General features: G+C 34.0%; 15 protein-coding genes and 1 pseudogene across 15 annotated transcripts; 7 read left to right on the top strand and 9 right to left on the bottom strand.

The window, feature by feature from the left end:
- Positions 1-5,648: 5,648 nt before the first annotated feature.
- On the bottom strand, positions 5,649-12,011 carry LOC122586905. The gene is made up of 9 exons (XM_043758928.1): positions 11,736-12,011; positions 10,941-11,114; positions 10,020-10,443; positions 9,067-9,332; positions 8,442-8,510; positions 8,292-8,348; positions 7,164-7,216; positions 7,011-7,086; positions 5,649-6,885 (listed from the first exon to the last, which is right to left on the bottom strand). The coding sequence occupies exons 1-9, from the start codon at positions 11,777-11,779 to the stop codon at positions 5,958-5,960; spliced, it is 2,091 nt and encodes a 696-aa protein (XP_043614863.1). The 5' UTR covers positions 11,780-12,011; the 3' UTR covers positions 5,649-5,957.
- Positions 12,012-14,444: 2,433 nt separating this feature from the next.
- Positions 14,445-15,537, bottom strand: LOC122590037 (annotated as a pseudogene).
- Positions 15,538-18,483: 2,946 nt separating this feature from the next.
- LOC122588908 (cytochrome P450 71A1-like) lies at positions 18,484-20,950 on the top strand. The gene is made up of 2 exons (XM_043761126.1): positions 18,484-19,506; positions 20,189-20,950. Exons 1-2 carry the CDS (start codon positions 18,601-18,603, stop codon positions 20,795-20,797), a joined length of 1,515 nt encoding a protein of 504 aa, XP_043617061.1. The 5' UTR covers positions 18,484-18,600; the 3' UTR covers positions 20,798-20,950.
- Positions 20,951-43,414: 22,464 nt separating this feature from the next.
- On the top strand, positions 43,415-49,892 carry LOC122588737 (cytochrome P450 71A1-like). Its single transcript, XM_043760911.1, has 2 exons — positions 43,415-44,365; positions 49,128-49,892. Exons 1-2 carry the CDS (start codon positions 43,448-43,450, stop codon positions 49,734-49,736), a joined length of 1,527 nt encoding a protein of 508 aa, XP_043616846.1. The 5' UTR covers positions 43,415-43,447; the 3' UTR covers positions 49,737-49,892.
- Positions 49,893-57,680: 7,788 nt separating this feature from the next.
- LOC122588540 (cytochrome P450 83B1-like) lies at positions 57,681-59,670 on the top strand. The gene is made up of 2 exons (XM_043760674.1): positions 57,681-58,603; positions 58,845-59,670. The coding sequence occupies exons 1-2, from the start codon at positions 57,695-57,697 to the stop codon at positions 59,451-59,453; spliced, it is 1,518 nt and encodes a 505-aa protein (XP_043616609.1). The 5' UTR covers positions 57,681-57,694; the 3' UTR covers positions 59,454-59,670.
- A 399-nt stretch (positions 59,671-60,069) lies between these two features.
- On the bottom strand, positions 60,070-65,661 carry LOC122588541 (protein RCC2 homolog). Its single transcript, XM_043760675.1, has 16 exons — positions 65,430-65,661; positions 65,190-65,251; positions 64,335-64,402; positions 63,872-63,993; positions 63,575-63,680; positions 63,043-63,094; positions 62,813-62,930; positions 62,669-62,699; positions 62,548-62,571; positions 62,328-62,452; positions 62,115-62,196; positions 61,853-61,975; positions 61,711-61,764; positions 61,533-61,602; positions 60,696-60,726; positions 60,070-60,605 (listed from the first exon to the last, which is right to left on the bottom strand). The coding sequence occupies exons 1-16, from the start codon at positions 65,659-65,661 to the stop codon at positions 60,187-60,189; spliced, it is 1,719 nt and encodes a 572-aa protein (XP_043616610.1). The 3' UTR covers positions 60,070-60,186.
- Positions 65,662-71,626: 5,965 nt separating this feature from the next.
- LOC122590079 (cytochrome P450 83B1-like) lies at positions 71,627-74,400 on the top strand. Its single transcript, XM_043762412.1, has 2 exons — positions 71,627-72,525; positions 73,678-74,400. The coding sequence occupies exons 1-2, from the start codon at positions 71,629-71,631 to the stop codon at positions 74,284-74,286; spliced, it is 1,506 nt and encodes a 501-aa protein (XP_043618347.1). The 5' UTR covers positions 71,627-71,628; the 3' UTR covers positions 74,287-74,400.
- A 14,649-nt stretch (positions 74,401-89,049) lies between these two features.
- On the bottom strand, positions 89,050-91,317 carry LOC122588261. Its single transcript, XM_043760379.1, has one exon. The coding sequence runs from the start codon at positions 91,315-91,317 to the stop codon at positions 89,050-89,052; it is 2,268 nt and encodes a 755-aa protein (XP_043616314.1).
- A 4,038-nt stretch (positions 91,318-95,355) lies between these two features.
- On the top strand, positions 95,356-96,445 carry LOC122586984 (histone H3.3). The gene is made up of 4 exons (XM_043759036.1): positions 95,356-95,467; positions 95,587-95,747; positions 95,845-95,935; positions 96,059-96,445. The coding sequence occupies exons 2-4, from the start codon at positions 95,599-95,601 to the stop codon at positions 96,227-96,229; spliced, it is 411 nt and encodes a 136-aa protein (XP_043614971.1). The 5' UTR covers positions 95,356-95,467; positions 95,587-95,598; the 3' UTR covers positions 96,230-96,445.
- Positions 96,446-99,363: 2,918 nt separating this feature from the next.
- Positions 99,364-101,264, bottom strand: LOC122589660 (aldehyde oxidase GLOX1-like). The gene has a single exon (XM_043761979.1). The coding sequence runs from the start codon at positions 101,128-101,130 to the stop codon at positions 99,529-99,531; it is 1,602 nt and encodes a 533-aa protein (XP_043617914.1). The 5' UTR covers positions 101,131-101,264; the 3' UTR covers positions 99,364-99,528.
- Positions 101,265-120,717: 19,453 nt separating this feature from the next.
- On the top strand, positions 120,718-122,349 carry LOC122590193 (aldehyde oxidase GLOX-like). Its single transcript, XM_043762530.1, has one exon. It carries the CDS (start codon positions 120,718-120,720, stop codon positions 122,347-122,349), a length of 1,632 nt encoding a protein of 543 aa, XP_043618465.1.
- Positions 122,350-123,660: 1,311 nt separating this feature from the next.
- On the bottom strand, positions 123,661-125,289 carry LOC122590197 (aldehyde oxidase GLOX1-like). Its single transcript, XM_043762533.1, has one exon. The coding sequence runs from the start codon at positions 125,287-125,289 to the stop codon at positions 123,661-123,663; it is 1,629 nt and encodes a 542-aa protein (XP_043618468.1).
- A 2,595-nt stretch (positions 125,290-127,884) lies between these two features.
- Positions 127,885-129,516, top strand: LOC122590194 (aldehyde oxidase GLOX-like). The gene has a single exon (XM_043762531.1). It carries the CDS (start codon positions 127,885-127,887, stop codon positions 129,514-129,516), a length of 1,632 nt encoding a protein of 543 aa, XP_043618466.1.
- A 1,184-nt stretch (positions 129,517-130,700) lies between these two features.
- On the bottom strand, positions 130,701-132,326 carry LOC122590195 (aldehyde oxidase GLOX1-like). Its single transcript, XM_043762532.1, has one exon. The coding sequence runs from the start codon at positions 132,324-132,326 to the stop codon at positions 130,701-130,703; it is 1,626 nt and encodes a 541-aa protein (XP_043618467.1).
- Positions 132,327-133,115: 789 nt separating this feature from the next.
- LOC122590192 (aldehyde oxidase GLOX1-like) lies at positions 133,116-134,717 on the bottom strand. Its single transcript, XM_043762529.1, has one exon. It carries the CDS (start codon positions 134,610-134,612, stop codon positions 133,116-133,118), a length of 1,497 nt encoding a protein of 498 aa, XP_043618464.1. The 5' UTR covers positions 134,613-134,717.
- A 3,944-nt stretch (positions 134,718-138,661) lies between these two features.
- On the bottom strand, positions 138,662-140,304 carry LOC122590011 (aldehyde oxidase GLOX-like). The gene has a single exon (XM_043762349.1). The coding sequence runs from the start codon at positions 140,302-140,304 to the stop codon at positions 138,673-138,675; it is 1,632 nt and encodes a 543-aa protein (XP_043618284.1). The 3' UTR covers positions 138,662-138,672.
- Between the last annotated feature and the right edge of the window lie 3,875 nt (positions 140,305-144,179).

The raw sequence follows: 144,179 nt of genomic DNA, 5'->3' as shown, positions 1-144,179 counted from the left end.
GTTTCCCAAAGGAAGAGAATGAAAAAGGGAGAAATTCATATCCACAATCTGCACACTTAGCCTCGTATTTAACACATTTACGTTGTGCAGCCTCAATAACTGCACGATCAGACACAAAGTCAACCATATCAGTCTATGTCAAGGGAGATGACCCTGACAAGTCGACACATACATCAAGCCCTCCGTCCTACGTAACAACCTCGTATTATTATTGTTGTTGTTGTTGTTATTATTGTTATTATCTATATTTACATATAAAAACAGCTTTTTAATTTATGAACATATTCAAAGTTACTCTTAATACTATCTTATAAAACATTTTGCTTTTTTTTATTTAAGAAAAGATGATTTAAACTACCCAAAATACCCTATTTTGTATGGAAAATGATAAATCCTCCTAACCACGTAGCATAATAATCCTTTTAAAACGTTAAGAAGGTGACATGTGAAATCCACTAATTCTCTTTCCTAATCTTGCCCCCTGATTTTTTCACATGTCATTATCTCATAGTTAGGAGGATTATTAGGCTATTTGGTTAGGAGGATTAATAATTTCTTATTCTGTATTCACTAATTTAAACATTTCTACCTAATATACTTATAATAACCTTATATCTCAACCACTCATTTTTTTTCACTCTCCTCAAATGTCAACCACTTATTTTTTTTCCATCTTATCCATAAATCATTCTATTTCTCTAATTCATTCAAATGTTTTATCTCAAAAATCGTATACCGATAAACTAGAAAAATTGTATGAGTGTTCTTAAAATTTCATGCTCTTTCATAAGAGATGTCATTCGATATACTTCTAACGAATTTTTAAATCCGAGGGTGGAGCTCATACGACTAAGGCATTTGGCTATCATACTCTATGACTTGACCTATCACCCCCACCATCTCACCGCCGCAACGCGCAGATACTATTTCTAGTTATAACTGAAATATTCCCTATTTTTTTTCTTAATCATCTTTTTTCTTTATTTACTAATTTAATTATATCCACTAATATACCTAAAGTACCCTAAATAAAATAAATTACATCACCAATAACTTTTAAAATAACTACACTAACCATTATATTAATTCTGGGAAATGATTAATCCTACTAACAAAATAGCCTAAAAATCCTCTTAATTATTGGATGATGACATGTCAAGGGGTAATATTAAGAAAGAGAATTAGTAGATAATACATGTCACCTTCTTAGAGTATTAGGAGAATTTTTAGGCTAAGTTAGAAGGATTAGTCAATTCCAATAATTATATTTACATTAATAGTCTACATTAACACCATAACGATTAACGAGTCGTGGCAGCCATCTATCACCATTGTCGAATTGCGCTGACACCATGTTAGTTATTCGTGTTATTATTATTAAAAAAAAATTAGGGAGAATTTCATATATACCCTATTTTAACACCATACTTACATATTTATCCAACTAAAACTAATAATTTTATACATACCCAATTTTAATTTATAATCTATCATATTTGTCCATTCTATTATAATATGATTAATAACCAAATTTACATCATCAAAAATCGTAATCGGTCTCTTATAATTTACCATCACAACCAACTAATAATAAACAGTTAGAAATCCGATGTGTTTGTATGAATATTTATGAGTTACCTATCCAAAAGATGTACTACCAGTCTATCAAATGAGTACGACAATCACAAAAATTTAAAGTCAGAGCAGACGGTGTTTCACGGCTTCACCAAAATAAAAAGATGTGTGTTCCAGGAGTGAAGTGTACCATGAACCACATTTTGCTTGCAATATTAAAGTATGTTTTTATTATACTTCATTGACGTGTCCCCCTCCTCTTATTTTATACTCATTTTGTATATGTTTTCGGATGTTTACTTGGTACCAATCTAACTCTTGCTCTTGTATATGATATCTTCAAGTGTCAGGTATGTAGTACTTCTCTATAAGTGCTATTTGGGAGTTTGTTGATATAAGTTTGGTTATTAATCATATTATAATAGAATGGACAAATATGATAGATTATAAACTAAAATTGGGTATATATATGAAATTATTAGTTTTAGTTGAGTAAACAAGATATGTCACCCAGACGTTGCCCCGAGAGACATTACATTAATTAACGATTTAATAAAAAAATATTATTTAAGAGATAATGTGCCATAAACTTTTTGAAGAAAACACATATTATTCAAATTATTAAAAACTGATATTTGTCAGTTAAAAAATGAACTGTAAAAGTTTTGTGTGAAAGTGAAAGTCGTTCATATAAAAGTTTAGTGCTAAAAGTGTAATAGACTTAAATGTTGTGGTGAAAATAAAAGAAAATCAAAAAGTATAATAATTTGGTGCTAAAAGTATAAGGGGTTAAAATGTTGTGGTGAAAATAAAATGAATAGAAAGTTTATTATTATTCTTTACAAGTTTTCCCGTACATTTCTTTTTAATATATGTGTTAAAAAGTTTGTTGTTAAAGTGTAAGAGGTTAAAATGTTGTAGTTAAAATAAAAGATTATCAAAAAGTAGAAAAATTTAGTGTGAAAAGTGTAAGGGGTTAAAATATTATGGTGAAGATAAAAAGATTAAAAAGTTTACTAAGAATTATAAAAGTTTTGTTCTAAAAGTGTAAAGAGTGAAACTATTGTGGTGAAAATAAAAAATAAATTAAAAATTATACTATTCTATACACGCTTTCCCGTACCTTAAAATAAAAGAAAATTAAAAACTATGAAAGTTTAGTGCTAAAAGTGTAAAAAGTTAAAATATTGTAATGAAAATAAAAAAATACAAAGTTTACTAAAAAATATTATAGTTTAGTGCTAAAAGTGTAAAAATTGAAAGTTTTGTGTTGAAAATAAAAAGAATAAAAAGTTTACTAAAAAGTATTATAGTTTAGTGCTAAAAGTGTAAAGATTGAAACTTCTGTGGTGAAAGTAAAAAGAATAAAAAGTATACTATTACTAAAAAATATTATAGTTTAGTGTTAAAAGTATAAAGATTGAAAGTCTTATGGTTAAAATAAATAGAACAAAAAGTTTACTAAAAAGTATTATAGTTTAGTGCTAAAAATGTAAAGATTGAAACTTATGTGGTGGAAAAAAAAATATATACTATTCTTTACACGCTAAAAAGTCTAATAAAAGTATTATAGTTTAGTGTTAAAAGTGTAAAGATTGAAACTTCTGTGGTGAAAGTAAAAAGAATAAAAATTATACTATTACTAAAAAATATTATAGTTTAGTGCTAAAAGTGTAAAGATTGAAAGTTTTGTGGTGAAAATAAATAGAACAAAAAGTTTACTAAAAAGTATTATAGTTTAGTGTTAAAAATATAAAGATTGAAACTTATGTGGTGAAAATAAAAAAAATAAAAAGTATACTATTCTTTACACGTTTTTCAAAATTTTGTTTTAATATATAATATAATATAATATAATATGTAATTGAGGTGTTAAAACGGGGTATATATGAAATTCTCCCTGACGGAGTCTAACTCTTACTGAGTCACGTTTGCAAGTGTAGGAGGAGGAAGGGGTAATCAACCAAATCAAAACAAAAACCAAAAATCATGGAATCCTCTGATGATATTCAGGAAAAGTTGGGCATGTTTCGATTTCTGTTAGACAAGAAGTAAATCAAGAAACGCCTGCTGCTGCTGCTAATCCACAGTAAGTCCCAATTACCTCTTTTTTACCATCCTTTTCTATTTAGTATTACTTTTTGAAACCACTGTTCACAAGCAACAGAACGGATCATAAGGAGTAATTGATTAATATTTTTTTTCATCGTATTTCAGGTTGAAATTCTACTTTTGGATGTTGTATATTTTGGCTCAAATGTTTATGTATCTATTGTTGATATTAGTGCTTACAGCCAATTTTGAACACATTTGGCAATCCACTTTTAAAACTCGTGCTGGATTTTTTATCATCATGGTCATTGTATCATTATCTGTCACAATACTTGCAACTGCGATTTTAATAATTTTTACCAGCCACTGCTTGCAAAGTTTGATAAGGGATATCCACTACAACATCTTTAAATGTATTGGTTACTTCTCGGCCACCATTGCATGTTTATGCGTCATCGTTGTCATATTTGTCCCCCTCGACCTCAACCCATGGATTGCGTATCCCGCCATATGTATTCTCTTTACTGCCACCCTTTTCGCCTACTATCTATTTTGGAAACATGTAGGTGCTAGTCAACCAGAGGACGACCACTTCCCCATCATTTTACCTGCAGCTTCTTCGCTTGTTGTGCCTCTCTTCCTAGCATTTTGTGCGTTCATCTCCCCTGGCCTTCACTGGATTAGGTATATGGTCTTGTGTCTTGACTTAACAATCCTAGTAACATTTTGCTTCATTATTGCATACATGACTCTTTTCTATGGAAGAAAACAACAACATGGAACCATATCCAATGATCCAACAACACCATCAATCATCCTCCGTGATTAGCTTAGCTATTTGATTCTCTACGACTGTACACCAGAAGAAAAGGTGTGTCGATTTTGTTTTTAGAATCCATGTTTTCTTGAATATTTACTTCATGTAATGTACTAATTCAATGCAATGCAATGCATTTTTTTTTCCAAATTGTATTTTATTTTTCATTTTTCTATATACATCGTACATATGAGAGAAACCCATGTACCTCATTTCTATTTCTTTTTTCACTACTTGATGTTATGATTCCGTTGGTATGTCTAGAATCATAACGGCAGCTGCATGTTTCAGGAAATTATGTATAGCCATCAGTGGTGCAAGTCATTTCGGTATTGCCTCATTATCAACTAAAAACACAAAAAATGTAAACTTTTGATACCCGAAAAACGGCGTGAAAAAGGTAAATACAGTTCTGTTAAATAACAAATTATCTGGATTACCCGACGTGGCAACATCACAAGGTGTCTTGAACCGTTAAAAATAAATTAGGTTCAAATGATTTTGCTATTGTGTTTACGAAACTTGTGTCAGCGTTGCTACTGGCAACGGTTGCGTTTGTTTAAACAAATACTATGAGAAACTTGGTCGATAAATGCTTAGAAGTGTTTGATGAAATGCCGAAAGGAGGTGTTTCTCTTGTATTTAGTTACACGTCCATATGTTTTATGGACGAAATGGACAGTATGAGGTATTGTTACAATTACTTGACAGGATAAAGAAAGAGAACATTACCTAATTATTGACTTATACTACTGTTATTTATGCGTTTGCTATAGGTGGATATGATTGAGAATGATTGTTAAGTTTGTTTACCGAAATGAGACAGGAAAGGTTACAACTAGGTTCAGTAACTTATGATACATTACTCGCTGTGTGTGCTAATAGAGGGTAAGTTGATGAAGCTGTTATGGTTTTTACTTTTTAGGACTATGATTTTAATAAGGGTGGGATATGAAGAGGATGCAAACTTACAAGTCAGATCCATGACACAACATAAACTTTTTTTTTTTTTTTCCCTGAAGGCAAAGTCTTGCAGAAATGTAACAAACAGTGTTAAAATCATGCGTACACACACACACACACTAGATCATATACTACAGATATTTGAAAACAAGAATAAGAAGACGACAAATATACAAGTGGGATAGATAATACTGATAATGCTCAGATAATGACAATTAGAAATGATCGAGATAGATCCATATGGTATCAAACTCAGGAATATATTTCGCCAGTAACATACAATATCATGGGCTCCCTCTAACTATAAGAGATAACTGCAATTAGCTTCATATAAAACTATAGACTTCATCTCTCACATACCCAGCTTTACTACACTAGCCAAATATCTCCATCCACTTAAAAAACGCTAAGGGAGAACTTGACACAACTCCTATACAACATAATCTCTAACTAGTGGATATAAGATAGTTACAACTTACACGTATCAATCTATCATCCTTGTATACCAAAATGACACAGGAAAGAACATGATCAAGAACTGACCTCTTGCTTAGCATTCACCTCTCCCTTCCTTTTTCTTCAATTTCAAGGATTTGTGCTTAGTAGCAGGTGCATCGAGTAACAAACGAGACATTACATATCCCATAAGTTCCTCACGGTGAGAAAATGTAAAATCCAAATGAGCATACTCAAATTCATTATAAGATACCTCTAAACCAGCGTCTCTCATTAGCCTATAATGTCTTCTCACCATGGATGGAGGGATCACCTTGTCTTTCCTCCCCGCAACAAGGTCCACTGGAACATCAATGAGCCCATAATATTCCCCCAAATCCAATGGTTCCGGTGAACCGTAGATTTCCATGTTAGCTGAAGGACTGCCATAGTCAAACATCCTGAATTTTCGTGCATGCTTCATTTGAGCTAAATGGTGTGCAACCCGAAAAGACACCCCAGGCATATCATTCATGTTGTAATGGGGTAAGCCTATTGCTCCAACCCAATTGGAGTTGTCACCACCTAACATATAACCCATTAGGGTTTGAACAACCCCACCAACAGCAGGATAATTATGGAAATCCCGTGCTAATTTATTAACCAACATCCGGAAAAACCTTGTGGGAATGTAAAAAGCGGGTACAAGAGGTCGTAAAATGGGTGCAAACCAAAGGAGAAAGTACTCAAGTGCTGTTAAAACAAATGTCGAGTCATGATGGAAGCCAGCTGGCGATAAAAGGATTAATCTTGAGAGGCGGTGAGGTTTTTCTTCCACACGGCGGGTTATGACGTACATGAGAATTGCAGCTCCTCCTAAGCTGTGGCAGATTGCACAAATTTTATAAGGTTGCTCATGGTTTGTTCGTTCAGTGTCGATTTCTGGTACAGACTTCAACTCCGAAGTTTTCACTATATGGATTTTCTCTATCATGGCTGGTATATCTTGGATCCCATGCTCATTGATGGAGTAACGCCAATACCTATAAATCATATTTAATACTTGTATCAATATATCAGAAGTACTATTTTACAAAGTGTCTGTGGATAACGTAGCATTTCTCAATATAGATTGTTTAATTTTAAATGTGAAGGCTTAGAAGCTTACTCTCGTGAAGACATGTTCCTGTCGACATGTTCTCTTGAAACTAGACCACGGAAATTACCCAGAAAGACATCATAGCCTGAAAAAGGAAAATATATTAGTATATAAATTGGACATAGTAAAAGATGCCTGCAGAGGAAAAGATCAACTGCAAACCTTGATCATAAGCTGCAAAAGCGGGAGAACCAACAACTCCATTAGACACCCAACTGCAGGGGAAAAATAACTGTCCACATTAAAGATATCAAAATAATAAATAAATTAGAAGCTTGTGCATAGCCAAATTTGTCCACAAATATATGTTCACTTTCAGCACGTTTGACGAACTATTAGTATTTTGTGCATCCAAAAACTACTCATGTATAAACAGTTGAAAACCAAAAATTTATCAGCGGCAGGTAAACATAAGCAAAATGATACATTCATATCAATAAGGATCACATATATCCCTCTTCATCTTTTCAATTTGGCTTAGCCTCTTATTCCACTTGTTGGATGCAAGTGGTTAGTGGCCAATCTTTTATTTATGTTTATTTAAGGTCAATGGCTTGTAGTATAATGTAAATCGAATGACAATGAGATGCTAAGAATAGATTGATTCCAAACTTGTTAATTCCTGATTCTTTAACTACATGTTTATGATACTCCTTACACATATGTGCTCAATGCAGTTAGTTGCGGCACAAAGGTTCAGATAACTAAACATCAAATAGTGTTAAGAGTTAAAATTTGTGGTAAGACAAATCCTTATGGCTTTCAAATTGAATAACTCAAAGTATGGAAGGTAAAAGGGCACTACGCAGCAGATTAGCCCGACCACTATGACCCATTGTCAGAAAACAACTCATACGAACCTACTGAAACTGCCCATATGCCACCACTTAAACAAAATCATGATTAGGTGGTTTTCTAAACGGGTAAAAAAACTGTTGGACAAGCATATGACCTGTTTAATCTGTGTTGGACAAAAATTAACTATTTGTGGCTTAGCTAATCCTCTAAATTGTTATGTAAATATATGTCTTCCAAGTACCGTGCAAGACTCCCATTAATTCTTCATGATAGATAAATATAACTACTGAATGCATACCGAAGTATATCAACCTAGGATTCTTAGAATTATAGAAGAAATCAGTTGCCTTTGCAATGGTCTTGCGTGATTTATTATTTTTAACCATATTCATTTTTGGATATTAATCTTCATTAATTAATCTCTTTTAATTACTCCCACATAAACACATTTGGAAAAACTTAACCAAGAAGTAACAAGAACATAAATATTACCCCATAGATGAATCAAAGACTCCGTGTTGTAGATAAACCACCTTTCTAGCATCACGTCTACAGCAAAAAGAGAAAATAATTAGTCAAAATCAACTTCTCGATACAATGAGAAGTAAATTTAGGAAGTGCACGCAAGAACCAAAGTTCCACCTTGGAATTCGCTCCAAAAGGAGAACATATCCATCAGCCGTAACCACCTTGATAGCTTCATAAGGGTACCTGAAGATTTTTAGATGTGTGAATTGTGATGTGCATGATTTCGAGTACTTTTTCATGAGTACTGATAATGCCTTTTTCATGAGATTCCTATTTTCACTCCACAAGGTCAAGTCGGCAACATTTTAACTCCTTCAGTCCCAAAAGAACCATAAATCAAACACATGTGCCAGAATCTCTGACTAATAATACATTTATCTAATTTGCCCTTCAATAACATGACAAAGTGGAGAAAAGCTGACGATGCCACTAATATTCATTAACGATTGTAAATATTAATATGGAAGGCAGAAAAGCTAAATGTGAACAAGAATCTTAAAAGGAACGTCTCACAGTTGCTATGGGACAATCGAAGAAGGAAACACGCATCGCTCATTTATCTTGTGTTTAAATTTTTCAAATTTAAAACTATGCAGGATCTTCTCTAATTTTATGTTTACATTTAGTATCTCGAGATTAATCAGAAGTATAGTTATATCAGTTGGAATTTACTGTATGTCACATCTCAGCCTCCATTTTCTATCTTTGAACCAACTGGTTAAAAAATTAAAGTTCTTACCCAAGCTCTGTGATAACATCTTGACATGTCCTGGCATCTGTATTCAGGGGACTATTCAATCTAGCTTTTCTTTCTGTGGGGGTAGGGTCATCCTCACCAAGAGTAGCAGTTGTAACATACGCACTCGAATCATCGGGGTGAGCCACGGGAGAAGACCACCTCAATAACTCCCTTAGAGAATCCATTGGAGAAAGAAAACAAGAAGCTGCCTTGTGAATACCATCAAATATGGTTTCTATAAAAAACTCTATTCCTAGATGCAGATCCTGAAATTAGAGAAACGGAAAAGTAAATATGAAGTTGTGAAGCTGGCAATCTTTGGTATTATTACGAAAGCTAGAGGTGAGAAGATAGGTGAGTTATGCAAATTATTAAAAGTGGGTCTGGGCCATAAAAGGAAGGTTTATGGGCGATGCAAATCGGTGCGATTAAGTTCTGTTAGTTCAACAGAAGTACGTACATCAGAATTTCAATTCTTATATATACTAAAAAAAATGGAAGGGGATTCCCTCAAGTTCCCCTAACTTGACTAGTCAAGTTGGGAGGATCTTAACCCTTGATTGAAAATCAAGGGCCAAGATTTAAAGTTAATGATTGAATCTTAGCCCTTGATTTTCAATCAAGGGTCAAGATCCTCCCACAAGGGTCAAGATCCTCCCAACTTGACTAGTCAAGTTGGAGGAACTTGAGGGAATCCTCATCCAAAAAAAATACAGTTGTGACGACAAAATTTATACCCTCTTAATTCAAAAAAAATATCTCTTAGAATAGCAAGATTAGCAGCTTTAGTCATTAAAATAAACTCTAAAAAACTTTCAATCCACTTCCTTTTAGGCAACTCTGTATTCACCCATTTGAAGGCTAAGAATATCATATTCCGAACACCCATTCATAAGTGAACAGGTCTGAACTGTCACATCCAATGATAGCTAACCATTAGATTACAAGCAAACCTCTATAACTCCACGTCTTCTGTCGGTAGCCAGTTGGACAACATAATCCAATGTTTTCCTACCAGCATGGACTTGTGAAGTCTGCACTCTTTCTTGGCTGCTCGTGGGTCCCTTTAAACCTTTACTGAGAAACACGCTGTACAGATATAATGGTATCACAGTAATCAGCCTCACAGGAAGCAGAAGCCACATGACTAAGGAAAAAAACCAGTGTGACCGGTGCTTTTCACGCCTGCTTCGGCTACTTGCCCTAGAGAATCGAGAACTTTGTGATGACGGAGATGGAGGGGATACGTAATCATAATCATCATCATCATCATCATAATCACCATTTGACTCTTCGCCAGATGAATAATCTACACTCGATGCCGAGTCAGAATCCATGGATAGTTCATGAACAAACTGGTTAAAGGAAGACACCCCACTACCAATAAAATAGAAGGCGTGTCAATAAAACAAGAATGTAGAAAAGTAACGTATCGTGCTAAAGCAAATTGGAGGGCCATACAATTAGACGAAATGGTACAAATGGTCATACAATCTATGACCATAACGTTACAAATGGTCATAGATTGTTGCTAACTTAGAAACAAACTTGTTCCCCATATGTCATGAAAGGTAAACATGAAGTTGGAGGGCCATACAATTAGACAACACAGTATAGGAAGGGGTGAAAATAACACCATTTCATAAAAGTTTCATATGAATAAAGAATACAACACTAATGACAGAATCTGAAACATGAAAAACCACCAGATAAAGAAATGAACGGATGATTATCCATATAATGAACAAAGGGAACAAAATACTGCATCATTATTACCAAATCTCCAACCAACCCCTATTAAGTTTTAGCCCAACTTAAATAACCCATGTCAAGTTACCAAATTTAATAATGATAATAATATTAAAGAAGCTTACTTCTCCATCCAACGAGGAAGCCGGGGTCCACGAAAAGATGGTCTGAGCTCCCAACCATGGATTCCTTCAAGCATGTTAGTTTTCCCAGGCATGATAGCCAGTAACATTGCTGAGAAACCATTTATCAGCCGCAATATATGATTTAATGACTCATAAGTAATCGTTTTCACAGACCTGCAATACGCAAGACACCGTCAAGATAAAAAAAAAATGTCACCAACATACTCTACATAAATGCACCAATTAAAACACAAAAGTAATTCACTTTTTTATTTCACAATTTCAAAATTTCAATTTTCAGGACATCTATTTCAGTTGTAAGTAACTAACAAAATTCCAAATATCCACAAACTCCAAATTTTGTCTGTCCTTGGCTACAAAACATCAGAAAAAAGTATATACTTAATAATTGAGTTTTTAAAAAAAAAACCCAAAAAGATGATGATAAAATCATAAAAATTACAAATACTTGGTACAAGCTGGCTCACATTATTTTTTATCATACACCCTAACCAATAATTCATTTAAACAATCTAATCAAATAAAAAAAGAGATTAAACCCTAACATAACTAACAATCAACAATTTATAAAAGTAATTAGATCCCTAATTGTTCCCAATCCTTAATTAAATTTACAAATTAAACTGATGATACAACAAAGAGTTATAGAATACAAATTATAAGAATTATATACATCAGTATAGTTACAAAATATAATAATAACTACAATACAATTAATATTAATTAATTAGATTGAATTTTGGAGAAAGATAGAAAGAGGAAGAGAAAACTAACTCTTTTGTGACAGCAAGGAAGTTGTCAACGAGCCGTTGGATCATTGGTGTATGTGTATGTATGTATGTCTATCTATATGTCTATGTATTATATCTCTATATATTGTATCTGTATCTATATGTGTGTGTAAAAATTCGAACTTTGTTGGGTCTGGACACTAAAAAGTGTGGATGAGGATCAAAAATCCAGATCCGAAATTCGAACTTGAACCCTAAAAAATCGGATGATGATGATGATGATATAAGCGTGTAGTAGTGAAAGAGAGCGATAAATGTGGAAGGAAAGAAGGAAGTGGGTGTGTTTTTCTGTATATATAAAGCAACAAGCAAAATATAAAAATAAAAAAATATAAAAAAAAAAAACGCTGATGATTCTTGTCGTCCCCAGTAAGGAAGGAAGGGGTCCACAAGTGGGACCCGTAAGTTTAATCCATAAGACGTGTAAGTAGTGGACGGAACGCGATGTCCACGTGTACCATGTGTCGACTAGTGAAATTATTTCCCCGTTATTACTTTTTCGTTTTTTTCTCCACAAAAAGCATTGATACAACTGTATATCAACTTGCCATGTCGGTATGTGAAAAAAAAAAAATTGTACATTTTCTGTTTACAAAATTTACCGTAAAAAACGGTGAGGGTAGGGGTGAGAAAAACTGAACCGAAACCATAAAAATTGAAAAAATCAAATAAAAAAACCAAAAAATGATGGTTTTTTTAAAACCAAAAGTTATGATTCGGTTTTGGTTTTATACGAATAACCAAACCATAAAAACCGAAATCGAACCAAAAATATATACCAGTTATTTTATTTTATATTTATATCATTTTATTACTCTTTTTTAGTAAATTTGTTACTGTAATATATTTGTATATATAAGTGTATATGTTTTAGGTGAAAATACACTACAAAATTGATTCGGTTTATTAATTCTTATTGAAACAACGCGTAAAAAATATAAATAGATTTATATGAAGTTTGTTTGAAACAGTAATATATATAAAGTTTGTACAACATATTTTGTTAGATTTGTTGTCATTGTCATAGTGTTTTTGTTACTAATATTATTTTAAAAGATTTGTTGAAGTTATAATGTAATCATAGGGTATAAACATTTCTAGTTCAAGTGGTTAAAAACCGATTAAAACAAAAAAAAACTAAAACCGAAAAAACTAAAACCGAAAACCAATGGTTTTAACCGACCCAAATTGAACTGTACTCACGCAACCTGACACCACATGATAACAAATTAGTGGCCCTATCTCATCCAATCCATTAAAAGAATACGAAGCTACAAGCCATTTTTACACCTAACTTCTCCCCGTCTCTTTCCTTATTGTCATCATCATTCCCCATGTGTCGTCATTATTGACCCTTCATATTATTTTGTTCTAAAAGTTTGGTGTTTTTGTCTTCCAATCATTAAACGAATGCAAATCCAGAGCGTTCATGATGTTTATGGAAATTAGCCAACGTATAAAATAAAAAAGACTAGCCCCATTGATTTGATTTTTAGAAACCATAGTTATCATTAAAGCAAAAAATAATTTTACAACGACAAAAACAGCATAATTATGAGTCAGATTGACATCTAAATAAATAAATCATTAAAAACGTGACCATTAAAATATGTATATTCTATATGAACAAACTGGACGGAATCTAAAAAGTATTGAGACTTTGAAAGTCTTATATTTATTTTGAATCACTTTAAGAGCATATTTGAAACACCCAAGATGCCTCTGACTATTAGTTTATTTTAGAGCATGGTTAAAAGGGATTCAAAATTGTTAATATTATTTGTCCAAATGTGGACACTAAAATATTCTCACAATCTCACAAGAATCAAAATGGCCCTTAGGATAGTATATATTGGTATAATATACGAGTCAAAGGTATATATATATACTTGTAAAAAAAAAACAAGACAGTGGCAAAACACAAAGACATAGATATCATCATTCATCAACCTTGTGTTAAAAGATTTTCTAGTTACCATTTACCTTCTTATCTTTATCTTTATCTTTACTCCCTTATAAAAGAAATAACCTCTTTTTATTTTAGGTAATTCTACATTTGAATTACTAAAATTATCCTTGACTTTTATGTTTTGTCCTTAATAAATTATAATATACACTCTAAACTTTTAATAATTAACACTTTAAGTCCTTATCTTCTAAGAATTTCTACTATCACAATTACATCAACCTACACCACTTGACACCGCCACCACCACCAATAGTTCCATCACCGATACCATTAGACCGCCTTCTCTACCACCGTCAGCACATTGCGCGGGTACCATGCTCGTCACTTGAAAAGACAAGATAAGAGGACATGAGCTTTAATTTTGTTGACCACGTGTTATACTTGTTACAAATTACTCACTCTTGCAACGTGACACATTTTTAGTGACTTCCCCACTCCCGATCTCTACAAGGCATAGATTTGATCTTAGACCATATAACTTGGCATAACTCAAATATTTATGAATCACTCTTTTATTTCTTTTTTCTTGTGACAAAAAGAAAGGAATGATATATGGCAATATCAAACGTCCAGTGACTTCAATCATAAACATCTTGAACCTACTTTAGCGAGTGCTAACACACAGACACACATTAACCGATTTTTCACAGCAAGCCACGTTTTTCAAATAACATACAATACACAAAATACATGAACTTATAGCAAGATAAAACAAAAGGCGTGAAATTTACTAAGCATAAAACAAATAGTCTAATACCAACGAAAACTGAAAACTGTAACATAATTAAGCATATGTAAGACACTACATGTATTCTGCCTTCTAGAACCTCAAAAGAGTCGATATATATTAAGACAATGATTTTAAACAAACAAAATAGGTCACACAACTGCAGACTAAAGCTAATGAAGGCTTCTATCCCATTCCGTGGGCAATCTCCTTAGCAAGAACCTTCTCCTTTGACTTTGATTTGGCCTGAGATTTAGAGCCCATTATACCACCACCCCATTTCTTCCTGTATTCCTCGTACCTATCGTTGAAGTTGGCCTGAAATAACCAAAATCAGTACAAACAGACCATATAATTTTCAAAAAGCCACATGGCCAATCAAAGTAAGTTAGTTTGAAAACAAACCTTAATGGCTTCCAAGATTGTGCTGAACTCCATCTTATCTTCATTTTTTACTCTAGTCAAGCACAGAGCTGCTGCAGTTTTCTAATCAACTATCTGAAATACAAAAAATAAATATGTTGTTAGCTCATAACAAATATGTTTTTGAGATGACATACTAATGTGAAGACAATAATAACACACAAGATAGACGAAAGTTACAGCTTCCAATCGAGATTTTCCCTTCACAATGCAATTAGGGATTTCCATTTTTCTGCACAATGCAAGAAGCCATACAGTTAACTCGATCCATCATGAGCAATAATGACCAAATGTGCCTTGTTATATAACAGCTCATTATAGCAACTTTAGTTTTTGTTTTAGGAAAAATAATACAAAGATGTTATATACAAACACTACTGTAAATAAGAAACCTGTTCGATGAGATAGGTGATATGGTTCAAACCATATTTGACAGCAATAGGCTTCTTAGACTCAGTAGCCTTTCCTTGAGACTCAGCTTGCCCTTTTCACGAGCCTTTTCTTATTCGCTGCTTTATCCTTTGGTCTATACTTAAGAAGCATCTTAAACAAATTTGCTACAAGCCGTCTCACAAATGGGCCGGGTTTGAATGCTACAAGCCCAGATATATATTTGTCATTTTTTTTAGTTGTGCAACAACAAATTTGTTTAAGATGCCTCTTAAGTACAGACCAGAGGATAAAACAGTGAAAAGGGAAAGACTCGAGAAAAGGGCGCAAGCTGAGTTGAAAAACATGACTATCTACCAAAGTTAATTAAACAAATTTTTTTAGCAATCCTAGCTAGCCCATTTGTGTGACGACTTGTAGCATTCAAACCAGGCCCGGCCCATTTCAAGAACAACAGTTAGATATTTATTTAATTATCTTCACTCTGTGATACCAACAAATGTTTCAAAGGAAGTGAGTGATGAATTCGCAAACAAAAATTTTTCATCTACAATAACTATTTGTTTTAGAAAATTGTATATTGTGTTTTAATATGTTTGTAGATGTTATAGATAACAAACTTGTATCATGAATTCATATTCTCCTTTTAAAAAATGGATTAGACATCAAATCGGACTTAACTAGTGGCAGTTTTAACTTGAAAAACATGACTATCTACCAATAAACTAAAACAAGATTGTAGTATTGTTTAAACGACATGTGCCATATTCCTTAATTGACAAATGCTCTTTTTATTTATTAAATAATTTTTTATTTTGAATAAATTAATTTATATCCATCAGGTTTCCTAATTAATATCAAATACAACTTATTATATGAATCCATTAATTAGTTAAAACAAGTTTTGATCAAGTTTGCCCCAAAACAAATACTTAGCCTGTGTTCTTGAGTTTTTTTTATGAAGAAAGAGGGAAGAAGAGAAGAGAGATGAATGGAAGAGCAAGAGTAGATTTTCTTTCCTTTCAAATCATCCCAAAATTGAGAAGAAAATATCCTTAACAAAATCTATTGAATTCTTCTTCCATATCTTTTCCTTTCTTTTCTCTTCTTCTTTTAAATAAAACTAAAGAACACAAAAAATTTTAATATGCTTCATAATCATTTCCTTTCCCTTTTAGAAAAAACTCAAGAACATACCCTTAAGGTATAATTAAGGAAAACCAAGTAATATATAATTTATGACATAATTTTGTTTAAAATTGCTTTATTTATTTTAATTTATAAAATATGTTAAAATAATTATCTATGGTTTTAGCTTATTAATTATTTATCCATCAACTAATATAACGAAATGTGGTTAAAAATTTTAAAACGCTATGAACCATATAACTTTAGATTAGGTGATACTATTACTAACATCAAAAAAAAAATATCAGATCATGGTAACTACGTTTATGATACACAATTCTAACTATTAGGCTAAAGGAGACTAAATGTATATAATGAGGCGTGTTCAAAAAATTTTTCTATATAATATATCAATCGGGCAATTTATATATATAGTCAATTCATACATCGGGTATTAGTACTAGTTTATTTAATATATAAAAAGTATAATCTTGTGAATTGATATGTATTAAGTAGTAGTATTGTAATAGAAGCAACATTATTGTGGCACTTTTGCTCAATATGGCCATCACCACAACTATGACGCATTGCATTGATAATGTGTTACTGTCATTAAATAAACTTGTCATATTGATAGGTTATTAAGACTTGCTGATTTTTGGTGTTTTGTAAAAGAAAAATAAAGAAACATCTACATTGTTGCAGCCAAGAGTCAAGCTAATTCATCATATGATTTTGGTATATAGTAAATACGTATAAATATGAAATAGACCAGTAAAACTTTCAGATTATGAAAAAGGAGGGCTAGTTTAACTAGTATTTCCAAAATTTAAGCTTGCTGTTTGAGTGCCTTTTACGAGTTAAAACATTTTGTTCTACTTTAATCCATCAAATAAATGAAAACCAAAAAAACTTATAACCACATCGTACTTCAAGAAAAACCATGATTTTTATTAAAACATATGGCTCGTAAAATATATAGACGGTCAGTGAAAGTGTTACAAGACAATTATGTCAAGTCATCATCAGGTTTTAGCCCACAAATATTTTAGTTCACCGACCTAGATCGACAATGACAAGCATGTAGCAAAAGATGCAATGAAGTGAACACGGTGGGATCCACGAGGACTTGTTTTATTTCTGAAACTAAAATTATTAATAGTGGTGTGAAATAAATTATAAGGTAAAACATATGAATAGTTGTGTGAGATGAATTATAAGCTAAAACATATTTGAGATTTAAAATATGAAGCAACAAAAGAAATAATGGCTTAAGGAGAATGGTTGGATCAGTAGTAAACACCCTTGTCTCTGGAAACAGAGGGCATGGGTTCGATCCTCATCCCATGCAAAGGTTGGAGGGTTTTTTCTACCATTTAGGTAGAAACTGAAAGCAGTCTCTCTACTTAGATAAAGGTAAGGTCTGTCTACGTCTTAACCTCCCCATACATCGTCGAGGTATTGAGGCTCAAAACCCGCGGAAGGCGGCACTGAGCAGTTACTTATTTTACTTTTAAAAGAATTAATGGCTTATATGAATTGTCAAGTGAGAGCGCTCTTTAGCGCAGATTTGGTTGTATGCTAGACCTTTTGCTACACTTTTAAAAAAAAAATTACAAAAAAAATGTAAAATTAACTTTATGGGCCAAGTATTTAAGTTAATGGGCCAGATTAAATTGTATACTTAACATGGTTAGGATTGATGGCCCATATTATTTTTCTAATAATCCGTATGATTGATGGCCAAGTATTTAAGTTAATGGGCCAAATTAGCTTTCAGGTTGACTGCCACTAATATTTTCTTTCGATACGCGTTGCACTCGATGAAATTTCGAGAACCTATTGTGAAATAAAAAAAAAACATGCCCCTAAATAATCTATCAATAATCTTTTGTACCCGTTTATTTTCTTTGTCCTAACTAGCTAACGACTGTTGAACTGGACGGGAAACATCGCTCTCCAATACACTACTGACCACAGTTTCATCACAATCAAGTTTATGGCCATCATGTATCCAGCCCACCAGCCTATCCTAATTAGGTCCATATAAAATAAGTTTATATAAGTAGCAAAATTACTTGCACGTTTATAACATCTCACATTCTCAACTCTTACAAGTATTTCCTTTAAAATTTTATAATATATATATAATCATCAATAATTCGCTAAGACGTTAGCTAGCTAGAACAATATACATCTGATCGATCAACCATGTCACTGCTTTTTCTTTTTCTTGTTTCGTCTATCCCTCTCCTTTTTCTCTTCTACTTTCTATCGAAAATCTTCAAAAATACTAAAAAATCAAGACGTAATCCACCAGGCCCTCCAGGACTACCTTTCATTGGAAACTTGCATCAGATCAATAACTCAAGCATCCATACTTCCCTATGGCAACTTTCCAAGTCCTATGGCCCGATCATATCCCTCCGTTTGGGTTTCATCCCAACTATCGCTATTTCTTCAGCAAATCTTGCGAAAGAAGTCATGAAAACCCAAGATATAAATTTTTGTAGTAGGCCAAGTTTGCTTGGCCAACGAAAGTTATCTTATGATGGCCTTGATGTAGCCTTTTCTCCCCACAATGAAAATTGGAGAGATATGAGAAAGATTTTTGTCCTTCATTTGTTCAGTCCTAAAAGGATTCAGTCTTATAGACATATTCGTGAAGACGAGGTCTCAAATGCCATGGAGAAGGTACGCAACCTATCTCTTTTGTCTAAGCCTGTAAAGCTAGGCAAACTAATTAAAAGTGTCACGAGTACTATCATGTTGAGGGTGGCTTTTGGCAAGAGGTACCAAGATGGAGATGAAAGGAAGAAGGCACTTAGACTACTTGATGAACTACAAGCGACCATGGCAGATATATATGTATCTGATATTTGGCCCGGTCTGCCTTTCATTGGTTTGGTTGATAGGTTCATAGGCAAGATGGATCGGCTAGAGAAATGCTTCCAAGATTTTGATTCATTTTACCAAGAATTTATTGATGAACACCTCATGAGTCTACAAAACTCTAAGTCCTGCGAGGAAGACGAGGATGTATTAGACATCTTGCTGCGACTTATGAAACATGATACATCTGGCCGCGCTCAGAATCAAATTAAAGCCATGCTCATGGTAATCAAAATATATATGCTTTTCATTCATGAAGTTTTCCCTAGCTAAGCTCTTTAGTGTTTAGCTTACTCAAAAGCCAGATTTTTAACTCAGATATAATTAGGTGGTCTACTCGTGTTATTACTATGACTGTTTCCAAACTTTCACTCTCAAGATCGATGTCTATATATAACATAAGGGCTCTGCCTACAAGAAAGAGCTTCTTGAAGCTTCTTCGTTGCCAGTTGCCACCATAGTAATAGTATCATATCACCCAAGACTTCCTTGACGACACTCCTTGGCTATAAGAAAAACTTCCTTGTAGCTAGCTTCTTAATTCATCATATCATCAGATATTACTTTAACAAAAAATCTAATCAAAAAATTTAATGAACAATTTATAAATAATTAAAAATTATATTACTCCTATTAAGTAAAATTAAATTAATTTTATTAAAAAAAAAAACTATTTACTTCCAGATAGTTAAAGTGAAACACATAATTAATAGACAAATATAAGTTGTTGGGCATAAAAATTATTGGACCAAATGAAAAACCCAAACCAAAACTAGCTCTTTATGGTTTATCTTCTTTCTTTTCATCTAGCTACTTCCTTTCACTGACTACATAAAACACAAACACATACACACTATATATATTACTGGTTCCTGTATTTAACTATTTCCCCTGTCTATATCTGTAGAACGTATTTGTTGCCGGAACAGATACTAGTGCAGCAACGGTGGTTTGGGCGATGACATTATTAATGAAGAACCCTAAAGCAATGAAGAAAGCTCAAGAAGAAGTGAGAAACGTAGATGGAAATAAGGGGAAAATAGACGAGGATCATCTTCCTAAACTCGCCTATTTGAAGGCAGTGGTAAAAGAGACCTTGAGGCTATACCCCCCTACTCCACTTCTATTGCCTCGAGAAACGAAAAAAGATGTTAGTGTGCAAGGTTACACAATCAAGCGAAAATCTACAGTGTACCTAAATGCATTGGCTATTGGAAGGGACCCTGAATCTTGGGATAGCCCAGAAGAGTTCTTGCCAGAACGGTTTTTGGGTAGTGATATTGACTTCAAAGGAAATCATTTCGAGTTGATTCCTTTTGGGGCCGGCCGCAGAATATGCCCTGGAATGTTAAAAGGGGTTGTCATGGTAGAGCTTTTACTTGCCAATCTTCTTTACTTGTTTGATTGGGGGTTGCCATATGGCATGGAGAAGGAAGATTTGGACTTTGAAGTTAATCCTGGGATAACCATGCATAAGAAGAATGAGCTTTGCCTTTTAGCTCATATGTACTTATAATTAAGCAACCATTATAATTATCTTACTATATGATATGTGTATGATAGTAAAATATAATTGGTCTATTAATTATGGATACTTGCTTTTTAGATTAAACATCATCAGTTTAAGCTCCTATATATATATTCATAAAAAGGGTAACTTTTTTTTTTACTGTATGCACGAAAGCAGTGTTATTTTGTCACACATAGATTACATATATCTTGCCCATTTGCATTTCAAAGTTACTTGATATGTTTAATTTATCAGTTTAAGTTTGAATTGCAAAAGTAAAGTGCTTAATCAAAGGCCGAAGGGCAGAACAATCTTGGTGACTTTGTTTTCCACTCTTCTACATCTATGCGGAATATGTGTACGAGTGCAAGATGAGAGAAAAGGGGAACAAATAGTAACCAAATAATGGATCTCGGTTCATGATCACTAACGGCTCGATCTCAAGAAAGATTCAATAGTCTCAAAGGCAGAGGGGGCCGGGTTCTGATGAACAAATTAAATCATGTCATTCTTTAATTTATTACCAACTTCCCTTAATATGGTTGGCATATTTACAGATGTGGAATACATATAATTGAAGTTATGGAACAACAGTGAATATGTATATTGCTAAGGAAAATAATAAGAGAGGAGCGCAGGATTAACTTTAATTGGGTTTGTGCGATTCTATCGTTTGAAAGAGGTAGCAGAGATGGTTGAATATTGATATAAGGCGGTTTAAGCACTCATATGGAATTGGAGCATATATGTGGAAACTGCTTTAAATTTGTCGATGAAAATACCGAAATACGGGTAAATTAAGTTAAGTACTATGAACAATTTTTTTTAATAGCGCTGACGTGTCCCGTCAATTATGGTGCATTATATACCTATTTTTTAAATTTATTTTTCTTTTTTTTTTATGTAATATATATATGAGTTACGAACAGTGTCAGGACTTACAGCTAATTTTTTGGAGACTCAAAAGGCCAAAACCCATTTTCTTTTGTTAGGGCTATTTGGTTTCTTGGGTTTTTGCTTTTTTGAATTTCTGGCCCAAAAGCCAATTTCCTTCGTTTAGTTTGTGATCACACGATTTTCCTTTTTAGGTTTTTTTAAATTAATCTTACATATACGTTCCTTATGGCAAACTTTTAGTTGTGTCAAAAAAATAATTGACACCAAGGCATCACGCTCACCTCTTAACAAAAACTAGAATTTACCCCCGCGCGTTGCGGCGGGTTACCTAAAGTTCCCGGTAGTTACATAAGGCTTGAATTCCACAAGACCACAACTTGACCATCTGCATCAAAGGAGACAAAAATATATATATATATATATATATATATATATATATATATATAACTTTCAATTACTCTGATACCTATATGTCTAAGTAAGTAATAATACAATATATATATATATAACTTTCAATTACTCTGATACTTGTATGTCTAAGTAAGTAATAATACAATAGATACCAATATGTCATCAGATTAAGTCTTCATTACATGATGCTGCAGCATTAGACCGTAGTCCATCATTGTAAGACTGTAGGTTCAGCTTTTTGTGATCTACCAACAGCCCTCAAAGTAAAAACAAAAATAATGGTTATTGTCCACACCAGTGGCTACGGGCTTCCATTTTAGGTGCTAACGACAACATCTCTAATGATGGGTGTTAGTGCAATTCATGACCGAAGGGCAATAGTTCATGATTCTTTCATCTAAACTCTAATAATTAAAACTTTTTGCCATTGGTAGAGCTAAAAAAAAAAGACTGGAAGATATCAAATACAGTTTGAAGCTAGTAAACCTACAATATAGAAGAAATATAAAGAGGTAACAAACCGTGAAGTTGATAGCATAACTATCGTACGTAAACTGTTCAAAAAAAAAAAAGGTTACATGTCTGCAAAAATAGTTACTCTTCAACTCACTATTTTTCAAAGTATGATCTCTAACCCTGTTTTGTTCTCAATGTATTTAACTCTAAAAATCATAAAGTGGTTTCTTACGACTACATAGCGAATAGAAAATATATATTATGTTCAAATCTTTCAGCTACAGCAACTGTTACAATAATCATACTATTTCAAATCTAATCTTCAGCTACAGAAACTGTTACAATAATCATACTATTTCAAATCTAATCTCATACCTTCAATAAAATGATTTAGAGCAGCAATTGGACCCATTTCATTGTAAGCTATTTTTAAGTTTAGGCTAACATAATAGTCAACTGGAACAGGTGAATGGGACTTGTAAGGCGCTAACATAAAATTCACGTTTTATGTTTAACGTTCATTTTCTTAAATGCAAACATACATAAGATGCTAAGTTGCTAACATAATATTGGTTCCGCTAATTTGACATATGCTAGAAAAGTGGTACATATATTAGTATAGATTACCATGTTACCAAAATACATGGTGGCTGAAAGTGTCATATTTGTTACCAAGGGGATGCTTATGTATCTATTCACCTCTTTATAAACGAAACACTGTTCCGATTTTAGGTTACAACACAATTTCATCCCCAAATTAGCCGTTAGGGTTTTCCTTTCCACAAACCCTGTTGTTTTATCAATTCTGTATCTGTTCTTATTGTCTCCTTGAAATTATTTTTAGATATTGTGTTTGTCCCTTAATTCCATCCATTGTGATGGATTATTGTAACTCTTGTTGGTGATCTGGTATGAATTAAAATCCGATTTCTTAAGTATTGTTGTCAATCTTTTATCCATCAATATTTCTTCATGGTATCAGAGCCAAGTTCAAGAAAGTTGAATCGTTTGGGTTCTTTTTTCTCTCATTACCAGAACTTTATCAAAACTTCTTTATTTTTATTATTCTGTTTTATTAAAAAAAATATTTAATTCTTCTTCTATCTTCTGGGTTTGGTTTCCTTTGTGTTAGTGGTTCTTTATAAACAAAATACAAAAAAAAAAAAAAAAAAATTTTTTTTTCTTTCTTTTTCCTCTCATCTATCTCTGGGTTCCTTATCTTTCATAAGATTTAGGGCTTTGGTTGATGAGTACATCTGTTGCCTTTTGAGAATATTATTGGAATTACTGTTGGCGACCCCTCTGTAAGTTGTTTCTTCCTACCCTTCTTGTAGCAAATATTTCTTCATTTGGAGTGCTTCAAGTGAAGGAGGTTTGACCTATAGGTTGGGATCACTTTTATTTCTTGTACTAGTTGGTTCTTGTTGTTTTTATTTGCTCTTGTGTGCTTATTATTGGTGCTTCTAAAATCTTTCTACATTTTCTTTACTATCAAATTTAATTAATATTTTCCTGCTTTAATCTTTCTTGATAAAAGAGAGGGTCCTTGAGCATACCTGTCAAGGCACTTCAGTGTCCTTGAATCTGGCCTCTGTTCTTGCACCCTGTAGGATCTTTGTTCTTTTTTTTCTCTCTCTGCTTGTGTATCTTCACTAGTTGAATTGATCTGAACTGTTGTTATGGCTGATGTGAATGAACTTGATAATAATGTTGTTGTAACACCCAAACAAGGCGGAATAATGGGATATCACAAGAAAAGCACAACACGACATGGAAATTAAGTAAAGACAAATCTAGATGCATTAAAAGGATTGGGAATCCATCCAAGTTAATCAATTACACATCCGAGACCATACAAAAATGCATAAGGAGCACGACCATTACAAAAAAGAGTACAAAAGATGGTATATGATCCTAAGCATAACCCATAAACAGGGACAATGAATCATGGATTCATAGTAAAGTCCAAGTCCAATCCTAGCATGCAAACAATCAATTATCATCCAACATGTCTTTGATTCACCTGTTCACCTGAAAAGTGTACTAAAACGGGTCAACATAAAGTTGGTGAGTTCGTAGGTTTAAATAATGAAAATCAAGTGTGTCGGGATATCAACCGTTATCGATACATGAGGATTAGAATACCTAATCACGTTCACACAAATCAACGTTTAGTTTTAATAATAGTTATAACAGCACGACTTACATATTAAATAATGCGCGATAACCGGCACGACTTACATGATGTACAATGCGCGAAATACGTCTCTGGCACGACTTACATAATAAATAATGCGCGATAAACCGGCACGACTTACATGATAAACAATGCGCGATATACGTTTCTGGCACGACTTACATAATAAATAATGCGCGATAACACATACAATCACATTAACAAGTAAAACGATCAAGCATTCAACATCTCGTCCCGTATCATAGCAAGCCTATCAACCGATAACCGTTTAATAACGAGTACACTTTCCACCCCAAATAATATAAACGTAAGGGCTACGAAACTCACCTTGGTTGGCAAAAGAGAGGTTTATAGTCAATTAATATCGTCCAATGATCGTCACACGTGTCCACCTATCAATATGTACACATGTTTTACGTTACAAGCCTCTACGTGACGTTTTTAAATTGATTTATAACTTTAGACAACTCTTCGGTCTCATGTCCAACGTAAAAGGGTCAAGTTACAAATATATAACGAGCTACAAATGTCCGGGTGTCCTCCACATTCACGACTTATCGTTATGTTTATGTGAGTTGTACATTAATATAAGTATATATATATATATATACATTTATGACACATTTCCCTTATTTTGTTACATAATTTAGCTTGACATTGGATTTGAAATACACTGGACCACCGAAAGGATACCACTTAGGCTGAGGGATGAACCAAAAAAAAAAGAGGGAGGTGGCCCAATTAGAAAGACAGAATGAGGAGAGAAAAGTAGGACCAAATATTATATATATATACACTTTCATATTTCTAGTTTATAAAAATTAAGTATACACAATTGCTTTTGTCAGCTCAAGTTGACCGACCCTTCATCATCTTCCCCTAGTCTTAATTCAATTCCAAGGAGCCACATGGGATAAAGAAAAAAAATCAATTGCTTGAAAAGTCCCATGAATTAGAAAATCCCATCGGCAATTCTAAAAAAAAATATTAAAGAATCCTCACCACCGTACCGTAAATTACGGTGGTGAGTGGCGTAGGGTACGGTGGTTTAACAGAAACGGGCGTAAGCTACGGTCAGATAGGGCGTAAGCTACGCTAGGTGAAACCAGAACAGGCGTAAAGTACGGCTAGGACCACCGTAAGCTACGGTGGCCTGGGTCTTCACATTTTTGGCGTCTGGGCAAGCGTAAACAAGGCGTAAACAGAAGGTGGGAGGCGTAAGGTCCATTTGAGAGTTGGGGAGGACCGTAAAATACGGCCACATGAGCGTAGGTTACGCTGAAGCAGGAGATGGGTCGATTCTGGGCAAGAGGTGATGAAAAAGGTAGTTTGACTTTTAAGTCAAACTTTGACTTCGATCAAAATAACTCTAATTCAAGCTAAGGGATCGATCTGATGACAATTTAAACAAGTTTTAGGCTTCATTAACCTATATGAATGTCAACAATTCCAACCTTTCACTCGGAAAATTTCAGAATCGTCCATTTTATAATTGATTTGTTTTAAATTTCTATTTTTGACCTAATTCTATAAACCAAAACCCTAATTTTCAGTTTTAGTATGAACTAGATTTTAGACCCGTGTCTAACACTGGACACGGAGCTTACGATATTATTATTACATCTTCATACATTTAAGTTATAAAAGCTTATAATTTTGAAGATATACAGTTTCAAGTGTTATACTTTGCAAGTTATGTACAATAATCACAGGTTCCTCACTGTCATTATTAACCGAGACATATTGATGTAATTGTTTGTCGTAATCATTCCACAAGACATATTGTACAATAATTCCTCTATTATAAATTATTTTTTAAAGTTGTACTCAGAATGTGATATTATTATGAATGATAGTTTTATGAATGATAGTTAATAATTAAAATATAAACATACTTGTGATCTTGTACTTCAAAATTCAAGTATATGTCTTTGATCATGATGCAAGCTCCTAACATGAATAAGTTGAAATAATTTTTGAAATAATTTTTTGATCTTGTACAAACAAAATTAAAAGAATACACTTATAGAACATTAAACACATATATTATATTTCATCTTTTGAAATAAATTTTTGTAGACAATATTTCATATGTTGAATTTTTATTTTAATTAATTATAAAAATCTTCTCAAATTGCTGGCTAAAAATAGATATAAATTAAGTATTCATGGTTAATAAATGTAAATTATTGATGGAAAACAAAAAAGTGTAAATTAATGAGATTTTTTCTACATATACTAATATAATAATATATTTGGATAATGATTATAAGGATTTTTAATTTATAATTAAATTAAATGATGACATAAGCGAAAATCAATTTAATAAAATTGAGCGATTTGATTTGTTAATAAGTCATTAGTTCAATTGTCTTATAGTATATATTAAGATTTGCCCGAAATTTGACCATGAGCCACTTATATTAGACTAGAAACGTGATTTCAAACATAACCCGCTACAAAAAAATCGACCCATAACATCATTTGGGTATAAAACCCGGTTTTGACCCACTTTGTCCATAAGAATCCTAATTTTGACCCATATATTGTTTTGGCTTGCATTTTGACTCAAATATGTTTAGGCTTAGTATAAAACATTGTCATAAACATGTAATAATGAATTTGAGATAAATCTAACTTACCAAAACCTTCCAACAAGCTTTGAATCCCTAAATGAGCTAATAAGTGTGATTTCTTGCACTTGAATGTGAAACTTTGTGTTATGATGATCCAATGATGATGGAGATGAATGTTTTATGACTAATTTAGCTTGAACAACATTTAATGATATGGGAATTTAGAGAGAGAGAGGAGGGAGATACTAGCATATAGTGAGAGTGAGGAAGAGAGAAGGTGTAAGAATTAAATGGATGGATGATTGGGAGGATTGGGTTGGGTCATGGGTGATTCATGGATCATGGGTCGGCTCATGGATCACCCGATTACGTTTCTAGTCAATTTAAACGTCACATTACGTCATAAAATTGATAAATACGACCACTTAGCCTCGTCTATTATGAATACACGTTTCTAACTCATACATAAATAAATGAACTATTAAAATCAGTTAGCATAATAAATCATTTAGCACGTTCGGGTCAACGAGTTGAGAATCGATTAAGCCGCAAAGTCATGGAATTAAATCAAGATTATTCACGTTTAATATACGTTAATATGAGTCAAAAAAAAATCACAAATGTTACAGTTGTTGTTGATGAGCTTGAAAATGTGAATGTGTTTGGCACTCTTATAAGTAAATTGGACTTTGGTGATCCTCTGTACCTTCATGCCAGTGATACCACTGGCACACCTCTAATTAACATGAAATTAAAAGGAACTGAAAATTACAAAGTGTGGTCTTGTGCTATGGAACTTGCTTTAGAAACAAAGAACAAAAATGGTTTTATAGATGGAACATGTGTGAGACCTACTGATAATGAGATTCTGGCTAAACAGTGGGATAGGTGTAACTCTGTTGTGCTTACCTGGATTTTAAACTCTGTGTCTGAAGATGTATATCTTGGTCAAATTTTTTCAAAAGAAGCTATGCTTGTTTGGCAAGAACTTAAAGAAACCTATGATATAGTTGATGGGTCAATAATTTTCAATCTTCACCACAAAATAAATTCCTTGAAACAAAATGGATGTCCTATTTCAGATTATTACCATAAACTAAACTCATTATGGAGACAATATGATTCTATCACTAAATTGCCTACTTGTGTGTGTCATGCTTCTGAGGACTCCAAGAAACATAATCAATTAATGAGACTAATGCAATTCTTAATGGGTCTGGATGATGCCTATATGTCTGTAAGAAGTGGAATTTTGACCAGAGACCCTACTCCTAATGTGAAGACAGCCTTTGCAATTATTTCCAGAGAAGAATCACACAGGGGCATTGCCTCTAGTGATTCTTCTCCTAAACCTCATAATTCTGCCTTTATTGCTAAATCATTTGTTAAAAAGGGAACTGGGACTGGTAGAGGTCAGGGTAACCAAAACTGAAATCAAAACTTTCAAAATACTTATAGGGGACCAAATACCTCATTGAAATGTGATAATTGTCATAAATTTGGTCACACCAAAGAAAGATGTTATGAGTTGCAAGGTTCTTCAAATCATCCCTTTAAGAAAACTGGATATCAAAACTTTAACAGAAATCCCTACAGCAATTTTGTTGTGACTGATAATCATACTGCTAGAAGTGCACAGCCACCCAGTCCTAGTGCTGCTGGTCCTTCTAGTTCTTCTAATCAAAGTTGTGTTTCAAATACTCCTTTCAACAGTGAACAAATGTCATATTTGATGAGAATGTGGAATGATAAGACTGTTTCAAACCCTGTTCAAACCAACATGGCAGGTACTTTCTTTAATTCTAGCAGGATATTTAACTCAAACTTTAATAAATTGTTCTGCTCAAGTGTTTTTCCAACTCCTTTCAAACTTAATGACAAATGGATTTCTGATTCTGGTGCTACAACACACATGACATGTTGTGAGCAAAAACTGTTTAACACTGAAGATGTTTCTAGTCTTGGAATGACAGTTGGTCATCCAAATGGAACCTAAGCCAGTGTCTTGAAAATTGGAAATTTAAAACTTTCAAATAACATTGTACTGTTTGGTGTCTTGTTTGTACCTGAGTATTGTGTTAATCTGCTCTCTGTGCATAGTCTTGCTAGGGATAGTAAAATGTTTGTGTCCTTTGATGAAAATATGTGCTATGTTCAGGACTTGAAGACAGGAGCCCTCTTGGGGACTGGTAAAGAGGCTGGTGGCCTCTATATCTTTGATGGTGACATCAAAGGTGAGGCTGCTCATTCCTGTAATTATGTGAACAATGTCTGTTATACCTCTGTGCACACTTGGCACAATAGACTTGGTCACCCTGCTGACCAAGTGCTGCATATATTGCATAATGACCTCAATATTGACAACTCTCCTCAAACCTCTCCTTGTGAAGTCTGCCATAAGGCTAAACAGACTAAGGAGCCTTTTCCTTTAAGTGCAAAGCAAGGCTTTGGGTGACCTTGTGCATCTTGATTTATGGGGACCATATAGAGTCCAAAGTAGATAAGGTTTCAAATACTTTCTTACTGTTGTGGATGATTTTACTAGGGCTGTGTGGGTATTTATGCTCAAGAGTAAAGATGAAACATTGGAGAACTTAATTGTTTTCTATAATATATTGAAAAATCAGTTTCATACTTCTATGAAAATTTTTAGAAGTGACAATGGCAGTGAGTTTGTAAATCAAAGGTTTGATTCCTTTGTAAAACAAAATGGAATAACACACCAGACCTCTTGTGCTTATACCCCACAGCAGAATGGTATTGCTGAGAGGAAACATAGGCATCTGCTTAATGTTTCTAGATCCCTTATGTTTCAAGAGGGGATCCCTCTTAATATGTGGCCAGAATGTGTACTAACTGCTACCTTTTTGATAAACAGGTTACCTAGTTCTGTTTTTTCTGGAAAATCCCCCTATGAAATGATATTTAGAACCAAACCTAATCTCTCCTTTCTAAGAGTTTTTGATTGTCTTTGTTTTGCTACTGTTCTAAATAACTCAGATAAGTTTGGTAATAGATCTAACAAGTGTATTTTAATTGGTTATTCTGATAGGAAGAAGGCTTATCAATTACTAAACTTGGAAAATAGAGACATTCTATTCTCTAGGGATGTCAAATTTTATGAAAACATTTTTCCTCTTAAAATGAACAATTTAGAAGGCATTTGTGATGATTCTGTTACCACTCATCTGGACTTCTTTGATAATGTGTTTCTTGATGATAATGACCCTATGCCCAATGATGAAAGGAGAGACATACCTATGAGTGATGGCAATGACTCTGGTTACCTTGGTAGCACACATAGAGCTGCCAGGAATCAAGAGTCAAGTGCAACACTCAATGAGGAAAATGAATTTTCTGAGGGAAACAATAATAACAATACCCACAACTCTGCTCAACCCTTGAATAATAATGACACCACTACTACTAATCCAGACTTTATACCTAGAAGGTCTGATAGACAAACCAGACAACCAAAAAAGTTTGAGGACTTTATTCCTGGGACCAAAACTAGACATAGCATTAATAATGTGATTAACTACAGCAACTTAACTAATGAGAATTTCTGCTTTGTCTCAAATCTGAATAAAATGATAGAGCCTAAGGACTTTAATGAGGCATGCACCAAACCATATTGGGTTGATGCTATGAATTCAGAAATGGAGGCTCTATACAAAAACAATACATGGACCCTAACTCATCTTCCTGACAATAGAAAGCCCATAGGATGTAAGTGGGTCTATAAAGTCAAGTACAAGTCCAATGGTGACATTGATAGGTATAAGGCTAGGTTGGTTGCCAAAGGGTATAACCAGAGGCCTGGGATTGACTTTGAAGAAACATTCTCTCCTGTGGTTAAGATGGTTACTATAAGGTGTTTAATTTCTTTATCTGTGCAAAATAACTGGCCTGTTTTTCAACTTGATGCGAATAATGCCTTTTTGTATGGTGACCTTGTTGAGGATGTGTACATGCTGCCACCTCCTGGTTATCGCTCTAATACTAATTCTAGGGTTTGTAAGCTTATGAAATCCTTATATGGCCTAAAACAGGCTCCTAGGAAATGGAATGAGAAGCTTACTTGTTCCTTGCTTGAAATTGGATTCATTTAAAGTAGAAATGACTACTCTTTGTATACCAAAACCACTAAGGATTCTTTTTTTGCACTTCTTGTTTATGTGGATGACATTGTCATTACTGGAAATTGTTTAAATGAGATAAATAAATGCAAACAATATTTGAGTGAAAAATTTTCCATTAAAGATCTTGGAAAACTTAGATACTTTTTAGGAATATAAGTTATTGATTGTAAACAAGGACTATGCATAACTCAAAGAAAGTATTGCCTTGATTTGTTAACTGATTTTGGGTTACTTGGGTGCAAACCCTCTCAAACCCCTATTGAAACCAATTTCACTGCTGGAAGTGAAAATGTAAAAGATGAACCCTTGAAGAATGTTACAGAATATCAAAAATTGGTAGGTAAACTCATTTATCTAACCCTAACAAGACCTGATATAGAATTTGTTGCACACATCTTAAGTCAGTACATGCATGATCCATATGATTCACATCTAAAGCTTGCAATGAGAGTGATCAGGTACCTCAAAGGTTCTCCATGTAAAGGCATTCTTTTTACAAAGAATGCTCCTCTATCCTTGACTACTTATGTTGATTCAAATTGGGCCAAGAAGGCAACTGCCAGAAAGAGTATCACAGGATACACCCACTTTCTAGGTGGTTGTCCTATCTCTTAGAAAAGTAAGAAGCAGCAGACCATTTCCAGATCCTCTACAGAGGCTGAATTTAGAGCCTTGGCTGCTGTCACTTGTGAAGTGATGTGGGTTTTAAAATTTTTGGAAGAACTGGGGGTTCATGTTGATAAACCTATTGATGTATTCTGTGACAGTAAGGCTGCAATCCAAATTGCAGCCAACCCTGTCTTTTATGAGAAAACTAAGCATTTTGAAGTTGATTTGTTCTTTATTAGGGAAAAAATACTTCTGGGAACAATTAAAACTGTCAAAATCACTTCTGAGGAAAATCTGGCTGACATTTTTACAAAGGGGTTGAACATAAACCAGCATAATGTCATGTGCAATCATCTTGGATTGTTTGATCCCTTCTCACAATCAAGCTGAGGAGGGGTGTTGGAATATACATCTTGATTTATATTCTTAGTACTAACTTGCTTTATCTATTTGTTGTTGTTGTTTGGCAGTTAAATGAAAGTAGAGGGACTGGATGGAGCAATAAAAGAAAAAGAAGCTAGAGGGATGTAAGCTGGACAAGCAATAGTCAAGGGGATGCTTATGTATCTATTCACCTCTTTATAAACGAAACACTGTTCCGATTTTAGGTTACAACACAATTTCATCCCCAAATTAGCCGTTAGGGTTTTCCTTTCCACAAACCCTGTTGTTTTATCAATTCTGTATCTATTCTTATTGTCTCCTTGAGATTATTTTTAGATATTATGTTTGTCCCTTAATTCCATCCATTGTGATGGATTATTGTAACTCTTGTTTGTGATCTAGTATGAATTAGAATCCGATTTTTTAAGTATTGTTGTCAATCTTTTATCCATCAATATTTCTTCAATATTTAGTGTTTGAAAATGACATTTTAATGGTCACATGGCATTGCACAATCTAAATGTGCTGGCTTCAATTATACTCTTTTAGGCTATATATGTGTTCCATATATAGATAGTTAAACTACTCAAAAAGTACTTGTTTATCCCAATTTATTTACGCATTGCAAGTACTTGTTAATATATATATGCATTTCATCGAGCATCTTGAGTGCAAAACTCGTTGCCTAGAATAAATCATTTTTTTACGCAAAGTATAAAAGATGAAGCTTTGAACACCTATCTCATTTTTATAAAATGAAAAAGGGATACAAATACATGTATGTTAGTATGTACATAACTCTAAAGAGATAGGGAGAGAGAACGCAGATAGGAATAAAAAAAATATTAACATACCAGTATGTCCTAAAACAGTGAAGAATGTGATGAGAACAGAAACACTGGATTTTTACCATATGTAAAACATCAATGAAATCCAAAATTAAAATAACATCAACGGAATCCAAGTGATTAAGAAGAGCAACCAATCGTCGGTGAAAGTAAAGGAGAGAACAAAAAGGATACAAAACCCTTAAGATGAGAAAAAGGGCTAGAGCTTTCGATGAATTAGTAATGTGCAAAGCACGTGCTAAAGTAATTAGTTATTCACGATAATTATGCTAATGGTATTATTAATAATAGGGTTTTGTTAGCGACAGTCCTTAAGGTTGTCATTAAAAACTAATTTGGTGCATTAAAATTTGTACCTTGCTGTTAAAAAATCAGGAGGCGGTTTTTAATATATAATGTACAAGTTTTTAAGCATGTAATATGTTGTTAGTGACACCCCTTAGGGCTGTCATTATCATTTTCCTTAATAATATAGAGTTATAGTATATTTTAATTTGTAGCTTAATTATTAATTTCTTTTAAATTGTAACTTAACTGAAAAAATATAGTTATGAAATTATGTTTATTTTATAAAATTTTTACCTTTTATAATGGTTTTTCTTCTTGAACACTATGAGTAAATAATAATTTTCATAAAAAACTTCATTTTATTTAACTCGAAGGTGTAGAGCAAATGAAAAGTTAATTGTCTGATATCCATTTTAAGGTTTTAATACATCATTATGCTTATAACTTTTTCTTTCTTTTTTTTTTCCATTCTCGTGTATTATTTTATCACGTGTACTCATTTATGTGACATATAGTCAATGCTAAAATATTCTATTACATTATATTCAATTACTATTGCATTATTTGATTCAGTATTTGACATATCAACTTTTCATATATAATAATGAAACAAACCTGAAATTATTGTTTTAATAAACATTATTGATTAGCAAAATTTGTATTAAAATCCCGGGTTAAACCGGGTTATTTAGCTAGTTGTATTAGTAAAACAATACTATGCTAGAGAAGTTGTAACAAACGCATAAAGAAGTGTACCATTACTACAGTAACTTGCTACAGTAACTCTACCCACACAGCCGACTTTTGTGCGTTGTTGTTACGAGTATAATAGGGTAAGGATTCCCTCAAGTTGAGTGCCTAACTTGAGTCAAGTTGGGGAGATCTTAGCCCTTAAATAAAAATCAGTGGTTAATATTCAATGATCATCATTGAATCTTAGCCTTTGATTTTCATCCAAGGGCCAAGATCATCCTAACATGACGATCAACTTGAGGGAATCCCCTCCTGTACATAATAGGCTTTAAATTAAGAGAAATGCTATGTATACAAACTAAATACAAATAAACGTTTACAAAATGATTTGGCAAATTAGGTGGACCAATTATATGTTAAGTTATTTTCTCTTTCTCCATTCTCTTCCTTGATTTGTTTGGTTAGACATGAGTTTGTAAAAGTTTGTTTTTAATTAGTTTGTGACTCTAACATTGCTCTTAAATTAAACGGCTCTAAATTTACTGCAAGCACACACTAGCATAACAAATGAAAAATGATTAATGCTCATAAATAAATAACCTAATAAGTTTCTTAATCATGAGATGAGGACATGTTAAAAAATCAGGAAGCAAGATTAGGAAAGAGAATCAGTGGATACCACATGTCAATTTCTTACTATTTTAAGAGGATTTTTAAGCTAATTTTTAGGAGGATTTATCTTTTTTCTAACAAAATTATACTCATATCAAACAAAACAGTTGTATTGATTTTAACTCACACACCCCAGATTTCTAGTTGTGTATCAACCTACCCCGTTTCGGTTCTCTTTAAATTTTATATATTTCAAATTTTAAACGTGGTTGTTACACCCATCATTTTGATTTTATAATTTATGAATAGCATAACAGATCAATAATGAGGTGGTGTAATGGTTTGAAGTTTCCCTAGTAACCTATAGGTCTCAAGTTCGAATCTTTATTCCACCGACTTTGAGATATAGGTAGTCGAGGGCTTGGGTATACCCAGGTTTAAGTATGAGGGGCAGGGCTTACCCCTATTAATCGTCGTGCTTTCGGGCGAATTAGTAGGGGGTTTTCCCCCATTGGGTATTTGAAATAGACATTTCTATTTTGATGGAGCTCTCTAGCGCGAAACCGGTTAAGATAATGTATGTTAGACTTCTCGTAGTCGCAGGGCCGATCCTGAATTATCGAATGCTCAGGATACGGTAGTTAAAAGGTTTCTCGAACTAAAATTTTGTCGACAAACAACATAAAAGGTTTGAGCTCATTTAAACACCAATTCTTATAAAATAAAAATCAGTATTTTGTATTTTTCCTACAAAATATGAAAAAGAGAAAAAGTTTATATAATATCTTTAATATAGTTCTCTAATAAGATACTTAAGTTTAAAATATAGTATAACTAACAATTTTTTTTGTTTATCGTAGTTACATTATAGTACAAGAGGTCAATTTCGATTTAAGTTTTTAATTATATTCTCTTTTTGTAATTGTGTATACCATTAAAAAAGTTATATATAATTTAAAAGCATTCGCAGTAATATTGATTTGTTTTTATTTTTTTTCACACACAGTGGTTTATGAATTTAATTTAAAGTCATATAGCTTTTTAAAATAATAAAATGCAATGAAATCATAAAAGTTAAATGAATCCGAAATCCCGTTATAAGTTTTTAATGTCATTGAAATTATTCACTAGTATTAATCAACCTTTCAGCTTCTGAGTTCCGATAAACAAGATGGATGTACAAAAAGTTTATAATTACATGGGTTAAATATATTAAATACTTGGACCTGTTGGCGGCCACAAACATATATGATATATATAGTACAAATTTGCTGCCCACTTATACTTTGATGCTATGGGTTGTTGCCCTGATGGCCGAGTAGCAGGGCCGGACCTGCGCAGTTGAATCATGACATGAGGTTTCAAGCGAAATTCACTTTTTACACAACAAAAATAAAAAATGGAAGCATAACAGACAAAACTACAAAAGTTGAAGCCTCGAATCACAAGGCTCGATAAAACATACTAGTTAAGACCAAGTGGTATGAGGCATTCCATGGGTGGAGGGTTTTCCATCATGTGGCGCCACATAAGCAAACAAGGCATTCCAAGGCATTCTCCAAAAATGTGTGGGGTGAGGCAACTTTGCCTCTATGGGCATCTTCCGCGATGTGTCAGTGTTCCTATGGAGTTATAGAGGATAAAAAGAAAAACAAAAACAAAAAAAAAAAAAATATATATATATATATATATATATATGTATAAACAATAATTAGAAAAGTAGCCGTTTGGCATTGGAAAGGGGAAAAAGTCCAAGTTTGGTCCACGGTTTTGCCCAACCGTCCACACCCATTTTTTAGCCCGGAACGCCTGCCGGGGGCAATGTAGCAGGCATTTTAGAGGCGTTCCGACCCTAAAACGCCTAGAGAACCCCTCATACCACATAGTCTAAGCATTATTATGGTTTAATAGGCTCGCTACAAGGCATCGATGTAGAACATCTGACATACCTTTTTTGAACATGTCTCAATTTAGCTCTCTAATACCGAAGATAAACATTAAAAAAGCAATAAAATAAAAGGCGGACAACGTAGAACCCATGGTAGAGAGTTAGAGACTTATCTTACTCTTACATACGTGTATAGAGTATAGATAGTGGTTCCAAGGATCTAAGCACTCAAGACGAACAAACTGAGGAAAAAAACTCGGTGGTCTATAACGCATTTAAAAATGTGAACAACATATTTAAATTAATAAATATTATCTGACGTTATATACACTCTTAAATTTTTCTTTTTCTTCAAAAAGTGGGCCCAGGGTTCGGGATGCCGCCTCCCCTCATGACACCAACACACAAATACCAATACCACACGGAGGAACAAACTTAAATCATATGAACATTGCAAATCTAAAAGATAGAAGATAACTTACGCACTCGCCCGACTTGATTGCTTGCAAACAATATTAACTGTTACGTAAGAGCATCATAGTAGTAGCTACATTTTACCAATTAGGCTTTTAGGAGTGAACCGTTGGTTACCTTTGACACGCCTAAAAAGTGACTAGATCGTCCCGGGAACGCCCAGCACACCGCCCCTAGGGGCGTTCCACTTGCATAAAATCGTTGGCTCGTTTGAAATGGAACGGGTGTTCCTTATTTGACCATGAGAGCCCCAACGTATACTTCTTACCCCAACAGTTACTTTATGATTTTACAAAGAGAACCTCTTACTCCAAGAGGAACCATCTATTTTACAAAAAACTCCACATGTCACATTTTAAGGAAAAAAAAGGGTTTTAATAACCCCTTGCTACCAATAGCCTTAAAAAGGTAGATAATCTTGTTTAAAATTGATGAAGGTAACCACGTTGATGCTTGATAAATGTCCAATTGTTCATTTGTACTTTGCCATGAAAGTGAAAGCATATAAACTCAGACCCTTGTGGACCAGTGGCCATATCAACTTTTACTGCGATGATTTCACAAAGATATATGCTATTCAAATCAGATTAAGACCAAACATTATCCATTCATCCACCGGCCAAGCTAGACAGCCAATTTTTTATTCCAATTATCAAATAGGAAGCGACAATTAGTTTGTAATGTTTTGCATATATAGCTACTTTTATTCAGATAGAAACAAAATATTTTAATACAAGCATTTATGCAAACACTTGATACGCGTATTTACAAATTTTATTTTTTTTTCACTTATTTGAACATTAGGCAAACTTTGTTGGTACTCTATAATAAATCATTAAATCCCATAGAGAATCAATTATAGAGCAAAAAAAAACCGCCAACAATTGACCGAGACAGGAGTTATTCAATTGATGCGCCAACCATGTTGTTCAGAAAAAAAAAATTAAAAAAAAAATAAAAAAAAAAAAAGTATTAGGAGGTCACAATAATGAAAAGCCCTTTGAAAATAACACATGGCCGTGAAACTATATACGCCAAGTTGCCAAATCAGATTTCTCATCTTAACTTGTAGATATAGATTTAGATTAGGATGCTTACAAATTGACCTCCTAATGATAATAATGACAAAGTATAAATATTTTATGAATCTGCGTGAGAGTAGCGGCTTAAGGTTTTTTGAGGCCTCAAACGGTATCAATTTTTGAAGCTTAGTTCACTACCATATAAATTAGACTAAAAGAGAAAAACAACAAAAAAAAGTAACTCGATTTTTATTATAAACTACTAGTAATAAAAAAGATATGAATGTTGATACCAAAACCAATAAAGGCGTTACTATAATGCAAATTATATATCGTAGTTAGTCCAAAATCCAAACATTAAGTCGAATATACAAAATATTGAGGCCTCGAAAATTTAGAGGCCTAAAGCGACCGCCTAATTCCATAGTACTGTTGAGCTACCTCTGCTGCGTGATAACAAACCACATAATACGCAAGGAACGTATTAAGTTTTAATAATAGCATAATTAGTAGTTATTGTATACGATGATATTATATATACTTCAGTAAAAAAAATTGTAAGAAAAAATGGTTAGTAGAATGTATATGTTGTATGTTTGTAAATGACGGTGTAATGTTAGATATAGATACTATATATTGAAAAAAGATTGTATTATTATTAGAAAATAAATTTTATTGTGAATGGTTTGTACGATATATTTGTTATAATTTTTATATAATGACGACAATATATGGAAGAGTTTTTTATAATGTGACGCTGATATGACAGTATATTATAATGTATTGGGAACTCTTATTGGGAGTGTTTTGATAGAGAATAGTTTTGGATTGAAAAATAATGGCCTATGCATAAACTTTGAATTTTTTTAATGACATAAAAAAGACTTAGAAAAATACAGTAATTTAGAATGTATTAAAAGAAACTTATTTGTATTAATTTAAATTTAATTTATTTATATTACTATGTTAAACAATAAATTACGTTCAATAAACTTCATTACAAAAACATATATCACGCACACGCGGACAAAATAAACGTCATTATCAACCAAATTCTAATTAAATACTCGTACTTCCATATATTTTCCCATCTACCGTACCACATAATTAACCATTATTAATCCTATCTTTGAAAAACCGGATAATAAGAACAAAAAAATAAAAGGATTTGTTAACTAGTTATGGTTCATTTAGGACCATGACTTTTCTGTTAATGTGAAGCTAAGTGGGCTATGGAAATCAATTTCTAAAGTCAAAGCTGAATTTTTTAAAAGAGGATTGGATTTACAGCCTAATTTAAATGCAAATGAATTCAATGTGGTGGATCTAAGATTAAAATTTGACAAGGCTTCTGATTTTAATCCACATCAAAACTTTCTCTGAAATAATTGGGTGTCAAAGAAGGTGAATATCAAGAACTGAAAGTGAGTCATGATAAGCTTCCCACTCTAACTAAACAAGAGGGGGGTTAAGCCTAGATCATTGAAATATGCTCAATGTAATGTATATGATGAAACTACAAAACATGCACTTCTCTTTAGCGGGAGATAAAAGTTCGAGAAAAATACTTAATGCTATTATACTTATCGCTATTTGGAGCCTCTGGAAAACGTGAAATGATGTTATTCACAATAGGGTCTTTGCGTCACCTATTATGATATTGAAGAAATTAAGTCCTTGGGGGTATCTATGGATTTTGAATAGAGCTAAGAAAGTGGATTTTAATTGGGATAGTTGGTGTAACAAACCTTGTATCTCGTGATTTGCTTTTTGTTTTTAACTCATGTCTTGCACTTTCTTTATATAGCTCCTTGCTAGTTCACGTTATTAATAATACTCCATCGTTGTTGTTTAAAAAAAAAATTATGGTTCATTCAATAAAGTCTGTATTTTTTAAATTATCAAAATTTATATTTAATGCTTATTAATTCAATCTGATAATTATCATTTTTAGATGAACCATAAATACATAATTTTATATTAAAAGAAAATCTAACTTTATTGAATACATCATAACTAATGCCCTCGGGCACCAGTTAACAAAATAAATAGGCTGTCGCATCACTATATATATATATATAATTTTGGATTTTTTTTTAACTTATGCTTAATTCCATTTGCAATAATGGTCCACATCAGTTAATGTAGGTTAAGTTCTGTTCGAATATTTAACGAGAGATACGGAAACTACTGCAAATCAGACTATTTTCTTTAACCAGGAGTAAGGTCCTTTTCTCTAACGTATCTTAACAATCGTTAAATGCTATATGTGAGTTTGCAAATCAGACTTATGTTACACTTTTATAACTATCATCAAACATTGCTTGTAACTTAGTAAATTAGTATACCTACGATATGTCTAACTCACAACGTAGTATTGCGTGAATAGAATTTTGTGTCAACATTTTTTTTTTATATTTTACTTTTTTTTGAAAATATTTATTTGCTTTTGTTTTTTTTTTCTTTTTATTTTTTTCTTATGTAATCATATTTTTTTATTAATTCTTTTTTTTTAAATAACAACTATCTTCTACTAATGAAATTACCTATATTTATGTGTCGATATAATAATTTATTGATACAAGTATTAGTTTTACAGGTATTTAGTCCATGTTAATTACCTTTTTTATATACATGTTTTAAAAATTATATAAACTCGAATATATTGTTTTGAGGTTTTAAATATTACGTGTTATGTTGTAAGTTTTTGGGTTTGTAATCCTTTTATTCCACTTTTATGTTGTATGACAGATACAATTCAATGACAAATCACTAACACTTTTGTAATCTCCGTGACGTTTAAATAATGTATAAAATGATCCCGAAAACATGTTATAAATTTTACATCTTATCGTACATGATAAACGTCCGAATAATCATTTTAAATTTATATGATATCATATACATAAACACAATGTCTTCCGTGACAATGTCCAGATAACATATCTATTATATCTTAAATACCGATAAAAAGATTTAATACTTTACTTTTAACTTTTAAGTGTGTGTCGTTCAACTATGACACTTTAGGCGTATATGTACCCTATATCATATATACCAAGAACTGATGTAATTACTTATTTAGGTGACAAAATAAATAAGTAAATGACATTGCAATATGTAAACTGGTGAGACCAAGTGGTAAATTTCAACGTATTTTATTTATTGTATTAAATAAAATACAAGGTTGCCGCAAAACCAGTATAATGAATAAATATAAATATCCTGACAACCTATAAATACAATTGATCTACAATTGAAAATTCTCTCGTCAATCGAAACATTTAAAGTTGTGAAATATTCATTTTTTGTGATTGAGAAAACATTGCACAAGTTCACCAAAAATATACAAAGTATGAATATTGCAAAAGTGAATGCTTGATTGTGCAAAAGTTGACATCGGGATATCAATTTTGTCGTACAAATATGTTTGATAGCATTTAAGGGATTACATTTAATTTCTCAAGCATGCTTGATAATTAAGACATAAAACTACTTTATCTAACCCACATTTACACACTTTGTACTTTAATCAAAGACAAAGGGTATGATCCGGATAATAGAGTATAAAAATAAAAGGTCTTCATCGTAATCAGTATAGAGTTTTGTAAATACTTTACACTAGTCAGCTCTTCGGTCTTCGAGCTGAGTAAAACATCCACTGAGCTTCGTTGCCATAAATGTTTCTTCCTTCCACGTGTTTTAATATATTGTATGACTATCAATTAGAAGCAAAGAAGTCAAATCAATGCAGCTTTCGTCCCCAGCATAAAGATGATATCTTCTTGCAGCTGGAGCTCTTGATGTTACGTTCAAGCGAGTTTATGAATGAATGAAATCAGTTGAAGGAGCGGTCAAGTACGAAAGCTTTGATTGCGTTCTGTTATGGTTGGCTTATATACGATAATAATTCGCATGCTGATATTTTTCTTAGCTTCAGTTCATGCAATTTATATATTTCGAATAATATATGGGAAGTAATATTTATACCACAACATTTAATTAATATATTTACCACATATGTTATATTGATTTGTACAGTATGTTAAAAAAATTATAAAATGTAATAAATAAATCACTTTCTGTGATACGAATATAACTTCATATAATATATAACTAAGGGTCCGGGTTCCCCGTGGACAGGATGTACATTAGCTGGAGTTATGTCCATATCACTATTTATATCCAATTAATTTCGATTTCATCATTCTTATGTCATCCATAGGTTAAAGTAGTGTAACTGAATATTTGTTAGAATATTAGAAAAAGAGAAAAAAAAAAGGTTCAGTTAACAAAATATCAAAGTCTAAATGAAATCGAAACGTAGTTTTTCACCATAATAAACACTATAGACAACTTAATTTTAAAAAATCAAGTATCCATTGTCATTCCTGATTATGACCCTCATTTTATTGGATGCAAATTAAAACTACAACCTTTTAAAATAAAATTGATGTACGCACTACATATCATCTTAAGGCTTGTCCCAAAAAGGCTTTTCGTGCTTTTCGTCATGTGCTTTTCGTGCTCATCGACGAGATGATGCTATTGGCACAGAGGTCGTCGAGGCTTCCGTCGTCGAAAGAGGTGGTTTAAAAAAGTTTTTTTTTTTTTTTTGTTTTTGGGTGTTTTTTGAAGAGAAAAGAGGTGAAGGAAAAAGTATTATTGAAAGTAAGTGTGAGAGAGGTGTTTTTAGAGATAGAAAAGCTAACGTGACATTGAGAAAGAGATGAAGACGTCCAATTGAGACTGACTTGAGTCAAAGTCTATCAATTATTATTTTATTTTATATGCTAGCTAGCTGTTCAAATAAATATTGAATATGTTGCTATATTTCATTACAGCGTAGTTCACGTTTTACAGTATTAAAATACTTCCACATAATTTTTCCATTTCTTTTGGTCCAAAAGCATAATGGATGGAGCACCACTCAATTAAACATTTTTAATCTCACTTTTGTTGGAAACGAATAAGATAATGAAATAAAATATAGGCGACTGCCGTATTCTAAAATCTTTTATGACTATCATGCAATCTATCGTGTATATATATATATATATATGCTGATTTTCTTCATATCTTTCCGTCCATATGCAGTCTATATATATATAACCAAAAGTCCATAACTATTAGTAAACGTTCATAACATCTCAATAATAATGCCATTTCATTATTTGCTTCTATTATTATTATTGCTTCCCATTCTATCTTTCTTCTATCTTCTTCTTCCCAAAATCATAAAAAATAAGTCAAAATTCAATAATCCACCAGGCCCTCCAAGACTTCCCATAATTGGAAACTTACATCAAATCGATACCTCAAGCCTCCATACTTCCTTATGGAACCTTTCAAAATCCTACGGTCCAATCGTATCTCTAGACTTCGGTTTCATCCCAACCATCGTTGTTTCATCAGCAACTCTAGCTAAAGAAGTAATGAAAACCCATGATCTTATCTTTTGCAGCCGGCCATTAACACTTGCCCAAAAAAAATTTACTTACAATGGCCTTGATGTGGTTTTTTCGCCATACAATGAGTATTGGAGAGAGATGAGAAAGATTTCTATTATGAATTTGTTTAGCCCTAAAAGAATGCAATCTTCTAAATACATTCGTGAAGAAGAAGTCTCACTTGCTATAAATAACATAAATAAGCTCTCAAGTTCGTCTAAGGTTGTCAATTTGAGCGAAATCGCCAAAAGTGTGACATGTAATATCGTAATGAGGATGGGCTTCGGCAAGAAATATGACGACGAGAATGAACGTAGGAGGATTGTTGGGCTGATTGGTGAACTCCAAGTGATGATAGCCCATTTGTTTCTTACGGATCTTTGGCCCGGTCTGCCTTTTGTGGGCTTGGTTGATAAGTTGATTACGGGCAATATAGATCGGTTAGACAAGTGCTTTAATGATTTAGATTCGTTCTATCAGGAATTAATTGATGAACGCCTGGATCCAAGAAACCAAAAGTCTCATGAAGAGCAGCGATACATAATTGATATCTTAATACAACTCAAAAAAGATCAAGTCTTGAGTCCCATCGAGCTCACTAATGATCACATCAAAGCCATGCTTACGGTACGCAATATATATATCACTTGATGACTTGATCTGCATAAGCGCGCTATATATATATATATACACACACACATCTTTATCTTCTATTTTTACTTCTTTGGTTTTTTGGCAAGATATATAATGGTAATTAGTGAATGATCGACTTATTAATGAAGATGGTTATCTAAAATTCTAAACCTTGATTGATTAATTGGTTAATTATTATACTCGATCTTCGTTTGAAATAAACAAACTCAAGTATAAATCAATTAACTCTCTATTAAAGACTTATGCATTACAGCAAATCATACGTGACGACCGAATTAACACATGGCATTCACATCTTACGTGTTACTTCAGAAGTTATATTTAAATGCATGAACCCGGCCCATTGAACAGATGCACTTTGACTTTATTATGTGAAAGAAAGATTTGAAGAAAAGGTTGACATTTGGAAAAAAAAGTAAGTTTGACTTTATTACGTGTTACACTAGTAGTTTTTATAATTTTATGAGTTTTCGACATAAATCATACCTGGTAGGTTACTCAAATAGTCACGTCTCTGTTTACTTAAATAGTTACATTTTGTTTCTGTACTTCAATAGAGTCATAGACCCTTTTTTATATAGAAGGATACGGTTTCACGTTTCATCCTTTGACTTATTGACTGTCATCTCAACTATATTAACTGTTTCATGTGTCGTGTAAGTGGGGGTATTTAAGTCATTTTAAATGACTTTTAGTCATTTTTATGCGTATACAAACAAGACAAAAATGAGTTTAGTTTTACATTTGAAAATTTTAAAAGATCAAAATATAACCGGAGAAGAGTTTATAGACTTATAACTCAATACACCTACAATTATTTACTTTTTTATTTCATTTTTATTATCCTATTTTCTATGTTTGTTTTCATAAAAACATTGTCATTTTTATTTTAAGCTATAAACAACTAATTACAATCTTAAGGAATTTAATTAATGTGCATAAAAAGTTATATTATTCATATCAAAAACATATCTTTGATTTTTAAATGTTATGATAAGTACATAACTATTATATTCACCTTAACTACAGCCAATAAAGCTATATTTAATAAGTTGGCCTGACATTAAATGCTTCTATACTAAATTATATTTTTTTGAGAGAATAAAATAGAATAGAGTAGTTCAAAATAATTAGATGGTTGAATATTATAGATCGAACAAGCTAGCAAATAGGAGCCATCAAAAGAGAATCATATTGGGTTGAATAAAAATTTCAAACAAATATTATAAAGTATATATATTTGTAATCAGGTCAAACAGAATGGATGATGGAAGGATTATCTCATTATCCGGTTTTGTCTAATTACTTGACAGTAGCCATGCACATTTTTCGGTTATTTCAGAGATCTAAAACCGAACCAGGCCTTAACCGGTTTGGGTCAACAACATTCAGTTCGGGTTGACCAATTCGAACCGATTTGAACATAGTTTTTCGATCGAAATACTCGAATCCACTCAACTCGATTAAAGTCGAGTAGGAACTAAATCGGGTCCAAACCGGTTTTAAAATCGTATTTTTAATAAATTGTTTCTTTTTTCCTGAGTATAAATTAAGGTTTACACAACTTGGTTTTTCCCCACCTCTATCTGTTAGTTTTTCTTTTCATCCACACAAAGTAATGATAGAAGTTAAAAAAAATAAGAAAGAAAATAAAAAGCAAAAAGTCCAAAAAAAACAAAACAGCAAAATTCAAAAAATAATATACAAAAAGGATAGACAAAAAAACAAAAGTCAAAGAAAACATATACAAAAGGAAAGTTCAACAAAGCTACTACTGTCTGTTAAAAGTTACTGTAATTAATTGTCGTCTAGACTATAACAATATACTGTCAAACCTCTATAATTTAATACTCGTTAAATTAATAGCTTTATAAAATTAATAATTTGTCCAGAACCAACTTAAGCGAACTATTGTAAATTAACATTCGATAATCTAATAACTCGTTAAATTAATAAAATATCATGATCCCAACACTATTAATTAATAGAGGTCTTACTGTATATTGTTGCACGCTCTTAAATCTCTGTCTCGATATAGAGTAGTTTTCATTTAAAAGATAACATATTTTAAAAAAAATATTTTGAATAATTTTTTAATGTCATGACTATATGATAAACATTATCTATTAATTTTTTCTTCTAATCTTATCTATTAACTTTACTAAAGTCTATAGAAAACTATTAAGATGATTTTTTTGGAAAATAATATTTTTCCTTAATTTTAGTCAAAAATATATAGCACAAGGTTACATTTGCTAAAAAAAGGTTTGTCCCAAAATATATTGACTACCTTCGTTTCCAAAAGAAGCAATGGTTCACCAACTCTTGATTCTTCTAATGTCTCGAGCTATAAGGGTGGGGGGAGGGCTTCCCCACACCTCCCCTCCCCTCCCTGATTTTTCTTCTCCTCCCCTCCCCTCCCCGATTACTAGGAGCATTTCACCACCTCTCCCCTCCCTTCCCCACCCTTTTCTATTTAATTTCATTTCTATTTATTTTTAAAACTAAAACATTTTATTTAATAAATTAAAACTAATACAAATATTAAATGTAAAACAAACAACAAAATAAAACATCAAAGTACAATATTAAACGAAACGACAACACAATACATAAATAAACTAGCGATCGATACCCGGGATGAATGTGCGATGAATATGGTCAATGAGATCCATCTTAAGATCCTCGTGAACGTTTGGGTTCTGTATCTCAAACAGTCGTTCATCCGATGGTTGTGGCGCAACAGGGGGATCTGGAATGTAATAAGGACTTATAGCGTGGTCCTCGTCTTTTAAAATCATGTTGTGAAGAATACAACACGCATACATAATCTTACGGATGGGGGTTTCTTCCATTTGTCTTGCTGGTTCTCTAAGTATTTTCCATTTTTTTTATAATACCAAAAGCTCGCTCCACATTCTTCCTTGCAGCCTCCTGTGCCTTTGCAAATCGAATCCTTTTCTCACCGGTTGGATAGGAAATCGTTTTCACAAACATCGCATATCTTGGGTAGATCCCGTCCACGAGAAAATATGGGTACTGATATTCGGTTCCATTTACAGTGAATGGAACCAACGGTGCTGTGCCGTCTTCAAAAGGATTGAACAAAGGAGATTGGTTCAACACATTAATGTCGTTGTTTGAACCGACAACACCAAAGTATGCATGCCAAATCCAACAATCCTGTGATGCAACTGCTTCAAGCGATATCGTCGGCCCGTGATGGTCACCTCGCGTGTATTGGCCACGCCAAGCTACTGGACAATTATCCCAACCCCAGTGTGTACAATCAAGACTCCTTATAAACACATTTATTAGACCGAATAAATTAAGTAAGCTACGTAATATATATATATACATTATTAACTAAACTACGTAATATATATATATATATACATTATTAACTAAACTACGTAAAATATATATACATATATACATTAAGTAAATATATATTAAGTAAAGATATACCTAACATGTCGGGGAAACCATGATAAGACGCATGATGATCAAGAATGCGTTGCGTATCAGTACGCGTTGGCCTACGCAAATATTCATGCCGATACAACTTAATGACTCCATCACAAAAAGCATTAAGGGTGTCACGTGACGATCTTTCCGACATATTTAGGTAATCATCTAAACTGTCGGGATTACTACCGTATCCTAACTGGCGAACTGCAGATGTGCATCTCTGTAAAGCCGAAAACCCCAATTTACCACGAGCGTCGATCTTCCTTTGAAAAAAACTAAAATTGTTTTCCAAATCTGAAGTTATCTTCACAAACAACTGTCTACTCATACGAAACTGTTGTCTAAAAAAAGTCTCATTAAATTTCGGTTCCTCGGCAAAATAATCTCGAAAAAGACGGTTGTGAGACTCACCACGATCGTCGCGTCTTGTATACGTTCTTGAAGAGGAGGCAGTATCACGGACATCTTGTTGAATCGCATAATGCGCCATTGTGAATAGATTAATATACCGTTCCGTCTCGTCAGATGAACTCGAGTCCGATTGGAAATTTGGGGGTGTTGGGCCGTGATTGTCAAGAAGTAAAGGATTGTTGAAGAAAGGGTTCATGATTCCGAAAATATAGATATATGTGTGTGTTATTTGTGTGTCTTATTTGTGTGTGTGATTTGTGTGTTGAAAGAAAAAAAATAAAAATTAAACAGAACTGCAAAATGGAGAAACAAGGAAGAAAGAAAGAAGAAGGAAAGAAGAAGAAAGAGAGAGAGACACATTCATCATGGGCCCCTCCCTTTTCTTTTTTTTCTTTTTCTTTTGTAACGGTCAAAAGTTTCAGCACTCAAACCGGCACCATTGTGCCCAGTCCCCTCCCCACCCAACCGGTACCGGGGGGTCGGGGCGGTGTGCCATCCGGTACCGGCCCAGTACCGGTCCGGTGCCTCACCCACTCCGTCCACCCTAATAAGATCAATTAGATTTTAAAGTTGTAACTATGATAACATCTTGTTAAAAAGAAAAAACTAGTCATATTTATTACTGGGACAAATATAAACAATTTTACAATTGCAAAACGACAAACAAATTAAAAAGACAAAACTGTCTCTATAGTTTGAATTTAATATATTGTTTGGTTAGACCACGTACAGGTTAATTTCCAGTGAAAACATTTGGATGCAAGTACTATAGTAGTACATTGGTAGAAATAATATAACTCCTCTTCGATCATCACTTGTGTAATTGTTACCGGCCTCTATTGTTCTTAATTAGGATGTGCTTGTGGCCGGGACAGATGCTAGTGCAGCCATAGTTGTTTGGGCAATGACATCACTAATAAAGAATCCCAAAGTAATGAAAAAAGCACAAGAGGAAGTGAGAAATGTGGTTGGAAAGAAAACTACAATAATAGATGAAGATGATCTTCCAAAGTTCACGTATTTGAAGGCAATAGTAAAAGAGGTTATGAGGTTATATCCTCCTGCCCCTCTTCTAGTTCCTCGAGAAGCAAAGAAAGATATAATTTTAAATAATGGATACAAAATCAAGCAAAACACCATGGTTCACGTGAATGCATTTGCTATCGGAAGAGACCCTAAATCGTGGGAGAATCCTGAGGAGTTCTTGCCAGAGAGGTTTTTAGGACATGGTGATATCGATTTTCGAGGGAATGATTTCGAGTTTATTCCATTTGGAGCAGGTCGTAGAATCTGTCCCGGAATTTCAATGGGAGTTATGCTGGTGGAGCTCTTGCTTGCTAATCTGGTTTACTTCTTTGATTGGGGATTGCCGCTTGGTATGAAGATTGAAGATATAAACTATGAGGTTATGCCTGGGATAACCATGCATAAGAAGAATGAGCTTTGTCTTCTTGCCCATTAAATCATTTACAACCGTTCGTTTTATTACTTCTTTTCATCGTTATCGTTTTCTTATTTTCCTTATACCACCATCACTTTTAAATTCAACTGCATCTTTCTATATAATTAAAAATGTAATATATATAAGTTAAAAAATATAGTTTATAATGTTTTAATATTTAAGATATATTACATCAACAAAAAGAAAAAATTTAAATTGACATAGTACAAAAATAGATAGATTGATAATGTAGTAGTGGTGAAATAACTTTTGTGTTGTTGGTGCGGTGTATCAGAGCTATTGGTAAAATATATTAGTGAACCAACGGGTTGAAATTTTAGTGGTATCGTTATTACGTGATCATATTAACCTTAATTTTGTTAGATTTCACAGTTCTAAAAGTTGTCAAAAACAAGCATAGAAACTATATCTTGTGATCCAGATGGTGACTTACCAGACATGAGTTTTATGCAGTATACGCTTTGCGTACCAGACGGTATATGAGACCAGGGAGTTTCTACATTTTACGATTTTTAAACATATTTGTGATCAAAATGGATATATTGATAGAATGAAGTATTTATAGTTTTTTTATGGATTAAAAAACCCTTAATATTCACTACAGCCGGTGAAAGAGCACCACCGAGAAGGTGATCATCAAGTAAGAGCACCACTCAGATGGTGATCATCGAGGTTGAGTAAGGATGTCACCGAGCCCCCTCTTAGTGGTCATCGACCCCAACGCTTAACTTGTACAAATGGTCTTATAGGATTTTGCTTTTGCAACAATGTCTTGATACCTAATCTTCTTTATTCCCGTTATTAGACGAATTTAGTGTGGTGCAGTGGTCGGCTCCCAAGTCAAGTATATGTTGAGTTTTTTAATGGTCAAGTTAAAATATGATATATAGTGTTTAATCAATTGGTTCAAATTTGAAGGTTGGAAATTAAACACACGAGTTTGTGTCTATATATCAGTATATGTCAAACAAGTGGTATGGTGGGTTTTTCAAACCCTTTACCATTCTCAAAGACCATAAGGGTGGACCGAGCGCATAGACACCGGACCGGTACCGGTTTTTAAGACCGTTTCGATCCTCCGGTACCAGTAAGGTGGGGAGAGACTTTGGGATAGTGTTACCGGTTGTGGTGCCTAACTATTCGACCGTTGAGCATGTTAGAAAAAAAATTTAAAAATCAATGGGGCCCACATTAAACGGCTACTTCTTCTCTCTTTCTTCTTTTATTTCTTTCTTCTCTTCTGCTTCTTTCTGCCGATTTCTTTCATCTTTTTGCTTTCTTTTTTCTTCAATCAAACAATCAAAACAATTACAAAAATGAATAGAGGGAAGGGTAATTCAAAACAAATGAAACAGAAAAGAGTGGGGAAGGGAAGGGTAGTGAGACACTTCTAGCATTAGGGAGCGAGCGGGAAGGAGGAGGAAAACCGGGAAGAGGTGGTGAGACGCTCCCCATCCTAACTACGATACCATGATTAAATCAAACACTCCTTTAAAATATTATGAAAAACATTAATCTTGACATACTACATTCATAGTCCTTATGGTTTACAACAATAAATATACAATCTTTATAAATAAATTAAAAAAAAAAAAACATAAAGTTGTCATTAAAAAAGGTTAGAAGCGGTAGAAAACCATTTATACAATAAGGTCCAATATTAAAGGATTATCCATATAACTATTGACCTAAGTTTCTGGGTATTTTCCTTAAATTATTTGTAACAGTTTATGGTTTACATCTCGTAGTCTAGAGTACGTGCAAAACTTCACCGTTATACAGTGAGGTGTTCCCTAATGTTAAATACCGACTAACTATTAAAAATAAAAAAAAAACTTTTTATCTCACGTAAAATATTAGGGTCATTTTGTATTTTTGTCATATATAATAACTATAACTATAAGTGTTAGAAAATAATAATGGTGACGAACTTGGGTGTCCGACAAAATTTCTTTGTTGACCTTTCACATTTACTCGCAAAAATTTGATACTAATACCTAAAATCAAAGTGGGTCCCAAAGTTATAAGCCCCATATTTTGTATAATGGGCTTGAGGTTTGGAAATTTGGGCTTGTACTACTATCTAATCTATACAAAGAAAAAGGAAACAAGCTGCCGCTCAAAAAATTTAGGGACGCCGCTAAAAAAACAAAGAGGCTCATAATTCATAAAGAGACCTCTTGAAAAATGAACCTTCGATTCTTTCAACATAGGTAACTGCTCAGTGACGCTTTTCGCAGTTTTTAACCCCAATACTTCGACGATGTATGGGGGAGGTTAAGATGTAAGCATACCTTACCTCTACCTAAATAGAGAGACTGCTTCCAGTTTCTATCTAAATGATAGCTAAGATCTTTCAACCTTCTATTCTTTCAACATATGAAGGAAAAATTCAATAGAGTGGAGTCAAGAATATATGAGTACAGGTACATTAATATTTATTTTTTTGTTTTTAGTACTCACAATTTATAAATAACAGTATAATACATAACTGAGAATCTTTTGGTTCTTCATAGTAGCAAAGTATGTGTATAAGTAATCTAATTCTTGTTTTTTTTTTTACTCCGTATTACATTATTACTCACAGGTCATAAGCAGAATGATCTTTCATATAGTCCCAGGTTCAAATAGTGGAGTTAAGGGTGGTGTGGTCCTTATATCATCTGTCGTATTTTCTCTTCTTTTTTTATTTCCCTTTCTTTGTTGTAGATTAGACCTTCAAAATTGATCTCGTTTAAGACCACCAAAAAGTTTAAGCCGACACTGCATTTGACATGCTTTTAATCTTACTAGAACGGTATCTGCGCGTTACGACGGTGATGGAGGTGATAGCGGTGGTGGTGATATAATGGCGGTAGCGGCGGTGACAGTGATGGGTGGTGGTAGTGGCAACGAGTAGTATAAGTTATTGATGTAATTTGGTTTTGATAAAATGTTGAAACTTAAAATGTTAAACAAAGATTATTTGCCTTATAAAATGGTATAAATAGTTTAAATATGTATATCATTGCTTATAACTATGAAATTATTTATATAATCAGCTAACAAAGTTTCGATGTGACTATAAATAATGAACAACCAACTCACTTATATTTTAGATATAGTGATAAGAGTAAAGGTTATATTAAGAATCTTAAAATCACAGTAACCCTTATGAATCTTCTTTAAATTGTATAACATATGTGTTTACATAATTGTATAACATATGATAATCTATGTCTCTACATAATTATAAAAATCCAAAATTACATCCAACTAACTAAAAAAAATCAAAAAATAATCATCATGTAAAGAATAATCAATGATTTTGTTTGATTTAAAAAGTTCTTAAAGATTCTTATAATTTGTGAGGTTTGTAACTTTTCACTAGCGATTTGATTATAGTTAATTTTACAAATTTTTGTGTATATCATGTAAATTTTTTTGTAAATATCTTCTAACTAAAATATAAAACCAAAAGATTTATTGTATTATTAATTTTTGTAGGTGTTGTGAGTTATTAAAGTCCATGTTATGCTAATTTTGTCAAATTTAGACGAATCAACTCTTTAAAACTTAATTAAATGCTTGTTTGCTTTAAATACTACTCGTACAATAGAGACTATGTAGTTCAAATATAATAATGTATTAATTATGTACATGCTTATATTCATGCTTGTTTGTAGTACATCATGTACATCTAATGCTCATTGTTATCATAGCCTTCCAACAAATTACCGATTAAAGTCTAACAATTAGGTGATAGTAATGAATAGTCATTCATTGTCATTAAATGTCACCATAGTCATCAAATAGTTCTCCTACATTATACGGGTATTAGTTATAGTATATATATATATATATTGACATATGAAGTATTAATCAAGCATCATACCTTATTATAACCAAGCAACCATAATACAATCAAAGTATTCCTTAACATTTCTTTCTCTTTCTTTTTCTCTTTCCCTTTTCCATCCAAGCACTCCTCCCGTCCCTTATAAGTTCCGTCTATTTCCGTCTATGGTATCATCATCACTATATATACAACGAGCATAATTGTTAATTTTAAATCTTAACAAGTACATATTTTATCCCAACAAAACGATGTAATTGGAAAATTAAATAAAGTATATGTGTTTTATAAAAATGGTAATTGTAATTATATACCTTAAAATGATAAACTCGACAGAAAAACACATGATGGAGAGATATTTTCTCGACATGACTAATATTTAAAATTGAAAATGCATTGATCGTTTATCTTCTATTACATTGACATTTTTCTTCCTTTCGGAAGCTATTAGATATCAAACTAGATTTTAGACCCGTGTCCAATACTGGATACGAGTTTTACGATATTATCAATATTAGATACTTTTAAGTCATAAAAGCTTATAATTTTGAAAAAATAAGGTTCTAAGTGTTATATTTGTAGTACAATAATCATATGTTTGTCACTGTAATGATTAGCCTAGATATATTGATGGAATTGTTTGTCGTAGTCATTCCACAAGCCACATGCTATATATAATAATTTCTTCACTATAGAATATTTTGAAACCAGTTATACTCATAATGTGATATTATTATGAAAGATAATTAAGAATTAAAATATAAACATATTTGTGATCCTGTACTTAACATTCAAGTATATGTATTTAATCATGATGCGCGTCCATAATACACATAGGTTTATTTTCAATCACTTGTTCTATGATAATATAATAACAATTAGGATTGTTTTTATATTATTTGATAACAATTAGAACTCTTGATTTGAGTGACAACTGTAACATTAAACATTAATATGTAAAACTAATATATAAAAAGGAGAAAATTATGTATCATTTTTTTAATGAGAGATAAAATGAATCTTGAATGTAGTTTATATTGATTTGGATTTAGGATTCAAGTAACCCTTTGTTGTAAATCGTGTTTAGGATATGTATCTAGAGTTCACATTGTATTTATATCAAATATTAAACTAAATATTAATATTTATAATTATAAAAATCTAATATAATATTTGTTAATAAGGCGTTAGGTTTTGAAATAATTTTTTTTAGAAAATATCATATGTTAAATTTTTTTTTTAATTTAATTAAATGATTATAAATTTTAAAAATTTCTCTTAAGTTGATGGCTAAAAATAAATATAAATTAAGTATTTAGGGCTAAAAAGTGTAAATTATTGATGGAAAATAAAAAAGTGTAAATTAATGAGACTTAATCTACAAATTAATATAAATGCTAATATAATAATATATTTGGTAATGATTATTAGAGTTTTGAATTTGTAGTTTATCTAAATGATGACATCATCAAAAGTCAATTTGATGAAATTGAACGATGTGATTGGTTAATAAGTCATTAGTTCAACTGTCTTATAGTATATATTAAGATTTTATTTGCTTTCATCATTTTCTCACCTTATTTCATTGGTGACAACTAAATTTGTAAAAAATTGTTTGTAAGTTGTTTGTATCTTTAACATTAATCTTTAATTTAATGTACCATCAGCACTTGTTAATAACATCATTTTTTCATTCCCTTAGATCAATTTACATTTTGATCGATTTTTTACAATTAAACACACGCAACTATTGTAAAAAAAAACACACATACACATATATTGCATAAATATAAAACGTGACATTAATTGAAAAAGGGTCAAGTAAATAATATCTAGTACCGCCTTTTACAAATTTTGAGTCTTAATTGGCATCATGACAATGTTTGGAAGAGTTTGAGATGTAGTAATTATCCATCTACGAATATCCCCACTAGACTACACTTTTCTACTTCGATCATCTCCTTCGTACCACTTCGAAAATGCACCAAACGCATCTCCATATTCCAGTCACTTGTAGTCTCCTGCTTTTTCGAGCCTTTATTTATCCCTATTATTCAAACCTTCGGGTGTTGACATTAAGAGAAGCTCATAGCTTAAGACCCTTAACCTTTCTGTTAGAAAGCAAAATACACATATCGAAAAGTTTAAGTACACATAAGTTTAATTTCTTAGAGAATTATGAAACTTAAGATTGCTTATGGCTTACCTTTTTCTAGAATAAGCGCATGACTAATATACTTAAATAAATTTTGCTATCTTGAGACATATATCATTTGTCCTTTTATGACACATATATATAAACCTCCCATTCGTCGTATACTTTTATTAATAAGCTAGAGGACAAATTATTTCTTGCAATTTCTAGATATGGACGTGACACTAAAAGATATCTTTAATTATTTAGGCACACGGAATTGGAATTTGAAACTTTTCTACCACTAAATTGTGAATGAGGATATACACATGCTGTATCTTTTTAAAATACATAAGCTTAAATATGTGTTATTAATTCAACAATTGATATTTGGTAACTACCCTTTTTTGTTTCTGATCCTCGTCATCAATATTATGATGTATCTTGGTTTCTCTTTTTTAATATACGAGTATTTTTAAGCTTACATATGTATCTTTTACTAAATCATAGAGTCGGAGTTCTTCAGCATTGGACTCCTTTAATTGGCAAAATAGAATTGAGGGAATTATGGATTTTCCTCATGGTCTAGTAGGTTTTATTTTGTTAGATCATTCTTAATTTATCGTAGTAAAATTTCTTGTTGGTGTTACATTATTAATATACTGATTTATAACATTGAATCACTTCTATCACTAACAATCATGCTAAAAGTTTAATTTGTTCGTGGCTCATGACCATGTAACAGCTTATAAGGTTGTCAAAAATATACAATACATAGATTTTGAAAGTTTATTACATATAGTATATATAATTGAAATTCGATACACAAATTAAAAAACACATTTGGTAGATTTTTTTTTTTTAATCTATAATAACAATAAATCTTATAGCTCAAGGGCTAATATGAAAATTGATATTAAATAATACATACATCATGTTTACACCTTGGCTTTTTCAAACGCAACATACACCACACTGTTGGATAGCGAAGAAATAGAAAAGACAATATAATACGCCCAAACGAATCAATGCGGTGGCCACTTTGGACAAATACGCCTACTAATTACAAGAGCATGTCGACGGCTTTGATTTCCTTATTTCTCATACGAACAAATTGACTTAACATGTGATCCTATTGTAATTAACATTGGTCAGAATACTTTATCGCATGTTGATATTGGTGTTCGCGTTAATGCCATTTCATTACAACAAGTTTCAAACAAAAGGAAATAAAATCTACAAAATAAATGTATGTACCAGCATTTAATTGTAGTATCGAAATTGACATATACTCACCATTAATTAAACTACATTAGGTTAAAATAAAAAGTAGGAAATGTTAAACAGTCCTAAGGGCTGTATTTAACGTGCATAAAAAAACTTATACCTTTCATATTAAAAGTCCGCCCCCTGATTTTCATGATAAATGTACAAACAATTTATGCACCTTAAACACAGCCCTAAGGGCTGTATTTAGCAAACCCAAAAAAAGTATTACAAGGTCGATAGATAAACAGAGTAAATCTTTTGATACGGATAATGTACTTTATATAATTTGGCACACAATTTACAAATCACTATATATGAACACAGTGATTAATTTATGGCGTTATCCAACATTTAGTCTAGAAATGTATAAAGTGATACGAGTAATTTATACTTCACATATATCACCCTCTCTTTAAAATAACATAGAGTTATAGTCTAAATTGTTTATTTATCCCCTTAATTCATCAATTTAAACATTTTCTCATAATATACTATAATATTGAGATAATTTATAAAATGGATCTTTCAATTCCTAAAATAACTGTTTTACCTCATTTTATACCAATTACTTTTAAATTCACGGCCTAATCATCACATTGCCGTCGTTCTGCGCGGTATTTCTCTAGTTATTATAAAACTTGAAACTTGTTATTTATTTGCACGTGATCTAAGTCTATATATATAAGACCAAAAATAGCACCTTACAGTGATATCTCAAAAATGGAGTTTTTACTTCAGTTTCTTCTTGTTGTATCTCTTCCCATCCTATCTCTACTCTATCTTACATTGTTTACCAAGAGCAAATCAATATCCAGTCGCCTACCAGGCCCTCATGGACTACCCTTCATTGGAAACATGCACCAAATCGATAACTCAAGCCTCCATACTTCCCTATGGAACCTCTCCAAATCTTATGGTCCTATTGTATTCCTAAGACTTGGTTTTGTCCCAGCCATGGTTGTTTCATCGGCAAATCTCGCGAAAGAAATCTTTAAAACCCAAGATCAATCTTTTTGTAGTAGGCCATTATTGCATGGCTTACAAAAAGTAACTTACAATGGCCTTGATGTAGCTGCCTCACCATACAACAAGAATTGGAAAGAAATGAGAAAGATTTTTACTGTTTACTTGTTCAGCCCAAAAAGGTTACTATCTTCTAGGCATATTCGTGAAGATGAGGTGTCGCGTGCCATGAACAAAATACGTAGGCTAGCAAGTTCTTCTAAGCATGTAAACATAAGTGAAATAACTCACACCGTGATGAGTACTATCGTCACGAGAATGGGTTTTGGTAAAAGATATGAAGATGGAAATGAGAGCAAGGAAATTCTTCGGATGCTTGATGAAGTTCAGGCAACGGTAACAAACTACATTTTTTCGGATATTTGGCCTGGTTTGCCATTTGTACGTTTGGTTGACAGGTTGATGGGGAAATTTCGTCGTTTGGATAAAATCTTCCGAGAATTGGATTCATTTTACAATGAACTAATTGATGAACACCTAGACCCTCGGAACCAAAAATCTAAAGAGGAAGACCAAGATCTTATTGACATTTTAATTCAGCTAAAGAAAGATCAAGTTTTGCATCCCTTTGAACTCACTAATGATCACATAAAAGCCATGCTCACGGTAATTATATGATGTACTCTTATATCTATATTCTTTTTTGATGAGATAGGATGAATTCTAACAGAGCCAGAGCCAGAACTTGATATTAAATGGGCCCGATATGGGAAAGAATCAGGTTGATTTAAACTTTTGAACGAAAACTTATAGGATATATTATTAACAACATATATCTAGGTCTTTATTGCTAATGCCTAAGGACAATAAACTTTAAGTATCGAATTTTTACTTTTCTCCGTTGTAGGATATATTAGTAGCCGGGACAGATAATAGTGCAGCTACAATGGTTTGGGCGATGACAGGCCTAGTGAAGAATCCTAGAGTGATGAAAAAGGCACAAGAAGAAGTGAGGAACGTGGTTGGAAAGAAAGGGGTAGTAGATGAAGATGATCTCCCAAAACTCGCCTATCTGAAGGCAGTAGTGAAAGAGGGCATGAGATTATTCCCTGCAGCTCCACTTCTCTTAGCTCGAGAAACAATTAAAGACACCATCATACAAGGCTACAAAGTTAAGAAGAAGACTCTAGTTTATGTGAACGCATTAGCCGTTGGAAGAGACCCTGCATCTTGGGAGAATCCAGAGGAGTTCTTACCAGAAAGGTTTCTGAGTAATGATATCGGCTATAAAGGAGGTGATTTTGAGCTGATTCCATTTGGGGGTGGTCGAAGAATCTGTCCTGGAATCACAATGGGAGTTACGGAGGTGGAGCTTTTGCTTGCTAATCTTGTTTATATGTGGGATTGGGCGTTGCCAGATGGTATAAACAAGGAAGACATAGACTCTAGTGTTATGCCTGGATTCACTCTAAACAACAAGAACGACCTTTGTCTTTTAGCCCAAGCTTACACGTAAAGGACTACTATATTATCTAAAGCTCGATCGTTGAATAACTGATCAACCATATATATGCATCTTCATATATATCATCATATATCAATAAACTATGATCCAGCATGCAAAAATTACTAGTTTAATCCCATAATCCCGCACTTAGTTGTTAAAAAAACGAAACTCTCATTAGAATAGTATCCGTTATCTAAATTAATTGTATGAACAAAATTTTTATTTAGTCATGTCTTTTATTTATACTTGTTAACTAGATAATTTGGATAAAGGTGGGAACAATTTTGAGTTTATTCCTCTTGGTGTTGGCCAAAGAATCTGTCTTGGAATATTAACTGGAGTCACAGCAGAGCTTTTGCTTGCTACTCTGCTTTACATGTATGAGGGGGCTTACCGGATGGTCTGCATAAGATGATATAGACTTTGAAGCTATGCCAGAGTTAACCATGCACAAAAGGAATGAACTTCGTCTCACACCTCATGTGTATTTGTAAATGATTCAAAATTAATATATGGATTAATATACAACGGAACAAATTTGCAATTTTTATAGGTCAAATAATGTTTTCATAAATCAATAGACATAAACTAAGATGCCAAAAGACAATCATCAATCATCAGTTAGTAGATAAATTAATCATTCTACATTCCAAATGCCTATAGCCGGAATACAAGACCAATGATGCTAAAAAGTTACAAGAAAGGCATAAAAATGGACATTTGGTCAAGATGTCTTCCCTTTTTATCTTCTTCTTTTGGCAGGTGCTCCTGCCTTTGTAGCAACTAAAGAACGGCCTCTTGCAAAAGTCTGACCACTACCCGCCTTCTTCCGTCCAGAGTCCACCTTCATTTCACCTCTTGCAGAAGTCTGACCTGCCTTCTTCCGTCCAGAGTTCGCCTTCAATTCACCTCTCGCAGAAGTCTTACCACTACTCGCCTTCTTCCGTCCAGAATTGACCTTCTTTTGAACATCGCGTTCTTTTTCAAAATCTGACTCTACGCCATTATCATTTTCACTTTCATCATTGTATTCTTCAACTTCCAACTCAGATGATTCTTCAGATATTCTCGGCCTCTTGTTGGAAGTTTCAGGCATTTTTGCAGCATTTTTTGCGCTTGTTTTCCTAGCAGATTTAGGTTTAATCCCGGGTTCTTCATCTCCTGAATCAAAATAAAATTAAAATAAAGATCTAAAACTAGAAATTTCGTTATGGATTATGAGTCTCATAATGAAAATCTAAATGAGCATACCTTCAGGATTTTTGTCATCATAAACAGCAAGCTGTAAAAAAAAAAAAGCTACAGTAAATTGGGGTTTAAACAAAATAAAACGAATAATCCTAAACATAAATTGTAGTTGTCAACTTGGCAATTTATGAGTTTCACTTAGGCACTACGTAGGTTAGAATCACAAAAGTTTGTTCATGACTGAACACTTCTGGTTCAAGTGTCAGTATTTTCAGGTTGGTAAAAGGTGAGGTTGGCAGAGATATATGCTATGCACGTAGAGTATTTGTTTTTGATTCAGGATCCACATAACATTTGCAGGTATCTAAGCCACAACTCAGCAACAAATGGCCATATTAGAAAAGGTGAGGCTGATTAGAGTTTTTGGTTGCATGCCAGAGTATTTGTGTTTGCCTTTTTGGCTTAGGGTCCAAGTCAATACACATCAGTGAGGCTCAGTGGACAATCATGTTTTGTATTAACTTGGTTATCATTGTAAATTGGTCATTGTTCTGGTAAAAAATGTCTAGAAAGTACAGCAGAACTTGCAACATATATCTTGACAAATTACAAATATAAAGAAAAGGAGATATTCCATAAGGATAACAACAAACTTTGCGAAGTGGTCAATAATTGTCCTTATACCAACCTGGTGATGGAAGTTTTGGCATGGGCATTCATGGCATTTCTAGTGTCAATAAATTACCAGTTTTGATCCAATATAATTGCCATATGGATGCAAAAAAATTCTTTGATTATCAAACTAGGCCAATGCCATAACTTTAGTTACAGGGTTGAGACATAAAAAGTATAAATACAAAAGTGGACCACAAAAAAGCAGAATCATGATTAAAAAAATACCTGCTCAAGTTGATCGCCTACATTTGATCTATCAACCACCACCAAGGAATGAGCCAAACCACAGGCAACGCTACAGAAGAACAAAACACCTAGTGAAAACATAGTAAAAAGGATGGGAGCTTGCACCCACACCAACACGTATGTAAAATGAATGTATGTGCATGATTCGGATATAGACCTGATAACGTGCATGCCCTCAAGAACGTCTACAGTTTTGGGTACAGCAGAAGATCTGCAACCCCCAGAAGAAGAAAAAAAGTCAACCACCATCACATGACCAGAGAAGGGAACCACAGAAAACTAAATAATAAGAAGCATACTTCTGCTGATTAGGCCCATATCCAAGTTCGCCAGATAAAGCAGAGCCCCAACTAATGCATGAGCTATCAGCCCCAACAAAATGATGCATATTGCCTGAATCCATGCACCGTACGTTCCAGCCACTGCAAGAAACCGAGGTCTTGATTATGTTGAACATTTTGACAAATTCCATTTGATCATATAGCACTTTGCCCACACATGTCAATCTATTTTAGATACAGGAAAGCCACAACACATTTAATTGAGTAAAAATAGTAGAACCTGAGATCCATGAGAGGTTTAGGATACATCCAGTTATCACCCGCTTTCTTTATTTTACCCCACATGTACATCTGCCCGACACCTGGATAACGGAAGGCAGTCATTTGCAATAAAAACAGACAAGATTACAGTATAAACAAGGCAAAAGATGAAAGACTACTTGCAACTAGATTTCTTGTTTGTTGAGGGGGGGGAAGGCAATAAAAGGCATACCCCTAGAACAGGCAGAGGTTACAGAACCAGCTGAAATTACAGCACCAGGAGGTAGAACATTATGCTTTGTGAAAATATCAACACGGCGAGGACTCCATTCATCCTTTTGCTCTCTATGCCCAAGCCTATAATCATGGTTTAAGATTTGATGTTAAACATGCACCATAACTCTTATAGGGAGCATAGATTTATGGATAGATAAAAAATAGATATTATTCACCTTCCGTATCCTCCAAAGCCCCACCTGCAATGTATTTTAGATGCATAATTAGTCAAGTTGAAAATTAGAGACTCGGCAATTCATTTAACAAACAAAAGATGTATAACAGCTTATAACTTACGTATAAACATAGCCCTTTGAGTCTAATGCAACTGAACACTCAACCATGTTAGATGGCAGATAAATTTCACTCCACAAACAAATAAACAAATAACACACAGCAAAAGGGAAGTGTATAAATGATTAGAACGACTTTTAAGACAACCTGTATGATTTGCCCCACACGCAACTTTTACTATTGTTTCATCAGACAGGGAAGCTATTGCCTGAGGGCTAGGTTGAGCCTCATAAGCAAGCCTCACAGAGCTTTCCTTCATATTGTACTGCATATAGAAAACCATACAGATGAAGATCATCCATTTAGTTAAAAGGAAACCAAAGTGATTGTGTAAGGGCCAAAGACACATGAATACATGATAAAAACAATATGCACACCTCATGGTTTGTTCCATGTCCAAGTTGACCATACTGGGGATATCCAGCAGTTCTAGACACCAAATAAACATTATGCATTCAGGTAAAGATAGCAAATTGGGCAAGTCAGTGGGTTGGAGGATAATGAATTGAAATGAGTGATTTCAGTTTTAATTGACCCACAAAGTTCATCCCTATTTTGAAATTTATCTATAATTAACATATTGATAATGATTACAAAACCAAAACTATTCAAAAACCTATCTACCTTACTTTTAACAGAACAATTTCAAAGGTTTCAACTTTTAAGCACGAGACTACATGTAGCTCACTTTCAGCCAACTTTATTAGTGCCAGTTTTAACCAAGATCTTCTAAATTGACCATTTGACCCTTCTAGGTAGAATATAACGAAAATCAACCCGTTGGTAGACGAATAAGTTAAGAATTAACAATATAACCTTCAACAATGAATGGACCATAGTTTGCAATTAAAATGAAACTTATTTCAACATAAAAATAAGCAAAACTTGGAGAACAAAGAGTGACCATACAGAATAGTAGCACCCTCAACGGAAGTTAACCAAACAGTAAAGTCAGTCCCACATGCAACATCTTTTACATTCGATACAAGACAACGTACTGGAGATAACTCAAACTCTGCATAAGCAAAAGAAGTAAAAACTTGTTAGAATGATACCTTCCCATGAAGGCCAAAAAATAAGCATGTGATTCTTTAGGTAGTTTCAATATGTGACTGGACATTAAGTGTCAAATGGAATACTTGGATGGCCTCCACACATATTAACCCTTCCTTTTTGAAGCAATGTGATAATACTGTGCCTACTCACCATTTTTTGTTGAGCCAGTACCAAGCTGTCCGTGCTTGTTCCAACCAAACGACCAGGAGATGCCATCTTCAGTTAATACAACAGTATGGCCTCCCCCACATGCTGCTTTCACAACTTTATACCTGAAACGATAATGGCAAAAAAAATAGGATTGGTTTAATGATACTCTCAAATTTATGCTTTAAGAATTAAGATGCTTTAACCCCTCAAAATAAAACATATGCGCGTATAAGAAGTAATATGATTACCTATTATAATAGATATTAGTCAATTACAAAACCATAGATTAGTCAATTGCACTTTTATAGATTAGTTAATTTCTACTATAACTATATATTGGAAACCCATCCAATGGTTGAGACTTATTTAGGGATGAATTGTAGATTACTAAAACAGTCCGCTAAACACAATTATAAAGTGATAACCGAAATTCTCCCATTATCACTTAGTGAGAATAACTTACTCTGATAGAGCAGACACCACTGTCGGGCTGTAGTAAATGATTTTGTCCCCATGCCCAAGCTGACCCTTCTGCAAAAGGAGTGTTTTTTTACTAGCATACGATATCAAAAGCATATAAGAAACTTATTTGCGATAGTTGTTTGTATACAATGGCCACACTCACACCACAATTATCAGGTCATTAAAACTATAATAGTATCAAAAACTTGATATGCTGAAGTATCCATAGAGTTCAAAGGACTAATGTCATAAAAGAGAAAGTGTCAGAAGACAAATCTCCTAATAGTAGAAGGCATAAAGAATTACGGTGATGACACATGTCCAATGCACCTTTTTTTCCGATGCATCAAGGTGTAAATAAATAAAGAGTCATCAAAATCCTAGAAGCTTTCTCCTAAACCTTACATGTCATAGTAGAGAACATAAATGGCAGTCCATTTGACAACGAATGACCAATTTATTTGGTTATGTGATTTTTTTCCTAATGCGTCGGCATACAGAACTCCCAAACCAACCCTTTTTGGAATGACATGGACCAATTTTCTTCTTTTTCTTGATCCAAAGCAATTATTAACACATATAGTCTCATATAGTATCTGGGTTATCTTAAATACCGCTAAGTCAAAGGCCCTTTGAAATGTGAAACAATTTTTCCTTCTCTAAAAACCATTTTAAAGTTGTACGCGTCAAACATGCTTCAAATAGTTGTACTGTACAAAACCTTAGAGCATGTTTTGTGGTGTACGGCTAAAAATGATGGTGCCCAGATCATGCTCCATTGCAAAAAGGATACAGAGTATGAATACTCACATGAAAATCGAAAGAAAATAAAAAAAGTTTTAAACTTTAAACTTGCCTCATTTCGTCCCCAAGTGTAACAGCGTCCATCCACACCCAATGCCACACAATGACGAGATGCTACACAAAATATTCAAACATCATTACAAAAATAAAAAGTTAACCCTAGAATTTAATAAAAGTTTTCTACCATACAAAAAAAATTATGAATGCAAACATATTACTGACAAAATAAACGAAACCCTAAAATTGAAACAGTGTAAATGAATTAATAAAAAAAAGGAGAAAACTTAATTACCACAACCCGAAGCAACGTAACGAATGTCGATCCCAACGAGAGACCGGATTCGTGTAGGAGAAACCAAGTCACCTTCGGTTAACACTTTACGACGGCCTATGGCATTCCAATGAGTGGCGCCACAAAACAACAACTCACCGCCGCCTTCATTCTTCACAAGATTCTTTTCTTCTTCTACTACTTTCTTATCCTTCTTCTCTGTCTCCACTGCCACTGATGGTTGTTGTGACATCTCTACTCTACCCAAACAACCAAAAAGGGTTTTTTTTTTTTTTTAAGCTAAGTAAAATGAATAACCTCACTCCAGGTGTAAAGGGGATTTGGGAATGTGTATCAAAAAGGGCGGGAAAAAAAGTTTTTTTTTAAAGACTATGTAGTTTTGTTTTCAATTTTCAATTTAACCTAGTGGTTATATTTTCACAAAATGAATAGAATCTGTCAAATTAATTCAAATATGAATTAATGAATATTAGATTTTAGCCCCGTGTCAAACCCTGAACACGGGACTAATGATATTATCAATATTAGATCTCCATACATTTAAGTCATAAAAACTTATAACTTTTAAGATAGTTGGTTTCAAGTGTTATACTTTGCAATTTGTAGTACAATAATCACAGGTTCGTCACTGTCTTTATTAGCTGAGACATGTTGATGGAATTATTTGACATAGTCATTCCACAATTGTGAGCATGTATCTGGCATTCAAGTATATGTCCTTGATGATGATTCAGACCCATAACACGATGATTCGGCATTCAAGTATATGTCCTTGTGAGCATGTGTCTGGCATTATCAATAGGTAGCGTCACAAGTGGTGATGACAACAATCACTGGCAGTGGTGGCAGACAATTAAAATGAGAAAACCAATACCGATCCGGTATTAGATTGAACACCGCTCATCCAACCGGTACTGGTGGTGTGGGGATCGAAATGGAGACTATGGTCTATCGATTAGAATGTTAGAAACAATAAAATAAAGGAATTAATGGGCTAACATTAACGATCGACTTTCTCCATCTTTTTATCTTCTTATTTCTTCACATTGTGCTTCTTGTAATTTTTTTTGTGCTCCATCGTTTTCTTTCTTTTCTTCTTTGATTTTAAATCTACCAAACAACACACATATAAAATAAAACATGGGAACACATGAACCTAAGGGATGTTAAGATGGCGATGCAAGCTCACATGGTCAACGACGACAAACACAAATCTCAAATGAACACCGTCATTCAGAGTCTATCTGACGAGAAGGCGGCTTATCAAGCCGAAATCAACTGAATTGAAGCTCCCGATTGAGTTCGGAACACTGTCGAAAATGAGTATGTTGTATTTCTTCGACAGAAGATCGATTAGTTGAACCAAATTAATTTTTTTCCAGCTTACCACTGTCTCTTCCACCTTCACAGCCACGCTTGACCATGCGTTATTCTCGCAAGGCAATGTCGATGCTGGTCAACATGTAGATTATCATACTAACCCGGAGGAGGACTACATATCTCCTCAACCCGACGACGCTACCGGGTCTCCTGAACCCTATCGATACATTCATCGTAACGACGACGAAAGTACTGTGGAATCGGACTATTAGTGTTAGTTTTATGTAATGTTTTTGATAGTTTTAGTAATATTATGTAATGTAATGTTTTTTAATGATTTTAGTAATATTATGTAATATGTTATGGTTTTAGTAATATTTGTTTTAAATTATTTTTAAATTAAAGTTTTAGTTATTATTTGAATAAAAATAAATTGAAAATAGAATAGAAAAAAGGTGTGGAGGGGTGGGAAAACAATCCTTGCAATTAGGAAGTGGGCGAAGGGAAGAAAAAAAAACGGGGATGGGTGGGGGGTGGGTGGGGGCATATTTGGTATGGCTTTACAATTACTAGGAAAAAATTAATAATTTTTAGAGAATGAAATAAATGAAATTTATCATCATTTGTTCATTATCATGTTCACGTTTTAGTGCAACCAAACAAACGAAATATTTTTAATTTTCTTTCTCTACTTTTCATTTCATCTATTAAAGATGTCAGTAAGAGGGATAAAATGACTTAAATGAGTATTTCCCATTTTCCCTTAATTATTCAAATTATCTAAATTTCAACAAGGGGTTCTAAAATTTTTATATACTAGCTATTATATAAAGTATAATTAGAAAATTCACCCCGGTACGAGTTGCTTGTTTATTGATTATTAATTGTGACAGAAATGAGCTTTTGTAATAAATTTTGCATTGTGAATGCTCTTGTTATGTCGTGATGCATCATGCATGATCACATAGAGCTTTAACAAGATAGAAAAATGCCATGCATATCAAAATCATGTGTATGACCACTTTATCATTTAGGAAACCACAATTTATATGGTCCTCAAAGAGGACGGTGAGGGAAGCTGCGTGACCACGACCGCTTTGGCCCTGAGGAAGACTAGCTAGCTAACGACACGTCTGAATTTATTAGAGTATTATCTTTTAAGTTTCATTTATTATGTTTTATTAATTTATAAATAACGAAAGTAAGTACCCGCGCATTGCAGCGGTGAGATGGTGGGGGTGGTAGGTCATAGAGTGTGATAGCCAAATGTCTTAACTGTACGGGCTCCGCCCTCGGATTTAAAAATTCATCGAAAATCTATCGAATGAGATCTCTAATTAAAGAGCATGAAATTTTAAAAACACCCATATAATTTTTATAATTTATCGATGTACAGTTTTTGAGATAAAAGATTTTGAATGAATTGGAGGAATAAATGATTTATGTAGAAGAGAGAAAACAAATGATTGGTTGAGATTTGAGGAGAGAGAAAGGGTGTTAGGTAAAAATAAAATTGAAATATGAGCATTTTGGGAAAATAAATGTTGAAACTTAAAATGTAAACAGGGGAGATCTGTTTTATAATATAGTATGTATATATATAATGTCATTACATATGTCTTATACGAGAGTAAGTACCCGCGTGTTGCAGCGGTGAGATAGTGGGGTGATAGATCATAGAGTGTGATAGCCAAATGCCTTAACCGTACGGGTTCCGTCTTCGGATTTAAAAATTCGTCAAAAGCATATCGAATGACATCTCTAATGAAAGAGCATGAAATTTTAAGAACACCTATAAAAATTTTATAACTTATCGATATACGGTTTTTGAGATAAAAGATTTTGAATAAATTAGAAGAATAAATGATTTATTAAAGAGAGAGAAAGAAAATGATTTGTTGAGATTTTAGGAAAGAGAAAAGGTAATATAGTTATTTTAGGTAAATATAGAATTAATAGGGGACATTTTGAAAATGTAAATGCTGAAACTTAAAATTTAGACAGAGACTTTTTGCTTTATAATATAGTATAGATAATATATAAAATACTATCTACAACGAGGTTCCTAGGCCTATCACGACAGGCCCGTTGACACCCCGTCGATGGGGTCGTTGATGAGGACTCTCTTGTGAGCACCCTGATGATGGGGCTTGTCGTTGGGTGGCTTCGCTGAGTTGAAATGGGTTAACAGGAAAGAGGGGGAACAGAGTCTTATTATTATTATTTTTTTAAATATTGGTTATATATATATATATATATATATATATGGGAATGAGAATATAAGGTTGTTAGGTACGTAAAGTTAGGTGTGGAACACTCACATATTGTTTTGTTAATCCATAAAAATCATGGGAGCCTAAACATTTATTCATTAATCAAGAAATATTAAAAAATTTGTATGTGAGGTTTTCACACCTAAACTTAGGTGACGAACAACGAAACAACCTTATATTCACTTTTCCTAATATATATATATATATATATATATATATATATACTATATTATAAAGCAAAAAACCTTTAGATTTTCAACATTGAACTTAATATTTCAATATTGATTTTAAGTACTTTCATAAAATGTCCCTCATATCTATTCTATATATACCTAAAATAACTTCCTCAAATCTCAACCAATCATTTTTTTTTTCTCTTTCATAAATCATTTATTCCTCCAATTCATTCAAAATATCTTATCTCAAAAATTGTATATCGATAAATTATAAAAATTATATGGGTGTTCTTAAAATTTCATTCTTTTTCATTAGAGATGTCATTCGATATATTTTCGACGAATTTTTAAATCCGGGGCGGAGCCCGTATGGCTAAGGCATTTGACTATTATATTTTATGACATATCAACTCATATGACCTATGACACTCTATGACCTAGCTATCACCCCCACCATCTCACCGTCGCAACGCGCGAGTACTTACTCTCGTTATATTGTAAAGCAAAAATCCCCCTGTCTAAATTTTAAGTTTAAACATTTATTTTCTTAAAATGTCTTCTTATCTATTCTATATTTACCTTAAATAATTATAATACTATTTCTCTCTTTTTAAATATCAACCAATCATTTTTTTTTTCTCTCTTCTCCGTAAATCATTTATTCCTGCAATTCATTCAAAATCTTTTATCTCAAAAACCGTACATCGATAAATTATAAAAATTATATGGGTGTTATTAAAATTTTATGCTCTTTCATTAAAGATGTTATTCAATAACTTTCGACGAATTTTTAAATCATAGGTCGACCCATACAGTTAAGGCATTTGGCTATCACACTTTATGACTTATCACCCCCAACTATCTCATCGTCGCAACACGCGGGTACTTACTCTCGTATATATGTATATAGGGCACATCAAATAAGAACACCCTTAAAATAAAAACACGGTGAGAACTATTAAAACTTCATTTTGATGCATTAAAAGTCCATAAAACTAACATAGTGTATAACTAATTATCATTGTTTAAGTGTTTAACAACATATTGGTCTGTCAAACTTGAGAAAATCATTTTTTTTTGTTTTGTGCATCCATCCTGGATGTATATTCATCAGAATGATGCATCCAACAAAACACGTAATTTTTCTGATTTTGACGGATCAATGTGTTGTTAAACACTTAAATAATGATAATTAGTTATACACTATGTTTGTTTTATGGACTTTTAATGCATCCAAATGATATTTTTAGGTGTTTTCACCATTATTATTTTAAGACTGTTTTTACCGGAGTGTTACCCATATATATATATGTGTGTGTGTGAGAGAGAGAGAGAGAGCGCGCGCTAGAGATAGAGATATAGTCTGTATATTGAAGATGAAGAAACAGAGTAGTTTTTGACTTCTAAATCTTTGTTATTTGGTAGTTTTCGTTTTAGCCCAAAAGTTGTATAAATTTTTATTATAGCCCCTAAACTTTTTCTTTTTAGTTTTATCTTTTAACTAATGTAAATGTAATAATGTTTTATTTTAAAAAAAGTAAATTATATTTTTGGATATATATAAAATAAAATAAATAAAAGTTGTGGAAGAGGTGTAGATAAAGTATTATTTTAAAAAAAAGTTGATGTGACAGTGTGGAAGATACTCCTATTATGATAGGCCTTAAAACAAATACGAAAGTATAACAAAATAAGTTAAAATTTTGACCAATGATAATAACACAGATATATGAAACTAATGCATAAAGATCTAAAAAGCATAAGGGAATAAAAAGAGTATATAAAAGTAACGCTTCACATATAGAACCACTTAATATGAACTAGATTTACGTATGCCCAAATGATGTGATGTAAATGGTGGTAACGACGATGATACGACGACAACAGCAGTGGTGGTAGCGTTGACAAACGGCGGTGGAGGCGGTGCGGTGTTGAATGTAAAATTAATTAATGTAAAAAGGCCGGGTTAAAAATAATATAAAGTTTAGGAGTTATATTTCATAATTATATCATCAAAGTTAATTACTTTCTATAACTATAAAAGGTAGAAAATTGCTTTTCATAATTAATGATTATATATTTAAGTTTTTTATATTATTAAAATTAAATCTAAAAAAGTTATAAAAGGCATATAATATCAGTATTTTGATCTAATAATTTTAATTAAAAATAGAGTTTTATTTAAGGATTTAAGCTTTTTATTTTTGGAATTAAAGTTTCTTTTTATATATAATAAGAGATTCGGATGTGCGCCGAAATAGTAAATAGAAGAAACACGTACATATGTTAAACCACCTTCTTATTTTGTACTCGGTTTCTTAATTAACTCAACAATTGTATGGCTAACATTAATCTTGCACTTTTTGCAGTATTTGGTTAGTCTATATGTATAACTAAACCTTAGTATCTGACGTGCATAACATCTCAACAATGACATTTCTTTTCATTTGTCTTCTTGTATCTCTTCCTCTCATATTTCTCATATACTTTCTTCCCAAATTCATCAAAAACGAATCATCAAATTGCAATCCACCAGGCCCTCGTGCACTACCAATAATCGGAAACTTGCACCAAATCGATCAGTTAAACTTGCATACTTCCCTATGGAACCTCTCCAAATCCTACGGTCCAATTGTATCACTCCGCTTTGGTTCCATTCCAGCTATCGTTGTTTCTTCAGCAAGTCTTGCGAAAGAAGTCATGAAAACCCAAGATTTAATCTTTTGTGATAGACCTTCCTTGATTGGGCAACAAAAGGTGTCTTACAACGGCATGGAACTCATTTTTTCACCCTACAACGACTTTTGGAAAGGGATGAGAAAGATATTTATGATTCATTTGTTAGGCCCCAAAAGGGTTCAATCATTTAGGTCCATTCGTGAAGACGAAGTCTCTAATAGCATGAAAAAGATACACGAGCTAGCGCTTTTATCTAAGCAAGTAAACTTGAGTGAAATCATGAAGAGTGTGACTAGTACTATAATGATGAGAGTCGGGTTTGGCAAAAGGTACCAAGTTGGACATGAAAGAAAGGAGATTCTTCAACTGCTTCTCGAAGTTCAAGCAATGATGGCGGATTTCTTTGTCGCCGATCTTTGGCCTAGTTTACCTTTTGCAGGATTAATCGATAGGTTATTGGGCAAAACAGATCGGCTAGAGAAATGCTTCCAATATTTCGATGTGCTTTACCAGGAACTCATAGATGAACATCTTAACAGTCAAATCGCCAAGTCGCATGACGAAGAAGACTTCATTGATATTTTACTACGGCTTAAAAAAGATCAACTATTCGACCTCACTTACGATCATATAAAAGGCATGATCATGGTAATCCCTATTACCCCTGTTCCTTTTTATATATGTTGATTTTTATTTAATTTTTGCAAATAATTTTATTTCTAACCCTACATGAAAAATGTCACAACATTTTAGTTACTTACTAAGAGTATCACTAAATCATGTGACTTCATAAAAAGTGTGAAAAGAATTATACTGTAATTTTTTATGTTTTAGGCTTTTTGGAGTTTTGGCTACTAACATATTTTTCTCTAAAAGGTTTTTGATAAGAGTTTGATCAGGATGAGTTAGACCCAATATTGAGAGCCCAAGCTTTCACTTAATGACTATATTTAAAACGAATTGGAATTGTGAAGATACACACTACACGGGAACATGTAGTATCATTATCTACACGTAATTAAAGAAGATGTATTGGTAAGTTGATTGAGTAGAGGCGTGTAGTATCATTATCGCATCATTACTAAAATCTTATTCTATAATTCGTCATACAAAGTTTGGTATCTGATGCATTTTTGTAAAACCATTAATGCGATGGTAGTTTCGATGACTCAACGGGAACGTGTATCATAAGCACATGTCGTCTTAGGTTTGACTCGGGTTTGACTCATACACGTTTCTAATAACCGAGTAAATGCTTAAACTTACAAATAGAAATTAGAATATTAATAATAATTATAATGGTTGCCACTAATTTTCTTTTAAATCCTATTAAAAATCTAATGAAAATGATGATTTTATAAAAAATAAAAAAAAAAAAAAAAAATAATACGAGTAATAATAATTAAAGAACTAGTTTCCGATATGTTTTTAAATTGTGCTAGACAAAAGTCTTTAAACTTAAATTTAGTTACTACTCCGTATTTTGTTTTGAAAACACATAAGCCTAATAGCTACATAATTTAATTCAGTCTGACTAGTCCATTAAAAATATTGATTTTATTTTGAACTTAAATATAATTTTAGCATAAAATTAGAGTAATTCTAGCATATTAACTATAAATTTTCCGAGTTTATAATAAAAAGTTACTAATTTTATATTTAAATTAACATGTGTAAGAAATTTGTGACTCTGTAACTAGTTTTAAACTAGTCTATTCAATAAATAAAAATAAAAACAGAAGGTACTAATTCGGATTCAATTCTAATTCTCTGATAATCAACTCTTGGTATCTTTTTTAGGATGTATTGGTAGCAGGAACAGATACTAGCGCAGCTACGGTGGTTTGGGCGATGACAGCGCTAATGAAGCATCCTAAAGTAATGAAGAAAGCACAAGAAGAAGTGAGAAATGTGGTTGCAAAGAAAGGTAAAGTAGACGAGGATGATATTTCGAAACTCACTTATATGAAAGCAGTGATAAAAGAAATCATGAGATTATACCCTACCGTTCCTCTTCTAGTAAATCGAGAAACAACTAAAGAAACCACGTTACATGGCTTCAAAATCAAGCCAAAAACTTTAGTGTTTGTTAATGCATTGGCCATTGGAAGGGACCCTGAATCTTGGGAAAACCCGGAGGAGTTCTTGCCAGAGAGGTTTTTGGGTAGTGATATTGACTTTAAAGGGAATGATTTTGAGTTGATTCCTTTTGGAGCGGGCCGAAGAATTTGTCCAGGAATCTCAATGGGAGTCGTCACGGTGGAACTTTTACTAGGTAATCTTCTTTACTTGTTTGATTGGGGGTTGCCGGATGGAATGGAGAAGGAAGATTTGGACTTTCAAGTTAATCCTGGGATAACCATGCACAAGAAGAATGAGCTCTGCCTTCTAGCTCATGTGTACATGTAAAAGACTACTATCCAAATAACCACTTGTTGATATATAATTCTAGGAAAAACAACATATTGGATATTTTGTAATACTTGTTATAATAAATCAAATGTCGATGAATCATTAATTCCACCCATATTTGCCCCAGCTTGAAGCCTTGAAGTTAAGAGATGAATGAACAAAAGAGTTAAGTTAATCACCCATTCCAAAAAAATAAAAGTAATACAAATCTCTATCTAAATATATATAAAAAAAAATCTTAATTCATAATTTGAGAAGTATGTACCCTTAAATGAAGTTCAACTTTTAATTAGAGTCATTATATCAAAAATGTCATATACCTTATTTAACTTTTTTAGATTAAATTTTATTTTGATAAATTTAAATTATTGTTATTTCCTTATTTAAGTTTGTAGACATTATAATTAATATTTTTAATGATATAAATATAGAAACTAATACTTTTATCCTTAAAATTAATTTTTAACTTTTTTTACAATAAAATTTTCTTTATTAATGTAATACGTTTTTATTAAATTATATTTTTGTATAGGATTTTCATCATATAACAAATAAAATTTAGTTATAAGAATTTTTGTATAGGACTTTTATCATATAACGTTTTTATTAAATAAATGTTTTGAAAATCGGACCGTATGTTAAACCGACCTTCTTAATAAAGAACTAAAAAATAAATATGGAGTCTATAGTAAGCTATTATAATTATATATCAGAAAAATAATTGTATGAAAATTGCAATGATATCATGCAAAATTTTAAGTTAGATTAATAAAGCGTGCGATATATAGATTGATAATTAAATTGGTTAGTAATTTTAGTGTATAACTAAATAAATTATTCGAGCAAAACGTTAAAACACAAGTACAATGACAATGCAAACATATCCGTGTGAATGAAAGACATCCAAATAAACGAAACCTTACTTAGCGAGATCTCTAATAGATGATGTATCCATTTTTTAAATGTCTGGTCACCGTTAAGAATAATGTAAACGACCATTAATGTAACTTCATGTTTTTAGTGGTTTAATCTTTAATTACCTGGTTAAATATTTGTCAAGTTATGATATTATACTGTAAAAATTTAACATGTTATTAATTATATATATATCCCGCAAATTAGACGAGTAATAATCTAGTTATATAAACATGATCAAAGTTGGTTTACAGTTTCTTTGGCCTCCCTCTTCTGTTTGGGAAAGCTGAACTGCTGAAAGGAGGTATACGTCTCTGACTGAATTATCGCCACCACACATTGCTTATCTAGTTGTGCATAAGAATTTACTATGTAGCTATGTATGTCACTTTTATCATAGCTTTTCTTCTACAAAACTTCCGTCTTGGATGATCTTTAAAATTTCGTTTTTAATTTGTTTGATATAATTAGGCGTAATGAAAAACCCATAATATTCTTTTTACTAGTCTCAAAATATATAAATTTTATAATAATTATGAAACATAAAGTGTATCACCAATATCACAAATTAATAAATACGAAAGCAAAAGAATAAACATATGAAAATTAACTACATATAAATATTGATTGCAGTTTGCCTTTTTTTTCAACTTTAGTTAAATAAAAAGAGAAACAAAAAGTGTATGACCAATATCACAACTTAATCAATACGAAAGTTAAAGAAGAAACATATGAAAATTAATTTCATATAAATATATATTAATTCCGGTTTGCTTTTTTTTTCAATTTTAGTTACATAAAAAGATAAAAAGTTTATGACTAATATCACAACTTAATCAATATGAATGCTAAAGAAGAAACATATGAAAATTAACTCCATATAAATATTGATTTCAATTTACCTTTTTTTTTCAACTTTAGTTAAATAAAAAAAGAAACAAAAATTGTATAATATATAAATGTGGTCTTATTTTTTGTTGTCGAAAAAAAACCATAATGAACCTATAATGGACAACAAACTAAATTAAAAGGGATAATAATAACAATAACATAAGAATTCAATGTTAAATAATAATAATAGTGATAAAATTTGAACAAAGTATATAAAGAAAAAAACATTTTTGGTAGTCGACCGTAGTTGTTGTTTTTCTTTTTTGCCGTAGGTTTTTTTTTTAGGGTTGAAAATATGTGAGGGTTTTTCCTAGGTGATATATATATAGATAGTAATAATAAAGATTTTTTTATAAATTTGTTTTATTAAAGGTCGGATATTTTTTATTAAATAAATATTATAAATATAGATGATTAATAATGATGGAGTATTAGGCTAAATGAGGGGGATTATGGGTGCCAAGTGTACCTCTAACCCCTTCTTTTAGTTATATTACTAGTGTTCAGACCCGTCTAATGGACGGGTAGTCTCAAAATATATTAATCAAAACTAAAAAATGGACTTCAAATATATTAAATACATATACCGAAATCAACTTGAAAATTTGCTAGCTGAATAGCCACTTTATCAGTCAAAATAATCCTAAAATTTCCCGCCTATTCACCATTGATCGAGCCATATAAATAAAAAAAATATACGAAAATTAACTCTATATAAATATTGATTTCAGTTTACTATTTTTTTCCAACTTTAGTTAAATAAAAAATTTACAGTTTTTAATATTCTAAAAGTGTAAACTATATAATTTGAAAAAGACATACCAATTCATCAACAAAGACCATCTCGAACGTTTTGATTTTCTCCGGGTTGTTTCATTCCGAAACAGTCCATACATGCACAAGACGGAATCGTAAATGATGGTTAACATGTGTTGGCTTATGATTTTTAAAATGAACTAATGTGGTCATATTTTTTTGTTGTTGAAGAAAAATTCATAACGAACCTATAATGGATAACAAACTAAATTAAAAGAAATAATAATAACAATAACATAAGAATTCAATGTTAAAAAATAATAATAATGATTATTATGTGCAAAATATATAAAAAGAAAAACCCTTTTGTAGTTGATCGTAGCTTCTTTTTTTTTTATTGTCGTACGTGAATTATATTATAGATTAACAATAAAACCGAAAAGTGTAAATTAATTATTTTTAAAATGATTGAAATTGTAAATTGGTGATGGAAAATCAAAAAAAGTGTAAACTAATTATTTTTAAATGTAAATTGGTGATGGAAAACCAAAAAGTATAATTAATTATTTTTAAATTGGGTTAAAGTGTAAATTGCTGATGAAAAATTAAAAAAATGTAAATTAATTATTTTAAATTGAGTTAAAAAGTGTAAATTGGTGATGGAAAAGCAAAAAGTGTAAATTAATTTAGATTAATATTAAAAAAATTAGAAAATTAATAAGGATAGAGGATTAGGCTAAAGAAGGGGATTAAGGGTGCCAAGTGTACTCTTTTAGTTATATTATAGATAGATTATCCATACACAACAATACTTCCATCATACAATACAAATTACTTTAGGTACATAATGATTAATTTAGAAATATAAATTTTCCTTTTCTTATCTTCATCTTCATATCTAATAAAGAAGAATCTCTAAAAATATATATATATATATATATATATATATATAAAACTTTAATTATAAAATGTAGAAATTTGGACCTTAAATAAGAGTCATTGTATCAAAAGATGATGTCATATACTTTATTGAATTTTTTTAATTTAATTTTGATATAATAAACTCAAATATAATTATTAATTATGGAAAGTGATGTGTGAAATCGCGTTTAATAATTTATAACAAGATCTACCGTTTACTGTCGACCACACACTTACGGGCAGTGTACCCGTTCGTATGTAATATAGTTAATGGGTAAGACCAGGATCGAACACAAGGACTAAATGTTGTACTTAGGTTGTAAAAATGTAAATCAAGAGAAAGTTTGGTTTGTGACCGAGTTGTCACTTTGCGTTTCAGAAAGCTAATTAACCGACAAGTAAAATAAATTAAATACTCAACCGGTGTCAATCGAGAGTATGCGAAAATATTTTGAGTTGTAACAAATAATTAAAAAGCCATCTATGTCGAATCCGCTACACAAGAAGTTTAGGTTGCATATGGTTTATGCTCAAAATTCAATATTGTTGGTGACAATAATCGTGACAAGACTAAAACACACCCGGCGTGCACTCCGGTTGTAAAATCGACTCAATCACCTAATCAATTTAATTCCTTGCAACAAGTGGTACCACCAACCTTATTACGCTTCCTTGAACTAACTAGTTTGTTTGACTACTTAAATAACAATTTTATCTTTGTGAAAGAAACGTGGTACCACCAACCGTTAAATTCACTTAACAAAGTAATTTCTATTAAACTTATATTCTTTAGCAAAAATTGTTCCTAGACAAACAACTAAAATAATACTTGCATTCAACCAGTACCACTATTGAAAAACACAAATATCACCAAGAACACAAATCTAAGTGGAAGAAATCACTTCATTAAGATCTTGACAAAATGTTAAGTAAAACCAACTTGAATTCAAAATACTATGCAACCATAACTAATTGTTTCACTTCATCTTCATAGATATATAAGGATTTAGCTCCTCATAATGTTAAAAGCTAAAGATTGAAGTAGAAAGGAAGACATGATGTACCCAATATAGAGAACAAATACAAACCGAAGTTACAATCGAGCTACAATGAGTAACAATAGCTAAAATTAATCTTCAAGTCTTCAAAATGATGTTGGAGTAGTGAAAAACTCTTTTAAAACCTTTTAAATTCGGCTGGAGTATAAGTATGTGAGCTAAAGTGTCCAGAGTAGGGTTTGGGTGGAGTGGTGGATGGTATTTATACCCAAGGAGAGAGAAAATGGTGATGTCAGTCAAAACTCGCGCCGCTAGGGTCTTGGGTCGCGCCGCTAGCTCCTTCAGGCCAAAGTTCTGACTTCGAAAGTGCCCAACTCGCGCCGCTAGTCTTGACACTCGCGCCGCTACTGGATTGAAAACCCTGTCTCGCGTCGCTAGATACCCTCCTCGCGCCGCAAGGTCTTGCAGAATTTTGCCGTTTCAGCTTCGTTCTTCTTCGGTTAGTGCATATGGACCATTTCTGAGCTGTTTTCTACCATATGGGGCAATATACCTGCTGTAGGCCTGAAACAACTAGCAAATACCATAACGTACCACAAAACAAGTATAAATGGCTATAAAACTAGTACAAAACGTCTAATTCGGTGTGGGGAAACATGTACAATTTGAGGCTTATCAAACCTCCCCACACTTAAACCTTGCTTGTCCTCAAGCAAGCATGCACTTAAACAATCAAAGACTCAAATTGTCAAAAGAGAATATAGTTGAGAGAGAAATTTCCTACCAAGCGGCGTTGAATACCAAAAGCAAATGCATTTAAAAACTAATGAGCGAAGTTTTAGACGAAATCAGAAAATTCTACTAATCTGAAGCAAAACCATCTTTCGGTTACAATTAGAATCCTTCCTATGCTCGTGCTTACCTCTTTAACATTTCTGTCGTTCCAATTGACCTTAAGCTCGTTCTTATTAAGCTTATAATCCACTAGCAAGCTTCAAAATTATTATTGGCAACATAAGCAATATTCCACAATGATTATTGGTATATTTGTCCACTTAAACACCCACGCTCTTGGTTTTCCATAAGGTTTTCATTAAGGTATACTTGTGAGCCCCTCGACAAAACATACTCCTACGGTCTAGAATTGCAACTCTATCCACATATTAGGTGATCATACGAAAGTGCACTTTAAGCGTTCGGCCAGCGGTTCGCTACGGATACGTGAGTATCGTTAAGAGACATACACCAGAACTCAAGGTTGGGTTGCATATCCAGAGACCATGCTCTAAACACTAACACATACGAGAACAAAATGTTTTTATAATTTAATACCCGTGAGTTTCTATGAGACCCGTGTAGCGAACTTTCGGACCTTTTGGACCTACTTATTCGAATCTCAAAGCCCACATTAGCATTAGACCATTGAAAAATTGTTTTGCACGTGTTCCCGCATATGCCACCCGTTTTGATGCCGCAGCACCCCAGGCACCCCGATATAAAAACCCAACATAATGACTAGAACCACAACCTATAACATAAGAATTAAGGGCCGGATTCTGCTTTTGACAACAGCCGGGCGCAGACCATATGTTAAGTCAAATCACCACAAGCATATTTAATACATTCCAAGCACTTTGTGCACACAAGTTGCAAATTTCGAATGAAAAACCTCAAGCGGTGCCTACCAATATATCATCTAGTGAAGCTATTATTCACATTTGATTTATCATTAAGGTACAATTAGCAAGCGACCTAGATTATATTGAAGTTCAGAATGAGCCTATTTCCCCTTGGAATGATGAAATGCCACAAGCACTAGAAAAGGAAAGCTAAAGGTAAACAATCTTAAGTTCTATCCTAGATTAGCAAAATCTTAAATTAACTTCATTTTTCGTCTTTGCGCAAAACTTAAAGCCTCAAAAATTTAAAAACATAACCAAAATGCTAATAAAGTAAGGAACTTTCAAAAATTTGTCATTTTTCCGATTTACCATTCCCCCTCCCCACACTTAAGTTGTACATTGTCCTCAATGGATGAATAACTAAGGTGAACAAAATTGGAAAAGAGGAAAAATTGCAAAATGTAGAAAGGAACAATGAAAAACCTCCGAGTGAAAGCATGGTATTGCCAAAGCAAAGGTGAAGCCAAAATTTAAGTGGGTGCTGAACTGACTGCCAACATAAACCCGCTTGTTTGTTCCAAAAATTCCAAAAGCGATTCCAGAAATGCAACTTGCAACCATACAATCACCTGGCAATCAAAATAACAAAATAACGAAATACTAGATAAACCATCCACAATGTCGCATCGCCTACACGGCGGAATTACAACCAAATCGAAACATAAAATGTAACTGTCTTAAGAAATTCAGAAGTAAGAGAGAAGAATAAGAGAATCAGTTCTCATCCATGTCTTGATTTGAAGGGACACCATCTCCAGCATGCCCCGAGTAGCGCTCCCCACTCGTATGCCTATACGAGCCAAACTGGGGAATATCCGGAGCGTCCCCTGCTGTCTCACTAGTCCCGGGCACACTCGAACTCGAACCCAGCCAACCTGGTTGCTGCGGAATGGGTTGACTAGGGTGTGGACAGAAGAAACCAAAGGTGGTGCTGGCAGGCATAAAGATGGGTGGAGGACTAAAATCCCGAGTAGGCGGTGGTGGTGGTGGAGTCTCTGGTCGAATCATATGATCAATATAAGGCTTCCAATACTCGTTCTGGTAACCCAAGCGGGTCACCTGGCTCCACATCGTCCGTGTCCCATCCACAAGCATATCCTGCATGTCTCGCACCTGCCTCTGCTCCATCAAGATCTGATCAAGCTTATTCCCCCAATCTGCAAAATCATAAGAAGGATAAGGGTTAGGTGGTAGCTGCTGCTCCCTAGGTGGTGAGTCCATCCTCGGTCTCTGTGCAGGTGGCTCCTGCTCCTCATCTGAATGTAAGTCACTCGGGTTGGTGGTCCTTATTATTTTTGCCTTTTTCATTTCCTTGATGTCCAAAAGGGTGGTCTCCACTCTAAGCGTAACCTCTGACCGACCCTCTGGAGTATCACAACCGAGCCTTTCCACCATCGTGGTTATAAAATGACCACATAAGTACCTATGCTCCTTACACCGATACATGTGTCTAGCCAAAATGTATGGAGCACAACAAAACCAACCGGAAGTAGGGAGCTCCTCGAACTGTCTGAGCAACCATAAATCATCCACAGTGACCTTATCAGTGGCGTTTGCCCTGTGGAGGAAGGAGTAGGTGATCATCTTATGAAGAATCTTCAACCTTTTGGACCGAATGTCCGACACTTTGCTTACACCAGAATAAAACTTTTCATTCCCAGAAATGCTGAACCAATATGCGTCAAAGGGCATGTTATCATCAAAGGAAGAAGTGTGAAATGAACTCCTGTCCACAAACGGGTATACCGCTCCATCCTCAATTTCAGAAACCTCGAACATCCCACATAAATACCCAAACTCAACAACGGTACAGTGGCGCTGCCTACCCCCCAACCGAAAGTGGATTACCTGATCTTCCAAGAACTCATCAATAGGTAGGTCTTGGACTTGGAGTGTAGAGTAAAACTCTTGGCACCATTCTTTAACCACTGTTTTCCTTAGTTCAAAAATTCGCTTCCACATAGGTATCTGCACCATCTCCTCCCTTGGTTAAGACCAAAACTCAGTTAACAGTCTTTGCTCAAAATACTCCATGAGACCGGCTTCCCGAATCATGTTCCAATCTATGGTCCTAGGAGAAACCAAATCAAAGTTTTGAATTTCACGTAACTTATTCAAGTAGGCTTGACGCTCCCCTTTTGAAGAATTCGGGAACTTAAGCCAAGGATGGGTTGGTGTTCTTAGTGTCCTGAACACATTGCTTGGTTTCTCAGAAGGAGCATTGTAGCGTTCATCCACGTAATCAAACTGATAACCGCGGGGCCAAATGTTACCCTCATATCTCTCCGTACCTTGTTGTCTCTGTAAAATCAGCCAAAACATACAAAATAAGTTAAAAGAGACAACTTGGAAGCGATAATGAAAAGCTACGGAGAAGAAACGACGAAAACGGGCCAAACAGAACAACCTTGCGCCGCTAGTAACCTAGCTAGCGCCGCTAGTCTGTTTTCTTTCTTTTTTTTTTTTTTTTTGGTGGGAATTAACTCTTAAACAATACTATAATCACAAATTTGAATTACAATGCTTAAAACTAACTAAATTTTAAAAATCCCCAATTTGAATTACTAAGAACCCTAATTAAGTTTTCCAAGATTTAATCAAAATTAGTTAGTTCTAAGTGGAATAAACAACAATGCAAGTAATATTATATAACATACTAACAATATTTAAAAGAAAATTAAAGAAATAATTAAAACCCTAATTAATTGAAATAAATTTAAAAAGAAAAGGATGAGAAACTTACTCTTGACATGATGATGATGATGGAAGAGAAAGAGTGAAGATCTTGAGAAGTAGAAAAAGAAATCACAAATTAAGTGTGTGTGTGTGAGCCGTGTATGTGTGTGTGATTTTGGAGAAGAAAAGAGTTTGAGAGGGAAAAAGAGAGAGTGAAAAGAAACAATCGGGCCTTGTGGCTTTTTTTTTTTTTTTTGGAAAAGAGAACTTACCTGGACCACCTCGCGCCGCGACCTGAGTGGCTCGCGCCGCGAGCCCACTCGACCAAACTTTCTGTCCCCAAAAAAACTCATCTTGCGCCGCTAGACAGGAGACTCGCGCCGCGAGTTCTGTTCATGAGTCCCAGTAGCGCTGCTAGTCGTATCCTCGCGCCACGAGTTCGAGCAGGCCAGAGTTCTGACTTTAAGTTGTCCAAGGTCGCGCCGCGACCTGTCTCTCCTCGCGCTACGAGGTTATCCTTTGGGACCCAGTAGTGCCGCGATTTTTAGTCTTGCGCCGCGATCTTCTTCATCAAGACTTTCTGTCCAAAATTCTCAATTCTAGCGCCACGAGTTCCCTACCTCGCGCCACGAGTTCTGCTTGACAGACTTTTGACCATTTAACATGTCACACACCAGTTCATTCACAATCGATTTTCACGGGTTGCCTCCCGAGAAGCGCTTTCATTTTTTTTAACGAGTCATTAGCTTGACTCGATCAAACCTCATTCTTCAAGCGAAAAGTGGGAGCTCCTCGATCAAGGCTCCCTCCCCAACTTCTTCTTCATTAAACAACTTCAAACGATGCCCGTTCACAATGAAAGAGCTTCCATTCTCTCGGTACAATTCAACATATCCGGATGGATACACATGCTTGATAACAAACGACCCATTCCACCTAGATGTGAGCTTCGGTCGGTGGATTTTGAACTTGGAGAGAAACAACAACACCTTATCTCCCGCTTTGAAATCCTTCCTCTTAAGCTTCTTATCGTGCCAAACCTTAGTCCTCTCCTTGTACATCAACGAGTTGTCATACGCACCATGCCTAAGCTCATCTAGTTCATGGAGTTGTAATAACCTTAACTCACCGGCCTCTACTAAATCCATATTGCAATTCCTCAATGCCCAAAATGCTTTGTGCTCGATCTCTACCGGTAGATGACAAGTTTTTCCATAGAGTAGCCTATACGGGGTTGTGCCAATTGGGGTCTTGAAAGCGGTTCTAAATGCCCATAAGGCATCATCAAGCTTCTTTGACCAAGACTTTGGATTTCCATCAACCGTTTTCTCTAAGATTCTCTTCAAAGCCCGGTTCGTGTTCTCAACTTGCCCACTAGTTTGTGGGTGATAAGAAGTTGAGAAACGATGAGTGACCCCATATCTCTTCAAGACCTTTTCTAATTGACGGTTGGCAAAATGTGTGCCCCGGTCACTAATCAACGCCCTTGGCATACCAAACCGGCTAAACAAGCCCTTCAAAAAGTCAATCACCACCTTGCCATCATTAGTGGGTAATGCTTTTGCTTCCGCCCACTTGGAAACATAGTCAACCGCAACCAATATATAAAGACACTTATTTGATGGTGGGAATGGACCCATGAAGTCGATTCCCCACACATCAAAGACTTCACAAACTTGAATCGATTGTTGTGGCATTTCGTCTCTCTTGGTGATTGTTCCTTGCCTTTGACAAGCATCACAGGTTTCCACTAGTGTTTGAGCTTCTTTGAAAATGGTGGGCCAATAGAAACCCGCATCAAACACCTTCTTTCCCGTTACCGATGCTCCATAATGTCCACCGGTAGGACTGATGTGACTAATTTATACCCATTACCCACATCATTATTGGCTATTTATTTATATGTTTTAAGTCTACTTTGTGTGCATTTGGCGCGTTTATGGTGTTTGTTAGTAGTTTCAGGCGCTTAGCAGGTTACGTAGTGATTTGGCTCACATTTGGAAGACTATTGGCTAATACAATAATTCATGAAGTCGAAAGTTGATTTATGCAAAAGAAATAATGAAAGTGGCGAGTTGGAAGTTGAAAACGAGGTGGTCGAAGTTTTTGTGACCACTGCGACGCAGTGGAAATGCACATCTGCCCACTGCGCCGCAGTGGTTATTCATGCACGAGTATTTTTGTCCAGTGAGATTTGGCTGCGCCGCAGTGGTGGGTTTGTACGAGTCCACTGCGCCGCAGTCACCCCTTTTGCATGCGAAGATTTGCCAGTGATATTTGGCTGCGCCGCAGTGGATGGCATGCACGATCCCACTGCGCCGCAGTCATCCATGTTGCATACGAAGGGAATTCCAGTGATATTTGGCTGCGACGCAGTGGAGGCCTTTACATGACCACTGCGCCGCAGTGGGAGGCTGGTCAACAAAAGTCAACGGCCGACTTAAAGCCTTATTTTTCAAGAGGTATAAATATAAACCCTAGGCACGAATTTCGAGGCATTCAAACTCTTTCTAGGAGCTGCTCTATCAGGATTCTTCCTTCTCCAATCAAGTGTTTCACTTAGGCGGACTCATTGAAGATATTACGGGCACCCATCTAGATCGTATCTACATTATTGTCTTGCAAATTATTTTCTTCAAACAATTGGTACTTCATGTTTCTTTTCCGTTTCTTTGATTATTGTGAATTGATCATGAGTGGCTAACTGCTTAATCGTCCACCTTGATGAAACTAGACGGATAATGTGATTGCTATATTTTTAATTTAAAAGGGTTTATTTAATTATCGTTGTTCTGTGATCTTGATGGTTTTAATTCTTTTCATTTAATTAAAATCGATATTGGTTGCATATGATTCTTCGTTGGTGGTACCAGTCGAATGTGTATGTGATTTTAAAACGGTTACTTGTCTATAAGTAATTATCACTAGTTCATGGTATGATAGTGAATATCATTTTACGTAAAGATTAAAATTGTCAACATGATTGATATCGGTTGGTGGTACCACGTTATTGTCACATAGGTTCAATTGATAATTTGATAAGTAGATAAAAATTATCGTTAGAAGAATTGTCTTGGTCTTGGTGGTACCGGCTCGGGTAATTAGACTAGTCAGGTGGATCGATAAATTATTCATGGATGGTGGTACCACGTGAATAGTTTAATCTTGTCACGACTACTTTTCAAACTCTTAAGAATTTGTTCCTCATCAAATGCAATCACATTTAAAGTCAAGGGAAGTCAAGGTGGATGACTTTTAATTATTTTGTCTGAATCTTTCTTTAATTTAATGCAATCAATTGGCAAATCAATTTGTTTAATTGTCAAAGGGAATTTCGAGCAACACCTGTTTTCCAAACCATTAAACAAGCAATTAATCATTTCACAATCCCTGAGAACGAACTCAGACTTACCTCTTTGCTGTATTACAAACGATCGGGTCCACTGCCCGTGAGTGCGTAATAGTTAGTTCTTTGGTAGTTTTAGTTTACAAATATTAAAGCTCGATTTGGCACATCAAGGACCATAGTGACACTCATCCAAAATCTTTCTCGTTTCACCACTCCAAGCACATCTCCTTATCATGCCATCCGCACACACCCTAAACAAATACGGTTCCTCCCAAAAGTAATGCTTGATTCCCGAAAAGAACTTCTTTCTTTGTTGAGAACTCCATCCCTTGGGCAAAATTCCTGCACATAAGTAATTAGCAATATCGGCATACCAAGGTGCCTCTTCGTCCTCAACCTGCATCAAAAACTCATCGGGAAAAGAATCGTTAATCTCATGCTCCTTCAACTCCTCAAGGTGAGGGTTTTCGAGCCTACTCAAGTGGTCGGCGGCAACATTTTCAGCCCCACTTTTGTCTTTGATTTCTATATCAAATTCTTGCAAAAGCAAGACCCAACGAAGCAAACGGGGTTTGGCATCTTGCTTGTTGAACAAATACTTCAAGGCCGAATGATCGGTGAACACAATGGTTTTATTCAATACCAAGTAAGGTCTAAACTTATCAAAGGCATAAACCACCGCCAACAATTCCTTCTCGGTTACGGTGTAGTTTTGTTGGGCGGAGTTTAGGGTTTTGCTAGCAAAGTAGATTGGACGAAAGTGCTTCTCATCCCTTTGGCCAAGAACGGCCCCCAAAGCACAATCACTAGCATCGCACATAAGTTCAAAGGGTAAAGACCAATTCGGTGAAGTCATTATTGGAGCATTTGTCAATTTGTCTTTCAAAAGAGAAAAAGCGTTTAAACATTCATCGTTAAACTCAAAATCAACATCTTTTTCCAACAATCTAGTCATAGGCCTTGTAATTTTCGAAAAATCTTTGATAAATCGCCGGTAAAACCCGGCATGACCTAGAAAACTTCTTACCGACTTCACATTGGTGGGTGGAGGTAATTTAGTCATGACATCAATTTTGGCTTTGTCAACCTCAAGACCCGCCCTTGACACCTTGTGACCCAAAACTATACCCTCTTTGACCATAAAATGGCATTTTTCCCAATTAAGCACCAAATGTGCTTTTTCACACCTATCAAGCATTTTATCCAAATTAGTCAAACAACTATCAAAGGACTCACCAAAAACCGAAAAATCATCCATGAAGACCTCCATGGAAGTTTCTATCATGTCTTGGAAAATGGCCAACATGCATCTTTGAAAAGTACCCGGTGCATTGCATAAGCCAAAAGGCATGCGACTATAGGCATAGGTTCCAAAAGGACAAGTAAAAGTGGTTTTCTCTTGATCATTAGGATTAATTGGGATTTGAAAATAACCGGAAAAACCATCTAGAAAACAAAAGTACTCATTACCCGCCAACCTTTCAAGCATTTGGTCCATAAAGGGTAAAGGAAAATGGTCCTTTTTGGTCGCCTCATTCAACCTACGATAGTCAATGCAAACTCTCCAACCGGTGACCGTTCTAGTTGGAACCAACTCATTTTTCTCATTAGTCACCACGGTCATACCTCCTTTCTTTGGTACACAATGTACCGGACTAACCCATGGACTATCCGATATAGGAAAAATGATACCCGCATCAAGAAGTTTAACAATTTCCTTTTTTACGACATCTTTCATGTTTGGGTTAAGCCTTCTTTGCCTTTGAATCACCGGTTTTACATTTTCAAACAAATTTATCTTGTGTTTGCAAAAATCGGGACTAATTCCGGGTATATCGGAAGTCTTCCAAGCAAAGGCCTTTTTATGGGCCTTTAGAATGGTCATGAGTTTGGTCTTTTCCTCATCCGAAAGTGATGAGGAAATAACAACGGGGAGTAGAGATGTACCTTCCAAGTAAGCATATTCTAGATGATCGGGCAATGGCTTGAGTTCCAGATCCGTTGGAGGATTATCAAGCGAAGTAGGTAGCTTACCACTCGGGATTGCCTCAATTTCTTCAAACTCCTCTTCATCCAATGGAGTTTCATCCATGCTAATAGCCAAGATCTCCGCAATCTCTTCCACTTGTTCACTAGCAACATCCGCTTCACCAATGCTAGCCCATCGTTCATCTCTTGTGCCATCTTCAATTCCTACGAGCTCCAACATCTCAACTTCGACCGCATCATCTATCACATCAATCTTAAAACAAGTGTCATCAGAGGAATAAGAATGTTTCAAAGCTTTTTCAATTTTAAACACTATTCTATCATCCCCGACACCCAAGGAAATTTCCTTGTCCTTCACCCGAATGATAGCATCCGCGGTGTACAAGAATGGTCGGCCTAAAATGAGGGGCACCTTGGTGTCCTCTTCCATCTCTAAAATTACAAAATCCACAAGAAAAACAAATTGGCCCACTTGCACTTGCAAGTTTTCAGCCACCCCCATCGGGTATTGGAACGAATGATCCGCAAGGCGGATGCTCATCTTAGTGGGCCTTAATCGCCCTAACGAAAGCTTTGTAAAAACTTAATATGGCATCAAGTTGATGCTAGCCCCAAGGTCGGCTAAAGCTTTGCAAGATAATTTAGTACCAAAAGAACAAGCAATGAGAAAACTCCCTGGATCGGAAAGCTTTGGTGGAAGCTTGTTTTTAATCACCGCCGAGCATTCTTCATTCATAAAGGTTGCTTTTGCTTCATCTAGCTTCTTCTTGTCCGTTACTAGCTCCTTGATGAATTTGGCATAGTTAGGCATGCCCGAAATGAGGTCAACTAGTGGGACATTGATTGTCACCGTCTTGATCATATCAAAGAACTTGTTGTATTGGTCTTGAAGCTTTTCCTTCCTCAAACGTTGAGGAAATGGAACCTTGGGCTTGTAAGGCTTGATTTCGGGTTCCTTGATTGGTGTAGCTTTAGGAACCGTAGTTGTCACACCCGGTGGTGACTCCATCTCCACTTCATCATCAAATTCTTCATCGAAATTTTCTGCACTAGGAGATGCGTTAGGAACAAAAGAGTTACCTTTAGGAGGAGTGGTTACTTTACCGAACCGTGTTGTTATTGCATTTACGGTCTCATTTCGGTGTTGGGGTCCTTTGTACTTGTCATCCCCACTTCTCCACGACCCTCCCTGGCTTTGATTTGGGTTTTGTTGGGTGTCACTTGGAAGTGTACCCGGCTGCCTTTTAGAGTTCCCCATCCTATCCAACCTCTTTTCTAGATTAGATATCAAGGCATGGTTGTTCCGGTTGCTCTCATCGATCTTTACATGCAAACCCCCAATCTTATCATTCAAAAGTTTCGAATAGTTCTCCATTGAAGCATTCCGCTTCTCTTGAGCCTCCTCCGTTTTTTCTTGCTTATCCAAGAACTTGGCCATCATGGCCGCAAGAGATGGGGTGTCTTCCCCATTGTCATCAATCCTTGGAGGTGAAGGTGGTTGTTGTTGTTGAGGCGGTCCTTGGTTGTCATCCTTTTGCCATCTATTTTGAGAGTTGCCACCACGATTGTTATAAAAAGAATTAGAAGAGTTTGAAGAGTTACCTTGGTGACGGCCTTGGTAGTTGCCACCACGTTGGAAAAGCGGTTGATATTGACCGGATCTTTGGTTGTGCACATAATTTACGTCTTCCCTAACCATTTGATCACATTCATCGGCGTCATGTGGTCCACCACAATGAACACATCCCCCGGCCATGATCTTAACATCGCGCTCTAATCCTCCAAAATTGTTTTCCACCATCGAAAACCTCTCATCCATGTGCCTTGAGAGCGCTCTGATCTCGCTAACTACCTCGGACGTCTCTCCCCCATCAACCCGGGCTACCACTCGACGTGTCCTTTTATCCCTACGATCCCTACTAGGAGACCTCGAAACTTGAGCCTTAGCCATATCCTCAAACATCTTCCAAATCTCACTAGAAGTCTTGTAAGTAGTACTACCCCCACAAGTCATGACCATCTTCTCATAACTTTCCATATTCATTCCATCCAAGAATATGCCAACAATCTCGGTATCACTTACCCCATGCCCGAGGCATTTCCACAAAAGATCTTTCATTCTTAACCAAGCTTCAACAATGGACTCATCCTCATCTTGCCTAAAAGAACGGATTATAAGCCTAAGTTCTCTTTCCCGATTTGCCGGAAAGAATCTTTCAATCAAAGCTTCTCTAACCGCCTCCCATGTGGTCAAGCTATTTGGTGCTAACCCTTTTAACCATTTATGAGCTTCCCCCGCTAGAGACATAGGAAAAAGCTTCATCTTGACATTGTTAGCTTGGTTCTCCCCGTAGTTGAACAAGTTGCAAATCATCTCAAACTTGTCGAGATGCTCATGAGGATCCCTCTTGTTTCTCCCGTCAAAACACAAATCCTTGACCATTTGCAAGTGGTTGCCTTTCACGGTGAAAGTGTCAATGGCGGGGCTAACAATGGCGGATTGGCGAGAGGTTGGTATGGTTCGAGGTAAGTCCTCGATTTTGGTGTTAAAAAGGTCGGGTGGATTATTTTGTTGTCCGGCCATGTTGATGTTTGGTTTTGGTGATTCGGGTGGAGTAGGTGTTCTATCGGAAGTCGGTTCTTCTTTTTCAGAATAGTAACCCCACTCGGTACTTCCCGACTCGTAATAAGTCTCGTGTGGTATGCGGTCGGGTCTAGGTCTAGGAGTGGTGTCTATGTAAGTGGGTGCGGATGATGACGGGTGTGATGTTTGTGGTTTGGTGTGCTTTTTGAGTTTGTCAGGGTTAGATGTGGCCTTCACTAACGGTTTCCCCGAAGCTCTAGTGCTCATCCACTTCCTGAGAATAACCTGCGATCACAACACAACAAATGGAAACCTTAATAGCACCTGAGGTACAATGAAGCAAACTAAAATTAAAATAAAGCAAGTAACTTTTCCGTGCAAAGCACGAAAAAGGATCGATTCACAAAATTTCAACCACAAGTACGAAAAATTAGTCCCCGGCAGCGGCGCCAAAAACTTGATGTGTGAAATCGCGTTTAATAATTTATAACAAGATCTACCGTTTACTGTCGACCACACACTTACGGGCAGTGTACCCGTTCGTATGTAATATAGTTAATGGGTAAGAGCAGGATCGAACACAAGGACTAAATGTTGTACTTAGGTTGTAAAAATGTAAATCAAGAGAAGGTTTGGTTTGTGACCGAGTTGTCACTTTGCGTTTCAGAAAGCTAATTAACCGACAAGTAAAATAAATTAAATACTCAACCGGTGTCAATCGAGAGTATGCGAAAATATTTTGAGTTGTAACAAATAATTAAAAAGCCATCTATGTCGAATCCGCTACACAAGAAGTTTAGGTTGCATATGGTTTAAGCTCAAAATTCAATATTGTTGGTGACAATAATCGTGACAAGACTAAAACACACCCGGCGTGCACTCCGGTTGTAAAATCGACTCAATCACCTAATCAATTTAATTCCTTGCAACAAGTGGTACCACCAACCTTATTACGCTTCCTTGAACTAACTAGTTTGTTTGACTACTTAAATAACAATTTTATCTTTGTGAAAGAAACGTGGTACCACCAACCGTTAAATTCACTTAACAAAGTAATTTCTATTAAACTTATATTCTTTACTATCATACCATGACCTAGCAAAAATTGTTCCTAGACAAACAACTAAAATAATACTTGCATTCAACCAGTACCACTATTGAAAAACACAAATATCACCAAGAACACAAATCTAAGTGGAAGAAATCACTTCATTAGATCTTGACAAAATGTTAAGTAAAACCAACTTGAATTCAAAATACTATGCAACCATAACTAATTGTTTCACTTCATCTTCATAGATATATAAGGATTTAGCTCCTCATAATGTTAAAAGCTAAAGATTGAAGTAGAAAGGAAGACATGATGTACCCAATATAGAGAACAAATACAAACCGAAGTTACAATCGAGCTACAATGAGTAACAATAGCTAAAATTAATCTTCAAGTCTTCAAAATGATGTTGGAGTAGTGAAAAACTCTTTTAAAACCTTTTAAATTCGGCTGGAGTATAAGTATGTGAGCTAAAGTGTCCAGAGTAGGGTTTGGGTGGAGTGGTGGATGGTATTTATACCCAAGGAGAGAGAAAATGGTGATGTCAGTCAAAACTCGCGCCGCTAGGGTCTTGGGTCGCGCCGCTAGCTCCTTCAGGCCAAAGTTCTGACTTCGAAAGTGCCCAACTCGCGCCGCTAGTCTTGACACTCGCGCCGCTACTGGATTGAAAACCCTGTCTCGCGTCGCTAGATACCCTCCTCGCGCCGCGAGGTCTTGCAGAATTTTGCCGTTTCAGCTTCGTTCTTCTTCGGTTAGTGCATATGGACCATTTCTGAGCTGTTTTCTACCATATGGGGCAATATACCTGCTGTAGGCCTGAAACAACTAGCAAATGCCATAACGTACCACAAAACAAGTATAAATGGCTATAAAACTAGTACAAAACGTCTAATTCGGTGTGGGGAAACATGTACAATTTGAGGCTTATCAAAAGTACTTCCTACCTTTTATAATTAAAAAAAAACTATTTAATGATGTTATTATGGAAAATAATTATTATATTTAATATTATACTTTTTAAAACTCATTTTTTAATATATTTTTTACATTATACGAGTACTATTTTCTTTTGTTTTATGTCGTACATTTTATCAAATAAAAAGTTTATATTGAATTTTTATTATATAACGTAATAAATATTAGTTATAAGTATTTAGTTTTACATCGTTAATATCTTATGATATTTAAATAAAATATATTACCGATATGTATACGGTATCTATATTAATAAAAACAAAATAAAAGATTAAATAATGGCAAATCACCATTTTTAAGATATTTTATCTATATTTGTTGAATTACGATACTATAAAAATTTAGCATGTCATTAAGTAGGTCTAATATATTAAAATTTTAACATGTAATATATATTTAACTTTATACCATCACAAAAGATATAACTAAGATACATATTGTATAAATAACTTTTGATACAAAATATTTTTTAAAATAATAGTATCATCAAATTTCTAACATGTGTTATTTATAACTATTAATTATATTATAAGTCATAACGACAAATTAAAGTGTTTAACCAGCGTATTACGCGAGAAATAATCTAGTTGTCTTCTAAAACTATTTTTAGAAAAAAAGAATTATGTGGAATGTCTACATTTTTTTTTTCAAAAAGTTTTTATGTTACTTATGATGTCATATTAATATTGTAATATTTTTAAAAATAAATAGCTCACGGATTAAATGCTTTTTTTTAAAATTTAGATTATTTGATCATTGGAAATGTCTTTCTATGTTTTGTTAATGCAATAAGTAATCATATATATATAAATTAATGTTAGTTAATTTAGTATCTCTAAATCGTCAATTACAAAAATTAAATATATTTTTTTACATTCTTTTCTAGATTTTAAAAACTTTAGTTAAATTGTCCGGGTTTAAACCGGGATGATTACCTAGTTTTGAAAAAGGTACCTTCGACCTTTGCTTCCATCATTCCCTTATGATGATTACAGTCAAATTTCCAACATGTGTTATTTATAATTATTAATTATATTATAAGTTATAACGATAAATTAAAGTTTTTAACCCTCGTATTACGCTACAAATAATCTAGTTGTCTTCTGAAACTATTTTTAGAAAAAAAGTATTATGTAGAATGTCTACATTTTTTTTTCCAAAAAGTTTTTATATTACTTATGATGCCATATTAATATTGTAATATTTTTAAAGATAAATAGCTCACTAGTTAAATGCTTTTTTTAAATTTATATTTTTTGATCATTGGAAATGTCTTTTTATGTTTTGTTAATGCAATAAATACTCATATATATAAATTGATGTTAGTTAATTTAGTATCTTCAAATCGTCAATTACAAAATATAAATATATTTTTTTACATTTTTTTAAAAATTTTAAATTTTAGTTAAATTGTCTGGGTTGAAACCGGGGTGATTACCTAAAAGAACATAAGAAATGGGATTCGAACCCATGCATAATGCAAGATTGCAATCAATCTTCTTGTATGTCGATTTAGCAAACCAATGCCTTAAGCCCTTGTGCTATCTCACATGATCAGATTAGATATTTGGGCAACCGGCCTTCGACCTTTGCTTTCATCCTTCCCTTATGATGATCATAGTACTAGATTTTGACAATATACTACTAAACGTGTTTTACATCATTAAAAATATACTACCAAAATTTAATTTTGCACATATCACTAATCATATTAAATACTTAATCTAAATATAATTATCACTTTTTAAATTATAATGATTATCTTAATTATACCTTATTTTATTATTTCATAATATTATTATTTTAATTTGATTTTGTTTATATTCTTTAAATTGCCAGTTTGTTATTTTTCATATTTTTAAAATTTAAATTAAATTATATTTTTAATATTTTATTTGATTTTAAAAATATCATTAATTTTCTTTATACTTGACAAGTTGACATGACACAGTCAATTCTCAACTAACATAAAATAACCAGTGAATAAATAATCCGTGATAATTACCCAAAAAAGAGTTTATCAAAAAAAAAACCTTCATCAAAATCAAAATTGGCTTCGTCAACCAAAGTTTGTTCCACAAAGTTGGACCAATACCATCTCTACCAAAAGAAACACAGCTACACTCACAAAAGAAACACAAAATTTCTCAATCCGTGTACAATAATTTTAACCAATAACAACCATCCACGTACACAAACAATAACCAATGAAATCAAACCTCATGGATCAAGGACTCTTTCAAACCGTTATACATACTTGTAACCTACGCTTTCACCCTTCATATATATACCCCCTTTATTTTCCCTAAATACAACGCATTATCATTTACCCCCAAATTCGAAACCCTAATTTGTTCAATTCTCTCCAAACTCAGAATCCATTTTATTAAGGTACAATTTCTTGCTTATAATTTCGTATAATCAATTCGTAAATCGTAATTAGTTGCATTATATATTTAATTTTGTTAATTCCAGTTTTGATTTCGTTTTCTATGTTGATTAATTTGTAGATCTGAATCCAAATGGCTCGTACTAAGCAAACTGCTCGTAAATCCACCGGTGGAAAAGCTCCCCGGAAACAACTTGCTACCAAGGCTGCTAGGAAATCTGCTCCGACTACCGGCGGTGTGAAGAAACCTCATCGTTATCGTCCCGGAACCGTCGCTCTCCGGTAATCCTCTCTCACCTAACCCTAATTTTGTCAGTTTTATTATTTTATCAAACCCTAATTTCATAAAATTAATTATTTACGTTAATTATGACTACAGTGAGATCCGTAAGTATCAAAAGAGCACAGAGCTTTTGATCCGTAAGTTGCCGTTCCAGAGGCTCGTTCGTGAAATTGCTCAGGACTTCAAGGTAATTTTGTATATATTTTACATATATTATTATATGATGATATGAATATGTTTGTATATATATATATATATTTTGAATAACTGTCGTATAGATGTGTTAATTTGGATTTGTTTTGGGGTGTAGACTGATTTGAGGTTCCAGAGCCATGCTGTGTTGGCACTACAAGAGGCAGCTGAGGCATACCTTGTGGGACTATTTGAAGATACTAACCTCTGCGCAATTCACGCTAAGCGTGTGACGATAATGCCCAAGGACATTCAATTGGCCAGGCGTATCCGTGGGGAGCGTGCTTAGTTTGATATTTTTCGCTTATAGAATATAGTAGTTTTAAGAAGTAGTTTGATTTGGTTCGTGTGTTGCATTGGAGTATGTTTTCTTTACATACTGAACCTGTTATGTAGCAGGCTTTATGATAATGGTTTAGGAATGTGATCATGTGAATTCTCTTATATAGAACTTGGTTATATTTGATAATAATATTCTTCTATAAAGCTGTTGCATTCTCTTTTATGTTCTGCTTTTCATTGAATTGATGATTGTTTAATGCGGTGGTATTCATGAATGATCCAAAGCCTACTGTTTTCTGATATGATATCCATTTAAGGCATTAAATTTTACTTGTGATAATATGCCTGGTGTGGCTGGTGGTACTACATTTACCAAATGAAATTTTGCATCTTTACACCTGAGGGCCTGCCAATAATGTTGAATAAAGCCTGTTTTCATGTAAACGCATTGAAGGGAAAGATTTATCGGAAGATTTTGTAGCTTACTGAATAAGAACCCATTGAAGGACAGTTATGTTCATTGATTGCATTTTCCTATTTACTCACATACAGGATGTGACACTAAATTAGCAAATTCCTCGGGTAAAATATATCGGAAGATGATGAATTATGCCAAAAACCATTAACTCTGGGTAGAGAGAACACTTCTGATTGAGTTTGATACAAAAGAATGAAAGCTATTAACTAAAAGCATGTTACATCACTCCATTTCAGATGGTATGTGTGGCAAAATACCAGGGTTAAAGACTGGCTGGGTAAACATATTGAAAGGTCAGGGAAGGGTAACGTTTAGAAATCACCATAGATATACCAGTTGGGCTGCTTACATCATTGCTCAAAGCCAAAGACTCGACTCGACACTCGCCAAGTAGCCCGAACAGGGCAGGATCCCTCTCTGTTTACATATCCATTGTTGTTGAGTAAATTTTGTGTTTTACCTTGGTAGTTTTTGTGTTACCGTTACACTGCTAATTTGGTGATAGATTAGGAACTCATGAAGATTGAGTGAGGACTCGTCTCACTAACTGATTATGTGTGATTTACTATTGCAAATGGTGATAGATTAGGAACCCGTTATGCCTTTTGTATGTCAGTTTTTGGATTCAGTATTGGGTTTAACCAACTCATGAACGATCGGAATTTTGAGATGAACAAACATTGTGTCCCTATTTATTAGCCGGTAAACAATAGGTCATATTAATACTTGGTTTAACCAGAACAAATTCTAGTGTTGTTACATTTTAATATAACTCCATCTCTTCTTGTCTTTCAAGCATATTACCATGGTTTAAAGGTGATATTTGTGTCATTTAGTATCATCAATGATGGTTTCTTTGAAAGCACAAGTGGCCTAATGGGTGGTTTGGTGTACCAAACCAGGTTACAATGTGGCATTTGCTAAACTGAAGGTATGACAGTGAACCAAACCATACATATTTTACCACATATTTTGTGAGTTTGCCCATTCGATCTCTCCAATATCATCCTTCTTATTGGCATTCTTTAGCAATGCAATACCCGTATATGCAACAGTATTTGAGCTTATAGTTTAATGGAGAAAACAAAATTGAGTTTTGATCATAAGAATGGTGAATCTAGTTTGTAGTGAGATCTTTTGACTATTACCTATTTTGACTGATGGCGAGTCAACAAATTCTTGGTACAGGGGTGATGCATATGGATATCTCCTCTTTATAATGAATGTTATAAACGACTCCAGATAATTTCTGACAGATATACGCGACTACCTTTTACTTCAGAAGAAAGTTTTGATCTTTTTAGCTAGATCCCTAATGAAAAGGGAAAAGTCCTACATTTCATTGCCTTTTAAATTGATAGCCACAGATTGAATTGACACCAAAGAGGCAAGGGACCAAGGGATTGAACACAACAGAAATGTGATTCTTGTCATTAATATGTTTGCAAGTGGCAATTATGGATTGATGTCTACAAGTCACATACTCGTACTACATTTAGAAGGGGGACAATTACGTTTCCATGTGCGTGCCATGAATATGATTAGACTGATGTTTTGAAGCTCATCACGGAATCATAACTCTGTTTGCAACCTTTGATATCATACATAAAAAATTGAACTCTATCATAAGTTCCTATGTTCCTAACAAGTCATATTGCTGGCCTGTGAAAAAGTTCATCAATCTGTGTTATCCAAGAAGGCAGGACCCATATACTTACTATGGATGGTAGGTGGCACCTGGCTTTAGATTTATAGGTTAATTACATACTTTTGTGGCCTTAATACTTTCACTTTTTGGAAATGCTAAATCAGCCTTGATTCTTGTTTTTATTACATGGATTCAGTTATACGTTAATTTTTGAGCTACTTATACAGACCTTCCAAACTGATCACCGATTTCCTTTCATAGGATGCCGCTCTAACATGGAATGGCAATCCATGAATCGTAACTGCAGACATTTTAGTGCTGCTACTACTTCACTTAGAGAATTGTTTACTTCCACAATTAAAGTCCAGGCTCATATGGGGATTAATCGAAACCCCATTACTTTGTATAGGCTAATTAAGCCTTATCCAGGGACCAGGATGGATCATGATTTAACAGAGTTGTGTTATTAGTTTGAAAAATACTCATACCCACATTGATGGACTGATGGGCCACGTACTTTTATTGTTCCCACTAAACAAGCTCAAATAAGAGTATATATTCGCTAATTAAGTCTTGTCTAAGATCCCAAAATTTCATGTAATTTCTCCCCTGTATTTAATAGTAATCATGTTTTGATGCCGTACGATATGATGCTGCAGTTGTATTAAAAAGGAAGAATTGAAGTAACAGTGACCTAAACATATAAGTTTAATAAAGAGGCATAACAATCAAATGCATTATGTGATTCTCTTTGTTTAAAAACTTTTTTGACTCAAAAAACCAGATGATATATTTCCTAGATATAATATAAGGGCCTATCTTGCTTCTCAAAAATAGGGTCTATCATGACGCAGGAAGGGCTTCTTTTTTTTTTTTTTTTTTTTTTTTGTAACTTATTAAGCAAAGCCGGGAAGGTGATTAGTTTCTGGCCTACGTAAAATGAGTTCTATATATTACTTCCTAATTATAGCTTCTATTAAGTTTTATTTACATTGGCTTTAAGAGTATAAATTCATTTTGAACAACACATGAAACGATCTTTTATCACTTATGAATTTTGAGTTACAATTACAGAAGAAATATATCTACACTTGATGATAAATGATGGAATAATCAAAGTATGTAACAATGAACGACTGCAATAAATACCAGACAGATAATGCTGTATAGTTTTTTTTTATCACTGAATTCGGATCCAAATGCCAGGACTTGGGATTTCTTTATGAACCACAAACAGAAGATAATAACCAGCTGGAGCAATGTTACCAGAGGGAGGGGTGGTCACATCGACAGTATAGTAAGATTGCCTGACCAAATTGGTGGAGTTGGCGTTGTCAAGGACTAACAACCTCTGATTCATAGAAAACGAGTGCGTGTTAAATGATGGTACTATCATTGTCACAGACACCGAATGCAAATCTACAGGGCCTGGCACGGTAAATCTGATAACCATCTTTTGACCATAGTGCACCATTGTTCTGGTTTTGGGTGAGATTATGTTGGGACGTAGTGTTAGGGAGCTTGAATCCAAATAAGAAGGTGAAAATGCTTCCAAGCTCAATTCTGTTGGATAAAGTACATTCGAGAATATGTATTTATCATGCGGATTACTACCACCAACTAGCACCCGACCATCTCTTAATAAAACCACTGCAGAATGGTATACTCGAGGTTTGGTTCCTGGATTTTGCACCTGAAATCTAGACCCAACTGGGTTATCGGGTCGATAAACTACTGGATGCAGAACCGGATTCCTCCCAAGCTCCCACCCTGCAGTCCCAGCCGACACACCGTTGATGTTTAATACATGGCCGTTTGGGAGCAGCAACATGTCACTCACCACTCGCGCAAAAGGCATGATTTCCATGAACCATTGGGGATTTTGGTCAGATATTCTGATCCGACCGCAAGTATCCAAGGCTCTATCAAATTTTCCATTTAAAGCATTGATAAATGATCCTTTGGGTGCACCTCCACACACCAATACTTCTACCACATTTACCATCCCATTTGTTACCCGCAATGGCAGTAGTACTGCAGAGCCAGTACTTGGGTAATTCCTTGGTTGACCACCTGGTATTGTTGGGTATGTCCTTATGACCCGGTTCTTTGAGTAGTCAAATAAAATAGCACGATTATTTGCAAAAATGAACAAATTGCCGTCTGTATTGAGAAAAACAAATGGATATAAATTATTTTCATTGTTGGGTTCTCTAGTTTGAACCAAGAAGGGTAAACTATATGAGCCCTCAGTGGGAGATTTTTTAGGGTAGAACTCATAGTTAAATGTGTCACGGCCGCCAATGATAATTTGGCGGCCGTCAGGCAGTATCTGATTGGTTGCATACCATCTTGGTTGATTCAGCCCATTTTGCATCTCTTGCCAGTCACATGTATCACAAGATTTGTAATTTCGGACAACACGAAAACCATCACCCCATCCTCCAGTCTGTGTCAATTTTCCATCTGGCATTAAAGCTCCAGAGGAACACCAAAAATCCGTGAGCACCATAAGTGGACGTATGGAGTTAGACGCAACATCATACTCGACAGAATGGGCAGAGCAATCGGTTTTGTTGTGATGACATTTGCCATTTGGAAGGGATATTTGGGAGGTGCCAAAGCCAGTGCGATCAAACATTACAACACGATCGTTAGGGAGAAGTTGCATGTGCATGGCTGAGATACCAATGCTTGGAAGGAGCATAGACCACGACCCGCCTGCGGCTAGACATGGTGGCACAAGGAGGAGGAAGTAGAGCAAGGGTGGATGCAGATACATAATGAAAGTAGAAAGAGTTTTTAAGTTTTTGGATAAGTTATTCAAAGCTTGTTTGTTTGTGTTCAAGGATGCAGTGGCTTGGATACCTGTTGCTCCCTTAAAAAGAGCAGGCACCGGTAAATGCCAATAGTACAGTTTATATGAATAAACCTGAGTTTACCTGTATGGTGAAAATGTTGATTTTATGGTTTAATGTGAGCATTTCGAGGTGCAAGTCCTCCTGATCTAGCTAGTACTAGTATATAACAACAAAAAACAAAATTACATAGATGGAAATGTAAACAATTATATACAGTATATTTTAGACTAGCTATCTCTAATGGAAAGGTGCTCTTGTTCATGATATCCTTTATCATTGAAGTTTATTCAAACTAAATATTTTTTAGTGTATGTAAAGATATATAAAAATGGTTTTATAGTTTGAGGCAAAATTAAATGATTTGAAAGATTTATAGGGATTTATAAGGATTTTAAAAGATTTGAAGGATTTATAAGAATTTTAAAAAATTGTAAAAATATGATGTGACAGTTGAAAGATGTATAAAGACGTTCTTAATTAACATTGAAGATAGCCTTACCGATTGTTTCCAATGACAAAATATTACTCGTATTACATTTGGTATAATGTCCGGTCTGTTTTTCAAAATATTGAGAAAACTGTGAGGATATACCATTTTATTACACTACTTTGAAGTAATTTTGTTTGATATACTTTTTAACCAAAAGAGCCATTTACAACAAATGATTCGAAGAAAATATTAAATTACACGTGAAGCCTGTACGTAACTTTCAGTCATGTCAAAGCCTCCAACTAATAAACATGTGAACTGGACCACGGTAATTTTCAGATGCTATGTTAAGTCAACTTTAACAGGTACGACCGATTTTCGTTTATAATAAAAGCAAAAAAATATTTAGATGGAATTTTTTTATGCGTAATGAATTAATGATAAATCCATCTATCTATACTATATTATAAAACATATCTACTTTTGATTTTCAATATTGAATTTAAAATTTCAATATTGATTTTAAGTTTCAACATTTATTTTTTCAAAATGCGTCAACCATCTATTTTATATTTACCTAAAATAACTATAATATCATTTCTCTCTTCTCAAATGTTAACCACTCTTTTTTTTTTATTTCTTCTCCATAAATCATTCTTTTTCCTCTAATTCATTCAAAATCTTTTATCTCAAAAACCATACATCGATACATTATAAAAATTATATGAGTGATCTTAAAATTTCATACTCTTTAATTAGAGATGTCATTTGATATACTTTCGACGAATTTTTAAATTCGGGGCGGAGCCCATAAAGCTAAGGGTGGAGCCCGTCAGGTATATCACTACCACAACCGCCACCTCCACCTCCATCACCGTCGCAACGCGCGGATACCGTTTTCGTTATCCTATATGCATGTACATCTTTTAGTTTTAAAACTTTCTAGTATGAGTGACATGTGATATCTAATGTGATATCTAAGAGTTTCAATAAAAATTATTTGTATCCATATTATATCCAATTTTATATTATTTTTTTTGCATAGTGCATAACTTAAATCTAATAAGTTGTGCAAAATTTATTGGTGATATATTTTAAGGAAATCAATTAGAATGTTAGTTTATGAATATGTAAACTTAATGGTGAAAAAAATTTCTACAATTTATTAAATTTAATTTAATTGAAGCATATGATTTAAAAAGTTCTACAAGCTACAGGGTGATACTCTATGTATAAAATAATTTATATGTAGATCGAGAAAAGAAATTCTAAAGATTGAAAATAAATATACGAGTAAATAGATATTAGGTTGAGTGACATGATATTGTGATCATTGATCTATTAAGGATGTAGTTGATCACTTCTAACTTTTTCGTGCTCAAGGGAAGAAAAAAAAGTGAAATAAAGTTTGTGTGCTAAACGTCATTGTCACATTTGATGCTTGCGCAGGGTAGGGGCCATGTACTCAATAGAGCTCGTGCCAATTCGCTTTCTACTACAGAGTATTATTTTGGTAATTTTTAAAAATCAAGAAGGGAAATAATTTATGTTGGAGTTCATAATACAAGTTGTAAGATTATCTCCAATGCGGATATTTTTGGACGCCCTTGGGTGCTCTTAAATATCCTTTGCGGTTGAAGTTTGTTCAAAACTAAAGATTTTTTGATACTTATATTTTTTTTGTTTTTAGTGGAGTTAAAGGATATGTAAGGATGTTTGTATGATTGGAGCTAAATTTATAGGATTTTAAGGATGTGTAAGGATTTGTAAGGATATGATGTGGCAACTCAAGGGCGTCCTTAGCATTGGAGATAGCCTAAGAATTATTCCCCTTATACCTCAATGATTGAACATCAACTTTTCATGATTGAGATCTTAAGTTTGAAACATAGAAAAGACATTTCAAAGTATTGTACAAATAAAGTCTTCCAGTAAAGCAAGTTTGAGTCTTGTATATGGACATGGTTTTATCCTAATTAAATGTCGTGTCTTTGGTCTGTTTTTGTTGGGGGGTTTATCCTCCTACTAGGATAGGTATCTAGAGTTTATATTGTGTTTATATTAAATATTAATATATATAATTTATAAAAATCTAATTTAATATATTATTAAATTGGAGGACATTATCAATATTGTATTGGGATATCAATGTACGACATTTATGTGCATCAATTTATAATATTTTCTTATAAGTAATATTTATATTTAGTCATGTAGTCGACATTGATATTATATATGTAAATCTATATTTATTTTTATATAATAAAAAATCAAGAAAAGTCAAATTTGAAAATTTAAGAAAATCGAGATATGTGATTACAAGGATTGTTTATAACATTTTAAAAATAAGATATATTATTAAATATATAAGTTTATATGTAAAAATATAAACTAAATACCTATAACTAATACAGGTAAGTCGAGTATTATATCCTCATGAAATAATAGGAAAGTGTCAAAGAATTTACAAAATTAAATAAACTAGACATAAACTTAAAACCGATTGTTTGATTGATTGAATTAAAACTACAATTGATGATTGAATTAACAACTTAAACAATAATAATAAAAAGGATCATTCTCATGCTTCAAATTACGTTTTTAAAAGTATAACCTAACTTATGTTCGTTGGAAATCACATAGACATGACTCGTTATAAGCTTGGATTGAATGAATGCTAAGAATTAATCAATTAGGTTGTGATGATTCACGATAATGAAAACCGGGGAATTGACACAACTAAATTATCCTTTCATTAACAAGATTACAAGTTCATAAAGATTCTTTCAATAATCCATGATAAACAATAATTTGAAATCAAAAGATAGATGAAATTCATTCAAAGTTATAAACAAGTAATCATTCATTCAAATCCAAACAACATTAGATGCAAAACACAATTAAGAATTAAACATCTAATCCAACTTGAACATAAGAAAGATTGAATACAATTATCTTACATAATTGTTCACATGAGAATGATCAAAAGAGAATTAGCCTAAAATCTTTATCATTAATTCTTCAATTAGGGCTTGAATCTCCATGGAATTATGAATTGATAGTGATATTGGGGTGTTGAGAGGATGAAAAACTGTTCCAAGTATGTGAAAAGTGTGAAGGATAACTTCCCGGTTCATGAATGATGATAATATAAACTGAAAAATAATTAAATCCCTAATTTTTGGAATTTTTTGTGCAGCTAGGGCCGTCCCACACTGTCACCTGGGCGTCCTGCACTGTGCCCCAGAATTGGCAATTTTCCAGATTTTTGCTTTGACACTTCTTGACTTGATTCTTGACTTTGCTTGACTTGTTTATGATCCATTTAGGTCCAAATTCTCACAAATGACCTGGAACACTTAAACAAACATAAACACGTCCTAATCGTCTATTAACCTTCACAAAACATGTCATTTTCATATCTTAAAATTAGGCTAATTAGGCGTTTATCAAAGAGTAAGTAAAAGGAAATTTAAAAGAAGATACTTTTAGAACATTGAACATATATATTATATTTCATCTTTTAAAATAGTTTTTTGTAGAAAATATATTATATGTTGAAATTTTAAATTTTTTAATTAATTAAATAATTAAAATTTTAAAAAATATTTTCAAATTGATGGCTGAAAACAGATTAAATTAAGTATTCAGGGCTAAAAAGTATAAATTATTGATGGAAAACAAAAAATGTAAATGAATGAGACTTTTTCTACAAATACTAATATATAATAATATATTTGGATAGTAACTATTAGGATTTTTAACTTATAATTAAATTAAATGATGACATAAACGAAAATCAATTTAATAAAATTGAGCGATTTGATTGCTTAATAATTTATTAGTTCAACTGTCTTATATTATATATTAAGATTAAGATATAATTAAGATATTTTTTTACTCTCAGCTCTGGGCTAACTTATAATTTTTTCCAACATACACTATATAAATATTTTGTGGAAATTGTGTAGATTTTGTAGTTAGTTTTCTAGAAAAAACTTATAGTTCGAGTATACACCAATAAACTAAAACAGGATTACAACTTTCTTTAATCGACATGTGGCGTTATATTAAAGCGACAGTGTCATTTTAAACCATGATACTTATATCATACTTAAACTAGAATATTAAATTATCCGTATTATATTAACAAAATTCACCGAAACATAATTAATTCTATGTAGGATATCTATTAGATATCTATTAGTTTCCTAACTTTTACAAATTCAATGTTATATATATACAATTCGAATTCAATTTATTGCTTTCTTTTAGCATACCACCAGCAACTCTAGAAGCCGTAGCTTGCATCACTTTCTACTATGTGTAATTATATATAAACATTGTAATTGTATGTTTAGAATTGCTATTGAAACGACCCAAACTCATTTTACGAAAAATAAGAAAATTTTTTGATAGGTAATATGCGCCGCATGCATTAAAATATGCGCCACATTTTTTTCTCAGAATGTTCCCAGATTTCAGACATCCAAAAATGCGTCGCATGGACCAAAATATGTGCCGCATTTTTATACCGGACATCAAAAACACCAATTTCGACATTTCATACAACTTGCAAAGTTTAACCATCATTTCCGAACGTTAAACCAATTTGCCAAACTTAAAAATGAGTTAAAGATACATGATTCAACAATCCAAAAGCTTTCATTTGATTAAGTGTAAAATTTATAACGAAACGGGTCGTTTACCCGTCTTTACCCAAATTGACAGAATACATCATTTACACTATATCACCATACAAATCATTTCAATTCAAGACTCCATGACTCAAATACTTGACTTTAAAACAATTTCATCAAAAGGACACAATTTATACCAAGAGCCAAGAGTTCAAAGGAGATCACTATGGGTTCTAACCACATTACCATTTTTCCGCTAAAAGCTAACATATACTCTCAAACCACATTTCACTTCAATTACTCAAATACCTTCTCTTTGTTCCACATTCCAAAAGACCAAAACCACCTATCGAAAGGTAAACAACTAAAAGAATAAGCTTACGCTTAGTGAGTACGTTTATACACAAATATGCACATATTGAAATCAAATATATAAGGATGAGAAATAGAACCTATATTAGCACACAATCATTTCATCCATAAACACCTTCATATCAACACAAAAATGTGAAACCATGTAATCAATCATCATATAAAACATACTATCCAACATTCAAACACATTGTCATATCCCATATGGTCTTATATCATCTAATAGTATATTCATCACTTTACCATGGGTCTCAAATCATAAAGTCTACACAATTACGCAAGTATGTATTCCTATACGTTCAAACAACCAACTAATCATCCCATACACATCTAAGTTACATTGTCATACCCCGTAAGGTCTTTCATAATAGACCATACCCTGTATGGTCTTTATCTCATCATCCAAATACCACATATAGATTCCACCACCATCATCATGTAATTGACTAAACATGTGAATAATCATTTATAAAAGTACTCACCTCAATAACGCAATACCGAATTGAAGATGACCACATGAACTTATATTATCGCTTTCAACCTAGCAATAATTACAATATGAATATAGGGTCAACTAACCATAAATCACCTCAAACACAAGGTCATCTAGCCATATATCACTAACATTACTAGCATCCTAATTCTCATCCCAATCTTATTTTCTTATTGAGTTAAGCCACTTTAATATTCTCATTTTAGCTATATATTAATTATGACCATATTAACAAGGTCATTTCACATTATTAACCAAAACCATCACTTTTATATCTTAGACTATGAAAGTTACCAACAACTTTACCATCAAAATATTCATACAACATAACAACAATATGATCATCCCACTAAAATTCCCAATTTGATTAACTTCCATGAACCCTAATTTGTATTAAATCAAAATAACTCATATTATATAAAAAAAACCCAAATTTCGTCAACATCATCAACCCTAATTTTAAATATATCAAAATAACTTACTTTGATGAAAAAACCCTAATCAATTTGAATTCTAAGAACCCTAACTAAAACAATCAAAATAATTAGAATTACCTTTTACTTGAGATGGTGATCAACTAGATGATGACATGCAATTACATACTCAATTCTTTTCAATCTTTCTCTTCTTTATGCTAGAACCAAACACCCCCAGATCAATTGAATTCCAAGAACCCTAATTTCTCAAAGAAGAATCAACTTCACCATGCCTCAAGGATTATTAACTAGATGGAAATATGAATATAAACTACTTTATCTTTATTTCTATCTTCTAATTTTCGGCCCTCTCACCACCACCACCACAAACAAAACCTTCAATTTCAATTTCTAGCCACTTGAAGATGTTGATAATGATTTATTGGAGTATTTCTTGAATGAATCTGAAAATAAACTCACATTGAATAGAAGGTTGAAAGATAAAGAGAAGAAGAAGTAGAAGAAGTTGGTGGGAGTAGAGGGATGAATCATAAAATAGAGAGGGTGGTGGCAACATCCTGCTTAGACACGTTTGTGTCAAAATAAAAATGGTATTATACCCGTTAGCCATTAAGGTTCCAACTAAAACAATCTCATTTCTTAAATTAAAATACTAGGAAATCATTTTAAAGGCAAAACTATAATAAAATTATTATATTTATAATTTAAAATATTTGGGGTGTTACAGCTACAAATGTTTAGATCCTCATCCCATGAATGGCGAGAGGTCCTTTTCCACTATCTAGGTAGAACGTCGAAGCGTTCTTTCTATTTTGGTAGGGGTAAGGTCTGCCTAGATTTTAACCTCCCCATACATAGTTGAGATATTGGGGTTCGAAACCCGTGAAAAATTACGGTGAGCAATTTGTTTCTTTCTTTCCTTATATTAGAATTGCTTGATAAAAATATCAATTGACGTCAAACTTTTGAAGTTGTTATATTGTGTCCAATTTATCTATATGTTTATACACCTAATCAAATAACAAAGCAATAAATTAACTTATATATTTTTGATACAGATAGTGATTGAGAAATTATTATAACGTGGAAGGATATATATTAAATGTCCAATAATAAAATAAGAATAAATCAATCAACCATTTTTATCGAAGTAATTAAACGATATATCTTAATGGTCATCGAATCTATTCATATAGTTGTAGGTAATAAAGCTTATCTATAGTACATGAATGTTGATATATATGAATTTTTTATTAATGTAAATATTGTTTTTCGATTCTAATCTTAATAACCATAGAACATATATTATCCAGCATAGATGATAAAGATTATATTCCATGTAAAGAACAAACTTTATTATAAAAAATTGAATTGTAAATTTAAATATTATAAGTCAATCCGTGCATCACGCATATATAAAAGTCTTAATCTTTATTTGTCATAGTTTTTGAATTTATAGAAAGTACAGATAGCGTTTGTTAATACTGTGCCTAGAACTAGCTAGGCCTAGCTAGGACCTCTACATTGATTAAGGGGAGAGGTCAGTAATCCATTTGATGTCAATAAACATCTTTAATGTGTTGAGGTTTGAATTATAGATAGGGATGACAATTGACAATGGACGAGTATTATAGAGATCAATCTCTATTTTACGTCTGGTTTTTATTTGTAATCTTTAGGGCTAATTACTTGAAAAGTCTTTTTACTGAAACCTTTTTTGGGACTCAAACAAAAAAAAGTTCTATTCGGGGGAAGAAAAACGGCTAAAATCTCTTTTATGGGGTTCCGTACAAGTAGCTAGTTAAAAAATAGGGCTAATTACTTGGAAAGTCCTTCAACTTGTCACTGACACCTTTTATGGGGCTCCAACAAAAAAAAGTTCTATTTGAGGGTATGAAGACGACTAAAATTAATATTGTGGGGTCTCGTGTAAGTAGCCGGTCGAAAAGTATTTTGAATGTAATTTCTCTTTTATTTTATTTCATTTATGGATTACATAGAAATTCCAAGTCATGTCTCTATACAAAACACCAAAATATAATATATATATTTCTGGGTTCCATCTTCATAACCTCCGACCATTCTACCGCCGACACCACCTAAATTCGACTACCCTTTTGCCATTACAGATTTGGGATGTCATAATCACATATTCCCTATGGTAACGTCAGCTCATCATCAACATCACCATTATAATCACATCATCGGAAAATAAAAAATAACATACAAATTTTCCGGCCACCCCACCACCACCACGACAAAGATCCAACCACAAAACTCATGAAACAATTTGAATAATCTTGATTGTATCTTTGTCCCCATTTAACCATTCTCATGTTCAACTCTTATTAAACAACCCAAGTTAAAGATTTGAACCTTTTACTTAACACCACCGCAAATCTCCATAGCCGCCACCATAAAGTTTATGACGCCGGCAGTGGTGGTTTTGAAATGGAAGTGGCTAGATGTCATATGGTACAAGGGAATATAAAAAGGTGGCTAATTTGGAAAAAAAAAATTGTTGGAGCCCCAAAAAAGGTTTTAATGACAAGTTGAGAGACTTTTTAAGTAATTAGCCCTTAAAAATAAGGATAAAACCGGCTAGCTACTGTACACGTCAGCAAAAAGTGGTCACGGTCCTACTATAGTAATTTTAGCCGTTTTCATACCCTCAAATAGAAAATTTTTTTTGTTGGAACCCCAGAAAAGGTTTCAGTGACAAGTTGAGGGACTTTTCAAGTAATTAGTCCTAATCTTTATTCATGTTTCCATTCTTGTCGGGGAGTTAAATTATATCTCTATACATGTCTCCATCAGGTCGGAGATATTTTTTTGAATAAACATAAATTCATCGTAGTATAAGATAAGTAGCAAAATGTATAATAATATTTATGTTAAGTATCTGATAAATAAAGTATAACATATAGAAAAAATACTAAACGAAAAGCTCTAAACTTTAAATATATTTAACATATAGAAAAAACTTAAAGTGATTCTAATAAATATATATTGTGTTTTTGGGTTTGAAAATAGGGGATTTACGGTTTCCTATACCCGTTCCCATCCTCATCGAAAAATAAAATTTATATCCTCATACCCGTCCCTTCTCCAGTAAACTCGGTGATTTCTTGGTCAAATCGGGTTCGAGTATCGAATTCCATATTGGACACGAGTATTTTTGCCATGCTAATTATAGACGGGGGCAGATACCGTGAGTCAATACACAATCTAGAGAAGAGGGAGATTGTTGGATGTATAGAAGTTGGGAATAATATCATCAACGAAGATGAAGACCGCGCGTACCGACAGTACGTACTCTTTAGCTTATAATATATATAACCGGGAAGAGAAGTAGAAAAGTACATATGGATTGATCAGAACATTATTATAAGAGTTAATTACAAAAATGGTAACTAACGTTTGCGCCATATTATTGGTTTCATACCTTTCCTTTCGATATTACGCTGATCATATCCAACGTATGCAAATCTCCACTCGGACCATACTGGAGGCTAACGCTGTCACGTGGCCGTTAAAAACCCATCCACGTGACTTGCACGTGAGGGGTAAAGATATAATATCGCGTTTCTTAATTACTAAAATGGTACCTAAAGTTTGCACGATATTGTTGGTTTCATACCTAATGTTTCTTAATTACTTAAATGGTATCTAATGTTTAGTTATTAATTTTAATTTTTTTTATTTTGAAAGGTGAATTTCGCTTCAATCCAATGTCTTAAAAACTGGTATTTTAAACATACTGGTGTGGAAAAATTTCTGGTATTATCGGTATTACCGAAAATACCGGCCGGTACGACATTTTTTAATTTGATTTATTTTTCTTTCATAGAAATTTTCCAAAACTTGTTACAATTTAACGAAAATAGTCAAAATGCACTTATAATCCACTGAAAAATAATACCAAATAGGTTTTTAATAACAAAATATTAGTTTAAAGTTCACAAATAACAAAAAATAGCAATAAAGTATCATAAAAACAATTATAAAAATTTTCAAATTTTCTTTTTTGAAAATACCGAAAATACCGCAATGGTAACACCGGAATATTCCAGGAATACCAGATATACTGGTCAGTATTTACTGCGACACGAAGCTTAAAATAATGTTTTAAATACCGGTAAATACCGGCCGATATTTCTAATAATCTGGATATTTCCACACCAGTATGACTAAAATACCAGTTTTTAAGACATTGGCTAAAAGCGGAATTCACCTTTCAAAATAAAAAAATAAAAAAAATTAATAACTAAACATTAAGTACCATTTAAGTAATTAAGAAACATTAGGTATGAAACCGGCAATATCGTGCAAACATTAGGTACCATTTAAGTAATTAAAAACACGATATTACATCTTTACCCCTCACGTGCAAGTCACGTGAGGGTTTTTAACTGCCACATGACGGCGTTAGCCTGCAGTATGGTCCGAGTGGAGATTTGCATATGTTGGGTATGATCAGCGTAATTTCGAAAGGAAATGTATGAAACCAGTAATATGGCGCAAACGTTAGGTACCATTTTAGTAATTAACTCTTATTATAAATGTGTAACACCCCAACAAGGCGGACTCATGAGGGTTACATACTAAGCACAGCACGACATGGAAATTATGTAGAGACCATCTAAAATGCATTTAAAAGGATTGGATAATCCATAATTCATTCAATTACAATTCCGAGATCATACAAAAATGCATAAGGAGCACATCCATCAAACGTTTACAAAAGAATAGTTCCAAAGATAGTAAATGATTCTAAGCATAACCCATAATAGGGAACTATGAATCACGGATCCATGAAGTCTTGACCCAAGTCCAATCCTAGCACAAATCAAGCTATAAATCATCTAATACGTCTTCCATTAACTTATTCACCTGAAAAGTGTACTAAAACGTGTCAACATAAAGTTGATGAGTTTGTAGGTTTAACGTTAAAATAACAGTGTCGGGATAACAACCGTTACGTTACAACTAATCGTTCATACACAATATACACGTTAAACAATTTCGTTATCAACAACGTTATGCCACAATTGTGGACTTACTCGTTATGCCATCTACATGGACTTTACGTTATGCCACTAATCGTGGACTTACTCGTTATGCCATCAACATGGACTTTACGTTATGCCACTAATCATGGACTTACTCGTTATGCCATCAACATGGGCTTTACGTTATGCCACTAATCGTGGACTTACTCATTATTACAATCATTCATCATAACAAGCATTCACTAATACGTTCATGGAAAACATACATTTACGTTCAACAAATCATTTCTAGTATCAATCATTTCAAATAAATCATCAAAACGTTTAAGTAAAACGAGTACACTTTTCACCCCAAAATGTAAAAGGAAATGGGGCTACGAAACTTACCTTGATTGGATAAGTACAAGTTATAATCGAGTTATAACGTCCAATAATCTCTTAGCGTTCACCACCTATAAACATATACATTATAAATCACGTGTCAAACCCTATCTAGGTTCTAGAAGAGTAAATCAACCTTAGAGGACAATTGGGACTCAACTCAGTTACGTTACAATCCTAAAGTGTCTTATTGGTTCAACCAAATATAAACAAGGACACTTTAACACGACATTTCTGGAAACAGTGGTGGATTCAAGATACAAGAGTTATACTATGAGAAAGTAGACTCTGTCACGATTCCAACGATAGGTCATAGGTCTAAAATGGAGTTACGGTTAAAAAATTATTGACGTTTGAAAACTGATGCGCAAAACAAACGAAAATCTGAAAAGTGACTCAAGGAAGGGGGCGTAAGCTACGCCGGAATGGGGCGTAACCTACGCTAGTTCAAAATTGTATGGGCGTAACTTATGCCCAAAGTTGGCGTAACCTACTATCACCTGGAAACTCAAGTTTTGGCGTAGGACTGGCGTAAGGTGGGCGTAAACAGAAGGTTTTGGGTGTAATGTGAAATTGACATTTAGAGATAGGCGTAACCTACTACCACTTAGGTGTAACTTACGGCCCCAAATTTTATAACTGGCGTAACTTACTACCCAAATTGGCGTAACTTACGCCTAGCCAGAAACAAGCAAAAATCTTGGCAAGTTCTTGGTTTTCCCTGCACGAACCCAATAACCTCTTAACCTCATTTTTGACCTTGAAAACGATTTAGGAGGTTCCAAGACTCATTTTGAAGCATAATTAAACATACTTTAACATAAATAAACATAACCCACATCTTAGTTTCATTCCATAACATCGTACAAATCCGAATTCACCTCTAATTCAACCAAAACCCTAAATGAAACCCTAATTTGACTCAAGCCCGTTTTTGTAACACCCCAACTAAGGCGGAACAATGAGATGTACAGAAAGTCGAATATTCAAAACAAAGGATTATAAATAACATTCACCATAGCTTTATTTGATAAAAAGAATTTACAATGTACAAACACGTGAACCAATTTCCAAGTACAAATGCGTCCACCATACTTGGATATTAAGTCCACGAACCAAATAACAAGCACATGAAATAGTAAACTACAATGATCAAGGCGGATTCCCTTGCCTATCACAAGGTTTGATCTTTGACTCCAAAGTGCAATGCAAATAATCATGAAGCATATAAATCCTTAATGCTTAAGCTTATTTCCTGAAAAGCATGAAGAAAAAGTGTCAACTACGAAAACGTAGTTGGTGAGTGCATAGGTTTTTATATAAATCTTGGTACATCACCGTTTTAATACTTAGAAAACCGATTACTATTACATTTCAAAATATCCAAACCATATGACCAACAAAATTTTCATATCATGTTATCAAGTTTCCAAATACCATAATGTCATATCAAGACTTGGAAAAATCCATAGTAAAATTTTAGGTTCTCATTTGTCAAATCATCATGAGAGAAAAAGTATATAAATCGATTAATCGTATATCATACTAAAATCATTCGGTTACCAAAATCATTTCAATATCACCAATTTCAATGTCTTTCAAGATATCATATGAGGGACGATACTCAATCCGTATGTTCAAACAATTTCCAATTATCAACAATATTAATATCAATTTCACTTAGCCACAAGGGCATAATTCAATATCAATTTCATTTAGCCACAAAGGCATAATTTACATAATTTTGATGAGTAAATGTTTGAGCCACTACTACTACCATTTTATCAAGTCCAACAATATATATATAATTCATTTCATGGCACAAGCTGTCAATCAAGTGTCGTATTAATAACAATAGGGTCGTGCCATGGAGACGACCATTCAAATTTAAGGTAGCTAGAACACCGCGTGGTTGGACTGGGAATGATGGCCGTCACAAAGGCAACCAAACATCCCACCGTTACACGTTCGGTGGGTGGACGAATCCTAGTTGTGCAACTCTCTAACTACAGGCCTCCACTTTCGGAGTAAATAGTAGTGTACCGAAAGAATACGGGTTGACAGAACTCAAGCTCATCATAAAGCATTTATCACATTGAACATACGAAAAATTTCATTTCATATATATATGTATATAAAAGAAATTTTCAGTTACATATCATGCTTTTCACCCCGATAGTTAAACACATAAAATAGTTTGAAAGGGGGCTATGACTCACCTTGATATGCCGCATATTATACTCATCTATCCAAAATGGGTACTTCTCATCTATAGCTTCCTTGACCATATATCCATTATGTTCCTCCATCATATTTCAAGCCAAGACTATCCCTATGATAGGACTAATATACGTAAGTTCCTATCTTAAGCCATCACTTAGAAATGTCATTTTCATTATGTTGCTATCAATTGTGGGGTCCAAGTATATTGGTAACACTCGCATCGTTTTGGTTGTAGAGATTGATGGTGTAAAAGGTTACTTTCATTACATGCGTAGGTATAAGTTGTTAGATTTTCGGCAACTTGGCTTCATTTGTGGTTTCACTTGATATATTAGGTTATCATATAGAAATGCCATATTAAGTCATGTTATTCTTATTCATCATTTGTTGTGTAACCGATTTTAGCGTGAATTAACATTTGTGATATCAATATATAGCTTGGTTAACATAATTACTTATGTCAATCTCACTTAATTATCTTTGTTTTATTTTGATTACACTTATCTTCAACTCGTATATTCCTCGATTTGTCTTACGATTACTTGGTTCATGAAATTCGTTTAAGTGTTATGGGCCATTACCAATTGGGACTTTAGTGTCATGGGCTTTTAAATGTTTTGGGCTTACATTAGTTATTGGGCTTTACCTTATTTGGGTTAGGTGCTTAATGGGTCATAGTAGTTATTGGGCTATAAGGCTTATTGGGCCAAGTGGGCCTACTGATTTGTGTTCCTTGTGGGTTCATTAGTTGGACCGGGCTGGCCCATTAACTCCTTAGTGCATCTTTTAGCCCATTACACAAATGATTACCTTACTTCAGGATTTTCTGTTTTTACTTCACATTTTTATGGAATGTTGGGTACTATTTTAGGGTCAAGACGAATTATTTGGACCTTAATGATTTTAACACAGTGACTTATATGTATCTAGTATTTTTCTGAATTTTTGGTGAATTTTTAGATAATGTTTTGTGTCCTTAAAAATTATCCAAATACAAACTGTCCCGAATGGGCACTGTTTGCGACATCAGAAGTTCTATAAAAGTTCTTGATGTTCTGAAAGTTAGAAAAATCTCATGATTTTATTTTAAGTTCAAAACACATTGAAATTACTTTCCACCAAGTATGACCTCCTGAAACCTTATGGATTAGGAGATAAAATTTGTTAAAGTTTATAAAGTATTTATACCAAATTACAGTTTTGACCAGCTTCAGTAGAAAATTCATATCTTTCATTCTGTTCAGTATTTTTGATTAATTCCAGTTGCTGGTTATTCTTAACTCGTTCCTCTACAACTTTTATTTTGAAAGTTTTTCTTGAAAATGCCCTCACATGCCCAGTTTTTCCGTTCAAAGACAGAAGATGGATTATGTCAGCTTACTTTATTTGCCCAATGCATGCCTTTACTTTATGGCTTCACCCAACACTTATTTTGGCAAACCCAATACATTTTGTTCATCCTAATCCATCTCTTAACCTTTCATTAGTATTTTCTCCAGATTTTATTTCATATTTTATGGACAAATCATGTGTTGAAAGTGATGAATTTATAGTTGTGTTTTTGTGATTTCGGTTAGTGATTTTTATGCATAGTTTTGTCTTGAATTCTTATAAAATCCTTATTTCTTTTACTAACTTCATAAATCCCAGATTATTAACATGTATTTTAACATCAAAATATATATGAAATCATCAATTAAAGATCCATCTCAAATCCCAAATCAAAACAACTTAAACTAGTGGCAATCTAAGCATGCATGTAATCATCTCATCATTTTAACAACAAATCTTTATCCATCTTCAATTCAACAACTTAAAAACATATTTTTATGAAAACCACCAGAAATATATCCATTAAAATATATAAAAATATGACCATATTTCAAAGGAAAAATCACTTTGAAAGTTATTTAATCTATAACAACACTTTTGGGTCTTAAACTTGTTGAATCCTTGAATCTTTCTTCTAGATTTCGACATGCATGAGCATGATGAAAAAGATTCTATCAACTTGCCTTCATCAAGTGTGTTTTCCAAAGAAACAAGAAGAAAACATAAACTTTTGATAAAGATCTTTGAATATAAACATAAACAAGATTAATCTAACAAAGAGGTGAAGATTTATACCCTTGATGAACTCGGTTTTGAAAGTGATTTTGGGCAGAAATTTCGTGGCCCTATAAGCTCTAAACAACCCTTATTCCAAGCTTGAAGTAACCCTTAAACCTTACTTGAATCAACCCTTGATTAATTTAGTATAAACCCTTATTATTGTTATATGTTAGATGAGATTTATTCTTGACTTTTTCTTGATTATTTGGGCCGAAATGGAGAGGGAGAAAAGAGAAGAAAATGCAGAAAATTTGAGAGGAAATGAGAGAGAAATGAGAGATTGTGTGTGTGTTGGGAGATGTTAGAGTGATTAAGGTGAGAAGGGAGAGAGTTGGAGTATCCAAGTCTTGTCTTGGAAGTGTAAGGACTAGCTTATTTTTGATTGGTAAAGGGTTTTGGGGAAAAGAGGTATAGTGCTTGGTAATGTATTTGGATAGTAGAAAGACTAGATTCATGATACATATATGTGTAGGTATATATGAGTGTAAGACATGGAGGAGAGTGTAAGAATAAGTGGGTTAGTTGTATGATGATTGGTGAATTTTTATAAGAGTTTATATTTATAATAAGTTTAAGTTGTATGCATATCTTTTAATTGGAAGACTTATTCAAATGTTGCAATATATTTATGTACTTATTATTATTATTCAAACTTACTATTATGTACATAATAGTTTATAAATCTATCTTCAAGATGGTCATTATATTTTTGTGCTCAAAAGTACTTTAATTAGCTTTGTGTTTGAATTGTTGGATATCCGTAAGAAATTTTTGGGTTGTTATCTCATCTTGTGAGTCTTGCATAGTTATTCTTATGATTTAACTCCGTGAAATTAAATTTTTGGTTCGTTGACATTTTCATGAAGTTCAATTAGAACTAATTATAGTATGAGATTGTCTTGAATGATTATAGTTTTTGATTATAGCATTTCTAAGGCATTTTATTGTACTAGAGGGCAATTAACACTAAACCCTAAATGTCTAGAAGGCAATTCTCTTAATAAACCTCTACGGATCGATACCTAGATAAGTATAAGTAAATAGTCCTAATTGGAAATTGAGGGTTGTTACAGTTTTTTACCCGAAATCAACCAAGAACTCATAAGATTCGACTAAGAAACAAGTTCAATATCATAAAATGGAGAGATTTAGCTAGATTTCACTTACCAAAACAACCCGGAACTTAAATTTCGAATTCTTGAAAACTTGGAAAGGATGAACACTTCAAAACCCTAGATTCTTGCAAAATGATTATTATTATTAGGTGGATTTATGTTACTTGGTTAATCTAACAAGGAAACAAGTATTTATTATGAAATTATGGTGAGAATTTGTGGTAGATGGGAGGAAGAAGAAGATAATGAATGAGGGGAGGGACAAATAAGTTTTTTTTTTTCTTTTGTTTTTTGTAAAGTAAAATGAATGGAAGGATGTGTGAGAGAGGGTGTGAGGGGGGCCGGCCTTGGGGTCTCATTTTTGAGACTTCACTTCGCTAATTTCGACAAATAGCTAAATGTTAATCATTTAAATGCTAAAACGAACCCGTAAACACAAATAAATTCCACGTTACGTTAATACACGACAAAACGTTCGATAATTCATATAACTCACGAAACCGTTCACATTTAATTATGTCAAGTTACAAATCAACTAAAGTCAAAAATCGTGAATGTTACGAAATGTAAAATTATACGGAGTAATTGTCTACTCTTTAACAAAACTCATGCAAATTATAAGTGATTTGCAAATGGCTATTTTTGGGCATGAGTTGTGCTGCAATGCAGTGACAACACCTTGGCTAGCTTCCCTAGCTAGATCACTTAGTTAAGTTACTTGTTTTTGCAAATCAGAATTCAACTTTAAAGTTTGCAAAGTGTTCTACGTGGTATCTTCATGATTTCCTACATACAGTACATGGAACCAGAGTCCTCTCAAGATCCTAAGGTGCAGAAAGCCACCTTTTATAAATTGGCCTTTTGGATTAAAGGTTTAGTATTTGGGGGTGTAAGTAACTTTTACCTTATTCTTATTATGTGAATGTAACTTTCATTTAGTTCATTGTATGTAACTAACTTGCTAATTTGAACGATTAATGTAAAAATGTATTTTATGAATATTATTTGGGAGAAATTTGCAAGTTAACATCAAAGACAGATACATGTCCCAATGATAGTGTGGTTTGGTGATGTTTGACATTCCAAACAGTTTATCAACACCCTGATCTTTGGTTGTTGTATATTATATCTACTTTAATTAGGTACGTGCACAGGACAACGTACATCAACAATTATTTAAAATGAAGCAGCAGATGTAGTCGAACCAATGATTAGAGAAGTAGTTCAAGCTGCAACAGATCGAATCATATATATCTTAGTAGAATGAGGCTAAGCTATTACAGTATTTTATTAATATTATTCCCATTCTCATGCATTAATTATGTTTGAAGAAGTATCATTTCTTTTGGCTAATACTTCGTATGTTCAGATGTTTTTCTTAATTTTCTTTTTCTATGACAGAAACAATACTAATTAAACCCACTTTTTATATGCGTCATTTCTGTACCCACCCGTATATTCATTTACCTTATTTTATCTAGATATGTTTTTGATGATTTTTATGTAATTTAATTGTGTGAAAATGTTTTTATTAAAAATTTTAACAGAGTGGGTCATTTAGTTTTATATCTTTTTTATTTTAAAGTTTACCCAGAAAAAAACACAAAAAGAAATAAATTAATAATAGACTTAGATTATTAAATAATTATAAAAGAAAACAAAAGGTATTTCTTTTAAGTTTATACAGTATAATATAAAAAAAGTAAAAAATAAAAAGATGGTGAGGAGAAAGGAGAGGCATTCTTTGTGTGAGGGAGGAAAAGGGAAGAGAAAAAAAGAGAGAAAATGAAAAAATGGTGAGGAGAGGAGAGGATCGACCTACTATACACACTCCCTAGCTAATGGCTGAATTTTAGCCTAGAATATGTAACAATGTTGCTTCTTCAAAGTCTGATTGATGATCAAGAACATATGTAAACATGATCTACCAAATTCGATCTGGTTTTAATCTTGGAGAACAAAGGGAGACTATTGATCACCTATAAAAGTTGAATACACAGATTGCTGACTTTGTATAATTGATTGTCTAATGTCATCATTGATTAATGTTTAAAAACTCCAAACACTTATAGTTTATACGAAAAACACCCACAAGTGTAGAAATTAATTAAATGTTAAAAGCAACGAATATATTTGATACTTACTACATTGAACATTCTTAGCATTTAAGCCTCCTATTAAACAGTATATAAGGTCATCTTCATAACCTTCAAAACACACAATAACCTCATCAATAATCCTTAAGCATGTAAAATTAAAAAAAAAAAAAAAAAAAAAAAACTCAAACGTAACAATGGCATTCTCGGCCACACATATTTATCACAATCTTCTGCTCATTTCCTTCTTTCTTCTCATTCATGCATTACCGTGTCCTGCTGCTGGTGGATCCTGGTCGGTGCTCGTCCCAAGTATTGGCATATCCGCCATGCACATGCAACTACTCCCAAACGACCGTGTTGTAATGTATGATCGTACTGATTTTGGTATCTCCAACATCTCTCTTCCAAATGGCAAGTGCCGTCCTAACTCAACAGACTGCTCTGCCCACTCTGTCGAGTATGATGTTGGCTCCAACACCGTACGCCCACTCATGGTACTCACCAATGTATTGTGTTCTTCAGGAACTTTAATGCCTGATGGCAATTTAGTCCAGACAGGCGGTTGGCAAGATGGTTATCGCACGGTTAGAACTTATAAATCATGTGACACATGTGATTGGCAAGAGATACCAAATGGCTTGAACCAACGAAGATGGTATGCGACCAATCACTTATTGCCTGACGGGCGACAAATTATCATTGGTGGCCGTCGAGCATTTAATTATGAGTTCTACCCAAAGAGGACCGCCAGTGAGAACTCTCCCAACTTTCCATTTTTGGTCCAGACGAATGACCCGAATGTTGAGAATAATTTATACCCATTTGTATTTCTCTTCCCTGATGGAAACTTGTTTGTGTTTGCAAATAACCGCGCAATTTTATTCGACTACTCTAAGAACCAAGTTCTAAAGACTTACCCGACAATGCCTGGTGGTCAACCAAGGAGCTACCCAAGCTCGGGCTCTGCTGTTCTACTCCCTTTGCAGATAAAACAAGGAAAAGTGAATACTGTGGAAGTATTGGTTTGTGGTGGTGCTCCAAAAGGAGCATTCATCAATGCAAATAATGGAAATTTTGATGCAGCTCTAAATTCATGTGGACGGATTAAAATATCCGACCCAAATCCCCAATGGGTCATGGAAACCATGCCTTTGGCTCGAGTTATGGGTGACATGTTGTTGCTTCCCAACGGACACATTTTGATCATCAATGGTGCATCATCTGGGGTTGCCGGGTGGGAACTTGGGAGGAACCCGGTTCTCAGCCCTGTATCTTATAAACCTGATAATCAAATGGGGTCTCGATTTGAGGTGCTGAATCCAAGCACAAAACCAAGACTATACCATTCTACAGCAGTTCTATTACGAGATGGTCGGGTTCTAGTTGGTGGAAGCAACCCGCACAGCAAGTATGTGTTCACAAATGTGCTTTATCCTACTGAACTGAGCTTGGAGGCATTTTCTCCCTCTTACCTGGATTCAAGCTCTTCTGCTGTACGCCCCAAGATAATCTCACCCAAGACTAAAACTTCAATCCGCTTTGGAAAAACAGTGGCTATTACATTTACAGTGTCTGGCCCTGTGGATCTCAAATCAGTCATTGTAACAATGGTATCACCTTCATTTAACACACACTCGTTTTCTATGAACCAAAGGTTATTGGTGCTTGATAGCGGTAACTCCACCAAGGCTGCTGGAAAGTCTACGTATAAAGTAGGCGTGACTACACCACCATCCGGTAACATTGCACCAGCCGGGAATTATCTACTATTTGTTGTTCATAAAGAAATTCCAAGTGCAGGAATTTGGGTGCGAATGCAGAAATAAAATTCCAAACTGGTGTTGTTGGATTGCTGGAATTTCCTGCTGTCCTCTATGAATGAATTTTTTCTTTGGATTCTAAAGTGTTCACTCATTTATTTATTACATGTATCAATGACATAAACTTGATATAAAAAACGATGTTATGTCATTCTTTTGATTGTTATGTTATCATTAGTTTATTTTGGCTTTTCATATCGTTTTTCTACTTTCGGATTCTATCTATTGAGTTCGATAGATTATTTAAAAACTTGGAATCTCTATAAAATCTAGGGGTGTTATTCGGTCAGGTTATTCGGGTCTCAGGTTATTTGGGTCGGGTTATTTAGTTTTTATGAAGATAAAACTAACCTGTAACCCAACCCAAATTAGACTCGGGTTATTTGGATTGGGTTGGATTTTGGGTATCCAAATTTAAACCCTAATATATATTAAGCAAATAAATTTGGGAAGTGTTTGGCTTTTGATTGTTAGAGGCTTTTCTCAAAACTTTTGTATTATTGTGTTGTGTATGGAAGACAACTTGTAATGGGATCATAAGATATAGGCAAGTGTGGCTTGGTTTCAGGCCCTGTGTTGGACAAATGCCACGAGCACAATTCAGCAGGGCACCGTTTATATATTATCAAGTTGGGCCCCTAAAATTAATTGGGCACGTCTGTTTGGTTTAGTTTGGATTTGGAAATTGAAACAGAAAATGTGTGTATAGTCACAGTATAGATAGCGTTTGTCAATATGGTGCCTAGGACGAGCTGCTATGATTAACTACGACCTTTACGTTAATTAAGGGGAGTTAGAATGAGCATAACGTCGGTTGCCACTTTGTTGTTATTTTATGATTGTTACATATAGAGGCGAGTAATTACCTTGGTAAATGTAGTTGTAGGTTTTTTTTTTTTTAAAGATCTTCTTCAACAAAAACTACAATCTACTAGTATCGCTTACAAATTTCATGATAAAGCAATCAATACATCATTTGAATGTGTTTTCATCCAAGTGTGAACACCATATTTTTCTTTCTGGAGCAGATGAACCACGTACACCATGGTTTCACATATAGAGCAGCATTTCATGTTTTACAGTGGCACCACAAGGAAAGCCGGAGAGAGGTGACTCTTTTTATTTGCTAGTACCGTATGTTTGGTTGGTTCGAAAAGTAACAATTAAATACTGTATTATTAAAGCCACAAGAAACAATCTCCATTACGTTCACAAATAAAAAATGTCTACACTAGTTACATGAGATAAGAGTTTAAAAAAGAAGAAAGATCAGATCTCTAGACATCATGCATAAAACCAAATCGATAATTTGGGCATTTATCGCTGCATTTGGACCCAAATGCCTGGACTCGGAATTTCTTTATGAACCACAAACAGAAGATAATTCCCCATTGGTGCAATGTTACCAGATAAAGGTGCCATCACACCAACTTTGTAGGTAGACTTTCTAACAACCTTAGTGGAGTTGCCCGTATCTAGCACCAACAACCTTTGATTCATAGAAAACGAGTGTGTGTTAAATGAAGGCGACACCATTGTCACGCTCACTGAATTTATATCCACAGAACCTGATACAGTAAATGTAATGGCCACCCGTTTTCCATAACGGATCTTAGCTTTAGTCTTGGGTGAGATTATCCTTGGACGTAAAGACGACGAAGCTGAATCTAAATAAGAAGGAGAAAATGCCTCCAAGCTCAGTTCAGTAGGATACAACACATTTGTGAACACATACTTGTCATGAGGGTTGCTTCCGCCAACAAGAACTCGCCCATCACGTAGTAAAACAGCTGTAGAATGGTACACTCTTGGTTTTGTGCTTGGATTCTGCACCTCGAATCGAGACCCAACTTGGTTATCTGGTCTATAAGATACAGGGCTGAGAACCGGGTTCCTCCCTAGTTCCCAACCAGCAACCCCAGCTGATGCGCCATTGATGATCAAAATGTGACCGTTGGGAAGCAGTAACATGTCACCCATGACTCGAGCCAGAGGCATGGTTTCCATGATCCATTGGGGATTTGGGTCGGATATTTTAATCCGTCCACATGTATCCAGAGCAGCATCAAATTTTCCATTGTTAGCATTAACGAATGCTCCTTTGGGTGCGCCACCACAAACCAATACTTCAACTGTATCCACTTTCCCTTGTTTTATCTGCATAGGGAGTAGAACAGCAGAGCCCGTGCTTGGGTAGTTTCTTGGTTGACCACCAGGCATTGTCGGATAGGTCTTTATAACTTGATTCTTAGAGTAGTCAAATAAAATTGCGCGGTTGTTGGCAAAAACAAACAAATTTCCATCAGGATACAGAAATACGAATGGGTATAAATTATTTTCAACATTTGGGTCATTCGTCTGAACCAAAAATGGAAAGCTGGGAGAGTTCTCGGAGGCTGACATCTTTGGGTAGAATTCATAGTTAAATGCCTGGCGGCCACCAATGATAATTTGGCGCCCGTCAGGTAATAGATGATTTGTCGCATACCATCTCTGTTGGTTCAAGCCATTTGGTATCTCTTTCCAATCACATGTGCTGCATGATTTATAAGTTCTGACCCTGCGATAACCATCAGCCCAGCCGCCTGTCTGGACTAAAGTTCCATCACGCATTAAAGTTCCTGAGGAACACCATACATTTGTGAGTACCATGAGTGGTCGTACAGTATTGGAACCAACATCATACTCTACAGAGTGGGCAGAGCAGTCAGTTGAGTTAGGGCGGCATTTGCCATTTGGAAGAGAGATGTTGGAGGTACCAAAGTCGGTACGATCATACATTACCACCCGGTCATTGGGAAGTAGCTGCATGTGCATGGCGGAGATGCCAATGCTTGGGACAAGGACGGACCATGATCCACCTGCAGCAAGGCTTGGTGGGGCGTGAACTAGGAAAACTAGGAAAAGGAAAAGATGGCGATAAAGAAAGGTTGTGAAAAAGGCCATTGTACTTTATATGTTGGGGATTATTGTTCTGGTTATCGTGTGTTTTGAAGGTGATGAAGAAGCCCTTATATACTAGTTCAAGGGACTTCAATGTAAAGAAAGTCACCTTGCTGAATATAGTTCAGCCTCAAATATTCTCTTCTTCTAACAACATATATTCTATGTTTTAGGGGGATTAGTATAAAATAAAGCATTGGGTTCATTCACTTCAATCAGCAACTACCATTTAGGAATTGTTTATATAAAGTCAATTTCAATTTCATTCATGCAGATCAGTTGGTGATATCATCTTTTCAATTTATTCTACAAGTATAATTTATTAGGCCATGCTTCATTGCATTCTTAATCCACGATCAATTTGTAGTTAACCAAAGTTTGACCAACATTATCATAGAGACGGGTTACGTCCTCTGTCCTAGAATGCCAGTAGGTGTTAGACTTTACAGCTCGAATAAATGTGGTGTGGATGTTTATTCCAAAAAGCTATCTAGACTAGATACATGAATTTAAAAAATGTGACTTGTTGATACAGATGAAATTTTTCTTGGTGTTGCTTTCTGAATACTTGCTTAGTATCATAGGTGGTATCGGCCATATTAATTTGATTGAAGAATAGGGAATATGCACAATCAATCTTAGTTTTCCTTGAAAGGGTAGATGGCTGGCATTGCGATTATTCTGAAGTCAATCTGTCAACAAAGGTTGTCGTTTATATAAGATCATAAGGCAGACCGCTTTAGGTTCTACCATAGTGATTCCGAATTGTTTTCTAGATACCGAGCCAGATTAATTGCTAGAAGAAGACGGATGTCTAGTTTATTAGCATAACTCATGGAATTCATAATTAAGTGCTCTGCGACCTATTTTGGGGCTAGAGTTGTACGTGCTGCAATGAAGTGACAAAACCTTGGCTAGCTTCCCTCGATCACTTAGGGTAAGTTACTTGTTTTTGCAGATCAGAATCCAACTTTACAGTTTGCAATTAAGTGTTTTTTTGGGGCCTCTTTATTTCCTACATACATAGAACCAGAGTTGTCTCAAGATCTTAAGCTTCCAAAAGCCACCTATTCTAAATGGGCCATTTGGGTTAACAATATTAATTCGCCCTAACATCCTGTTTTATTTTACATAATAATAAGAAACTTACAAAAAAAAAAAAAAATTGTTCATTGCCAGTTGATGAAGCCTTAAACTATTGGGAACTCGGGGGATGGGGGTCTATTGATTTTGTCAATTACATCATCGTAATATTAAAGCTTTTAACTATTAGCCATATGGAACTCAATGCCAATTAGCCAGCTATAATTAATACTCCGTATATAGCTTTAATGCAAGCAGATTTCTTAATTCCAATTTAAATAACTAAGTTATTTGGGACAAATTTGCAAGTTAGGATGGATATATCAAGACAGCTACATGCCCCCATGATAGTGGTTTGGTGATGTTTGACATTCCAAACAGTTTATAAACATTCTGATCGATCTTCTGTTGTTGTATATTAATATATTTATATCTAATTTAGGTGCACAGAACCAACGTACATCAACAACAATATTATTTTAAATTAATACCCGGGTTACTTCGTCGAGCCAATGATTAGAGATGTAGTTCAAGCTGCAATGGATCGAATCAAATCTTAGTAGAATGAGGTTATATATTTAATAATACTTTCCCCATTCTCATGCATTATTCCTTGTCCGTGACCAACCGCCAATTTCATTTAAATATCTTTTCTTTTCTTTCTTTTGTTCTCAACAAGTATAATCATGTCCTCGCTCCGTTATGGGTTTAATTACCATATATCTATAAAGACTAGTGATGACGGGTGGTGTTGGTGGCGCCGATTTTTGGTGGTAGATTCAAGTAAATATATGTAAGTATGTAAGTAGAGATATTATCGATAACCAAATTTAGGGTACTAATATGTGTTTTCGCCTACATAAAATAAAAAATTAATAAGCAGAAAATGTTGGAAGAAGTATCATTTCTTTGGCCGATATGTTTCACTGTCTTAGATGTTTTCTTTAATTTTTTTCTATTACATAAACAAAACTAAACCCACTTTTTAGAAATGTGATTTCTATACCAGTAAAGTAGCACGACATCATATACCACTACAACAAAAATGCCGTTTAACAAGTATAAATGTCCTCGATGAAGATCAAAAAGTCTTTGCTAAAGGTCTACGGAGAGGACATGTCTACCAAAGTCTGATTGATGATCATATATGGATCAAGAATGTAAACATGATCAACCAAATTCTGATTTTATTCTTGGAGAACAAAGAGAGAATATCACCTATTATTTTTGAATACAAATTGACTTTACATAAATGATTGTCTAATGTCAATGATTAAAACAAACCCCAACAATTTGAGTTTATACTAAACATCCAAAAACATAGAAACAATAAGTTAAAAGAAAGGAATATTTGAAACTACGTTGACATTCTTAGCATTGAATAAGCCTCCCATTGAACAGTATATATATAAGGCCATTTTCATCACCTTCAAAAAAACACACAATAACCTCATCAATAATCCTCAAGCATAAAAAAAAAAAAAAAAACAGAAGAAACTCAAACATTACTTAACAATGGCATTCTCCGCCACACACATTTATCACAATCTTCTGGTCATTTCCTTCCTTGTCCTCCTTCATGCACTACCGTGTCCTGCTGCTGGCGGATCATGGTCTGTGCTCGTCCCAAGTATTGGCATATCCGCCATGCACATGCAACTACTCCCAAACGACCGTGTTGTAATGTATGATCGTACTGATTTTGGTATCTCCAACATCTCTCTTCCAAATGGCAAGTGCCGCCCTAACTCAACAGACTGCTCTGCCCACTCTGTCGAGTATGATGTTGGCTCCAACACCGTACGCCCACTCATGGTAGTCACAAATGTATGGTGCTCCTCGGGAACTTTAATGCGTGATGGCACTTTAGTCCAGACAGGTGGTTGGGCTGATGGTTATCGCAGGGTCAGAACTTATAAATCATGTGACACATGTGATTGGCAAGAGATACCGAATGGCTTGAACCAACAGAGATGGTATGCAACCAATCACTTATTGCCTGACGGACGACAAATTATCATTGGCGGTCGCCAGGCATTTAATTATGAGTTCTACCCAAAGATGACCGCCAATGAGAACTCTCCCAGCTTTCCATTTTTGGTTCAGACAAATGACCCGAATATTGAGAATAATTTATACCCATTTGTATTTCTCTACCCTGATGGAAATTTGTTTGTGTTTGCAAATAACCGTGCAATTTTATTTGACTACTCTAAGAACCAAGTTCTCAAAACGTACCCGACAATGCCCGGCGGTCAACCAAGGAACTACCCGAGCACGGGCTCTGCTGTTCTACTCCCTTTGCAGATAAAACAAGGGAAAGTGGATACAGTTGAAGTGTTGGTTTGTGGTGGTGCTCCAAAAGGAGCATTCGTTAATGCTAATAATGGAAAATTTGATGCAGCTCTGGATACATGTGGACGGATTAAAATATCCGACCCAAACCCCCAATGGATCATGGAAACCATGCCTTTGGCTAGAGTCATGGGTGACATGTTGTTGCTTCCCAATGGACACGTTTTGATCATCAATGGTGCATCTGCAGGGGTTGCCGGGTGGGAACTTGGGAGGAACCCGGTTCTCAGCCCTGTATCTTATAGACCTGATAACTCAATCGGGTCTCGTTTTGAGGTGCAGAATCCAAGTACAAAACCAAGAGTGTACCATTCTACTGCAGGTCTACTACGAGATGGTCGGGTTCTAGTTGGTGGAAGCAACCCACACGACAAGTATGTGTTTACAAATGTGCTTTATCCTACTGAGTTGAGTTTGGAGGCATTTTCGCCCTCTTATCTAGATTCAAGCTCTTCTGCTTTACGCCCCAGAATAATTTCACCCAAAACCAAAACTGCAATACGCTTTGGAAAACGAGTGGCTATTACATTTACAGTATCAGGCCCCGTGGATCTAAAATCAGTCATTGTAACAATAGTATCCCCGTCATTTAACACACACTCGTTTTCTATGAACCAAAGGTTATTGGTGCTTGATAGCGGTAACTCCACCAAGGCTGCGGGAAAGACTACGTATAAAGTAGGCGTGACTGCACCTCCATCCGGTAACATTGCACCAACCGGGAACTATCTACTATTTGTTGTTCATAAAGAAATCCCAAGTCCAGGAATTTGGGTGCGAATGCAGAAATAAAAATTCCAAACTGGCGTTGTTGGGTTGCTTTGATTTCCTGCAGTCCTGATGTATGGTTTTTTTTTCTTTGATTCTAAAGTGTTGACTCATTTATTTATTGTAGAAAATTTTCTTTTGTAAATGTAATGCCATAAACTTGATATGAAAATCATTTGTTATCAGCATATATTTTATCATAATTCCATTCGATTTGTTGCACGTTTTGCAACAACTAATGATTGCCATTGAATAAATTATAAATACATAAATAAATTGATGGTACCTGACTAGGTACTTAGTTCTTTAACTGATTATAGTATTATTTTTATTAATTATTTGTCATATGAATATTGTTTGTTCACTGCACGTACGTTTGACTTACCGCTCATCTGAGGATTTATTATATAAAGGGAATGAAAAGCAGGTGGAATGTCAAACATTACCATAGTATCCTTCGCCCTATAAAAATAGAGTTTGGGTTTCATTGTTTTTAGAGATTATGCATTAAAACAAATTATTGAAATTGTAATCTTTATCGTTATGGTAAGGCATCATTAATCCACTAAAGAAATAGTTTGTCTTAAATTCGCGCAAGGCTAATCTATTTGCAACAAAATTTATGGTCAAAACATTATATATTCTCACGGACCATGATATTGATGAACTATTTGTGGCGGATTGGGACCGAGTAACAGACAAAACATGTGACCTATCTGCTACGGGTGTTAAGGTACATTGCTATGAACGATTAATGCAATGGATTTGCCAAGGCCGTTATCTATGATGAACTTGGTACAGACAGAGATCTGCTACGAAGTGGAACTACGGCGGATTTGCTAAGAAGTTCAGTTGAGGTGAGACATAATAAGTGATTTTTATTTTTAAGACGGCCCTTTTTGATGAAGGTATTTGGACTTGATATTGCCAAATCCGTTGCAACTTGCAAAACACCATACAGTCAAATTCACACTTTAACACATATATAGAATTCACATATCCAGCTATTGAGTCACAGTACATATTCAAAGCAAACAGGTTAAATGAGCATGCAATTGAACTTGGAAAGTAAAAGAAAAACCATAAACTACTCCCATTAGCAAAACGAATAGCAACCCGTGTTATGTTCATTTTTCTGACAAATAGCAACTTTCATTATATCCATAATGTTCAAAGTTCCTGGAGCTTAGAATGCGAGTGAATAGTTATTACTGCATATGGACCCAAATACCTGGACTTGGAATTTCTTTATGGATCACAAACAGAAGATAATTTCCTGCCGGAGCAATGTTGCCAGATGGAGGTGCCATTACAATGACTTTGTAATCAACTTTTCCAACCGCTTTGGCAGAGTTGGTGCTATCAAGGACCAACAACCTTTGGTTCATTGAAAACGAATGTGTGTTAAATGAAGGTGCCACCATCGTAACATAAACTGATTTTGGGTCAACACGACCTGATAATGTGAATTTTATGGAAACCTGTTTCCCGTAGCTGATTGTAGATCTTGTCTGGGGCGAGAGTATCCTGGGTCGTTGAGAGGATGAGCTCGAATTCATATAAGATGGTGAAAAGGCTTCCAAGCTTATGTCAGTAGGGTAAAGCACATTTCTAAACACATATTTGTCATGTGGGTTACTTCCACCAACAAGAACCCGTCCATCTTGCAACAAAATGGCTGTAGAATGGTACACTCGAGGTCTTGTACTTGGATTCTCCACCTCAAAGCGAGACCCAACTTTGTTATCCGGCCGGTATGTTACTGGGCTGAGAACCGGCTTCCTCCCAAGTTCCCACCCGGCAACACCAGCCGATGCCCCATTTATGATCAGAACATGACCATTAGGCAATAACAGCATGTCACCCATGACACGAGCCAAAGGCATGGTCTCCATGATCCATTGAGGATTAGTGTCCGATATTTTAATACGTCCACAATCATTCAAGGCTCCATCAAACTTCCCTTTATTTGCATTCACGAATGCTCCTCTGGGCGCACCTCCACAAACCAATACTTGAACCGAATCTACTTTTCCTTGTTTTATTTGCAAAGGCAGAAGCACAGCAGAGCCTGTACTTGGATAACTTCTCGGCTGACCACCAGGCATGGTGGGGTAGGTCCTGATAACCTGGTTATTATTGTAGTTTAATAAAATAGCACGATTATTTGCAAAGATGAACAAATTTCCATCAGTATTGAGAAAGACAAATGGGTATAAGTTATTCTCTATGTTACGCTCATTTGTCTGAACCAAAAATGGCAAATTTGTAGCCCTCTCGGTAGCTGACATCTTTGGGTAGAACTCATAGTCAAAGGCCTGACGGCCACCAATTATAATTTGGCGGCCATTCGGCAATATATGATTAGTTGCATACCATCTGGCTTGATTCAATCCATTTCGTATCTCTTGCCAATCGCATGAGTCACATGAATTATAAGTTCTGACAACACGATAACCGTCTGCCCAGCCACCCGTCTGGACCAACCTTCCATCACGCATTAAAGATCCTGAGGAACACCATACATTTGTCAGTACCATAAGTGGACGTATAGAGTTTGACGCGACATCATATTCTACAGAGTGGGCAGAGCAGTCTGTTGAGTTGGGACGGCATTTGCCTTTTGGAAGAGAAATATTAGAGACTCCAAAATCAGTGCGGTCAAACACGATGACACGGTCGTTGGGGAGTAGCTGCATGTGCATGGCGGATATGCCAATGCTTGAACGAAGAACGGACCATGATCCACCAACAGCAGGACATGTAGGGACATGGAAGAGAATAACAAGGAAGATGAGGAGATGATGATAAAATATGGAAATTGATAAAGTCATGAGTTTTGGGTGTTTTCAGAGGTGTGGCACTCTATCTAAATACTGGTCAGTGAGAAATAATATATTTGGTAAGCTTCAACACCAATATCATTTGGAAAAAATATCAACTTAATCAGAAAAAAAAGTGCAGTTATGCTTATACAAATGATACAAAGGTGTTCTTATGATGCATAATTTGGATGGATTAAGAGCCTTAACGAGCTTATGTTGATGTAATTATGCTTGTCATAGGTATGCATTATTAATAGTTCTATTAAATTATAACATAAGAAACTATATGTTTCTACGTGCAGAGAAGTAAGAAGCAGAGTAGGATACACATATTATAACAATATTAATACTATTATTATCTATGATACAGAAAATTCCAATGTGAATACATGCAATAGAATATGTAAATATACTCCTGCTGGAAAATGATGTTATCAGATTAAGGTATTAATTTTTCCATCCTCAGATCCCACGTTTTATATATGTAAAATCATTTTAATTCATCCAGGTCATCAGATGATTTCTACATACTTAATTTAGATATCTTTTTAAACAATAATTCCATTGATATATTATGAAACTTTGGTTTAGGAGTAACTGAATCACAGGAGTTGTTGTTTGAAGTTTCAACGAGTGGAAACAAATAGAGTCAAACAGTGGAAATGAAAACGATATTAAATTAATCCAAATACAATGATGTTTACATTTTACATTAAAACACGACTAATATAACTGAGGTATAAATTACGAATGACCGTGCTTCACCAAAACAATATATGGCAAAGCTGTGAAATTTTCTCACTGCATTTGAACCCAGATTCCAGGACTTGGGATATCTTTGTGAACCACAAATAAAAGATAATATCCTCTAGGTGCAATGTTACCAGAAGGTGGTGTGGTCACAACAATTTGGTATCTTGTTTTCCCTATAATCTTGGAAGCGTTGCCACCATCCAGTACCAGCAATCTTTGATTCATGGAAAATGAGTGAGTGTTGAACGACGGTGCAACCATTGTGACCGAGACTGAGCTTGGGTCCACAATGCCTGTCACAGTGAATACAACAACTACCCGTTTCCCATAACGAATGGTAGAGTTTGTAACGGGAAGGACTATATTTGGGCGTAATGATGATGAGTTTGAATCCAAATAAGAAGGAGAGAACGCCTCCAAGCTCAGTTCAGTAGGGTAAAGAACGTTTGTGAATTCATATTTATCATGTGGGTTGCTTCCCCCGACAAGAACACGTCCATCGCGTAATAAACCTGCCGTTGAATGGTAAACTCTAGGTTTAGTGCTTGGATTCTGTACCTCGAATCGAGACCCAGCTTGGTTATCGGGCTGGTAGAGTACTGGGCTAAGAACGGGGTTCCTTCCAAGTTCCCACCCTGCAACTCCGGCTGATGCGCCATTGATGATCAAAACATGGCCATTGGGGAGCAACAACATGTCACCCATGACTCGAGCAAAAGGCATAGTCTCCATGATCCATTGGGGGTTAGGGTCAGATATCTTCATTCGCCCACAAGTATCCAAGGCCCCATCGAATATCCCTTTATTTGCATTAACAAATGCTCCTTTAGGTGCGCCCCCACAAACCAATACTTCAACCTCATTTACGACCCCTCCTTTTATCCGCAGAGGAAGTAGCACAGCAGACCCTGTACTTGGGTAATTTCTTGGCTGACCATCAGGCATTGTTGGGTAAGTCTTGATAACTAGGTTATTGGAGTAATCGAACAAAATTGCACGATTGTTGGCAAACATAAATAGATTTCCATCAGGATAGAGAAATACAAATGGGTATAGATTATTCTCAACATTAGGATCATTTGTTTGAACCAAAAATGGCAAACTAGGAGAGTTTTCAGTGGCTGACATCTTCGGGTAGAACTCATAATTAAACGCTTGACGTCCACCAATAATAATTTGCCTACCATCGGGCAATATGTGATTGGTAGCATACCATCTTGCTTTACTCAAGCCATTTGGTGTCTCTTGCCAGTCGCATGAGTCACATGATTTGTAATTTCGGACAACACGATAACCATCAGCGAAGCCACCAGTTTGGACTAATCTTCCATCGGGCATTAAAGTTCCCGAGGAACACCACACATTTGTGAGCACCATAAGTGGACGTACAGAGTTAGATGCGACATCATACTCAACAGAGTGGGCAGAACAGTCATTTGAGTTGGGTCGACATTTGCCAGCCGGAAGAGAGATATTGGAGGTTCCAAAATCAGTACGGTCATACATGACCACACGATCGTTGGGAAGTAGCTGCATGTGCATGGAAGATATGCCAATGCTTGGGAGTAGGACAGACCACGATCCACCAGCAGCGGGACATGGTTGGGCATTGAGGAGAAGGAGAAAAAAGGAGCAGAAAAGGTAATGGTAAAGATCAGCCATAACTAATTTGTGTTTTTATTATCTTTAGTTTGCTCTTCTTGTGATAAAATGTTTGGATTTTGTGTATATTTGAAGGAGGAGATAGTGCCTTTATATACAAGTTGAGATGGTGAAAAAGCCTCCTCTGTGGACGCCTTGAGTTGATTCCATAAGTTGTTGCCTAAATTTAAAAACAAAACCATGCATTTAGTCAACCTCTAGACTTCCACTCAATCAATTAACAACCATGAAGTACCCTCTTACAATTTTCTAATAATATACGAGTATCAATCTCATGAATTCTTTAACAATTTCTACATTCAACTCATTCAAGTTATGTATTACGAGTAAACAACGACAGCAATCCTCGTATTAGCACTTATGATCTATTTCTATTTCACTTCGTGGATGTTCCCAAATAGAAAACTCAAACAAACACATCTTGGACATAAATGGATCCAGATTTTTTATGTAGAAGAACCAGCATGTCTATATCCTATGATGGATAGAAGAACGTACAGCTTGGCCATAAGCATACAGTTTTACTGTTTCCAGATTGTCTTGAATAAACTTATGTCACTAAAACAAACACAATTAACATAAGTGTTACCGAAATCATTGTGATCCAATGCATGGTAGTGTTTGACATTCCTTCAATTAACTAAATCTCTAGGTGCAGAGAACTAACAACCAGAAGAGAAAGTACCTTGTACCATCTTATTATTTTATAAATGATTTGGTTATTTGGTTCCAATGATTAATACGTAGTTGTAATAAATGGAACAAATCAAACAACATCCAAATTGATACCGTTAGAATTTTGGTTTAACAACCTTATTGAAGTAATTATTAGTATTATATTTTCCATTCTCAAAGATAATTATACCTAACAAGCTGACTTTTTTCCATTTTAATACCATTCCTTTTCTTTTTTATACTTTTAGAGCGAAAAAGAGGGTAAGGAGGGAGCAAGAATATGATATGAATAAGTACCGAAAGATGATTTTGTTTCATAAAAAGGAAATTAACTTTCACATGTATCTGAATTCGGGATGATAAAAGTACTCATACCCGATTAGAAATTCAATACTCGAACCCGATTTGACCAGGGAATCCCCGAGTGGACCAGGGATAGGATGGGTATGGGGACGTAATTAAGTTCCCCGATGGAGATGAGAACGGGGAATGGAAACCGTAAATCCCCGATTCTCGTACGGGAACCCGAAAAAATTATAAATATTTATTAGAATCACATTAAGTTTTTGGGGAAGGTTAGGTAAAGCATGCAGTTTCTATCTTAGGTAAAGCAGGGGGTGATTATGTAAAATTCAGGGGGGTATGTATGTTTATTAAATTCAAAGGTTTAATATGTAACTTTTTTTAATGTGGCAGTACCTAAGCTTAGATAAAGTCTGCAGTACGGATCATTTTCCCTAAGTTTTTTCTATATATTAAAATCATTTTTAAGTTTAGAGCCTTTTCTTTATTACTTCATATGTGTTATATTCTAATTATCATTTACTTAATATAGATATTAGTTTATACATAGAAAGAAAAACTCAAATTACACATTCTCCAACTTATTTTCTACTACGATAAATTTATATTTATTCAAAAAAATGCATCCCCAATATCCGATGGGGACGAGTATGGAAATGTAATTTATTTTCCCGACGGAGATGAGAACAGGGATGGTGATTACAAGTAGAAACCAGATATGGGGATAAAACTTGAAAGAATGAAAATTAAGATCCCGATATTACTCGCCTTATTGTCATCTCGATGTAATCTGAATGGCCAAATAGTTAACCAGCCATTCATATTATTACCGAAGATGGGTAAAAGAATGACGGCTCTCAACTCATAACCTCATGTTTAATAAAAAAAAAAAAAAGTGTGACATGATTTCATTCTAGGTTCAGAGAACAAATAAGTAACAACCACGATTATAGTTATAAATATTTGCATCGTGTTCATAGAGTCAATGACTAATTATTAATGTTGTACCCGCAAGGAATGAAATCAGAAAAGAATAACTAGAACTCATCAAAAATCAAAGGTTGTTATGTTAAATTATTATTATCACATTCTCATGCATTATTATACCTTGCCTGGTGTCTACCCAACATGCATGCACATATTTTATGTTTTCCTAATTATATATTTTTTTAATAAATTTAAGACTGGATTATAGCCTGAACTTCATTCAAAATGTAATTAAACATGGATAGTCTAAATTGTTATGTGATTAGGATACATTTATGATTGATTTTTCTTGTATAACCGGATTGTATTATGAATAGAGTTGGAGGTACCCGTGCAATACGATGGCGTGTGGTGGCGGCGACTATTGGTAGGGGTGGCGGCGGCATAAATTGGTGTAAGTTGATGAAAATGTAATTCTTATAAAGGTGGTAGTGAAGATATTTTAAAAGATAATGGTTTAGTTTGTAAATTAGTAAGATAAAGATTTATGGTGTAAATTAGTTTATTAAGCCTAAATTAGGAAATCTAAACTACTTTATAAAGCATTTACTCCCTTCAAATTTCTCATAAAAGAAGTTGATAAACTCAACCTACCCCTAGTTTTTATTCATTCATTTGAATATCTCTACTTAATATATCTATAATACTTTTAATGAAATTATTTACAACATACATCCTTCAACTAGAAAAATAACTACATTACCCCTTTATATCCATTATTTTTAAATAACCACACGGTCGGTGCCACCACCGTGTCGTTACCGCCACCGCCATCGCTGCGGGGGCATTTATATATCTAGTTAACTAATTTCATATTGGGGTTCATTAAAGATAATTAGGTTATTTTCAAGGTAATTAGGCTGCAAGAAAGGATGTCGAACGAGCTTTCGGGGTGCTTCAAGGTCGTTGGGCAATCCTTAAACATAATGCCCGCCCATTTTCGGTGAACAAAATAAAACGTATTATGTATGCTTGTGTTATTCTACACAACATGATTGTTCAAGACAACGATAACGCAATATCCGACTTTGAGGAAGATTATTTGTCTGATCCAACTGATGTGCCAACACGTACGTGGGATGAAAAGGTTGCAACGCAAATGCGGGCCTTCGGGGAGTTACGTGATAGAAGGACGCACCATTGACTTCGCACTGCTCTAGTGGAACATGTTTGGAACCTCCCGGAAAATTACCGTCAACGTTGATGATGTTTTATTAATGTTTTTATTATGTCTAGGATCGTAACATTTTAAATAAATGTTGTAATTTTTTTTTATTTGAATGGTGTTTTATAAATAAATGTTGTAATGTGTTTTTTTTATTTGAATGGTGTTTTTTAAATAAATGTTGTAATTTGTTATTAATAATAAAAGTATTTTATTTGAATGGTGTCTTTTTGGTATAAAAATAAAATAAAAGAAATGATGATGTGGGGAAGAAGTTCTGAAGAAGTTGTCCTTATAAACAATTGGTGTCCTGAGGAGAGTCCTGAATTATGTGATACTGATGTGATAGTGAAGAAGTTCTAAGAAGTTGGTTCCTATAAGCTGAGGCCTTGTTTGTGTTAAATAGATGGTGATTTTCAATTTAGTTATTTGACTCAGATTTATATGGTCCGGGTGTCTTCTAACTGTATATATCCAAGCCTTTTCTTTGGCCACCTCTAAAAGATTAACCTAGTGATATTTGAATTTGAGACCATGATGTTCAAATTAATACATATTTACCTTAACTAAATTAATACTAATATGAGTAAAATGAAATGAAAGGGGAATTTCAGTATAGAGCTTTTTCGATCAGTTAACATATAGTAAACACACCAGATAATCATCATATACGTACATTACTTGGGTAACATACACTTGAATTTCAGACAAGTTTTTGCACTCAATAATTGAGCGTTCCGTTGACACGAAGACAGAAAACGATAGATTGCAGCAAACAAGAACAAGACTTCTTTGGCTTCTTCGCACTTGTTACTGGATCTTTACCCATATACCTTGACTGGGAATTTCTTTGTGGACCACATGCACCAGATAGTTCCCTGGCGGAGCAACGTTGCCAGAAGGTGGTGCCATCGCGTCGACTGTGTAGCTATTCTTTCCAACAGCCTTGGTGGAATCACCGGTGTCAAGGACCAGCAACCTTTGATGCATAGAAAATGAGTGTGTGTTAAATGGAGGTGCCAACATAGTAACGGAGATCATTTTTGGATCGACGGGGCTTGGTACGTCGAACTGAATAACCATCGGTTTCCCATAGTGCATCGCAAAGTTGTTCTTTGGCAACATTATTTCGGGGCGTAAAACTTCTGCATTGTGATCCAGATAAGATGGTGAAAATGACTCCAATCGCAATTCAGTAGGGTGAAGTGCATTTTTGTTGTATACGTATTTTTCATGTGGGTTACTTCCAGCAACAAGAACACGACCATCTTTTAGTACGATTGCAGTGGAATGGTACATTCGAGGTATGGTGCTGGGATTCTGCACCTCAAATCGGGTCCCAAATTTATTATCGGGTCGATAAATTACAGGGTGGAGAACCGGGTTCCTCCCCATATCCCACCCTGCAACACCATTTTTAGCACCATTGATCATCAGAACATGTCCATTAGGGAGATTGATCATGTCACCCATGACTCGAGCCATAGGCATGGTCTCCATGACCCATTTGGGGTCCGGATCTGATACCTTAATCCGTCCACACGTGTCCAAGCCTTCATCAAACTTTCCCTTCAATGCATTATAATATGACGCTTTTGGTGCACCCCCGCATATTACAACATCAACATCACCTACATATCCGCCTTTCATCTTTAAAGGAAGTAGTGTCGCAGAGCCAGTACTTGGGTAATTCCTCGGGTGACCTCCAGGCATCGTTGGGTAGGTCTTGATTACTTTTTCCTTTAGATAGTCATATAAAATGCCATGATTGTTGGCAAATATCAGCAAATTTCCATCGGGATTGAGAAAAGTAAACGGGTATAAATTGTTCTCATTTGGGTCTTTGGTCTCAGCTAGAAACGGCATCTCATAAGTCTTCTCAGCTGGAGACTTCTTCGGGTAGAATTCGTAGTTGAACTTCCCACGACCGCCAATTATGATTTGGTGACCGTCAGGCAATATATGATTCGTAGCATACCACCGGTCCTCAATCAACCCGTTGGGTATCTCTTCCCAATCGCATGTATCACATGATTTATAAGATCGTACATACTTAGCACCCTTACCAAATCCACCCGTTTGGATCAAGTGTCCTTGGGGCATAAGAGCTCCAGAGGAGCACCAAGTATCCGTATGCAACATAAGTGGACGTATGGAATTCGTCGCAACATCATACTCCACGGAATGCGCAGAGCAGTCTTTTAAATTGGGGTCACATTTGTCTTTTGGGAGAAGGATTTTGGAAGTTCCAAAATCCGGACGATCATACATCATAACACGATCTGTAGGAAGCAGTTGCATGTGCATGGGAGAGATGCCAGTGTTTTCAAGCAGGAGTTTCCATGTTCCTCCAGCGGCGGCGAAGCAAGGTGGTGCATGCAGATGAAAAATGAAAAGAAAGAGGAAGACATGGTCATAAAGTAAATAAGTAGAAAGAGCCATATATAGGTGTGTGTGTGTGTGTGTTTTGAGATGTTGTTTGATTGTGATGAAGGAAATATATAGAGGCAGTGGTCGCTTTATATAGAACTTCATCATGAAGAGAATTCCATTACGTACGCTTTGCTATATAGCTGGTACTTTTTTTAATTGTTATAAACATTTTGTTTTCGTCACTTAACTGCATGATTAGAACGTACTCTTAATTAGTTATTGACGTACTTACTGGATTGATTACGTTACTAACTGCCTAATGCCTACCCATGCACATATACATATATATCAATCAAGAATTGATACAATAAATAAGTTAATTTCGTTTCATCAGTTTGTTTGTTCATCGATCATGTCGTAATGTCACTAGCTAGAACTCTTAAAATATTAGCTATAATACTATATCTGAAGATTTGATTTGATTAATTTTTGGATTGATGTAATTATATGCGTATGCACGTATGTGGTGTGTGTATATATATATGTACGCGTACCTTAACTTTTTTTAGCATTTTTAATTAGAACGTAAGTAGCCAATATTTTTGTAGCTGTACGTGCAAGGTTCGTATTAATTATCAGCCTAGCTAGCTTCTCAATCTGGGTACCGATCGAACAAGCAGGTCGATCTTGCTTTGAAGAGACCATCATGCATGGCCCATCAATATATTGTTGATCCCCGGATCATGGCATTAAGTTGATGAAACCTGACTGCTTAATTACGACTTAGAAGATACTCAACCAAAATTATATATCAGGGCCGGCCGGGCACTAACTAAAATTTGAAACACAACCTAGCTAACGTACGTACAGCAGGTATATACTTAACTTTGGGAACAGTAGTACAAGTGGTTGAACTACGTCTAGAGTTCCAAAAAACAAAACTAGATCATGTTTCTTTTAGTAATCGATCGGCACCTCGAGCTAGCTTAATTAACCCCCGGCGTGTTGGAAATAAAAGATGGAATTGAAGGAGATGAAATAAACAAATTTGCTATAATTCCTCGTATTCTAAAAGATAAATTAAATAATTATTTTAAGTATGTACAATACTTTTTTCTTTTTGAAAGACGTGAATTATTCACAAATATGATTCTCTATAACAAAAATGTCATTTATTCACACTTCTTATAAAAAAATTTAATTTGTTCACGTTTGAAAATGTATAAAAAGTATTCATATTTAAAAGTGTGAAGAAATTTGAAAAATCATAACTTTTTCACACTTATATATATGTGGAAAAAAAGTTCACACTTTCAAGTGTGTAAAATTATATCAATTGTTTACACTTAGAAGTGTAAGAATTAACTTGTAACACAAAATTTCTTCGCACAAGAAAAGTATGAAGAAATTATGTGTTACAATATAGCTTTCACACTTTTAAGTGTGAATATGTTTGACATTTGTTCACACTTTTATGTGTGGATTTTTTCTTTCTACACATATAAGTATGAAAAAATTATAATTTTTCAATTTTTCTCACACTTTAACATGTATATATCTTTTAAACATTTTTAAATGTGAATATATTAAGAAATTTTTTCACACTTGTTTAAAGTAAGTGTGAATAAGTGAAATTTTTGTTGTAGTGTGACCTAACGTTGTTTTAATTAACCATACCCAACAAGAAATTATATTAAACTACATGTTAAATGATATGTATATATACGGGTAAGGTGATGTATTTTATAAACATTAGATACATGTTAAATGGTGGTAGCGGAAGTGGGTGTTGGTGTTGGTGACCGCTAACGTAGGTGGCGACTAGTGGTGGTGGTGCCGGCGAGTAGTATAAGTTATTGATCGATGTAAAGGTAATAAATGTAAAAGTGTTAGTTTATTAAATTTAGAAGTTGGAGATAGTATAAATTATTTCATTAAAGGTAAATTTTGTAAACCGTGTATGATAGATGGTAACGTGAAATATTTATTTGAAAACTAAATTTTATGTGAAAACCAGAAAACTAGTCAAAACACATTGTGATCTGAATTTAACACAATGTGTTTTAGTAGTTGTGTTTTTTAAAAACACAATATGCTCTTATTGTGTAATCCAAAAACACATTGTGTTAAGTTTTAAATCACAGTGTATTTTTTATAACGAGTGAAAATCAAAAAATTGTTTAAACACATTATGATATGAACTTAACACAATGTGTTTTCTAAAAAAATTAAAAACACATTGTGTTGGATTCAGATCACAATGTATTTTAGCCGATTTTCTAGTTTTCATGAAAAATTTAGTTTTCAAATAATTAAAATCCAAATGATAACTGATAAGTTTGTTGAATAGGGAGAGACATTTTATTTATTTCAAATCTGTAATTTGAGAAGAAAAAAAAAAGATCGATGCTTTATATAATAGCATAGCTATGGATATACATTAGATATCACTCGGGGTATTTTGTGATAAGGGGATAAAAATTAAATAATCTGTTGATACGTGAGGGAGTGATCGACCACACATGCATTTCTATCGTCCTCATCGCCGAGCATGCATGCAAGTTGGTTCTAGATACGTTTTATTTTGAATTTTGATACTCGTACTATGTTATTCACAAGCACACGGCTAGTGAACATCGTATAGTATTTCCGTGTATATATGAGTAATGAGTAGGACACATAGACATGACTGACGTTGAATGCATAGTGTCACATGTACCTGTCTTGACCAATATTAATGTCTAGTCCTAAAGCTTTTATTCAATTGTACTAAACTTATATTTAAAAGTCTATTTATCTGATCTAACCTTGTCTTTGTTCGTAAGTTTTATATATTTGACATTCTTTGGCAATTTGAAAAGCACATCTACTTGCATAATATGTGACACTAATTTTTAAGAATTTTGGACCTGGAAACTTCTACATAAAAATGGAAATAAGTGTCATAAATCAATAAGTTGCCGGTTATTCCCGCAAAATGTTGAATAAATTCTAACGATAACTTTCAACCGATCGTACCTATTCATTAGTGCACGGATTAACTTCCAAGTATGCAATTAAGTAGATCATGTTTTCAACTTTTGATCTAATAAAACATATTTTAAATGTCTCCTTAGTAAGTGTCAATAACAAAATATAAAAACATAATATTATGAAGATAAATGTTTTCAAAATTCAAAACAAAATATATAACATATATAATAATATGATATAATTTAAATTTTTAAACACATCGTACGTGGAGCTCTCATACTTTTTTTGAACAAGCATGCCCAATCGATATGTTATAAACTAATATAATTCGACAAACTTTTGCTAATGTGTAAACTTATCTCCTTTTGGATTTAAAGATACGTTAATCATCTTACGTATCCTGACTAATAAGAAATTTATAAAAATGTATTACTTTTTTGGAAAAACTTCCATGTAGTTTAATAATACTCATATTTACATAGAAAACACGTATGCTATGTATATAACTAATCTAGTATAGTATAAGTTCATTAAGTTCATTAAGTTAATAGCGTTAATTATATAATTTGGAAAAGTAAAGGATAAACTGTTTTTCAGGTAAACTTATTAACGTTAGTAAGGCCCTGTTTGCTTAGAGCTTAATGACTTTAATAAAAAATACTTAATCTATTAAATCAATATAAAACATTTGTTTTAATAATTAGTTAATAAACAAAAAACAACTCTATTAACTTATTAGTTCAAACATTTACTGGTTAAAAAACAAACATGCTTTAAAATTATTAAAGATGAAAAGTCTTATTTTGCAATTATGCAATAAAAAGGCATTTTCCTAATATACTCAGAGCAACGTAACACACTATCCAAAAATAACAAATGATATACATTTACGTAAAACAATCTCGAAAAATATTTACATTATTCGAGAGATGACATGTAAATTTTTCTCATTCTCTTTTTCAATTTTTTTA

Source organism: Erigeron canadensis, chromosome 2 (assembly GCF_010389155.1).
Source record: "Erigeron canadensis isolate Cc75 chromosome 2, C_canadensis_v1, whole genome shotgun sequence".
Classification (NCBI taxonomy): domain Eukaryota; kingdom Viridiplantae; phylum Streptophyta; class Magnoliopsida; order Asterales; family Asteraceae; genus Erigeron; species Erigeron canadensis.
Note: the sequence above shows the minus strand (reverse complement) of the source record. Positions and strands in the feature narration are given on the sequence as shown.

What these genes read in the sequence shown, in the direction of transcription:
- LOC122589660 (XM_043761979.1), bottom strand. Translation starts at nt 101,130, where the DNA reads ATGTATCTGCATCCACCCTTGCTCTACTTCCTCCTCCTTGTGCCACCA.
- LOC122588908 (XM_043761126.1), top strand. Translation starts at nt 18,601, where the DNA reads ATGTCACTGCTTTTTCTTTTTCTTGTTTCGTCTATCCCTCTCCTTTTT. An exon ending in AAATTAAAGCCATGCTCATG is followed by an intron (nt 19,507 to 20,188) that starts GTAATCAAAATA and finishes CTATATCTGTAG; the next exon opens with AACGTATTTGTTGCCGGAAC.
- LOC122588541 (XM_043760675.1), bottom strand. Translation starts at nt 65,661, where the DNA reads ATGTCACAACAACCATCAGTGGCAGTGGAGACAGAGAAGAAGGATAAG. An exon ending in ACACTTGGGGACGAAATGAG is followed by an intron (nt 64,403 to 65,189) that starts GCAAGTTTAAAG and finishes CTCCTTTTGCAG; the next exon opens with AAGGGTCAGCTTGGGCATGG. An exon ending in TAGGCGATCAACTTGAGCAG is followed by an intron (nt 60,727 to 61,532) that starts GTATTTTTTTAA and finishes TTTTTTTTACAG; the next exon opens with CTTGCTGTTTATGATGACAA.
- LOC122590192 (XM_043762529.1), bottom strand. Translation starts at nt 134,612, where the DNA reads ATGCACATGCAGCTACTTCCCAACGATCGTGTGGTCATGTATGACCGT.
- LOC122586905 (XM_043758928.1), bottom strand. Translation starts at nt 11,779, where the DNA reads ATGATCCAACGGCTCGTTGACAACTTCCTTGCTGTCACAAAAGA. An exon ending in TTTTGCAGCTTATGATCAAG is followed by an intron (nt 7,087 to 7,163) that starts GTTTGCAGTTGA and finishes TTCCTTTTTCAG; the next exon opens with GCTATGATGTCTTTCTGGGT. An exon ending in AGGAACATGTCTTCACGAGA is followed by an intron (nt 6,886 to 7,010) that starts GTAAGCTTCTAA and finishes TATGATTTATAG; the next exon opens with GTATTGGCGTTACTCCATCA.
- LOC122588540 (XM_043760674.1), top strand. Translation starts at nt 57,695, where the DNA reads ATGGAGTTTTTACTTCAGTTTCTTCTTGTTGTATCTCTTCCCATCCTA. An exon ending in ACATAAAAGCCATGCTCACG is followed by an intron (nt 58,604 to 58,844) that starts GTAATTATATGA and finishes TCTCCGTTGTAG; the next exon opens with GATATATTAGTAGCCGGGAC.
- LOC122590195 (XM_043762532.1), bottom strand. Translation starts at nt 132,326, where the DNA reads ATGACTTTATCAATTTCCATATTTTATCATCATCTCCTCATCTTCCTT.
- LOC122590197 (XM_043762533.1), bottom strand. Translation starts at nt 125,289, where the DNA reads ATGGCCTTTTTCACAACCTTTCTTTATCGCCATCTTTTCCTTTTCCTA.
- LOC122590079 (XM_043762412.1), top strand. Translation starts at nt 71,629, where the DNA reads ATGACATTTCTTTTCATTTGTCTTCTTGTATCTCTTCCTCTCATATTT. An exon ending in ATATAAAAGGCATGATCATG is followed by an intron (nt 72,526 to 73,677) that starts GTAATCCCTATT and finishes TATCTTTTTTAG; the next exon opens with GATGTATTGGTAGCAGGAAC.
- LOC122590011 (XM_043762349.1), bottom strand. Translation starts at nt 140,304, where the DNA reads ATGGCTCTTTCTACTTATTTACTTTATGACCATGTCTTCCTCTTTCTT.
- LOC122590193 (XM_043762530.1), top strand. Translation starts at nt 120,718, where the DNA reads ATGGCATTCTCGGCCACACATATTTATCACAATCTTCTGCTCATTTCC.
- LOC122588261 (XM_043760379.1), bottom strand. Translation starts at nt 91,317, where the DNA reads ATGAGCACTAGAGCTTCGGGGAAACCGTTAGTGAAGGCCACATCTAAC.
- LOC122590194 (XM_043762531.1), top strand. Translation starts at nt 127,885, where the DNA reads ATGGCATTCTCCGCCACACACATTTATCACAATCTTCTGGTCATTTCC.
- LOC122588737 (XM_043760911.1), top strand. Translation starts at nt 43,448, where the DNA reads ATGCCATTTCATTATTTGCTTCTATTATTATTATTGCTTCCCATTCTA. An exon ending in ACATCAAAGCCATGCTTACG is followed by an intron (nt 44,366 to 49,127) that starts GTACGCAATATA and finishes GTTCTTAATTAG; the next exon opens with GATGTGCTTGTGGCCGGGAC.
- LOC122586984 (XM_043759036.1), top strand. Translation starts at nt 95,599, where the DNA reads ATGGCTCGTACTAAGCAAACTGCTCGTAAATCCACCGGTGGAAAAGCT. An exon ending in CCCGGAACCGTCGCTCTCCG is followed by an intron (nt 95,748 to 95,844) that starts GTAATCCTCTCT and finishes TTATGACTACAG; the next exon opens with TGAGATCCGTAAGTATCAAA. An exon ending in AAATTGCTCAGGACTTCAAG is followed by an intron (nt 95,936 to 96,058) that starts GTAATTTTGTAT and finishes TTTGGGGTGTAG; the next exon opens with ACTGATTTGAGGTTCCAGAG.